Here is a 127,214-nt window from a genome sequence, read left to right on the forward strand (position 1 = left end):
AATTGTATAAATACTGCCATGCCTGGCCAGGGAGACCATTCTACACTCGGCTACTGGACCAGCAACATCTCTCAAGCTCCTCACCACTCAGCTGCCTCGGAAACCTCCTCGCCCTACAGGACCTCTGAGCAAGTTTCTCCTCACCTAGTAGTCACTCCTAAGCTCTGCGCTGTACAACAATATATATACAGAAAGTGCATTGTGAGTTTCTATCCTTCCTCATTCCTGAGTGTGAGATATCTACATGTACGTACGTTTGTGTGCCCATACTAAGAGAATTGACAACTGGCCACATACAGTACGCTACACTGTCCGTGCACTTCGGCACCTTAGCTACCCTGAGAGATTGGAGCGCCTGAACTTGCCTAGCTTATACTACAGACGGGCAAGGGGTGACCTTGAGGTGTATATGCATCTCAAGGGGTCACAGCTCAAGACTGAAGAAACCGCAGGTCCAGAAAACTGTGAGACAGTACTCCAGATGGGGAAGCACTTTTGAAGATCTTTGGAATTATATCAAGGATTTATGCAGTAACAGCTGATTGTTCTATTAATGATTCTGAAACGATTGTCAAGACCAATTTAATAATTTTTGAGGTTCTTGGACATAATTCAGCATATTATTCCTAAAATTACATTTTAACTGGTATACTGTAGTTGAGTGTGCATACCACTCTGTAATACCTGGATTCGAGCCCAATGTCGAGGATAGATAAAGAAAGATGTTCCCAAATGCATAAACGTTTTTAGCACAGCTGTATATATATTTATATATGACTATGACTAGATTAAATAAATTCTAGATTATTATAAATAGTCTAGCATAATATATAGGCCATTAAATCACGTTTTAGCCTTATTAATAGAGGGTAAAGGAACTGCGGACGCTCAGAAGCCAGAATATTAGTAAATAAACAAATTTACCTGGTAACGATGCTGTCACCTTTGCCAGTTGTAAATTATACACAACTAAAGTACCACGTTACCTGTGTATGGGAAACAGCAGATGCAGGTATGTGCTTCTTTTAATTCTAGTAACTAATTTTCTAAAGTTAATAAAGCAGCAAAGGCAAATATACGGCTGGTGACCGCTAGTGGTTAAGAAATTATGAAGGTTTTTTTTTTAAGGTTATTTTGGTAAATTGCATTTTTGGACAATACTCCTAGTAGTTGAGAAATGTGTTTTTCCGATTGTTTAGACAATTTTAAGATTTTTCGTCTATGATGATTCCGGTATATTTAAGTAATTTGCGAGGGATACGTTTTAAAAGAAGTGTCTTAAAATTGTCTAAACAATCGGAAAAACACATTGCTGAACTGGAAATCCATATTATCCGAAACTGCAGTTATACCACAGTTTTGTACACTGATTATGCTTTTCCTTTTATTCATTTTCTTGTGCAAATGCTTAGTTTTTTAGATATAGGCGAGTTAAGATATATGTTAGGTCAGGTCAGGTCAGGTTTTTTTTAGGTTTGGTTAGGTTAGCACATGATTTTGTGGGGTATGTGATGTTTGGTTCTCACTCAGGATGGGATGGAGAAATGAAACTCACAATGTACTCTGTATACGTGTTGTATTGGATGTACAATGCAGCTTGGTGCTGGGAAGGCAGCATGGTTACAACCGTGATGTAGAGAGAGCTGGTTGGTGAGGGTGCTCAGAGTAGGACAGCTTGTGGGTCGCCATGCTCGCCGGCGGGAGCGAGGACCGCCAGGCAGGCGGAGGAGGAGGAGGTGGTGGTGGTGTTGCTGGCTGGTTGGTGTAGGTAGAAAGAGAGCGATCACCACGAGGTCAGGTTTTAAATAGCGGGGGTTGGCGTGGCTTAGTAGTTGACCCCCGCTCCGTGGGCGGCGCTGGTTGACCTAGACCACGAGGCACACACTGTGGAATTCGTGGGGTCGGCTACTCAGCGACAAACAGCGTTTGTAGGGGAGAAATCCACTACAATTTCACCCATTTAAATATTTTTCCCCAATATAATACAGTAGTCCGTAATATAGTCAGTGAAAATTGGGGGTGAAATTTCAGTCATGCACCGGTCTTTCTCTCGCTGTAATTAATGTTTTTCGTAATGTTTAAACAATTCTAAGACCTTTTTCTTCTATGATATTTACGCCGGAAATTAAGGATGACCGAGATATTCATTTTTCAATATTATTAGATTTAGTCAGTCACAAGTGTCGCCATTTGTTGTTTACGTCTCACAGAGAAGGTCTGACCATCCATCATGCAGTGCTCCTTACCCCCTTGTCTTATCCAATGAACAATATGTGGGTGCCGGGAGCGGAAATTTGATTTTTCAGTACCAGAATAACCAGATACGGATTAACAGGTGGAGAGCTGTGCCGACATTGTGATAAGAGATTATTTTACGTCAATTGCAGAGTTTCGTTTCATCAGAAAAATAGTGTTAGGTCAGGTTAGGTTTGGTTAGGTTTTGTTGGTTGGTTGGTATTTTATTTATGTGATTTACTGACAAAAAAAGTAAAACAATTTCGTTAAATAATGGATTGGGGGATCTAAAAAATTATCGATTTCTAGCTGAAATGAATATCAAATTCGTTCGAAACTCCTAAAATTACATTGGAAAAACATATTTTTTAATATCCAAACAAAGATCGGTGCATGAGTGAAACTTGACCACATTGGGTATATTTAAACCCAGTGTCAATGAAAAACAGCGGACGGTCACGGTCTGAATAATTACGGGAGCAAGTTTTATTATGGGTATTTTTGCCTCTAATATATTTACCCCTCAAATAAACTTAAGTTATGAATACTTGTATGCTGAAATTATGACTTTAGGAAATTGTTAATACAGAATTAATGGTAATATTGACAATATATACTTAGATTTTGCCAAGGTTTTCGGCAGCGTACCCCAAGAAAGGCTGGAAATTAAACTGAAAGGGTTCGGGATTCGGGGAAGTGACCTTGCATGGATTGGAGACTTTCTCCACGATCGCAAGCAGTGTGTGGTGATTAATGGTACAAAATCGTCAAGTGTACCCGTGACAAGCGGGGTATCACAGGACAGTGTATTGGGCCCGTTGTTGTTTGTTCGTTTCATAAATGACAGCCAGAAGCTATACACCCCTCCATGCAAATATTTGTGGACGATGCTAAGTTATTTAGCGAAATTAAGAACCAAGCATACTGTGAAGGGCTGCTGAAAGTCTCTGTGAGCTTCAAGAATGGTCGAGGAAATTGCTGCTAAGATTCAATGTCACGAAGTGGAAAAGGATGTACCTGGGGCGTACCAACGGTAAGGAGGCATATCATATGTCCTAACGGGATGAAGAAACTGCATTAATTGTGAGTGAATGCAAAAAGGACCTGGGTGTGTATGTTGACAATGAACTGAAGCTCTCGGGCCATTGTAAGAAAAAGGTGAATGAAGCAACTTAATTACCAGGTCTTACAAGGTGGTCGTTCAGATATCTAATTGGTCAGTCCCTCATAACGATTTTCAAGAGTGAAGTGCTTCCCCGCCTGGAGTACTGTCCCCGTCTGGTCCCCGAAATATGCTAGAGACTGTCATTTGATTGAAAATGCACAAAGGAGGGCAACCAGATTGGTGCCTGCACTTCGGCACCTCAGCTACCCAGAGAGATTAGAGCACCTGCAATGGCCTACCTTGTACTACAGACGGGCAAGGGGTGACCTAATTGAGGTGTATAAATATCTCAAAGGCCACTACTCAGTCGAGTGTCCATACCTGGAGCTGGCAGACGCTCGCCCGACAAGGGGTCACAGCTCAAGGTTGAAGAAGCCGTAAATCCAGAAAACTGTAAAGGCAAACATTTTCAAAGTGAAAGTTCGGAACTCTTGGAACCAGGGCCGGATTCAGAAGTGGGCAAAGTGGGCAGCTGCCCAGGGGCCTCCACATATGACAATATTTTATTTATTTGTTTATTCATTTGGATTATTTTTATTTTCATTCTTTAAAATTTATGTTTATCTATTCCATCACGTAAAACTATGTTCAGCAAGAAGCGTGATAGAAATTAGGCTAGCTACTCCTTGAAATTCACGAATACCTGGTTTTCCTATGAACCGACTTGAAACCACATGAATGACTCCAGTCATGTCTCACTTGTGTGTGTGTTGGGAATTTGTACACTATCAATAAATATACAGTTAATTAAAAATTTCTCAATGTTCTAATTTCCTCAATATAACTGCATATGGCTTCAAAATTCTCCAAAGAAGCGTTCAAATTTCAAAATTTTCCCAGCGCCCCCCGGAACTCTCAGATGTTTAGGCTCGCTTCACTCACCACCCCACCCTCTTGGGTAGTTATAATGAGGGGGGGGTCCTCCACAGGTCTAAATCCGGTACTGCTTGGAACAACCTGCCAGAAAGTGTTGTGACTGCACCGAGTGTGAGCTCTTTGAAGACCAGACTTGACCAACACTGGAGCAGGTTCAGATATATTCAGGAGCCCAGTACTTGCCAACAGTGCGTAACAGAGACGTGACCGACCACCTACAGTAAGCTGCTAACGAGCCGACCTGCTGCTCGCTTACCGGAAGAGGTCCCTCACCGCCATACCGCCAGTCCGTTACCTCGCCTCACAATTGCCGCAGTTGTTCCTTATTTTCATATTTCCTTGCTAATTCCTGTTTGGATGAATAAACGAATGCTTTTACTATCCTACAATATGTTTATGACAGTGTAGTGTTTTTGTATAGGTTATCATTTTAAGATTAAACTGAAACAATGGAATGAAAAAATCTTAACTCTAGATTTCCGGATAAAAGTGTCTAGAAAAATTACTTAAGTTTTCTTGTTCTTAATTTAATGTGTGCTTACAAAGTCCCTTTATACACAACACAACCAAAACATGAATTTACTCCATCATTTACACAAAACTATGTTCGCTATTATTTTGCCTAAACGCTGTACTGTAGATACATCTTCTAGATTTTTACTTGCAAGTAAACTTGGTGAAGAATACGTTAGGTGTAGAAAATGATGGAGTACATACTAGTATATGTACTGCCGAAGCAAGTACTGATATTTGGATGTATAAACTTCTTCATGGGACATTGCAAACACAAACATCAAGGGCCCATGTAAACTGGTGCAGACTTATGTCGGATTCTGCCCGCGGTCAGTGACACTACTGTTTGACGGTAAGACCTCAGTGAGTCTTTTGCTGGCCGGTTGTAGATTACTTGTGTGTGTGTGTGTGGTTTTTTGTTGTTGTTTCTGTGTATATATGCACCATATGACGCCATCTGCTTCACACCTCAGTTGCTGGTCAGTTGGTGTAGTGTGCGGTAGGACCCCATGGAACTCATTCCAGCTGCCGCTGCTCAGTTGTGTGATAAAACAAGTCGCGTTAAGTGGTCGGGAAGTGTTGATATAGTGTAGACTATAGTGTAGAACTGTAGATGATGATAAGCAATAACCTAAATAACTGTGTTGCCTTTTCAGACATGAAAATATATATATATATATATATATTCGGCAACATTCCCTGGTCCCACACAGTAGGTCGAGTGTTGAGTTCTGCCTGGTGAGGTTGTTGATTATATGTTCAAAGTCCGCGTGTTATATGTACTAAATAATATATATATATATATATATATATATATATATATATATATATATATATATATATATATATATAATTAGTATTGCTTAAACAGATCTTTGGGTATAATTGAAAATACTATCGACAATGTTTTTATAGAACGCTTGTGCTTAAAAGACTGATGAGGGGGGACAAGTAAATACGTCGTAGCCATAGATAATTAAATGCCTGTATTTTGTAGTGTGTGTTGATGCTAGTTGTGAACTACTGAGTCAGAAATAGAGGGAACAAAGAACAACTTGACTTCTCTATCTTTTTACCCAATTTCGTATAGTATATGACTGTTATAGTAATTTGCGCACCTATTTCAGAGCAACAACTATGTGTGTTTGAGAAAAACCACAGATCTGATATTGGAAATTTTGGACAGTAACTTGCAGTATCTTGTCCACATACTTAATAAAGACTTGTGTGACCTGCGAAAACTGACAACTCAAACGTTACTGTCGCTGCTCTCCTTTACATGACAATGAATAAGTAAATAATGAAAATAAATTGTTGGGGAAAAACTTCGTCATATGTAATTTTGAGTTTTTATTTTATTGGAATATAGTCTAAACCGCAGGTGGTGTCAATATGGTGTTTATTTGGTGTTTGGTAACTGTGGTAGCGGTGGCCGTGGGTGACAGTTTTGCCACCGTCAGGACCCTGCGTCCTGTATCTGATCTAACGGAGGAGACGCTGAACAAGGTGCGGCAGGTGCCACTTACCCCTCCTCTAGGCACCTCCACCTACCACCTGACACAGCTGTTGGAGGAGGAAAAAGGCGCAGCAGAGAGACTACGGGCGATGAATGAGGTGTTGGAGAGGACACAACAAGTCGTCGCCAGGTGAGTCAATATTACTATATACTGTACATCAAACCTCGCCCCTCTGTGCAGCCACACTCTCTCGCTCTACTGTAGAATAACCCGTTAGGAGACCCATCTAGTCATTTCCCTTTACGCAGTGGAGGGGGCACCGAGCACTGTTGTTTGCTCGTTCTTGGCGGTGTTTTTGTCGAAGCGAACTTCACCAGATATACCTATTGCTACATAAACTGTCTTTCTTCCTTTCTTAATAAATATGTATATTGATAGGCAAGTTTTATGTAATGAAGTTTTTTAAACAATATTTTTCCCCGTTGAGCGTCTTGATACAACAGAAAGCTATCCAAGAAAAGTAGTTACTACGAATTCATGCCAATTAAAGCCAGGATGATTTACAACATATCACATATTTGTCACTCCTCCTTCATGGGCATATTGCAGGAATATCAATGACCATTTTTATTAAATTGTGTCTGTGATGTATGGTCGTCCCCAGGTATCTGTCTTCGTGGGATGCATTGGTGGCGGCAGGAGCGGGGAAGGAAGGCTTCACCCACCACCCTGTTCACGCTTACGCCCTCACCAAGCACCTCACCCTTGGGTGGCCGCGCCTGGAGGAGGCCATGAACCACCTACACGGCCTCTCACAAGACATCGGTGAGTCGTATGGAAAAAAGTACCCCCAGACTATAGAGTATCAGTCACTTTCCCACCGGACACAATCCTGCCACTATGATAATGAATAAACTTTAACCTCATCAAGTTTCATAAAGTCCTCATGCCCTGTCTGGCTTGGATTTTGTCCGAAAAACTGTGTCTTTATATATCTTAATGGGAATTACCGGTAGCTCATGTATGATAAAAAAAAATAATTAAGTTGTAGCATATTATCATATAACAGAATGTCTAAATTACAGTAGGTTGGGTCAGCCTAGTTTATACATGGATTCTCTACGGCAGTGGTTCTCAACCTTGTTTGCCCCATGCACCCCTTTCACCATATGTCAGAATGCCATTCCCCCCTCCTTTCCAAGATTGTCTGCCTCAAAAAGTGCATTCCAAATAATATGCATATAATCCTGAAAATCCTTATTTTTTCCATATTAGTACATATACTGTACATTTACAATTTTACATGGATTATTTTTATAGTGGAGTTTTACAAATTAAATGCCAATTGAAAATGTTGATGGATTTATAAAACTTGAATAAAAGTAAAATAGTTTTTTTATATTTATAATGAATTACTTAACAGACCAAACTGAAGCATAATGCAATCAACAAAAAGTTCAATAGAATACCAGGATATTGTAAATTTGAAATTAATTTTATTCAGATGAAGATTACAGTCAATGAGAAACCTGTGATTGTTTTTTCTTCGCCAATTCTGGGATACGCGGAGGAGTGCTTGAAAGGGCACAACGCAGGTCATTTTCTACCTCTAATCTACTACGTTGCTTCGTTTTAATTTGCATCAGAGTTGAAAAGCCTGACTCACAAAGATATGTCGACACAAACAGAAGCAATGCACGGATAGCTCTTTCTGCCACTTTTGGGTAGGAATCGCACATCAAGGGCCAAAATTCTGTGATTGATTTCTCATCGAACATATCTCTTGCTCCCGAATCAGTTTTCCCCCCCTGGGGGGAATTCCCCCCTGGTTGAGAACTCCTGCTCTACGGGATCTTCCCTACAGAGTGGATGTTAAGACGGCGGGGTAGCAGCGGTATCACCACTGAGGAGGACCTTGCCTCCGTGATGAGCGGCCTCGCCAGACTACACGATTTTTACACCCTCAACCTTACCGCCCTCACCCACGCCTCCCTATCCTCCCACCTCGACCCAAGTTCCATCTCCGCCGGCCTCCCCGTCACAGGTATACTTCCCTTACACACCTGCTGCCTCCACAACTTGATCTACCCCCCCCCCCCACAATTGTCCTCTACAGCTTCTACACTAGCAGCTTTGGCAGTCAGTATTTTAGTCAGTCAGTCTGTCAGAAATAATCATTGTTTTAACATTTTGAAAGTTGCCCAGAATAATGTATATGCCACTTTATTAATTTGAATTCACTGTACCTGCACTTGTATGAATAGTACAGTACTTGCACCCGTAGTACCATTGTGTTTAAATATAATGTTAATGTACATTTGACATCTTGCAATATTTCCACTTGTATATATACTTTTTTAATTCATAAAATGTGATGAAAAGCAAGTTAAGCAGGTGAGGTAGTGTCACTGACACCTCCTCCCTCGATAGTGTGGGATCTGCACCACATCGGCTCCCACGCCACCGCTGTTAACATCTGGAACTCAGGTGTCGACTTCTTGCTGGCGGCCCTTGACCACTGGCACGACAACAACATCAGTCACCACTACACTGACCTCCACAGCCTTACCAAGAAACTCACCAAGGCCACCAAGATGGTAAGAGTATATACCAGTTTATCCAGTAAAATCGTCATACAACTTTATATTATAGTGTACTGTATATATATTCACTGCTCTTTTTGTATATGGGTTTTAAATATGGCATCACCCAGGCACTCAACTCGTAGTATCCTCCTGGACAGCACGACCAAGTCCTGGAGCGTAAGGGTCACCGCAGCAAGAGCCACAGTACACATGCCCTGCCCCTGGACAAGACCCTGGCCAGGAAGAAGAAGTACCACCGCCAGCAGGAGACGATGTTGGGCCAGGTGGGGTCTAGCCTTCAGGGCCTCGACCAATATGTGCAGCTGTGTCAAGGGAACGACCTTAGGGTAACTCCTCCTCCCCTTCACTGTGTTGTCCTCCTCCTCCTCCTCATTGTGTTGTCCTTCTCCTCACTTTGTTGCTTCTTATTATACATTGAGTAACCAGCCATCACCACATTGACTGTCACCACTGTTATTCACTGTCACCATCAGCACCATTCACGACAGAGCTGTAGGTTGGTTATGTTGCTATCACCATTGCCATCACAAGTCACCATCACCAGTCATAACAGCTGACATTGTAAGTTGCTGTATCACCAGTCACTCTCTTACATACAGTAAGAAACATTATCTGCCCTACAGCCAATGAACGTAACATCGCGTCTGTACTGTCGGTACGTGAGCAACGGGTCGCCATTGTATGTGATCGGGCCGCTGAAGATGGAGGTTCATTATTTGCGGCCTTATGTAGTGACCCTGATGGGCGTGGTGGGCGTACAGGAGGCACAGGAGGTGCAGAAGACTGCGGCAGTCTTCCTGGGAGAGTCAAGCACGGTACAGCACAATGGCAGGTCCCGGGTGGGGCCACAACGCACCAGCTCTACGTGAGTATGTCAACCATTATCCTTCACAACCACGTAAAGCTGTCATGTGGCCATAGAGTTGTGTACAGTATCGGAATCTTGGGCTTTTTAGGAATCGCATTGAGACATAACTTACAAGACGCACAGCCATACAAGAGAAGATTACTGCTTCATTCATCCCATTTCAGTATTGCCCCATGTTTTAGGAAGTCTCACAAGGCGTCGCGCTGTTCCGAAAATACCCAGATTGCGGAATGTCTCATCTCACTCGGCCCCTCCTTTAAGACATAATTATAGGAGAATAACAAATCTTCACATACCCATCCTCACTCAGTCTCTCCACTTCTTTCCCTCAGGGCGTGGCTGTGGGAACATGACAGCCCTCAACTACCCCGCCTCACTCAGCGCATCGAGCACCTGTTAGGGGTCAACGCCCAACAACATTACGGAGCTGAGGCATACCAGGTGGGACCCTGAGACACTCTGTCTGTGTGTGTGTGTGTGCGTGCGTTAAGAGGCAGTGAAAGAGATTTTCCTTTTTATGGAATGTTCAACCCGGATGTCACATTTTTGCTTATATAATGTAGTTCCGGTAGGCAGGGCTCCATTAACACTTACTGGGATTTTAGTAGGTATTAAGATAACATAAAATGAATGAAGGAGGCGGGAATAGATTGAGCATTGCTGTGTTATGAAGGGCAATTTACAAAACTAACTAATGAAATCATATAAATAGAGAATGGCAACCAGAAACAATAATATTCAGTGTATCTATGACAATTAGCTTTCTCTTAACCCAACAAACTCTGGGGAAGCACTAAATGCACATTAGCACAGGGGGTGTAGTATATTTTTTACTAAAACATGGCGATAATAATTCCTGATGATATATGATAATAAGAAAGTATTAGCAGGGTCAATACTGTATATACAATGAAGTATTTGTGTGTGTGTGTGTGTGTAGGTGGTGAACTACGGTGTTGGAGGCCACTATTCGGTGCACCACGACGCCCTCTCCAACACCCCCTACCTCCAGTTCCACCGCTTTGCCACCTTCCTCATATACCTCACTGATGTACCACAAGGTAAGACATTAAAAATAAGTGTAAGAGACAGAAAATTAAATACAATTAACTAATACTTAAAATATTCCTATGAACGATCTCACTCGTTACGTCAATACACACATAAAAGAATCGGTGAAATATTTAATAAAAAAATTTAATAAATGTAAAACAAATATACTGTACTGTACAAAGATCAGGGGGTTATTTCAAAGGGTAGTTAAACAATATTGAACAAAGAAAATATCTATATACTGAGTATCTGTCTATCTATCTATATACAACACCTAGCATAGTAACTTAGTATGTCAACTCCATTTTATTTATTGGTCTCAAGTTTTAGTATTTGTTCAGTATGGCATATAGTTTGTATGGTCGGTCAAGTTACGATATGTGTTGAATTTGGACCAAACTTCTCACTGTGTGTTTCATCGGCTGAATTATGGTGTTTATTATAGTTAACACATGTACAGGAGGGAGGACGGTATTCCCTTGGCTTGGTGTGGGTGTAGCGCCCCAACGAGGTTCTGCTCTGGTGTGGTTTAATGTGGACCATGCAGGTGTCTGGGACCCCCTGCTGGAACATGGCGCTTGTCCAGTACTCCTCGGTGACAAATGGGGTGAGACTTACTACCCTCTCTCTAATTAATCTTATATTTTCTTTATATCAAACACTTTCTCACTTTCAAATAAGACTCTCAACATGAGACAACAGCAGCTCCTGCACATACCACTCTGTCAACACTGAAATCAGGATCCGAATGATTCACACCTGTTGCATGCTCCAAGTACAGTACTCCTGAAAAGCTTTTTAACTTTGCACATGCCTTATTTATGTCTCAAATTTAGCTAAAAATGTGTGTCTATGGGCAATGCTTATATACGCTTAACTTGAGGCAGGTCTAAACATATTCCAACAATTCTGGGCTTTGGTGTGTGTTCATGTTTCTTTAATGTATGGTGTATAAACACCATACAACTATTATGAAAATCGGTGAAAACTAAAATGATTTACCTCACATAACACCTCTCGTCCTGCATCAACATTAATGATAGTGTTTTGCTCTGCTTAACTTTTTAATCGCATATTCCAACCAAACTCTCGATAATCTGAAAGAAGATAATGTTAATTTGTAATAATTGCCTTGAGTGTGACATAGATGTTTTTACAGTCATTAACAAGTGGATATTCTACGGCGGTCAGACGCTGCAAGTCCCCTGCCAACTACAACCTCACGCCCACGTCGCCCGCCCCCTGCTGTGAACCCCAGTAACCAAAACTCTACAGTAACCACAAATCTTCCCAACAACCAAAACTCACCAGGTATTATGTCTGATAAAATCTCAGAACACAACTGACGTTTTGCTAAATAAGGATGACTGTTTTTATTTTCACTAAATGGTAAAACTAAAGAGATTCTTTGTGTCATGATGCAATAACTCTTTTAGTCTTGCCTTTCAGTGAAAAATTCTTGTAAGTTCCTTATCATCAAGCATGGAATTTAAATATACCTTTCAGTAATTCTTCTGCTGTAAAGAAAATGCTAATCAAGAATTTTCCAAATATTGTAGGTGGTTGTATTTACAAGGTTCCATGGGGCAGACGGGGAAGTATCTTGTAGTTAGACTTACACAACATAAATAAAGTGTTAGGACAGACCAGGAATCCAATGCTTTGTGTGTTCATATGAAAGATAATATTCATTGCATTGACTAAACTATTGCTTCCTCAAATTTTCCTTGTAATTCAATCATTAGTAGGAATGTTATAGTATATAGTCTGCTAAAGTATACAGAGTCTGTTGACATGAATAAATTGAATAATTTATTACTGGAAAAGACTATAGTATTAAGATCATTTAGTGATGGGAGTAGGGTGGACAACTCTCTCTTTCTGTATGTATATATTGGCCATATATGAACTCCACCTCAGTCTCTGTTCACTCCTGAAGACGTGAAATGCTCGTAAGTTCCTGTTATTTTTTTTTCTTTGGGATTATCATCATATACTGTACATGGATCACACGCACCTGCAGTGATATATCTGCACACTGTATACTATAACATAAAGAGTAACTGAAGGGAACATCCTAATTTCCTGACTTGTTTTATTACACAAATTATACAGTAATCATTAATCTTATGTCTGATATATAATATTACTACACAAATGGTGCTGACACGTACAGCATTAGTAGAACTTGTAACCCTGTTATACTATATAAAAATATTGTAGAAATCTAGAAGGTAAAGATGTAAACACACTAGTTACACAGTATCTCCATTAGCTGCAACAATGGAATTTTGGGGGCACTGGGAAAATTTTATCTGAATTTTCCAGAACACCCCCTCGGAAAATAGTTCCTAAACCCAAATTTTTCCAGAAATTTTCGAACAAATTTCGCTATCGGAGAGTTCTGGTTAAGAGGGATTCCGGCTAACGGAGATATTACTTTTACAAGTTGGAATGACCTGACACACCTCTTGGCCAGTAAACACTTGTATTTAAAGCACCAGAGCAGGACATTATACAAGTATCCTGCACATCTCACGAATAAAGAACATATTTACTAGTGGGTTAAAGGTTAGCCAGGGTGTTGGTGTTCTCTGTGACAGTATACTTATATATTATTAACAAAATCAAAGAGAAGCTGTAAGTATCGATGAAGTTAATTGTAAAATAATTTCAGATACTCGGTAAATATATGATGTTACGAACCCCGCCACCAATTGTCATGATCTACCTATCCCGCACTACGAACCACGCCATCTATTGTCCTGATCTACCTACCCAGCACCACGAGCAGCGCCATCTAGGGACGAGACACGAGTATGACTCGTCTTAGTTACCACTCCGGGGTTTCCCTTCTCCATATCCTGGTTGTTGCGTCACCTCCTCCAAGTCTTCTTTGTCAGCTCGAGTTCGAGGAGAGTTCAGTACACTCTGGGAAGTGACCACAGGATCACCTATCCTGGAAACCTACGGCACAGTGACTACCTACCGTCTTCTACAATACTCAGCCTTACTCGTCAGCCATCTCAGCTCCGCACTTAAGTATTTGTAATCTTATATTGCCTCCCCCACGTCCACTTGCTTCAAATTATTGTATGTTGTATAAATATGTATATACTGTTAATGTTTAGGTTAAGTATGGTTAAGGGTAAATTATAGAAAGCTGAATATTTTGGTTAAGGAATTTATGGTACTTTATTATACACAACAAAAACTCGCATCTTTTGTCTACCCTTTTATAGTCCGATTGTCTTTGTTTTTTGTTGTTGTTGCCTGTTGGGATCTGGGTAGACTTTTAACTATATTCAAAATCCCCAACTCGTAACAATGATAAGACATCACTTGCTGTACAGATAAGTGATAAAATATAAGGAATATACAGTAGACTTATTAATGCTGTAAAGACACAAGTAATGGCAAGTAAAGGATATGAAAACTTAATTTATAAAAATACAGAGATTTTGCCCATACAGTATATTCAAATAAAGGTGGAAGAAACATATTGTACTCTTCTCAGTAGGCTGTGAATTTATGTGTATGTGTGTGAGAGAATAGGCACTACGAAACTGAGAGGTACTGTACTAGGCCGAGACGTCATGTACTGTATGAGGACAAGGTGCGAGGCTGCAACTTTTCATTGCATTGATTGTCACACTTAGCACCGAAGATCACTCCATTGGGGTTTGTAAATCGAGAGGAGAGAGCATGTGTGCTTGGGCCTCCTTGTCTGGTGTGGTGGTAGTAGCAGTATGGTGGTGGCCTTTCACCAGCCTCCACAGCCACAAATACAGTCGAGCAGCCGTCGCGTTCACTAGCTTCGCCTCCACGTCCTGCGGCGCCATCGGACCTGCCACCACACACTAGTTACTTAAACAATTATTGCAGTCACAAAATATAAGATACTTGTCCATGGCTGGATGTCCTGTAATATGCCTGACACTAATTGTTATAACTTCACCAAACTTCCACTTTGAAAGAACCAAGAGAACACAGTATTGTTTTACAGAATGTATAAAGAAACTAAGCAGTGAGTTACCTGTACAGCAATAAGTTAACTGTACAGCAGTGAGTTACCAGTACAGCACTGAATGAGTAACCTACACAGCAATGAGTGAGTTACCTGTACAGAGGGAGACGAGAGTGCTGATGATGAAGGTGTTGAGGACTCCTGTGATGCCGTTGTAGCAGTAAGAGATGTCATACATGGTGTGGCTGCCAGACCTAACCACACACACACTATTAGTACAGATCAAATGGTTCCCAGTCATGTTACAATTAAACCTTACATAATCTAACCTAACTTTAGCGAACCAAACCTAACCCAATTTAATGTAATGTAACAAACTAACCTGCAAAACTGTTACTAACTAATGAATAACTAACAGTGTAAAAATTTTGAATGACATGATAAGTGAAACAAACATTAATGCATAAAATATTATATTACTCACTCAGGACTGGTAGTAATGGTGGTGGGGGTGGTGGTGGTGGAAAGGGTGACATTTAAGAGGTTCTCTGGACATCCCAGGGTGGAGAGGGGCAGCTTCTTTGGAGTGCTGCTACCCGTAACGAATTTGCCGATCACCATCCACATGTTGAACAGGAAGGCCAGTGTAAAGCCTACCGTTGCCCCCTGCATAATGAGTACTGGTTATTGGTGCGTGTGTGTCACAGGAATCACGTGAAGGCTTTATATAACAATAAACTATATAAACAACATGAACAGAAACCTGGTTGATTATTTTCATCATATGTCAACAATATGTCTTGGTTCAGGCAATATAAATCACAGGTACTGAAAGAAGGAGTTGTAGAACGTTTGAACTTTATAATATGTTCTAATCAATCATGGGAGCTGGACATTGGCAGTTACAGCATCAGTACAGTTTCAGGCAGTTGTACGTCACCTTGGTGTTGACCCAGGGAGCACAGATGCCCACCAGGAAGATGCCGCTGAGGGGGCCCTTAATGGCACTGAGGAGGCTATATGCCACTTGGAAGATGGTGCCCAACTTGCCCACTACCAAACCCATACAGATGGCCACCACACCCGTCATGGAGGCTGTCAACAAAAAACATTACCAGATGTGCCTCACACACTCGACACAAGTGCCACACTCCAAGCTCTCCAAGGTTTGTACTTTAACATGAGCCCAAAAACTGACAGAGAAAGCTGGTAGATACGGTAAAGTCTCAGTACAGTTTCGATGTCATTGTAAATTATTGTAGGCAGGAAATTTAGATACGTTGTAAATTTACCAGTTAAGGGAACAATTAATGTACAAGTCTTTTAGAATTATGACACATTACTGTCACCTACAGCCTCCCCCCTCATCCTCTTCACCTTCATCATATGTTCGAATTAATGTTAATATTCTATGTAGTATTGACATAAATGTCTTCATTGATGGTGAATTATAGCAAAATTCCTCTCACTTCCTGGTAAAAGCAAAGTTAATAAGAGAATTTACGTAACCTCTCAACATAAAATCAAAGGAAATATCCAACTAAATTTCTTGACAATAAATGTAAGGGATGTTGAAATTTAAGTCCAAATAAATGTAAAAGACACAAATTACACAAGACTCTGATGAAGTTGGTGGCACTGCGGTCACTGATGTTCTTGAAGTAATCTCTCTCCTTCAGGAAGTCCACCCAGATGATACACGCTATGGAGTTCCCATGTGATGACAATGAGCTGTAGAGAATATTAACAAAATCTGATTTATTTTTAATGGATAATAGTTAACAGATTTTCAAATGATAATACAAACGTCAATTTTCACTATTTTTCAGTGTTACATTAATTACAGAATGTGTGCGAGTGTACAGGGGCCGGCAGGGTACACACCTGAGGACGCCGCCATACACAGACGCCACAAAGAGACCTGACATACCCACCAGGTGACTCAACTTGTCCGTCACCAGGTAGGGAATGATCTGGTCAGGCTTTTCAATTCTTCCAGAGGTGAGAGGATCACAGTCGCTGTAGACGGCATAGGCGACCAGGCCAGAAAAGTAGAAGACTCCCCACAGCATGAACAGCCCCACGATGAACAAAATGCAGAGTCTTGTCCACATGAAATAGTGTGGAAGTTAGTTAAAGCCAGAAGGTAATACAGCTTTAGCTCATATTGGCAACAGCTTACAGAAAGTGTGAAAGAAGAATATGAATTGGACTTACGACTGTGATTGTTTCAGGTTCTTGACGGAGACGAACCTCTGGAACTGCGGCTGGTTGAGGCCGGCCATGCTGAGCACCACGTACATCCCCAGCACTTGTGTCGACCAGAACGTGTGGCGCACAAAAGGACTAGTGTCCATGCTGCCCAATCCCAGAATTTGTGTTAGTGTGTGACTTCTCGCTGTCTCAGCTACCTCATTTACAGACGCTCACTTGTGACACCCAACTCTACAACCATAAGTACTTAAAGTAAGGCGTTACTCTTACTGTACTACTAATTACTACTGGCACATTATCTATATTAGAGGTAATTTTCATACCAGATTGACTGGGAGAATCGTCAATTTGGCAAAGATAATATTGAGAGAAAAAATTTAAAAGAAAAAATATAAATAAATATAATTAACAGGCATGAGAGATAGAAGATTCCTTGTCCTGTTGCAGATAGAATATGAAGGTGAAACAATAATCAAGAAGACAAGAGTATTGGGTGACAACTTACTTAAAGAACTCAAGTCGTCCGCCTTGGTCAGCGATGGTCCACACAATGCCTGGACCGCCTAGTTGTACACAGCACAAAACGGACACCACCAACACCCCGCCGAACATGATAAGTGTCTGCACCACATCTGTGTACACCACCGCCTTCACCCCGCCCTGTACATCTGTATGCATCAGTGTCATCCACGTACATGTGCTGGGCTCAAGTTAAACTAAGAGAAAATACACTGCCTATATATCAGTTAGACTGACATACGGTAGTTCTGCAAGCTACCACAAATTCAATCACACTATCAATAATATCTTCAAGCTGACTTATTTTAAAGCTCTCCTTAACCCCCAATGAATTAATTTCACCAACTCTAATGTCCTAAGACTGTGATACCTGGGTTGTGATCACCAACATCAATAATACTATACAGGTACTTCAATTCTACTGTACCTTCACTCTATTGAGTCAAGTCCCTACAAGGTTAAATTTAACTTTTACTAAACCTAAATATTTACTGGTCTTGATCTTCACCTGTTGCTACACAGCCGCAGGCTTCCGATACTCCCGCCAAATTCCATCCTGTTTACCTCATTATGATGTGATATGACTGAAGCTGCTCCTTGGTAAATAACAATACAGTACGTAACTATAATATTATATCAATAAATAACAATATAAAAGCACAATAACCCACTTGCAATATACATCTACATTCTTACTGCAATCAATATAGATCTTGCTGGGAAATGAGGATGAGTGAGGGTGGAGTGAACTATAAGTCAAGGTGAGTCGCCTTACAATAGTGATGTAGAAGGAACAGATGAAACCCATGATCAGGCAGGAGGCCCAGATGGGGAGGCTGGTGACGGAGGAGAGGGTGAGGGACGGACCGTAGAGACAAATTCCCACATACACCATGGATGCCAGCAGCTGAATCGCCGTCGCCATCTTCCGTAGCAGCTGTGACTTGAACCTCATCTCTATGTACTGTGTGTGAGAGGAGGACCGTACCATTAGTTAAACAGTATGTCTCATACGTGGCGCACCTACATACAGTACACACAACGCTTATTGTATCTTCAGTACAGTATTGTATCTTTCCCGCACATTACGAGGTAATTGTATTGTCACGAGAACGTCCTTATTACTGTATTTATATTTGTATTTATATCTGTATTATCTATGAGCTCAGCTTCCTCCCTATTCAGACTATGGGATTTTTCCTATGTCATTGCATCATACAGCATGGCCCACTGTGCTTAGGACCACGTACTAGGATAGCCAAGGTATTTCATCACCCACCGGAAGTAAAGAGATGCAGGCCTCATCCCTAGGTCATGGGCGCGGCCACTTGAGTTGCCCGATATTTAATTATTATTTATATGTTCCCATTGTTATACCATGTATTTTTGCTCATATTTAATTGCCTCTTGCACTCTTATAAATAAATATTCTGACTTCTCATTTAAAACCTTATGTAAGCTTGTAAATTAATTAATGTTCATCTGGCATGTGTCGATGGGTGGAGCTTACTAGGCCACCAGCTTGGGTCAGGGCCCATTGGCTGCCTCCTCTGTTCCACACCACCCTCACTGGAGGACACTCTTCTCCTTGTTCCAGCTCTGGTCTGTAGACATGTCTGTCTTGGCCTCTCTTTCTCCTGTCTCTGAGCACACCATGTAGCTAAGGTTGGTCCTTCCTGTCCGAGGGTTGGGAGTCAGTGGTGCTTATGCTAACCTCCCAATTAGGTAGGAAGTGCCTTTATATTATGTCCTGTACCCTTTATTTGCAAATACAGGTATATGTAAATAAGGTAGGTATGCCTTGGTCCTTTTTGCCCAGGATTTTATTCTTCAACCTAGAGAGTGCTTCAGGAGGTCTACCCTTATTAAAGCTAGCCATTGCAGCATATCAGTGTTGTCCAGCTCTGTGTGTTTTGGGGTAAGCTTGGGCGAGACACGGCATTGTGATAGTATCAACAGTATTGTATCTATCTCAGTACAGTACATTACTGTACTGTGTTTCAAATAATAATAAAAATTATAAACTAAGGGGATGAATTCACTGACTGACAAACTGACTTTGAACATGAGTGTCTAATTGAATGTTTGTGGACTGACTGACTGATTGACTAACTAACTGACTGATAGACTTACAGGCTAACTGACTAACTCACTGACTCACCTCAAACATGGAGATGATGTTGAGAGGATAGAGGACTGGCAGCAAGATATTCCGCATCACCAGGGTGCCCACCACACACCCACCAAGGTTCATGACCAACTGTGTCCCATAGAAGTACATCTCTGTGGCATTCCCTGCATCAAGTACACACATTAAGTATCACTTATTACACACATTAAGTATCAGTAAGTACTGTACACACATTAAGTATCACTTAGTACAGTACACACATATCAGGAATACGATTAGATGCCAAGTTATGCATTCTAACACTATGGTGGACTGGGAGAGGTGTTTACAGTCAGGGAAGAGTGCTGTCAGTTCTCCTACCCGAGGATCATGAACCTGTGAATCCAAGACATCACACAAATGTTAAAAGGCCCATAGATGGTGCACTGGGTCGTTTATTGTGTTGATTTCACAAGTTCATGAGTCTCAGCATTCATGGATGGGGCAGAGAACTCAAACAGGACTGAAGGACACAAACAGTTACCAGTGTTCAGTTTAGTTTGGCTTAATATACACACGGATGTATATGTAAAACTATATTGAAACTGTGTAAAAAGTGAGTCGAGGAGGCAATGAATACCATTAACGAGAGATGCAAGGAATAAAGGCAGTGAATGATGATTAAGTTTGACTAAAGGGAAATTGCACAGAGTAGGGGAAGCATGATAAAGCATGATGGGTTGTGTGAATGGTATATAGGAAGGATGGGTGATGATGGATTGGGTTTCATTAGCACACTGCATATTGTTACGAACCCCGCCACCAATTGTCATGATCTACCTACCCAGCACCACGAGCAACGCCATCTAGGGACGAAACACGAGTATGACTCGTCTTAGTTACCACTCCGGGGTTTCCCTTCTCCATATCCTGGTTGTTGCGTCACCTCCTCAAAGTCTTCTTTGTCAGCTCCAATTCGAGGAGACTACACTCTGGGAAGTGACCACAGGATCACCTATCCTGGAAACCTACGGCACAGTGACTACCTACCGTCTTCTACAATACTCAGCCTTACTCGTCAGCCATCTCAGCTCCGCACTTAAGTATTTGTAATCTTATATTGCCTCCCCCACGTCCACTTGCTTCAAATTATTGTTTGTTGTATAAATATGTATATACTGTTAATGTTTAGGTTAAGTATGGTTAAGGGTAACTTATAGATAGCTGAATATTTTGTTAAGGAATTTATGGTACTTTATTATACACAACAAAAACTCGCATCCTTTGTCTACCCTTTTATAGTCCGATTGTCTTTGTTTTTTGTTGTTGTTGCCTGTTGGGATCTGGGTAGACTTTTAACTATATTCTAAATCCCCAACTCGTAACAATATGGAGATAAGAGTAACAATGATTAAATAAAAAGATTGATTACCAAACTGAGGGACTGTTATTGGTAAGGCAAATATCTTATGGAGAGTTTAGTTTGTTTTCTGTTTATCAAGTTATTGTGAAAGTATTAGACATGCATAACTCGTGAATGTAACCTGAACACTTGTAGGAGCTCACACAATTGGTGCTGTCATAACATTCTTTGGTAGTTCGTTCCATGAGCTCAGAACTCCTAGCTCCTGTCCTCTCAGAGTGGCCGTCTTCTAAATCTAGAAATGTATACTTGCGAACAAAATTCCTTAGACACTTGGCAGTATCTGGGATGTTAGTATTTGAATATCATTAGGTGAAGGAGATTGGAACTTTCTGGTATTTTCTCGGATTTTTATTATTTTTTTTAAAGGGGTGGTTTTGTGGTTCCGACATAATAAGTGATGAAAAGCAGCGTTAATATATAGATGACCCAGACTGAAGTGAAATATGGGTCACAGTGTTGGTGGACGATGTACACAACAGTATTAAAAAGTACAGGACCAACTTGAAGACTAATTTGTCTCCAGAATATACAGTACACGTCTCTTAAACCGTGTCAAGTATCAGCAAATTCGAGCCTCTAATGCTTTGTCACACCGAGGATGAAGTTGTGGCTGTTGGGCAGGAGGTTCTCGTCACCACACATAGACACAGGGGGGGTGCTGGTGGTACAGTGGTACCACTCTTGCCTTCACAAGCGAGATGTCACAGGTTCGATTCCCGGGCCGGTGGAAGTTGTTTGGACATACTTCCTAGCCCCCATTAGTCCCTGTTCACCTAGCAGTAAAGTGGGTACCTGGTGTAAGTCGAAAGTTGCGAATTCGTATTCAGGGACAAGTTGTTGGAGCTTCCAATAACTTGATGACATAAACCATTGACTCTTCAGGCTTCTATGCCCTTGACTCTTCAGGCTTCTACGTTCTTAACTCGTGAGAAATGAAGGCAAGCATGAACTTAGCATGCTTCCCTTTTGGGCCCTGTAAACGCTTCTGCGCTTCACCTTACACAAGGATGTAGGGGATTGCCCAATAAATAATAAAAAAAGATAGATACAGGGCCGGATTCAGGAGTGGGCAAAGTGGGCAGCTGTCCAGGGGCCTCCACAATCTGGGGGCCTCCACATATTAAAATATTTTATTTATTTGTTTATTCATTTGGATTATTTTTATTTTCATTCTTTAAAATTCATGTTTATCTATTCCATCACGTAAAACTATGTTCAGCAAGAAGCGTGATAAAAATTAGGCTAGCTACTCCTTGAAATTCATGAATACCTGGTTTTCCTATGAACGGTATATTTTTAATGAATGCTGTTGTTTGTGCTGCTAATAATATATTTAGAATTCCACAAACAAGTATATATTAAAAATGAACTACATGGAATAACGAAATTGAGACTAAAAAAATACAAATAAAATATTTTTTTTCTTTATCACTACCATTACGAATGCCATCAGGGTGCTGTGTTTGTTGACATTCGGTCGGAGGGGGTTGGGTCGTGTAGTATCTGCACATCAGTTGTCATGTGTCTGTCGATTAAAGAGGAGACTTGCGTCGTCCACGATTCGTGAACTTCCCACGAGCAGACATAAACATGTCTTGAAGATGTAAAATGAGAGAGAGAATTGTCATGTGTGCTTGTTGAGTGAAGTCGTCGCCTCTCAGTGATGAATGATCTTGTCAGTTGTCATTTCCTAGAACATGTCTTGCAAATGTTTTACTTTTGGATGCAAAACTTAAATTTTATTAATAGTTGAGTTAATACTTACTCTGAATCTATCTGACCTTGGACTTAAAGAAGCCTATACATGCATTCTTGGACAGAACCATTATTTGAGTAGAGGTTTATCTGATTAACAATGCAAAGAATCATTTCTCTGTAATAACTAATAATATATTCTTTTCTGTGAAGTCTCTTGAAAATTTTTGACATGTGAGGTAGCTATATCAGGGCTGGTCGACTTGAAACCACATGAATGACTCCAGTCATGTCTCACTTTTGTGTGTGTGTGTGTTGGGAATTTGTACACTATCAATAATTATACAGTTAATAAAAAAATTCTCAATGTTCTAATTTCCTCAATATAACTGCATATGGCTTCAAAATTCTCCAAAGAAGTGTTCAAATTTCAAAATTTTCCCGGGGGGCTTACAGCGCCCCCCGGAACTCCCAGATGTTTAGGTTCGCTTCACTCGCCATCCCACCCTCTTGGGTAGTTATAATGAGGGGGGCCTCCACAAAGAGGCTGCCCATGGGCCTCCACAGGTCTAAATCCGGCATTGCATAGATACAGGGAAGGGGGGGCTACCTCATATTTTTTCAGTAAGGCAGGAAACATGTTTGTGCATTTATTTACAATGTTGCCGCTCAACTCTGCGACTTTCGTCACAGCCACCATACCACTTACAAAATACCACTGTAGGACACTATACACCGGTGACCGGATAAAACCCCAACGGACAAAACCCCAGTCTCATATATAAAAAAAAAAAATAAAACACTTTTATGTTTAGGCTAGGTTAGTGTTGACAAATGACAGCCCCGTTGGGGTTTTGTCATGGAACCGTATACACCTACACAAGTCCTGTCTCCTGAAGAAAGGCAGGCGAGGCGACGGGACCTTTGTTGGCAAGTGTACCCACACACACAGTTCGACGTCTACACATTTAGTCTTAATGTACAATCAAAGACAAAAGTCGTGTCGCGGTTTTGTCCAAAGATTAACTATAACTCGTGAAACATTATGAGAGCCTTACCACACGGTAAAGCGCACCAAAAGTTTTCCTTTCGGCATATGTTTTCACCAAATTTCAAGACTTGGGACAAAGCCAAGCCTCCTGCTTCGAAGTCAAAGCCATCCACTCAAAAAATCCTGAAGCCAAAGCCAAGGCTTTCCAAGGTTACACCAAACTTTAACACCATTACTTATATAATATACTGTATTACCTTACATGTTGATGGGAATATATATGATACTCTAAGTTGCAGCAAGGCCTGAGGTGTAGATCCTGAGGGGATGGAGGGTTACATCCCCCTTCATTACTAGTTTTAGATATTTGCTTATCAACTCTGCTAGAGTTGTTTATAGTTGCACCAACAGAGGAGATAATGTACTTAGCTTTGATCGGGTTTTTATGATATATGGGAATTCAATAGATAAAGGGGAGCAGTCTGACGTTCTGTTGGTGTTGTAATGCTGACAGAGCTAAGAAAATTAATGTCGTTTTATAATGTGTTCTCTTTCATCTATCCTAACGTAGGTGTTAATATACTCACCAAACATACCAATGTCATTTTAAACCATTTTATGGTAGAAGCATTTACACGTAATGGAGTATACTGTAGTCGCCTCATCTATCACCGACTCATATTTACCCCGTAGTCTTTAAGTTGGCGGGCAGCTGTTAGTCTCTGCACACGTTGAGGTCTTTAATATGGATTTCATCGTTTCAGTAAATGTAATATTGCTTTCACAGCTTCTATAATCCTACATATCCATTTATTTAACATATGGTTAATCCTGGTTTTCGCTTTGTTGGCTAATACAGATAAACCCGTAACTATTTGCTTTTTAACGATATGCCAATTTAAAGTTTAGCTTCCCTATATAGTTTGGTCTTTAACTATACATGCTTGTGATATTCGTTCTTGAAAAGCGAATCTTTACAATCGAAGTAACTTTCCCTAGCTGCCCACTGTTGAAAAATTAGCTTCCTGGATCGTCTTATGATTTAAAATTTTATTCCTAACTGGTCACATATATTGTCATACAATCATAAGGTTCTCTGATATATCGAGTGGAAAATAATCTTTGATATCTGTACCTCGAAGTGTCTCACCGAGATTTACCATTAGTATTATCCTTATTTACCGCGAAATGGATAGTCATTTGGGATCTGCTTTTCTTATTGATCTTCTAAATGTTTCTATTTCTGTGACATCTGTTAATGATTTCCTTTCCCTTTTGAGGACTTGATTGATAAGGGAATTTTAAAAATACTGCTGAAATTAAGGTAAATAAACAAAGCTTGTGGAAAATTAAACATATAACGAAACAAAATTAAAACATGACAGTGTACTGACCAAGTATTGATATGGCCGATATGGCTCCACCGAGAAGTGAGAGGGCGACAGGGAGGATGGGCATGGTTCTCCCCCCGAGCAAGTACTCCTGAGTGGAGGAAGTGCCGCGTCCTCTCAGGGCGCTGTGCACCCCGATGGCCACGGAGATAACCAACATGGCGCTGAACACTATATAATCCACCACCTTGAACCTCGAAGTGGACCCAAACACCTCCACTGTCGCTGCCCCCTCCGTCGAGTTCATCCTTTGGAATTGAAGTTACTGTATTTGTTAGAGGCGATCTGGCTGAGAGATCGTCCTCACCTCAGATGACTAAACACACACTGGACACTGCTGCAGCTGACAGTTGACAGTGGCCCCACTTTCAGCCTAGTGAGGTTAAGCTTATATCACCAGGTAAGTGTTGTCGTACAGGTTGCCCCTTATCTTACACTTCAACAATCATTTACGGATCAAATTACAAAAAAAGTTGCCGTACTTTTTTGTGAGGAAAGATATCTGAAAATGAAAATTTACAGACAATTCTGGATAAACAAATAATGCACCGCAGGGTATCTACAGCCTATGTTTGGCACCACAGTGTTCGTATTTGGTCAGTGCTGCTTCTCTCAACCAATCAGCTTTGGCGTGAGTGTGTTTGTGAGTAGAACTTGGACCAGAGAAACACAAGAGGTTAATTTTGTTCCCCTCGCCAGGTGAAGTTAATTTTGGTTATATTAAATTTGGTAAAGTTTGGTGAAATTCCATTGGTTAATAATAATTATTACCACAAAGCACCAGCAGGGGAAAAGTGCTTCAAGCAGGATGTCCTCATCAGCCAAACACAAGGACATCTAAACCTTTTATTTAACTCCCTCATGTCCCAGGAAACCTGATGTTGGTTGTTGTATGACGTTTTGTTGTGTATTGATATACTGTACGCTCTGGCTTGTATCACCAGTACAGAAATAGCAGCAGCAGGAATAACAAAAATACTGGTGATAATAATGATAATAATAATAATTCGCTTATGGAACTGTAATGATGTATAGATTCACTTCGCCTTCAATAAACTACTGTGAAATTGCTAATTTGAACATTCAAAATGGAGGCCACGCAACAGTTAAGTGTCACTCACTTATTTTTTTCCAGCAGCGCATATCGTCAACAACGGTGACATCTTATTTTCATATTAGATAAACATCTTAAACATCGCAACTTGTTAGGTACCCTTTTTTTTATTCTTTCTACTTACATATTTCTGGCCATTGTGCCCGCTCTAGTTTCCTCCATCCTTATGTTCTTAATTTCTACAGATGGCGCACAACCAGAGAGGAAATATACAGGTTTATACAATACTTTGAAAATAGATGGACTGTCATTAGTACAAAAACTAGTCAAGATGGCAGTAATGTTAGATTGGTAGATGCCCACTAAGATCTTTAGATTAGTTCGGGAGATGTGAACTAATTTACCTAATGTGTCTCTGAAGCAGTACCGTGAGAACCAAATTTTATTAACCATAACTTATCACACCCTTCTCACGTGCTAAATAACCTCCTATTTTTTTTTACAATAAACCCGGAAAACCATATGATGTTAAGGCGGGCATTAACAATTCTGAAACAACTACAAACACAGACTATTGATATTCATAGTGAAGCCAGGCAGTTAATTGACCAACATTTAAGACTGACTGGCGAAGATACGACTCTATTATGTCTCCACCACAAAAGTACGTTTTTAATTTTTTTTTTAAGAAATTGAAAAAACAAATATGTATTCATTTTATCTTGATATATTCACTTGTATATTTTGTAAGTATACTGAAGGACTTAAATTTTTACTGGTGTTTCTGTTTTGAAATATGGTATTCTGTGTTTAAGTGTGTATAAATCATAAAACATACATGTACTTCCTATCACCAAATCCATCTCGGGTATGGATTCAAATACAGACAGTGTAGGACATAAACAACGGTTAGTATCCCTTACATTTACTTTATAGTTCTTGTGTTCAAGTTAATTGTCGTTAGATCTGGGACACGCGACGCTGGCTGCCTGGCGATACGTGATAATGGAGACCAGTTTTAAATATTCAGCACACGCACACACTTTCTAGCCACACCTACCCAACTCCACACTACATAATGACCAACACACCTGTCCATTTCCACACCTCATGTATAATTTGAATACCTGACCATGCACAGTCACCCAAAAAAGTCCTGTCGCGAACCATGAACCCCGAGTTTCAGACTCTTGAATCCGAAGCATTTATGGACAGAATAATGTATCAGTGTCTACTGCTTCGGGTTCACGAGTCTGAATCGTGGTTCGCACAGGACTCTTTTGGGTGACTACCTGTATACCTACCAAGACGGACACCTCCCTAAATCTTCTGAACAAGGAAGTATAACGTGATGCAGAATGAATAATAAATGAGTAGAGAAATGCTTTTGCATGTAAATAAAATTTTGACTACCTTAATTAGAGTAGTTCAATACTTGAATAAATGTTCTTAGCTGATTAACATTTCAATTTTTGTATATACAGTATTTAAGGGTCAGTTCAGGGTCTGTACACACACACATACTCACAGTTATTTTACCATAGTTAAGCCCATACACAACTTCTCCAGGCTAAATTAGATTTCATTTAGGCCAAGATAAATAGTTTGCGTATCTTTGGATAGATCAGTATTACTTAGGTACGTTGTCTGCCCCCCTTAGAGTTTAGCGTGGTCCATTTGTGAAGTGTTTGTGTTAAGTCTGGTGCGTGTTTTACCACTCTTAGTCCTCGATAGAAACACATTAATCCTAGACTTAGTTTCACTCATATTTTTGTGATAATTGACACGAATTATTTATGATTTTGTCCTAATCGCTGTTAAGTGGGTAGACCTTGTAAAACGCGAGTATATACAATAATTTATTAGTATATAAATGAAGGTTGAACACGCCGGTTCAACACATAAAATATATTATTAATGAGAAAAGTTAATATCGCTGACAGTCAATATATGACACACTCATGAAAGCAGGGCTAAGGATGTGAGGCAAGACCATCGCAAGGTATTAGATTTTTTTTTTTTTTAGATTGTCCACGGGGGTTAGTTTATTGGGCACCCCCTTACATCCTATGGAAGGTGAAGGCAGGTATTACCTGGAGCTGGCGGACGCTCGCCCCACAAGGGGTTACAGCTCAGGGTTGAAGAAGCCGCAGGTCCAGAAAACTGTGAGGGGTAATTTTTTCGGAGTCAGAGTTGTGAACTCATGGAACAATCCGCCAAAGAGTGTTATGACGGCACCGAGTGTGAGCTCTTTCAAGACCAGACTTGACAAGCACTGGAGCCGGTGCATGCCCAGTACTTGCCAACAGTGTGTAACAGACGTGACGGATCGCCCAAGCTGCTAACGAGCCGGTCAGTGGTGTACACAATGCGATGGAAAGTTTTTGGAGTTGTGAACCAAATATAATTCTGTTTAATAAGACAATTGAAGATTAGGCACCCCAGTTTATTTCACTTTAAAATTAACCACCTTAACGCTTACCTAACCTAACCTCAGGAAATGTTAGAATGTTTAATGACCAGGTAAAATAAGCTGGACTGCCTACTCTTCAAGTGATCTGCACAAAAGATCTGATACCGTGCACCTGAAACTTTAAGCTCTTTTTATGGGAATCAATGGGAATGATGATATCTGTCCATGTTCTAAACGTTAAGAATACGAATGCAATTGTTATCTGGGTAAAGGTGGGGCAGACGGTTAGCACAGGGAAGCATTTATATATTCCGTTCATATTTTCCACAGTTGTTCTTTGGATGATACTGAGAAGTAAAATCCTATCCTTCGATCATAAATTACTTGTTAGTGGACAGGCATGGAAGAAGAAGGATATAACGAGCTAAAGACACTGCAAACACTGATCATATGGTAGTAATTTCACGTCTCTACTTCTTTTGTGGGCGAAGAAATTAATTATTTACCGTAATTATGGTGCTGTAGGATCTCTCATGTCAGTTTGGCTTTGTTTACAGTGGTGTGAACATTGATTTTGTTAGTCTTGAATATTTTGCATTTTTACATTATTAGTCATTCTGAAATTTAGTTACATATTGATATTTTGCGCAGTGCAGTGTTGATTTAAATAAAATAATCTTGAATTACACCTAGTGAACTTAAAATTTTATTGGTGAAATTACTGCATCAAGCATGGGCCCCTTGAAAGGTGATTTCTCCTCCATCCCCACTTCCTTCTCCTCCACCCCCACTTCTAATTCCCATCATCATCATCAACCAGGAACCTTCTACATACACACCTCAAAGTAAGTGTACTTTACTTCTTATTTTTTTTTTTTACTTTGCATGTACTTTTCTGTGAGCTGGAACCAATTTCCCAATATCCCATTTTAACAATGGATTCGGTTAACGAACGACTCTGTGGAACGAATTGTGTTCGTTAACCGAGGGACCACTGTATACAACAACCTCATCGTCCTGGGATGGTTGTGTGTGTGTGTGTGTCCTGAATGAACTGTAATAATGGCATTATCTTGATATAAATAATGTACATATGAATGAATCCATGAATCATTAAGTAAATATATGTATTGATGTAAGAACTTGTATTCAAATGTAAAAATCCTTGTACAGGCTGCTCTCATATATACTGTTGGTTATGTCCCTCAAAAGGCTGGTACACTATGAGCAACAGTAGTCTATTATGGTGAGCTACAGTATGTTCCTAGCACAACTAAACTCTCCGTTTTGATGATAATACTGCATTGTATCAGTTCTCCATTCATATATTACAGTAGACCTTCGCCAACCATTGATTCTGGGTATCCACGGTTTTTACTCTATACCATTTCACCAACCGCTGCATTGAATTTCGAGTATCCGCTGATTAGTATGGCATCGTTTTCCTTCTGTGTTCTAATGTATTCCTCCGCAAATGTAAGGATTGAATAAAAATAATACTAATAAATAAAAAAAACTGCATTGCCATGTGGCAATCATTTTGCTAAGGACACTCTCCTCTCCCACGGACATAAGAAATATTTATTCTCTCTATGTTTTTTAAATTATGAAAGAATAAAATTACATACATCTACCCAAAAATATGAGTTGAAAAATAACAATAACACAGCTTGGTCCGGTAGAGGGAGAGCTAGGAGGTTGTAGCTACAGGGACAGTCTAACTTGGTGACCTGCCAATTTCATACACACACGATCACTTCACACATACACACCCATGCTCTTCATTTTTCTTATTTTATAGCAACATATCATCTCCATAGAGATGTATTGTAAAATTTATATTATTATTTAATGTATATTAAGCTATTTTATATGTATTATTCAGTAAAGGAATAGGCAACTTAGTTAGGCTTGTGATGAGTTCTATCCACAGCCATGGAACCTAACCCATTTCCCATAATCCATCCATGAGGTTTTCAGGAACCTAGCCCCCACATATGGTGAAGGACTACTGTACAGTAATTGCAATTTAATTAATACTGTGAAATTTATTGAATGAACATGCTCAAGTAAGAGCCTTAGCCAGATATAAACAAAGTGTGGACAGTAAAAAGAAAACCACTTATGCACAAATCAGGTTCTTGTGGTGCAGTGGTACATGAGGGGTAACCTAAGTTTGTCTAAAATTCATAAAGGAAGCCATGTACAGTACAGTACTTAATTTCCTTCCCATTTCAGAATAAAATTGAACATTCAATGTATTAATCTTTCTGACTTCATATGCTTTAATTCATGTCCCACCATTTAGATAATTTAAGACCTTTCTCCCCCAAGACTTGATCAATGTGTAATGCCTGATGTTGTTTGTGGATACAGTTCACTTCATTTCATAAATCAGAGGAAAATATAAAAAAGACTTGTAATAGCCCCAACTCATTCCATTATCACAGTTACAGTGGCTGGTAAAACTGTTTACAAAATATAAAATGTGGATACTTAAGACTGTGTTTGGTAGGGGATTACTGTACTGCCAAAGGCATTTTTTGCACACAAGATCTTTATATCATGTATATAAACTGTAGGATGTATGGAAAATGGAAGACTATGCGTATACTCACCCAATGTACCATCATCCCTTCTGTGTCATCTGGAAATCCATGTGAGAAAGCTTTAGTGAAAAATTGAACACATGAAAAGCATCAGGTATATGTGTACCAACAAATCAAAACACTTTATACTGCCAGCTGAAAAAGCACAGTTATGGTGAAGCTTGTAATGGAAGTCATTTTATTTCCAATTGAACTTTAGGTCAGTCAATCAAACAAAAATACTAATTGAGTAAGGCATTGTGCATTTTTAATGAAGAAAAGCTATATTGTATCACAGAATATATTCACATTTACATGATTATCTATATGATCATCCATATAAACACTGCAGTTTTGCATAAAAAAGTATTATATAGAATGTCATACTAAATTGGGATTATTGGGAAATAGCATGAATTTAAAATGGTCTGTGTGTAGGTACAGTACAATCAGGCAGACAACACACACTATAAAAGAACTGCATCATCACTAATTTAAACTAACCTAATTAAGGTAGAATTTGGCTATGATAATTAAGAATTCTTTAAGTGAAAGAACAAATTTTACTATATAAACTAATTTCTACAAAGTTATAAGCATAAAAGACAATATTTTTCCTTATTTGGCATCAATGTCATTGTATTTTAAGGCTCAGTCAGATTGTTCCTAACAATATGGTACATTATTTATACAAAGAACAAATTTAACATCAAGTAACTGCTATTGAAATTAAGCTGAGGGTAACAGGAACATACTGAAGAATATAACAATGTACATTATGTACTGTATACTGTATATATATTAGTGATGTATGTCACATCCACACAAAATTTAACATCTACTTTCACACCTGTGGGATGCAGATGTATACTATTTACCATATTCTATTGTTGAAATTTGAAGCAAGACTTTCTCATGATTCTCATCACTCACATGAACAGAATTACAAATGAAACCATGACTGTAGCAGGTATACGACAGTAACTACACACTCAGTTGTGCTGCCCGTGTGACACCTGTTTTCAAGGTTTTTTACTTTCTTATTTATGATGGAAGACTAAATCAGCTACAAGAAGACAAAGCAGAAAACACCTTTTTTTTTTTAAGCATAATTTGCTACTCGTTCAATTCAAATACTGAGACTTCAGCAGCTATTCACTTGATCTTTAATGTAACTGTGGCATTGACTTAAGTTTATTACTTTCCAATGGGTGGAGGTTGGGGACTGCAAGAAGAGTTGGATCCCTGTCCCACATCCTGGTAACACACAGTCGTATGGGGAAAAGTTGTCCAAAAAGATAAGCATGCATGCAAGTGATTATTACAAAATAAAATGAATTAACTTGTGAGAAAATGGGCCAGTTTTAAATGGATACTTAATATTTATAATCAAAAGTCAATTATTTAATTAAATATGAATTTTAATCATTATATTATCACCTTAGACATTTATGCATAAACATCTGCATTCGCACAGATGTCAAAGTTTAACATCTGCAGATGTCTAACATCAGATACATCACTAATACACTACATATACTGTAACTATGAGAATGGACATATACATTTACAAAGACAATGAATGCAGCACTTGAATACTTTACAATAGTACATATGTACATAATGATCTTCAAATACAGTTTGCCAAGATGTGTGGACCACAAAACAACTCCAAGAAATATTGCAACCACAGCTGAACTTAGATAAGGGTGACAGCACCAGAGTGTAGTAAGTGGCTGATAGGTTTGTAGCGCATCAGATGTTGACTGCCTTCTTCTAAGTCTACCTCCTCATCTCTGTAATAGGAACACTTGATCAGAAAAGTTTTATAAATGCTGACCCCAGTCTCTAAGGCGAGTCATTACTGGTCTGAAAATGGTGACTAAAGAATCCACGTGTGTCCTAAGAATATTTAGACATTATTTGTAATCATACAAACAAAACCTCCATCCCAGATTACAGTATTGTGCTCTGTGATGACTTGAATGCCAAATGTTTCTCACTGTATTTCTGCAGAATAAACCTACAGCAGAACATCTTAGTTTAATGGAAGAATGTTGCAAAGCTATGTGTTGTTAACTCACACCTACTTCTTTAATTGGTTTTGCAATCCACTAAAACAAACAAAATATAAGTATAGGACCATTTATATAGTGTCTCAATATCCAGAGCACTCCAAAAACCAGCCATGTTCTGGACGAATTAATTAAAATAAGTGTCAAGTAATTTCCGGGCCGAGTGGGGAAATTTTCATCTGTTCCCCACCTGTGAGCTATGGTATATTACGGCCATTTTCTTCATTTTTTATTCATTTACATGCACACAACATTACATCGAGAAAGTGAACAAAATATATAAGGTGAAGAGGACAAAGGGTCTGCCGCACAGAGTGCCGTTGCTAAAGAAGAGTGTCCCAGCAGGGCTACTTTGCTAAGGCGAGTGTTGAGGCAGCCAGCAGCCCTAAGACTGTACCTCAGAGTGTATACTAACTTGTATCTTATTATTAATTTTTTTTATGGTTTCATTATCGCTGTTTATATGCCCACAGTTCTAAGCCTTAATGTTACAGTGTACAGTTAAAGATACTTTTAGGGTCAATCTAGTAATCAGAACAATCTTCACAGCCAGTTACAGAGGGTTTAAATTTTAGGCTTGGCACTCCAAATTCTGGGGAAAAAAAATAAAATATCCGGTAACCTCCAAGCATACCAGATAAATGGTCCCGTACCTGTAATCTTTGAATACGTTAATCTTGTCGTATGTGTGTTGTGTGTACTGAACAGCATAACAATGAAATTCTAGACAGAAATTACTGAAAAGACAAAGACTGTGAGAGAAGCTTCATAATGAACCCGTCAAACCATGTGGTCCCAAGTGTAACTCCATCATTCATACAACTACAGTACTGTATGTGTACATTCACAATCAGCAAAACTGTAACTGCAAAACTTGCATTTTTTTTTTTTTTTTGAGAAAATTAGTTAAATTATTTCATGGGTCATTAACCAACTTAACGTTTTTGAAAACTAACTAAAACAGGCATTTTTTTAAATTCCAATCTAGAAACAGGTATATATATATATATATATATATATATATATATATATATATATATATATATATATATATATATATATATATATATATATATATATATATATATATATATATATATATATATATATATATATATATAAAAACGGCATCGGTAACTTACAGTACAGTAATTAACTATTGAATATAAATGAAACTTTTTGATGAAAGAAGTTGTGAGTAGCAATGAATGAATAAAATTCACTTGGTACTGTATCAAATATTTTGAACAGTAGAGTACATGTAGAAAATACTGGTCTTACCTACTTCAGATAGCGAACATGAATTACAAAAGTTGTTACCAGATTAGTGGAAAAAGACAGAGAATGAGGGTTTGAACTTGTAGATAAACTTTTAAAGGTGCTACTATAGCATGCAGTCTATGAGATATCTTAAGTCTAACCTAACTTAATGCAACCGCACACTATAGTAGCACCCTTTTAATCTTGCCTTCCTTCTCCAGTCTCGTCTTCAAGTAACACTCCTTGAGTCTCCTGTTTGGCTCTGAGGAAGATGTAGCTGTCCATATTGGGCTTTACACTCATCTTGGCAGCATCAAAAGTTCGAAGGTTCTCTGGTACATGTTGTAACACGAGGGACTGGAAGTGCGATTCAAGACTTGATATATAGCTGAGGACAGAAATGTTTCATCTTAGTATATCTGTGATAAGTGATTATACTACACACACACAGACACTGCTGATAATAATGCAAGGTAAATGATCAACTTGCATCTGTAAACCCCTATTCTTCTTTCATCTTAAGTGAAAATAATATACAAGCCTTCAAGCGCTCCAGTCCCAGCATTCCTCCTGGTGTGTCACATTATCATATACTGTACTGTACACCAGAAACAAATGGTCTTTAAAGATTGACATATTGCGAGGATGTTGATGATGTACTATATTTTCAAGTCCCTGTTCCATCAACTTACTCAACATAAATGCAATATAACCAAGTTAGTTATAATAATGATAAAAATATACATTGGTATAGTACTGCACAATACATAAAATATTCTTAAAAAGGCTGTTTCAAGATTTCTTTAGCTATTCTCAAGATGACATGGAATTCGACTATACCTGTACTGTATTACCTTGCTATATTAACTGTAATAATTTTCTTTATCTAGTATAAAATATAAAGTCAAATATACTATACTGTACACATCTATATTAAACCAGGAAGATCATCTGCCACTTTCAACTAAACTATCAGGCAGTGAGTTAAAAAGTTTACCTACTCTCGGGCATAAGCAACTTCATGTGGTGAGAGGACTGCCAGGCTCTCCTCTGTGGTGTTGGCTTCCTTCTCCAGCAGATAATGAGCAAATCTTTCAATTTTTTCAAGTCTGACACGAAGGTAGCTGCTTATTATATATCTTATTCGATCTATCTGCAGGGAGAAATTTTACGTATCACCCATTTATCAGCATTCTGTAAACATTAAGACACTAATATATATATAAAAATAATAGGTATAGCTAAGGAGGTATTGTAATCTGAAATATTACAGCAAGGAATCAGAAAAGTAGAATATAAATGCTGTACCTATAACACAGTAATTCAAGATGCAGCACAAGCCAAGTCTCACAGGTTCATAATATTGGGTGCTTTTTGCCACCTTAAATTCAAATTTTATCTCAACTTACCTCCATTTTGTGAATAGCTAATCGAAAGTCATGCTTCTTGCATCGTTTTAGGTTTTCAGTCATTTGATTGATCTGGTCAAGCATACAATCCACCAGTTCGCTCTGATGACGTTCCAGGGTAGGTGAAATCCGCTCAGTAATCCATGCCTGAAAACAGTGTACAGTACAGGATAATGTTATACCTTTAAACATTTAAAGATACCCTCCCCCCCCCCCCTTAAAAGAAAGTACCAATGAATGCCAGGATAATTTTAATTAATCAATCCAGTATTCAATCATGTCCTATAAAATAACTGATACATTCTTTTCTTTCTTGTCTAGGTGTATATATCAGGTAAGAGAGCAGTTAGGTTAGGTTAGGTTAGTTTAGTTTAAATCTAAATACGGAGATGACCGAAACTAAAATTTTACCGTATTAAGTCGCAAGGGACAAAAACCTGCTGTCACATTAAGTCCCTGGAGGGTTTGTGTCCAAAGTGTAGTGCAGACTGTCATTATTGTGAATATGGACGTTTGGTATTGATAATGGAGCAAAATCACCATGACAACGGTAAAGTTAGGTCAGGTAGAAATTAAGTCAGGTTTCCTTAGATTTGATTGGGTCAATTCTTTTTATTGTTTATATTCTGTACCCACAATTTCCCTCTCGACTTCAAAGCTCTACCCACTTTAATCGATCAAAATCGTTGGTAGTGGTGGAAGGGTCATATCGCCATAACATTATTTCCGCCAAAAAGGGCGGCCAGTCTTTTAAATCACCATCAATTACTTAAGAAAACCTATGATTCTCGTGTATGTATTCGACCGAATCTTTAACATGAAAGTCACTGGAACTCTATGAAGACTAGTTAAACGTGAGTGATAAGAGCTAACCATTGTTACTATACGTACATAACAGTGCAGCCAACACAATACAGTGTACCGGTAACGTGTTAAGCTTACCTCCTCCAATTTCTGTAAAACCTCTGATGCTGTCATCGCCTCCCCCTCATCGCCAGAGCCTTCAATAATGTCTTCTTCTGAATCTGACATTTTGGAGAAAAAAACTAGATACAAATTTATGACAATGTCCAGCACTCAACAGTGGTCGCTTCCTGCGGTAGAAGGTAAACAACTGATATTTGGCGCCAACTACCACACCACAACTGACGGCTTAGTACCGCCCTAAATAAATAAATAAATGGATGCATTATATATATATATATATATATATATATATATATATATATATATATATATATATATATATATAGAGTCATCACGAATAGTAGACCGTCTCACACTGAATAGAAAAAACAAACACTTTTATTAACCAAGATTTTTAAATAATGCGCAAACATCTGCACTTTCCAGGACGGACTTTGTAATATGAAACCAGGACTAAACAACACAACCACATAACATTTATGCACCCAATAGGCGGGTTTTCAGTGAGTGGTCCTTTTTTGGTTTCATCTCTCTGCCTTGAGATTTTCTTCTGCGAGACTGTCAACAACAGACATATTTTATTTAATACAACTATACACTATTAATCCGTGCAGTGGCAGACCTAGGGATCCTGTAGCGTACTGTATTGTGGCCAGTAGTCAATTATCTTTAGATGTCTCTTATCTATTTGTATGGACACACAACGTACGTACATGTAGATATCTCACACTCAGGAATGAGGTAGAATTTTTTTTTTTTTTTACGGGAATTAGCCCACCCGGGCACAGGTCAAACGACCCACAATGGAGCCTGGGGGGCGAAAAAACAAGAACGGAAAAAAATTTAAAATATAGATAAAAAGGTTATACTGTATTAATCTACACCTCGAAGATGTCGGAAAACCAGCTTTTTAAAGTGAGGCAGATTGTAAGAGCATGGAAACACAGAAGAAGGCAAAGCATTCCACAGTTTGGCTGTGTGAGGAAAGAAGGAGGTACTATAACGGGCTATTCTCGTGTGACCGATATCAACAGAGAAATGGTGGGCACCGCGGGCAAGACGTGTGTTACGAGCCCATGGCCTTACCGGCGGTACACAGGATGCCAAATCTCCTGAACATTGCCCGTTAAAGTACCTGTAAAAGAGAGAGAGTGAAGCAACATTGCGGCGAAGAGAAAGGGGAGAGAGATTGTCGACTAAAGGAGGAGAGTTTATAAGACGAAATGCCTTGGATTCCACCCTATCTAATAGTTGGACAGAAGAGCCACCCCAGATATGAGAGCAGTACTCCAAGTTAGGACGAATGAATCCCTTATATACTTGCAGCAACTGCTCAGGAGTGAAGTAGCTGCGGCATATGTACAGCATTCCCAACTTTCGGGAGGCAGCTTTAGTTATACTAAGGATGTGTGATTTCCAGGACATATTGGAGGAAATGGTGAAGCCTAACATATTTATTTCTGAATTTGGCAGGATGATAGCGTCCTGAAATATAATTGGTGGGAGATCGTGCAATTTACAAAATGCAATTGGTGAATATTGAGTTTTATTACTATTGAACTTAACCAAGTTTCTACCTCCCCATTCAGAGATGCTGCTCAGATCCGCGTTGATAGAAGTAATGATATCAGTTCTAGAAACAGATCTAGTTTGAGAGTTAAGAGGAAGGGGAAAATGTGAAGAAGAGTGAAGAGTAGAATAATCAGCGTAAGAATGGATAGAATTAGTTGTAGTGTGAAGTAAATCATTGATAAAAAGAAGGAAGAGAGTAGGTGAAAGAACAGAACCCTGTGGGACACCACTACTGGTAGAGAAAGAGCGGGAGATCGATCCCTGGACAACAACTGCCATGGATCGGTTCTCAAGGAAGCTAGAGATGAGAAAACAAAGAAACTGGTTCACAAATAGGGTGGTAGGTGAGTGGAACAAGCTAGCAACTTTGTAGTAAGTGCTGGGACGCTGGAAAGTTTTAAAATGAGGCTAGATAGATTAATGGAAGAGTGAGTGGCTGTAACTCTTGAAAGGAGCTGCCATGCACAGGCCAACCGGCCTATTGCAGACTCTTTATTTTCTTATGTTCTTATATGCCTCGGAAAACATATAAAGGCAGGAACTTTATTTTTTCTGTGGGCGTCTGACGACTCGGAAGAAAGAAGTTCGTTTGTCAGTCCTTTGCAGTTTACCGCATTATAAATGTTTATAAACAAATACTGTCGTGTTGTGTTGACATGTAAAGCTAAAATGGTATTGCCCAATGTCCGAAGTTGGTTTTATTGGAAATATATTACCATGATGTTCTTTTTTTCTGAAGTACAGTTCCTTTATGAACCATGCATGAGCAAATATTTTTATTTTTTACAAAGAAAACTGAAGGGTGGACTTTGTTGGCACGTAGGCTTTGTTGGTTAACTTATTTTTTTTCCAAGCTTGGCTTGATATTTCCACACTGTAATTTATTATATAGTATAGATACATGTATTTTATGAAAAGTGTGTAAATATGTCTTTCGTTTCGCCCGAAAAGTAATTGTAAGCAGCAAGGTCTGTAGAAGCTTGGTAAGCAGTAGGCTACAGGAGTGTGAAGTTCTTTCAATAGCCGAGTCATTCATTGAACTTTTGGTCCAATTTTCTGTTTTCCTAGTTACTGTACCTCGGATCAGTACACTTAAACGGCATCTTAACACGTGAATAAAATCTATTGCCACATTTTCGCAATCTTTTGACCCTGACTTGAGTGCTAGAATCCCAGAGATGCCAGACTATCGACTGCAGTGTTAATATCTCACATACATGAACTTCTTGTGTGTGAGCCGGTGTCGCGCGACAAACCTCTGCTATGCATGCGAACCTAGTTCATGAATACTGTATTACTGTAATAAGATTTCTGGCGATACTCCTTCCGCCTTGGTTGAGTACTTGTTTTTACTTTTTTACTTTTATCCTCTTCACCACTGATCGGCTCTCGTTAGCCGCTTGGGCGATCGGTCACGTCTCTGATTGATTTTTTCAATGCTAAACAATTTCCGTGTTCCCAGGGAGAGCCAGAGAATACTATAGCATGGTAAGTTAGGTTAGATTAGGTGGTAATGTGCGACAGAACTTCCTGGCAAAACTCGCGCATGAGCTTGTCGTAAGGTTTGTTGTCGCATGCCACCGGTGGCCAGCACACCATATACCTAAACATGATGATGTCTGGCTTAAGGTGCGGCCACACGCGCGTACATTTTGTCGTCAACATGTGATCAACAAGACGAAATGAGGCACAGGGTTCCGACTCTTGGTAGGGTGCGGGTGCGTGCACTAGATCGTATAAATAAGAAAAAAAAAGATAGGAGTTTCCTCTTGTTGATCACATGTTGGCGACAAAATGTACGCACGTGTGGCCGCACCTTCACTTTGGCGAATTTGTGTTTACATGGTTATGAGTTTCATGCTTATATAATATACAATACCAAGCATCCAAGCATACATCCCACTGGCTTGCATGCATTGAGAGATGGCGAGTAAACTGTGGGCTTTAATCTGTAATATCAAAAGTGCTTTGGTTGCTTTGATTTGGTGTGGTAAGTTTGGGAGTCACAGTACTTTGATATGTTGCGTTAGCTTTTGTCGTTGCAGTATATTGTTGATGAATGTGCAATAGGTAAAGAATGGATAAATATTTCGTTGAAAGTAATAAAGTATACATACACACTGTACTCTTTTTATGGTAATATAAGCTGCTGTTTTATTGAAGTATTATCATAATTATCAGATGACATTTTTTTAATTACTCTACTTCATAATGTTGATGTACACCAAAGGAGGACCCTTTACTCTTTACAATACACGACTACGTTTATGAATACTTATTGCAAATGGCGCCCTATAGGACCCTTGAAAAATCCTGGGTTCGCCATTGATTCCGAGTTGGCATAATTGTAAAGTTCCATAGTTTAAATCTCCATGGCTTCACCTGGAAATAATTATTGAAATATACAGATATTTCGTTGAAATATAGACATTAAGAATGTGTCAGATATAAAAAAAAATGTGGTGTGTTACACGAAGTAGTGACAATTACCGATTAGCGATAACTTCTATGTATTTTTTCCATTAGCTTATTTTCCCTATTGTTTAGGGGTATTAGTGCACATATGAAATAATGGAAGCATAAATAATACAAAGAAAAAACAAGTGATATTTTTATTATAATTGAACTCATTCGAAACAGCGATTAATGGTTAAGAATTTACATAAAAAAAATGTGGAATGTGTTTATCAGAGACACGTCACCCGTCACTAATATGTTTATTTTAACAGCAAATACAGCAGGAAAAAAATAAGATACTGTAACATACAAGGCATTCCTAACACTCGTAAAACATAAATAAACATAGGCTGCCCACATGTATCACGGCGCCACAAGACCCTGAGTTGTTTACATCAGGCTATAGCAGGTTTATATCATATTTACGCATGTTGATTCAATAAATTTTACAGTGTTAATTAAATTTCTGTTAATATATGAATGGAGAACTGATACAATGCAGTATTATCATCAAAAGGGAGAGTTTAGTTGTGCTAGGAACATACTGTAGCTCACCATAATGGACTACTGTTGCTCATAGTGTACCAGCCTTTTGAGGGACATAACCAACAGTATATATGAGAGCAGCCTGTACAAGGATTTTTACATTTGAATACAAGTTCTTACATCAATACATATATTTACTTAATGATTCATGGATTCATTCATATATACATTATTTATATCAAGATAATGCCATTATTACAATTCATTCAGGACACACACACACACACACACACACACACACACACACACACACACAACCATCCCAGGAAGATAAGGTAAGGGATAGAACAGAAGGTAACAGTTATCAATGAGATATACGGGAAAGAGGAAAAAAGTAAATTGAGGAGAAAGACTCGTGAGAGGAAAATTGTTAATCTAATCCTGTATATATTATATTTCAATACCATGAGTCAGAAAGCGGATTATTTTGTTAGTTAATCTGCAACACACAGCATCACATGAGTCACAAAGGGGATTTATTTGTTAGTTAATCTGCAACACACAGCACCATAGAAGGTTTAGAGGTTATTATCACATATATTGGTGTAAAATAATTAATTTTTGTATTTCTTTAAGGTTATTTATTATTATAATTATTAATATTATTATTATTATTATTATTATTATTATTAATATTATTATTATTATTATTATTATTGTTATTATTATTATTATCAGTGTTGTTATTATTTTATTTTTTATTTTTTATTTATTATAAATTTTATTTACTATGAACTAATTATTATTATTACATTTTTGCCCAGGGCCCCGATCTGTGCCAGGGTGGGTTAATCCTTGTAAAAAATATATATTTGTAGAGCGGACTGGTGATGGTGGAAGAGTTTTATGTTGGTTGTTGTGTGGTGGAGTACTGTAGTTTTGTGTTGGTTGTGTGGTGGAGTACTGTAGTTTTATATTGGTTGTTATATAACTCACCTGAGATACAGGAGTCATTACTTGCAGGGAACCAGGTGCCATCCACGCACAGTAACAAAATTCCTATAACGGGGGGGTAGACTTCCAGGCCATTGTCACACTGGTAGTAGAGAGCATAGACTTCACCTGACTCCCTGCTGAGAGTCTCCCTGAAGGTGGCGTCAATCAGCTGCTGGGGAGGGTCGGGTGTGCTGCACGGCTGGGAGTCACTGTACCCAGCTGTGGAGGAACAATACAGCTGTTTGTGTACGACTGCCTGTTTACCACACCCTCCCTATGTTCACTCTGTTATTCAGGTTTGTCTCATTTTTCTTACTGTACTCTTCAACAATTTATGCAGTTGTTAGTATGTTTACTACTATTTATCCCAAACAATTTACTCACATGCAAACAATATAGGAATCTCTCATAGTCAGTAACTTTAGAAAGACAAAAGGTGATCCATATTCTATTACTGTACTATAAGACACCTCTACAACAGTGTAGTAATGGTTCCCTCTCAAAATAACATCTCTATCAGTTTACATATTTATATCTAGACTAGAGAATATAATTCTAACCTTTCTTTAGTCCCTGATCAGTGTATCATCCTTGAGAGCTTACCAGTGCAGTTCCCAGGGTTGTCCCAGGTGGTGTCCCAAGGGAAGACCAATAGCGTGTTCCTCTGGTTGCTCCACACAGAGTCAGGTTGGTCGCAGGTCCACACTCGCACGTTGTCCTCCAGCTGGTAAAGTGTTGCCCCTGGTACTGGTGGTCTTGTGTTACCTGACTGTGTAATCCCACTCAAGGCAACTGTTGTGCCACTTGTTGTACCTCCCATGACACTTGTTGTACCTCCCATGACACTTGTTGTACCTCCCATGTCACTTGTTGTACCTCCCATGTCACTTGTTGTACCTCCCATGTCACTTGTTGTACCTCCCATGTCACTTGTTGTACCTCCCATGACACTTGTTGTACCTCCCATGTCACTTGTTGTACCTCCCATGTCACTTGTTGTACCTCCCATGTCACTTGTTGTACCTCCCATGTCCTTGTTGTACCTCCCATGTACCTTGTACTCCCATGTCACTTGTTGTACCTCCCATGTCACTTGTTGTACCTCCCATGACACGTCACTTGTTGTACCTCCCATGACCCATGTCACTTGTTACACCTTCCATGCCACGTATTGTATATCCAGTCCCTTGGGTTTCTGCTTCAAAGCTTCCGGTGCCTGTTTATAGAGCAAATATTTTACTAGTAGTTATGACAGCTGTTTACACAACGATTGTAAAAAAAAAATGTAAAGGTTTAATTAAATCTCTTCTATTTTGTGTTTAACTTAAAAAAAAAAGTGCACTGAAAGTTAACCATTAATTCCTTACTTCATGTTCAAAATCTTGATAAACACAACCATAGTGGTTTCAATGTACACCTGCTTGCATTTACACCTGGCACAGTGGCTGGAACATTTTGTGAGATGAGGCAACACTGTGTTTGTTTATCTAGTATCCTTTAGTCTGGTTTCTATTGCGAGGTTTCTTATGGCCATTCCGGGAGTTTTAATACGATGTAAACAAACACAGAGATGCCACATCTCACAAAACACGCCAGCCATTGTACCAGTTATAAGTGCAGGCGACTGTACATTCAATAGAGTATACTGTATGGTGTTTTCTACGTAGGATAGGTAAGGACAATTTAGGTCATGTTAGATAGGTGTATTGTTTTGAACTTGTTATGTGTGTTACATGCTGATGGGGTGTGCAGGTGTGTGGACTGCTAATAGGGTGTACAGGTGTGTGGGTTGCTAATAGGGTGTGCAGGTGTGTGGACTGCTAACAGGATGTACAGGTGCGTGGGCTGCTAATAGGGTGTACAGGTGTGTGGGCTGCTAATAGGGTGTACAGGTGTGTGGGCTGCTAATGGGGTGTACTGGTGTGTGGGCTGCTAATAGGGTGTACAGGTGTGTGGGCTGCATAGGATGTACAGGTGTGTGGGTTGCTAATAGGGTGTACAGGTGTGTGGACTGCTAACAGGATGTACAGGTGCGTGGGCTGCTAATAGGTGTACAGGTGTGTGGGCTGCTAATAGGGTGTACAGGTGTGTGGGCTGCTAATGGGGTGTACTGGTGTGTGGGTTGCTAATGGGGTGTGCAGTGTGTGGACTGCTAACAGGGTGTACAGGTGCGTGGGCTGTAGGGTGTACAGGTGTGTGGGCTGCTAATAGGGTGTACAGGTGTGTGGGCTGCTAATGGGGTGTACTGGTGTGTGGGCTGCTAATAGGGTGTACAGTGTGGGCTGCTAATAGGATGTACAGGTGTGTGGGCTGCTAATAGGGTGTACAGGTGTGTGGGACTGCTAACAGGGATGTACAGGTGCTGTGGGCTGCTAATAGGGTGTATAGGTGTGTGGGCTGCTAATAGGGTGTACAGGTGTGTGGGCTGCTAATAGGGTGTACAGGTGTGTGGCTGCTAATAGGGTGTACAGGTGTGTGGGCTGCTATAGGGTGTACAGGTGTGTGGGCTGCTAATAGGGTGTACAGGTGTGTGGGCTGCTAATAGGGTGTACAGGTGTGTGGGCTGCTACTAGGGTGTACAGGTGTGGGCTGCTAATAGGTGTACAGGTGTGTGGGCTGCTAATAGGGGTGTACAGGTGTGTGTGCTAATAGGGTGTATAGGTGTGTGCTATATGGTGTGTGGGCTGCTAATAGGGTGTACAGGTGTGTGGGCTGCTATAGGTGTGTGGGCTGCTAATAGGGTGTACAGGTGTGTGGGCTGCTAATAGGGTGTACAGGTGTGTGGGCTGCTAATAGGGTGTACAGGTGTGTGGGCTGCTAATAGGGTGTACAGGTGTGTGGGCTGCACTACAAACGTGAGAGTTTTATATTAATTGTGATTTGATCAGTTTGTAATACATAACAAGGATTTGTTTCAGTTTTTATCGATTCATCAACTGGGCATTGACAAAATCTTTCAAACGTAAGAGTGTCGTGCAACACACAGAGGACCAGCTCATGTGAGCAACATCCCTCGGGACGAGTCATATCTTGTGTGAACAAGTGACCCTCACGTATACCAACTCAATAAACCAAACCAATGTGTGTTCTGATTCATAATATTCTAGTACAGTACAGTAAGGGTACAGTACAGTACATTACAGTACAGTGCAGTACAGTGCAGTACAGTACAATAAGGGTACAGTACAGTAATGGTACGGTACAGTACAGTACAGTAAGGGTACAGTACAGTACAGTAAGGGTACAGTATAGTACATACAGTACAGTACAGTAAGGGTACAATATAGTACATACAGTACAGTACAGTACAATAAGGGTACAGTATAGTACAGGGTATTTTCAAATTTTGCATTCTACCAAGGTTTGGCTAAGGTTCTTAATTTCTTAGTGACAATGTTCAGCTGTATGCTTCCGAGGGGCTGTTTCCACCTGCAGTGCCACCAAGGGATGAAGACAAGACCACACTATACTGTACAGTATGTATAGGTAATTAGGTATCATACATTACAGTATGTCTTGTATATTTTCAGCCTATAGCTGCTGTATTTTTAAATATACTAATTATTATTATTATTACAATGAATAATAATAATAATAATAATAATATTATTATTATTATTACAATGAATAATAATAATATTATTATTATTATTATTATTATTATTATTGTTACAAACACAAACACATGTACTGACCAAAACACGTGGTTGAGCCACATGGTTGTGTGTCGCTCATCCAGTAGGTCCCTGGAGAACAGGATTTCTCTGTCCAGGACGAAGATACACATTCGTAATACTTGTAGCAGAACATGTGCTGTTTGAACATTATCTGACCATCGCAGCTGTTTGTCCAACTTGAACTCAATTCTGTGAGGGAGGGAGATTATGTTAATTGTTAACCAAGTGTAAGCCGGTTCACAGTGGACTATAAACATGCATATAATCTTCGGTATATAACACATACACAATTAAAGTAGATACAAGTAAACCTTACAATACAATACTGCAACTGTGTAAAACTATTTATTTCTCTATTAGTGACGCTTTTTTCAATAAGTGAGCGAGAAAAAACTCTTAGTACAGCTGAAAACATGTCACCACAAGTATGCACATCCATTGGTGCATCCGGTGGGGCTCGTAACCCCCTCTATAACTACCCAATTGTTCAGTTAACACTTCATACACACTGGATACACACACAAGAAAACAAATGAACATGAACAGTCATACAAGAAGTATAAACACTAACATACAGACAACATGTCTAAGAACATAAGGAGTCTGCAATAGGCCGGTTGGCCTGTGCATGGCAGCTCCTGTCGAGAGTTACTACCACTCTATCATCCATGAATCTATCTAGCCTCCTTTTAAAACTTTCCAGCGTTCCAGCTTTCTACAAAGTTGCTAAGCTTGTTCCACTCGTCCACCACCCTATTTGTGAACCAGTTTCTTCCTATCTCCCTCCTAAACCTAAACTTATCCAACTTAAATCCGTTGCTCCGAGTCCTATCCTGCTCGGATATTATAAGAACTGTATCTATATCGCCTTTATTGATTCCTTTCACCCACTTAAATACTTCTATCATATCTCCCCGCACTCTTCGTCTTTCTAGGGAATGCAAGTTTAGTTTCTTTAATCTATCTTGACATGCAAGATTTCTAAGTCCCGGAATCATTTTCGTCATTCTTCGTTGTATGTATAGACACTCTTCGCATTTGTTTTTTCTTGCGGGGATTAGCCCACCCAGACACAAGTCACCGATCCACTTTAGAGCCTTAGGGGAGGGGCGAAAAAATATTTCACCCGAAAATAAATACTACAGAAATGGAAAACAAATTAAACATATCAAAAGTGAGAAACGATATTTATGATGTGTTGTCAAAGACAGAGAAACAATTGAGACCCTGCAATTGTGTGTAAATGAGGCAGAAAGTCAGATCAGCATTAACCTAACCCATCCCCCAAATAGTGTCAGGGTGGTTAATCCTTAGGTGAAATAAGCTGGGATAGAGATTCTTCAGGTGATCCAAAATATTCAATAACATACACAAGGTAGATCAGTATTAACACTTTCAGCGGAGGTAAATTTAACGTTGCCACGCAAATAACTCGCACTTTCAGGACGCTGTAAGCACAAAATTTATAGTACAGCAATCTAATTTGTGTAGCGGGTAGAGGTTTACCCAGAAGAATTCACCTGCCATCGCGTGAAACTACCGTGCCCCTATTGATTGGAATATAATATGCATACATTTATAAAAGAACAACTTATTTTATTTCGTGCTTGTATGTGTGTGTGTGAGACCGTTTCATCGTCAACACCGCTCAGCTTATACTGTACAGGTACAGTATATTAGCCGTTATGGCGGTTGTTGGTATGTTCTGTCTAATTTTCATGTGAACTTTATTGCCCAATGGTAATACACTATAACTGAAAAATGGTAATGTATGTTTAGCATGTTAAAATGTCTTTACCTTTCCTTGTACTTTATTATTTTTTTATTTGTGGTATATTTTAGTTACGATTCAATACCTTATTACAAGTGGAGCAGTAATGCTGTTTTCACCCTTACCTTAAAAACAAAATTATAATGCTCATATAATAACCGTATATTATAATTATAGGTTCCTTAGCTTTACTGATAGGCTTAGAGAAAATGATAGAAGATATTTACATGTACTACCAATTAAACAATCAGAAAATTTACATAAAGATTAGCCAAGCTTACTCACCCGGAGAAACAACCACCCCAATGCTACTTGGGGATTAGATTAGGATAGCGTGATTAATCTCAAGATGAAATATACCGGGGAGGGGCCAAAACTTCATGTGACTACCATCATATGTTAAAACCATTCAGAGAAGATTGAATCGTGTTTGAATGCTATGATCCCCAATATATCAAGTGCAGGTATGTGACCAAACTTTCTACTAATCTTATTATCGTGGAAGCGCTTGTGTGTACAGATTCTATTTACCGGTGTATACATCCCTTGTGTACTGTAATGACGTGCACAGTCATCATCATCAACGTTTTGAAAGAGTGTAAGGAACAGATTAGTGGACCCCTCGTAAATTTATTTACAAAATCATTAGACACGGGAGTTGTGCCAGACTTGTGGAAACAGGCAAATGTAGTACCCATATTAAAAAAGGGAGACAGCATCAGCGTCAAATTACCGGCCGATTAGTTTGACGTCAGTAGTGGGGAAATTTCTTGAATCAATTATAGCAAATAGCATCCGATCGCATTTAGAGAAAAACAAATTAATCTATTATCTACGACTCTCAACATGGGTTTACAAAGGGAAAATCTTGTCTGACAAATCTGCTGACGTATTTTAGGAAAGTCTTCGAGGTAGTAGATAATGACGAAAATTACGATGTTATTTACTTTGACTTTAGCAAAGAGTTTGACAGAGTACCGCATCAGAGGCTTCTGAGAAAAGTTAAGGCTCATGGTATTGAGGGGAAAGTTTTAAATTGGATAAAATCATGGCTCATCGATAGGACACAGAGGATCAGCGTAGCCGTAGATGGTGTTAAATCTGAATGGGGCTGTGTAACCAGTGGGGTTCCCCAGGGGTCAGTACTGGGCCCACTCTTGTTCATAATCTACATAAACGATCTAGATACTGGGATCAGCAGTGACATAATCAAGTTTGCGGATGACATCAAAATAGGGCGGCAGATTAATCCAGGGCAGGATGCAAATGCACTACAGGAGGATTTAAATAAACTGCAGGAGTGGTCAGAAAAATGGCAAATGAAATTCAACACCAGCAAGTGCAGTGTACTTAATATTGGAAGAACAAATACTGTCAAAGTATACAGCCTTAACAACATCGACCTAGAGAAGTCGACCCGTGAAAGAGACTTAGGGGTACTTGTAAGCCCGGACCTGCGGCCTAGAAAACAGTGCGTTAATGTTCGAAATAAGGCAATCAGAGTATAAGGTTTTATATCTAGAAGTGTAAGTAATAAGAGTGCAGAGGTCTTATTGCAACTATATCTTGTGCTAGTCAGGCCACACCTCGATTATGCGGTTCAGTTCTGGTGCCCTTATAGAATGGATATCAATTCACTGGAGTCGGTGCAGCGAAGAATGACGAAAATGATTCCGGGACTTCCATATCAAGACAGTTTAAAGAAACTAAACTTGCATTCCCTAGAAAGACGAAGAGTGCGGGGAGATATGATAGAAGTATTTAAGTGGGTGAAAGGAATCAATAAAGGGGATATAGATAAAGTTCTTATAATATCCGAACAGGATAGGACTCGGAGCATCGGATTTAAGTTAGATAAGTTTAGGTTTAGGAGGGAGATAGGAAGGAACTGGTTCACAAATAGGGTGGTGGACGAGTAGAACAAGCTAAGCAACTTTGTAATAAGTCCTGGAACGCTGGAAAGTTTCAAAAGGAGGCTAGATAGATTCATGGATGATAGAGAGTGGTAGTAACTCTCGACAGGAGCTGCCATGCACAGGCCAACCGGCCTATTGCAGACTCCTTATTTTCTTATGTTCTTATGTTCTTGTATGACCAGTTTGACTTGATTCAAGTAACACATGGACAGCTGACCTCCCTGGGTCACACGTTAACTCTAACCTCATGTTTATTAGGTTGTACATAAAACACATTCCACACATCTAACTTAACCTAACCTAACCAAACTTAACCTATATAGAAGCAAATCAAAAACTATTCAGATCACGTCAGCTGTTGCTTACCTTTTTAATACTAAGCAACAGATGCATACAAATACTCGAATTATTTTCATCGCTTGGGAATTTCGTGTCTTCAATTTCCTTTGTGGTTATCAAATTCAGGGGAGGGGGGGAGTTGAGGGAGAGAGGGACAGGGTTGTGAGTGAGAGGGAGGCAATAGACAACCTCCCTAGACCAGCATCCGCCAGTAGAGTCTGCGGAATATGAAATAAGGCCCTTAAGACACCCATATATGGGACAGGGTAGGATGTCTAGTGCCTGTACCGATAGACAATAACTAGTTTCCTCCTTCCTTCTCTACCTTACTCACGCCACCAATATCAGTATCTGCCTCCTCCTGACAGATACTATAAAGAAAGCATCGACCAACACACAAACCTATGAATATTTGACTAAGACGCCCCTTCGCATGATTGCATATATCACTGAGATTTTTTCTTATTTGTAGTAGTATAATTCAGGGGTGGTTCAAATACAATTGTATTTGTATTTTGATTGTATTTAAATACGTTTTCAATGTATTTGTATTTGTAATTGTATTTTGGCACCCAGAAGAAAAAGTATTTTGTATTTGTATTTCGACACTTGTTAGTGTTACAGGCAGTAGGCTAGTTTGAGGCTACTGCCTTTTGCCTCTTCCATAAACAAAGGAAAATTTTATATTTTGTATTGCTACTTACAGACAATTTGTGAGGACGAAAACACTTGAATTTGTTTTATTTTTGTAATTTTGTTTATATTTATTACTGCTATTGTTATCTGCAAGCAGTAACGTTGAACATTCTGGTAATTTTTACAGTCCTGAGCGAGCTAAGTTGATCCCAGAAATCTTCCGGGCATTAATGATGATAAAATGTAATTCTGATATGTAGGTATTGGGTTTGTATTTTTGAATGTGGAAATAAAAGTATTTGTATTTGACCGCTAAAAATCAGTATTGATCCAACCCTGTCATTTTATACCACTTAAGGGTTATTTGTTCATGTTAAGGGCTATTTGTGCCTTTTAAGGGTTATTTGTTCATCTTAGGGGTTATTTGTTCATGTTAAGGGCTATTTGTGCCTTTTAAGGGTTATTTGTTCATCTTAGGGGTTATTTGTTCATGTTAAGGGCTATTTGTGCCTTTTAAGGGTTATTTGTTCATCTTAGGGGTTATTTGTTCATGTTAAGGGCTATTTGTGCCTTTTAAGGGTTATTTGTTCATCTTAGGGGTTATTTGCTCATGTTAAGGGCTATTTGTGCCTTTTAAGGGTTATTTGTTCATCTTAGTGGTTATTTGTTCATGTTAAGGGTTATTTGTACCTCTTAAGGGTTATTTGTTCATCATAAGGGTTATTTGTACCTCTTAAGGGTGAATACCCAGATCGCACGGTAATGCAGAGGGAACAACACAAGAAGCTCCTGCAGGACTTGAAGCAGAAGAGGGAGGAGTCGAGGAGGAACGGGGACAGGTGTACATGGGTTATACTCAGGGGGAGGGTAGTGGAAACAAGTGTGCCGACACAGGGCCAGGGGGCAGCAGTGCACCCTCCACCCACTCAATCCCCCACCCGGGAGGTGGCACCAGCTCAGCCTACCGGACAGGAGGAGGCGAGCGCCGTGTAAACACTGACATTTCTAACCACACCCTGCCAAATACAGTGTACTTAGCAAATGCTGCAGCTTCTGAGAATGGGGGGGTGGCGGGTTTATTACTAAGAGCAGAGATGTTACCGAGAACAAATTCTGGCTTGAATGTCATGTACACTAATACTGACACGTTCCTTGATAAGAGAGAGGAGTTTGAAACACTACTAAGAGTACACCAACCAGATATTGTAGGAGTTGTAGAACTGTTGTACAAGAACAGGAGAATCGACCCAGAGGAATGCGAGTTCAGTATTGCTGGATATGACTCATTTACGAACCTTTCTCAAGAGACTTACAAGAGGGATGTGGTTATCTACGCTAGGCAAGACCTTAGAGCCAGCCAGGCGAGGGTACAGGGAGAGGATGTTTTTGAAGAGTCCAAGTGGTGTAAAATTAAATTAAAGGGGGGGGACTTATCGTCGAGTGTCTCTACAGATCCCCAAACTGTGGCCCACTAAATCAAAGGAACTTAAGAGCTTTAATAGACAACGCGGCGATGCTCAACCCTAGCCACCTCTTTATCATGGGGGACTTTAACTATGGCGACATCGACTGGAGAAACGAGTCCACCCCGAATGACTTGAATAACCCTGCTACTCTTTTTGTAGAAACTCTGAGAGATAATTTTCTGTTCCAACATGTTAGAGACCCGACACATTACAGAGGGGAGCAAACACCCAAGCCACTTGACCTCATCATAACAAACGAGGAGGGTATGGTGGCCAAACTGGAACACCTTGCCCCAGTTGGCACCAGTCACCATATGGTGTTGTCATTCAGATTTAACTGTTACCTAGTTCAGTATAAGGCCAGGCCAAGGTGCAAATATTACAAGGGAAATTACAATGGGATGAGGGAAGAGATGAGGAGTATCAACTGGCCTGACTTATTAAGGTACAAGAACGCAGACACTACGCTGAATATCATAACTAGTAAAATGACCCATTTGGTCGATAAATATATACCCAAGACCAAACCCAGTGCTTCTAGGAATACGGGGGGATCCCTACACATGAACCACGTGGCGGTCGACAAAATTAAGAAGAAAACCCAGAAATTCAAGACGTGGGTTGGGTCAAACGATGAGCAAGACAGGAGGATGTATGCAAGAGCCAAAAACCAAGCACAGATAGAGTGTAGGAGGGCTGAAAAGGAGTTCCAGAGGCTGGTTGCAAGCGAGGTCAAGTCAAACCCAAAGGCGTTTTATCGCTATGCAAAGTCGAAATTGAAAACGCGAGTAGGAGTATCAGACCTGAGGCTGGTGGATGGTAGTTACGCAGATTCTGACCAGGATAAAGCTGAGGCATCGAACAGCTTCTTTTCCTCGGTGTTCACAAGAGAGGATGCCACTAACCTTCCTGCGTTTGAGGACAGACGGTTCGACACAGCACTGACCCACACTGTGTTCACAGAAGAGGGTATTAGAAATAAACTGTCCAGGCTAAAGGTCCATAAGAGTCCCGGACCTGACTTGGTGCATCCTAGAGTGCTAAGAGAGTTGTGCAACGAGCTTGCAGAGCCCCTGAAGATCCTGTTTTGTAAATGCCTGGATGAACAAATGGTCCCCAATGAATGGAAAGTGGCTTATGTGAGTCCTATCTTCAAGAAGGGCGATCGTCACTCCACGAACAACTATAGACCGGTGAGCCTGACCAGCATAATATGTAAAGTACTTGAGAGTATTATCAGAGATGCCGCAATGGAACATCTAATACGAAACAACCTTGTAAAAGATTGCCAACACGGTTTTATGCCGTGGCGCTCCTGCTTAACACAATTGCTCAAGGTATTGGATATTTGGACCCATATTCTGGAACGGGGTTGTAATATCGACAATATTTACCTAGATTTTGCCAAGGCTTTCGACAGTGTACCCAACGAAAGGCTGAAAATCACACTGGAAGGGTACGGAATTCGGGGAAATGTCCTAGCGTGGATAGAAGACTTTCTACATGACCGCAAGCAGTGTGTGGTGATTCATGGTACGAAATCGTCATCTGTACCTGCCACAAGTGGGGTACCACAGAGCAGTGTATTGGACCCGCTGTTGTTTGTTTGTTTCATAAATGACATGCCTGACGTTGTACACTCCTCCATACAAATGTTTGCCGATGACGCCAAGTTATTTCGGGAAATTAAGAACCAAGCAGACTGTGAAGAACTGCAGAAGGACCTCTGTGGGCTCCAGGAATGGTTGAATAAATGGCTGCTGAGATTCAAAGTCACGAAGTGTAAGAGGGTGCACCTAGGGCGTACCAACGGTAAGGAGGCATATCATATGTCCCAACGGGATGAAGAAACTGCACTAGTTGAGACTGTGTGTGAGAAGGACCTAGGTGTGTATGTTGATAATGAGCTGAAGTTCTCGGGCCATTGCGAGAAGAAGGTAAATCAGGCAAATAAATTATTGGGTCTTATAAGAAGGTCGTTCAGATATCTAGACGGTCCGTCCTCGTAACCTTCAGGAGTGCAGTGCTTCCCCCTCTGGAGTACTGTCACCCCATCTGGTCCCCGAGATATGCTAGGGACTGTCAGTTAGTTGAAAATGTTCAAAGGAGGGCCACCAGACTGGTGCCTGCACTTCGGCACCTCAGCTACCCTGAGAGATTGGAGCGCCTAAACTTGCCTAGCTTATACTACAGACGGGCAAGGGGGGACCTAGTTGAGGTGTATAAGCATCTCAGAGAGCACTACTCAGTTGAGTGTCCATAATTGGAGCTGGCGGACGCTCACCCCACAAGGGGTCACAGCTCAAGATTGAAGAAGCCGCAAGTCATGAAAACCGTGAGGGCAGACTTTTTCGGAGTGAGGGTTGTAAACTCTTGGAACAATCTACCAGAGAGTGTTGTGACGGCACCGAGTGTGAGCTCTTTCAAGGCAAGACTTAACCAACACTGGAGCTGGTTCAGGTACATTCAGGAGCCGGTGCATGCCCAGTATTTGCCAACGGTGCGTGACAGAGACGTGACCGATCGCCCGGGCGGCTAGAGAGCCGATCTTTTGGTAAAAAAGATAAATGAAAAGGAAAAGTAATCAGAGACGTGACCGATCGCCCAAGCGGCTAACAAGCCGACCAGTGGCGAAGAGGATAAAAGGTAAAAGTAAAAGTAAAAAAATGTCCGGGATTAGCTTAGGATCGAATATCCATCTCTTAATGTTATTTTAATCTTTATAATTTCCATCACTTATCAACTTACTAACCCTTGGAGCGGTCAGTCTGATCTTTTACGACCTACATTGGCCAGCGTTAGTACAGGAAACTTAAGTACCCGGAGAAAACCTGCCATATTTGGTAGTGTCACACTGCATAACACCCTTTTAACATCTGACAATTGGTTTAGGTTAGAGATCAGTGTGAACTAGGGTTAGTTTAGGTGGAGCAATATTAGTTTAGGTTAGTTGAAATAGTTTTGTTAAATTAGACATAGGTTAGAGATGATATAGCAGGTTAGTATAATACTCACGACAACATCCCTCAGTGTTAAGAAACAGTAAGGTGAGGAGGAAGATGAGGCGATCAGCCAGCGAGGGGCCGCCACGAACCATGTTGTCCTCAGGGCCGCTCCTCACTCACTCACCTGCGCGACTCACCCAAGTCGCCCATCCTGCCACACCGCACTGGCCCTCCCTCCCTCTCATACTATACTTACACTAGTTATACACACTCATGGGTATGTATATACACGTATAAATTCCTCTCGCACACACGCTAAACAAAAGGGACATTACAAAGGTACTCAAACTATCCAACCAGGAGCGAACTCGTAACAATGAATTTAAATTAGACAAATTTAGATTTAGGCGCGAAATAGGTAAACATTGGTTTGGAAGTAGAGTAGTGGATGAATGGAACAAGTTACCAAACACGATCATTAACTCGAATACGCTGGATAGTTTCAAACATAGTATATATGACCGCAAGCAGTGTGTGGTGATTAATGGCACGAAATCATCATCCGTACCTGTCACAAGCGGGGTACCACAGGGCAGTGTATTGGACCCGCTGTTGTTTGTTTGTTTCATAAATGACATGCCTGACGTTGTACACTCCTCCATACAAATGTTTGCCGGTGACGCCAAGTTATTTCGGGAAATAAAGAACCAAGCAGACTGTGAAGAGCTGCAGAAGGACCTCTGTGGGCTCCAAGAATGGTCGAAGAAATGGCTGCTGAGATTCAATGTCACGAAGTGTAAGAGGGTGCACCTGGGGCGTACCAACGGTAAGGAGGCGTATCATATGTCCCAACAGGATGAAGAAACTGCACTATTTGTGACTGACTGCGAGAAGGACCTAGGTGTGTATGTTGACAATGAGCTGAAGTTCTCGGGCCATTGCGAAAAGAATGTAAATCAGGCAAATAAATTATTGGGTCTTATAAGTAGGTCGTTAGATATCTAGACGGTCCGTCCCTCGTAACGAGCTTCAAGAGTGAAGTGCTTCCCCATCTGGAGTACTGTCACCCCGTCTGGTCCCCGAGATATGCTAGGGACTGTCAGTTGCTTGAAAATGTTCAAAGGAGGGCCACCAGACTGGTGCCTGCACTTCGGTACCTCAGCTACCCTGAGAGATTGGAGCGCCTGAACTTGCCAAGCTTATACAACAGACGGGCAAGGGGTGACCTAATTGAGGTGTACTGTATAAGCATCTCAAGAGGCACTACTCTGTCGAGTGTCCTTACTTGGAGCTGGTGGACGCTCGCCCCACAAGGGGTCACAGCTCAAGAAAACTGTGAGGGCTGTCAGGGCAAACTTTTTCGGAGTGAGAGTTGTGAACTCTTGGAACGATCTACCAGGAGGTGTTGTGATGGCACCGAGTGTGAGCTCTTTCAAGACCAGACTTAACCAGCACTGGAGCAGGTTCAGGTACATTGAGGAGCCTGTGCATGCCCAGTACTTGCCAACAGTGCGTAACAGAGACTTGATCGATCGCCCAAGCGGCTAACGAGCCACTCAGTGGTGAAGAGAATAAAAGTAAAGTGAAAGTTATCTCACCTGATGATCAAATACCCTAACCTTAAGGGTTAGGCTGGGTTAGCTTAGGTCAGGTCAAGTTAGGTTAGGCTAGGTTAGATCAAGTTAGGTTAGGCTAGGTTAGATCAAGTTAGGTTAGGTAAACGTTAATGTGGTAAAATTTAAGGTGAAATAACCTGGAGTGCTTACTCTTCATGTGTCCTGTTCTGGAGAAATACATTTGGTTCACAACTTTAAAAAACTCCATCGCACTGTGTTACTGCGTGCTCAACCTTTATTATATACTTGCAATATATTCGTGCTTTCGTAAAATCTAGCCACAACTTAATATTATAATAGAAACACAAAAATATGCTTCTTAATAATTCTCACCAGGACACAAGAATAGCTAATGCAAGGATTAATGCGTTTACCGCGAGAACTGGAAATGGTAAAACATGTACCTTGCGTTTTTCTAGTCAGTATATGCATAATTAATATAAAAGCATCGTTGCCATTTATTTTCTTCAAGGTCTAGGTATATTTTCTTCACTGACTTATGTTGATATCTTGAAAATGATAATAACGACCATAATTAGCATAGATAAAATTGAATAAATTTTACCTTATTTACCCAATGGCCACCCACTAGAGGTGGCCATACCGAGGTAAGGAGGCCAGGCTTGTGTAGGATCCCTCGAACATTGTTCTTGATAATTTTTAACGGCTGTTTTGAAGCCGTTTTGTTTCGTTATTGCACAGCTTTTGGTCTACCACCCTCTGTGTTTAGCATGATAACTTAGCATGATAGTGTGCCTTGTCTGAAGGGTTGTTAATCATGAGGCCCTCAGTCTAATTAGATAATTGAGTATGTCATGTCATCCTTCTTTTCTCACAAAGCCTTCTTCTGTGTTTCCATACTCATACAATGTCTCACTCCAAAAATCTGGTTTCCGGCATCTTCGTGGTGTAGCTCAATATAATATTTTTGTTTTCTATTTTAATTGTTTTACTCTTACCTTTTCGCCCCCTAGGGGTGCTGTGGGTCGATGACATGTGCCCGAGTGGGCTATATCCCATAAAAGTTGTAAACAAAATGATCAGCAGGATTAATGTTGTCTAAATATTATGGTAAAATAAAAATTAAAACTAGAATAAATACAATGAAGAAAATGTGGTCGATATGTTATTGTATTGGGCATATTGGATATATCGTAATTATAAGCGTTCATCAATCAATCATGTATAAATTAGTTGTTAAATCACGTGTAATGCATAAAGTACATTAATTGTTCACTGCTGCTGACAGTTTCTGCATCAAAATCACTTCTTTGCTCTTTTTTATTTATAGGTGGGTAGGAATACTTGATCAATTACTGTATTTAAATATACATGAGATGTGAAGGTGGACAGGCGTGGTTAGGAAGTGTGTGTGTGTGTGTGTGTCACTATTTTATTGTATATACTAAAACACAATATTTAAAACTCGTATTTACATCATGTATTGTCAGGTGGCCAGCGTCGCATGCACTAAAATTATGACCATCACTTTTATATCTGGAACAAAAGTAAAAAAGTAAAAGTAAGGAATATTAGCCGTTGTTTATATAACTTTAGCTACTGTCCATGCATTTGAACTAGGGCCGAGATTGATTTAAAACTCATTAAAACACAGAATACCATGGTTTAAATTATCTCACTTAAGGCAAAACAGCAAGACAAGCAATATTTAACTTTATCAGTTTATTTGCTAAAAAATATTAGTTTTCAGAGGCATTTGTGGATATTAAATACCTATCTCTAATTTTGCTGCCATCTATTGAACAGTCTCTGAAATAATAACAGTTCATTTGTGTTCACACTATTGTATAAACCAGTATATTTCCTCTCTGGTTACTAACTCTAAAACAAAACAGTAATGAAAACACCTTTTACCCCAAAACAAGAAATAAAAAAATGGTCGTGTTACCATAATACCTTGTCCTGCAGGTAGGGTGAGAGGGAGAGACTGGTGCCACTAAAGAAAGTCTAGGGCCTCTAGGAGATGTCTAACTCCACTACTGAGGCTAAGACAGGTAAATAGAGACTAAGTTATCTTCTTCAGGTGTTGTCTTGAGGAGTGACTAGTCATATGACACTTGACAACAGGAGTAAGGAAAAATCTGTTGATTAAAATTCATGTGAAGATTAGAATACGTAGCAGTAACCATAAGGAGATTAACGTTGATTTTCAGGGTAAATATCTAGGCTGAATACACGTTCATTATTAAATTTAACTTTATTTTACGTTAAGATATTTATTAGTGTTATTACAGAGAACCATATTGAAGAATTGTGTATTTATTGACGTTTTGTATATTGGTAAGTACACCAGTGATGTATTTATATTATGTAATACAGAAGTGCTTCTTGAAATACTGTACTGTACCTCAATCAAGTTATCAAGGTATGAATTACTGGAGGGTTAAATACTGCAGTAGACAGATATTCAGTAAAATAGTAATTCAAGTTTCTCTTTACTGATAAACTAATAGCCATAGTTGATCGTACATATGTTTTCAGTTTCCTATGATTTTCAAGTGTTAAAACAAGTATGTTCTGTGTGGTTAAGTTAGAGTATAATTTAATGAGAAAATTGCAAAATAGATTCTGATTTCAGGTAAAACTGGGTTCAGATTTGGTAGTGAATAGGAAAAGATTGTTATAATGAATTTTACATAAGGAGATGGAACAAACAAAATAATATTGTGAATACATTACTTTATTTTACAGTGAGTTAGGTTAGGTCAGTTTTATTTTAGCTATGGATAGGTTAGATTTTGAGTAAGGTTAGGGTAGGTTTGGTTTTTATTTTACCTAGTTTTCATTCATTCTGTATACTATCAATTCGTTACTAAAATAAAGTTATAACTTCAGTGGTGATTAATTTAGGTAAATAATTTAGGTATAAAACAATGTAGTAACCTAACATTTACAACACAGGCGCCACTAAACAGACAGATGTTTAGATTTTATTTATAAAACTTTAGTTACTTGCATGTCCTTGTGATTAATTGTTCTTATTTTGGGACTATAAAATATTGACTGTCTACAGGTAACCTAACCAAATATGGAAATCTTGTCATAGCCATTAAACAAATACAGGGTACAGTATTACCCTCATGAATTAGCAAAAAACGCCACTGAACACACTCAGAATCAATTGCTGTTGGATATATCCGTCCCAATAGTAAAGAAATATGGGCACTCGGTCGAGATCTTGAGGCCAGTGACAAAATGTTTTCCAGTGTACTTGGGCAGACAGCTACAGTACAGTCTAAAGGAAAGTTGCTTGAATAGCCCATTGCAGCCAGTGGTTTAAACACTAACATATCCTAGCTTACCTTTCCATTTCATGTTTTCCTTGCAATTAACCTCACATGCACACACAGATAAAAATTGTGCATCTAAGTACATTATTATATTATACTGTATTACAATATCTTTTCTAACTAGCCACTTGCACCAGATGGAATTCGAGAGTGACTTTTCACGTTCCTCAGAGTACACAAGTCAAACCGTACCTCATTCTCCAGGCAGATTGTAGTCGACAGCGATGCATTAAAGGCAAGTTAATTTTGAAGTGTTGGGAAATCTTTTTGTGACTTTTTACAGTTATTTTATTTATATATTTTCCTCCTCTAGATCTGGGTACACTTATGATTAGATCGATCTCATTATTGTTGATACCAGTCCAGACAGTTTCTTAGGGCACATTGTTTTTGTGTATCATTCCATTATTTTTTAACTAGGTGAGCCAACCACTGGTGTGCACTTGTTGGTTATGGTAAACCGGATGTGGTGAAGTATACAATGCTACATGTCTTGACTGCTATTTAATTTTTTTTATTAAGTTCCCCTGTATAGTTTAATAAGTGACAGGAAAAAAGTAAAAGAAAAAAGTCAAAATTTTAGCGAGAAGGAATTTTTTTTTTTTTAAATACTGTAATAAGTTAGGTTAGATTGGGTTTGGTTAGATTCAGTTGGCTAGGTTATGTTGGCAAGATAAGGTTAGGTTGTGTTGTGTTAGGTTAGATATTGAAAGTTATATGTTACACTAGAGGAACATAATTTTTAATAATACAGTATAAGAAATTACAAATGATTTAGTATAAGGTATTTGACTATAACTTTGTTAATTTTTGTAGGTGTGGAAACTGTATGATGCTGGACCCAGGAGTGTCCGGTGTCCTCTCGTGTGTCTACCTCCTGTATGTGGAACAGCTGACTGCTTTTACAAACAAATTTCTCCTTACTGCATCGGCTATAGAGTCATATCGGTGAGAGAACCACCTTGATTTAGTTCATGAAATTTTTGGGGTTATTATCGTTTTGGTCATACAGTGAATTTAAGTTTACCTGTAGGTTAGGTTGAGATTATGCTTTTAGGATAGTTTATGACGTGTTTTGAACGATTTTGACCTTTGGAAAGTGGGTGCATGACCGAAATGATAATTTTACCAAATGTTCTTGCATGTATCTAATGTTCAAGGACTAATGATGCAATATGTCACTTCCTTTTCATATATATCATTGATGTCACATATGCTAAGATATTCAATATAAGAAAACATACTATTGGATGAGTTGTCTTGGCATTTTGTAATGTAACAGATTATTACACATTGGTACATAAATCCTCATGTCTTTGGAGGCAGACATTTCGTCATCGGACAATTTGTCACCTGTCTATCGAATACTGTGTTGTATAAATTAAATTTAGATAAAAATGTCTTTATTTGGAAAATGGCCATAGTTAGATTAAATTAAATTAGGTCAGGTTAGGTTTAAACTTGACAAAGTTATGATTGGGATTTTTTTTTTTGCAACACTAAACTTTTCAGCATGAAAATGCAGGTCACTGTCTTGACACCCATCAGACATTATTTAATAGCTTATTATTTCACCACTTAACAGCTTACAAACCATTCAGGTGATTGGTCTGTTCTTTGTTACTTTATTATGATCTTTATTGTGCACTGTTAGTATTCGTGTACTTTTTATTTCCAGATAGAGTATCCCTCCTACTGGACTGTTGCTGAATGGTGTGAGGGTTTCAGACGACTCCTAGATATTCTTGAGATTGACCGTGCACACTTATTAGGGGTTTGTTGAAATTTTTTGTTAGTTGCATATTGAATTTCTGATAAATATTTATGGCTTGAAGTTTATCGAATTTAATTTACAAAGTTGAACATTATGAATTGATCATCATTGTAGCTAGTTCTTAGAAAAAAATGAGGATTAGATTCCTGAAGATGAAAAATGGGACTACTGTACCTTCTGAAAATTTTGACTTTTAAGCAAATACCTGTACAGTAAATGCATTATACACCATTCACATAACTTAGAAAACATAGTGTACTTATAGGTTGTGTGTGTGGTTAGTGACGGTATTTGTTGAGGTTAGCTTGTGATGATTTATAATGCATTCTTATATGCTGATAGAGTGTGTGGCAGTGATGAAGTAAAGTGATGTGTCAGTTCCTTCCAGGCGGTGAGAAAGTGGCTAATTTATCATTGTACCTCGGATATTACTCTCAAGCTTCATGCACTTGGTCCCTTTATTGTTTATGGGATGCTTTTATAAACACAAATTAAAAAAAAAGTAATAAAATTAAGTTCATGTTAATAATGCAGTCATACTGAGTGTTAGTACAGTAATGAGTAAAACTTCTTGAGAGTAAAGAAGAATGAGTCACCAACACTGAGATCTGTTGAGGAATTACTTTACAAGATATGAGAATAGTTAGCCTCACATTCTTCTTTTCCAGATTTCTATGTGGAACAAAGAGAAAGACATTGAATCCTTAGAAAATACCAAAGGCATTCAGTATACAGTATTACCCTTGAAACTTTTGACTATAATTTAGAATACATGACAATACCTCTTTAATTACAATGTGCAACAAAGATATTTATTATGTATCAAGGGATGATATATATTTCAGGCCTCACTCGGTGGATTTTTGGGTCAGAAGTTTGCCGAGAGCACGTTCAACTGTCCTCGGGTTGCTTCTCTTATCCTCTGTAACTCCTTCAATGACACCAAGATATTTAAATATGCTGAGTCGTCTACAGTGTAAGTGTTGACTACAGTACATGAGAGATGCAGTCACAATAAATCCTGAAACCCTAGATCTACAAGTATTTAGAAATGATATAAAAATTAAAACAAATATATTCGAAGTTCAGAAAGAAATAGGATTATTATTTAAGAGAAGTTAGGTTTTATAAGTAAGGAATATGGTTTCATTATCTGTGTATGGGGTTTTGGGATTCAGAAGTGTGTGTGTGTGTGTGTGTGTGTGTGTCAGAGCTGCCTTCTATATGGGCATGAACATGGTAGCTATTGTGAGTTTGTTATTCTACTTGACTGTATTTTATTCATTATTTATGCATTTACTGATCGTTATGTCTTCTGTAAGCATTTACTTAGACTATTAATATCATTTTAATTCTCCCATTAGTCTTTATCTTTCTTATGATTTTGCTGCACTGAATTTTTTCTCCACAGTTTCAGGTATTTTCATGACTGTTTAGTTGTTTCATACCTTCATCAATTATTATTTGAGAAAATCATAGCATTACACATTTGATCTAAGTCATTTACAAATTCATTGAAAGTTAATGGAAATAAAGTTATACTTACAGTTAAATACTTGTATTGTTGGATCCGTGACATATGCATCCTCAACTTTTATTTAATGGCTGAGCTAGGACTTAAGCCAGTTAAACCTCATGAGAAATATTTTATTGCCTGGTTGTCTCTCCAAGGCATATCATGCAGACATGTAGCCAGACAACTCGGTGTGAATATAAGTGTAGTCACCGATGTTAAGGTTCATACACAATTTATTTTGTGTTACCTTATACTGTAGTTAAACTGACCAAGACATTGGGTATGATTTCAGTGCTCATCCTGGAGTGAGGTAAGGACACAGTGCCCTCTTTGTATAGTATTTTATATTTTATAACTGATATAATATTCAAGAGATGTATTTATATGCTTATTATAATATTCCGTCTATTTTTCTTTGTTCATGAAATCAAATCATTCTCTTTCGTATCTATTTCTTGAATAATTTATTTCATCTACTCGAGCGCAGACTGAAAAGTATGAGGTAAAGTGAATGATGGAAATATTATTGTTTTTGTGCTGTTCATGGAATGTATACAATACATGTGAGAGTAAATTTGGGCAAAATACAAGAATTATTGTATTTTAGCCCGTGAAAATTTTTGTACACTTGTGGCTAACTCCAGGTCTACAACACAATATTATACTCAGAGCTTTATTTCAAGAGTTCCATCATTCCAGGCTCAGAAATATATTGGATTCTATGATCAATCAAACATCATTTGTTAATGCTGTAGCAGTGCCCTTCCTCTGGGTCCCAGAAATAGATGTACAGTACTGTAGTATGGAAGGTTTCTTGTCCCTGCTTAAAGACATTGTTTTAGTTGTTAAGGTATATACAGTACTGTAAATGACCATCACTCAGGAGAGATGAGATATACTGTACTGTACTGCTGTATTGTTGATGCAAAGAGTTAACTAGAATTTGTAAGGCATTTATTATCTTGGAAGAGAGAGATTTTTCATAATTTATGTACAGTACAATATTTTTAGAACATATAACAGCGTATTGTACCTTAATTCATGCTATATACGAGTACAGTATACTGTACAGTATTAAAGAGAGGCACTGTGTTCCCAATTTTTTGTCTAAAGGTTGTGTGGTACATTACTGTGAATCACAAATGTATAATGGTGATATTGTGTGGTTCAGAGCATTTTAAATTTTGTAGACGTTTGAGATAAGGGATTCAGTATCAAATACTTGTATATATATTCATGTACAGTAGTTGTATGAATATGAAAAAAATAAGAGAATGAAAACGTCATTCAGTTTGTTAAATATTTGAAAGAAAATATTTATATGGTTTTCCAAGGTTATGTTCTCAGTGTAATTATTAATATGGAATTAGACATTACACAGTGCTCTTCTTTATGAGGATTATTAAAATTTGTATTGGTTTTTGAAGATTATAATTGTAAGTTATTTATTACCCACAGTTTCTGGATGTTGCCAGCCACACTGTTGAAGAAGATTATTATTGGACGGTTTCCCAGAAAACTGATGGATTCAAATATTGCCAACTCTATAGACTTCATGGTAGAAAGAGTAAGTACAGTACAGTGATTTAGATCTTAAATTTTCGTTGTCTGATGTAAAGTTGAGTGTAGATGTACCTTCTACAATCATTGCCATAGCATCCAACACCTAAAAAAAATAGATAACATAGTGGTTCCCGGGTACAGTTTCCTGCACGATGTGTTTTGTGAAATGTGGCAACTCTGTGTAATGCTTATCTAGCATCCTTAGTCTGGCTACTATTAAGAGGGTCTTTAGGGCCATTCCGGGAGTTTTAAAAAGATGTAAATAAACACAGGGATGCCACATCTCACAAAACACACCAGCTTCTGCAACAGGTATAAGTGCAGGCAACAAAATTATTTTATATTGAAATATTGTACTGTAAATATTTCTGCAGAATCTCCCCAAGCTGTATCTACATTGTTATATACTGTACCTTGTTTTACTTAGTTACAGTAAATAGTGGGAATGGTATTCACTTCCAACATTTATTGTGACTGTTTCCAATATGTACTGTAAGTAGAACAAAGTAAATAGCTATTTTTGTGCACAAGGACTTCTCTAACACCCTGTACAGTACAGTACACGTTATATGGTAATGGGTGTTAATTTGTTGTAAGAGGTAGAAATGTACAGTACTGTACTAGTGACTAAGGGCCAAGCTGAACAGAGATCACCACAGCTTATGCAGTTGCTATAAAGGGTGCGCGTGGTATGATAGTTGATTGAATACTTTTAATTTTGAAATGAAAGAAATGTTGATATGTTTCTTTCAGTTGGAAACCCTACATCAGAGTGAGCTGGCATCAAGACTCACTCTCAACTGTTCACCGGATTATGTACAGCCACATAAAGTGCAGGTGAGGCGGGAGGATTGTCTCGTGTAATATATGTTCTTTTGAAAAATATTAGATTGTAGGTAGCTGATTAATTTCAACTCATTTTCCCTTTGGATGGAATCAAAGGAAATTTATAAATGTAGTTTTATTATTTGTCCTCTTGATAGATTAGCTTAAATATTTTCCATGTTCCTGCTTTATCTGGCAGTAGTCTTCATCTCTATTTTTTATTCCCATGCATCAATGAAGCACCTGTTAGATCTACTGTACCACCACTTATCCTCCATGGAAAAATAAAGATAGTATACAGTACTGTGGTTTAAATGTTGCTCTAGGATCTTTGTTGTTATTATATGGAGATGGAGAGTGATTATTGTTTTATCCCTGTGTTTTTCCAGTGCCAGATTGCTTTAAGATGCACTCTCTCTCTCTTCTCTTTCTCTCTCTCTCTTTTTTCTCTTTCTCTTTGTGGTTTAATCAATGGATAAATCTGTTTAAAGGTCGAAGTGACAGTCCTGGATGTTTTTGATGAATCGGCCTTATCACATACAGTAAAGGAGGAAATGTACAAATGCTACCCAGCGGCTAAATTAGCTCACCTCAAGACAGGTGGCAACTTCCCATTTCTGGCCAAGGCAGAGGATGTTAATATTTACATCCAGGTGAGAATTTATTGTACAGTTGGGATTTGGAAGTTGGCTCTGTTTTGTTATTTTCTCGGTAGGTTATCTTATCAATGTAAGTAATTGAACTCTACCAAATAATAATAATTTCTATATCCAATTGTGTTTCTGTGTTAAGGGGAAAGACTTTGATTTTAATTAATACATTTTCTTTCTTGTAAATGTTTAGGAATTGATTGTCACTTTATTTTCTTGATGAATTTATTTGAAGCTTGGCAGGCTTTTTCCTTGACCCCATATGCCCAGACCTAACTACCTAACCTACCAAACTTACAGAACCTCCCTCCCTACCTTCGTCTTTTTTTTCTATAAGGGGTCAGAAATCAAACAACCCAGAAACATATATTATGAGGTGTTGTTTAATCATACTTAGCTCAGTTAAGGTGAAACTGATATATTACATACATACTGGAAGTGCCCTTTACTGTGATTTTTAAAGAAGTGAGATTTGTGCATTTTTATCAATTTATAATGAGGCACATTACACTAGCTTGTGAATGGTGGTTTCTTTAATTTTGTGTTACATCTGTTCATCAATGAATTACTACAGTACTGTATATTCTTCATGTTTCTCCACCCTTTCCTACTGCACCATTTATACTCTCCTCATTTATGTTTGTCTTAAGGCAGCTGTAAGGTTATTCTAAATATTCTTCTTTTATGTGAGAAATCAACAAGATCATGATTCCTATAACAGTCAACCACTGTTGGAGAAATTTTCAGCATTATTCGAATGATTTTGACGTAGGCACAAAAAAAAATAATGACAGAATAAGTCAGATATGAAGTAAAGGTTTAGTTTTGAAAATGCACAAAATTATTACATGTGCAGAAATTGGTAAAGGCTGTGAAACATTAGGATTCATTAAAGGCCATATAGTGTATGTGTCGGATATTGTTCAGTGCAGATATACTAGAATTTTAGTCTTCAATCCTTGACTTCATCTTGTTTAAAAGTTCGTTTAGCTTCTCTGGTTCTTCTGAGTTGAGCAATTTTCTTGATACATATTGTAAATGTTCCATAAATCCTGCTCTCTCTCCCTCTCAGGTTCACCTTCGAAAATATGAGGGGAGCCACCTGAGTGCCTCAGACTCTGGGACTTGTTGAGCGATAGCATAAGTTTATGTATTATGTTAAGAACAAAGAAAAACATTCCCAACTTACAATAATTGAGGTTGATATTTCCCCCTTTTCAAAATTTTCTGAGAAATAAATTATATATTTTACCCTCTTCAAATTGTTTTTATACTGTATTAAAAATTACCATTGATGTAAGTGTTGCTTGTTGATTTAGTTCACTTTTATGTGTTCAAATATAATGAATTTTTTACATATTTTTACACTGTAAATTATATATTATTATAAGCATTAAGATATTGTTGTGTGTTTCATGGTAATGGGATAATAATATTGTATCACAAATCATGAGACAAATAGGAATATCATTGCTGTTCTCGTGTTATCATTTGTGCACAAAAGGCAGTGCAGTAGGTATCTTGTTAAGGTTTGAAGAAAATATTAATACCTGTACAGAACTTTACCAGTTTGAATACAGGAGACTTTTAACTTCTCAGAATGCTCCACCGAGTCATGGACCGATCTATAATAATGCAACCTTTTAAAAGTTGGTAAATATTTGACATCACAACAAACCCAGTGCTGGTAATAAGTGCTGTACAGTATTGTATTATGTTCTGCTGCTGCCTGCAATTCATGAAGCATTTGTGGAGTAATAAACTAAAACAAACACCTTATGTGTAAGGATATTTGTATTCTCATATCAAAATAAAAATCAACACATTCTTTAAGTCTTCCTTTTGCCATTTATAGTGAATGACATCAGTGACAATATTTGAAGCTTTGAATTAGTCTACTCCCTTTATTTGTTGTTGTCCATTTCCGTGCAACTATGTATGATAAAGTTATATCTTGATTATTTGTTGGTGACTATGCAACTAATGAACAAGTGAATGTGAAAGACCTCATAGACAGCCCAACCATTAAGGTCATCCATGGACTTGTCGCTGTTTTTTCCTGGACACTGAACAATCCTGGACGGCATGTTAACTTACCACTAAACAACATGTACAGTTCCAAATATTTTCGATTGTTAATATTTGTGTTTGGACAGAAAAAATATCCTTTAACAATACAATTTAGAATATCATATCAAATAAAGCTTAAATTAGAATTTAAGTTTACTAAAAAATTTGAACATTAATTGACAGTTTTGGTAAATTCTCTTAGTAAGACTTTAAATCCTAAATTAAACCATTGTCAAGTGATATTACAGTTACATTTGTAGTGTAGGAAGGAGAGACACTGTGTTAGGGAAAATAATACAGAAGACGCACTAAGGATCCTGAAGAGTCGCCTGTATTTGTTATTTTTGTTACTTTTTTCTTAGATGATCAATAATGTCTCTGTAGGGTAGGTGCAGGATGTGGGGGAGCTCTGATGATGTGGGTGTTGAAGATGGTCGAGGTGACTAATGATTCAGGGAAGTGTTTAGAAGATAGGTAGAGGCCCAAGTGAATAGAAAGAGGCAGAATTAAAGCTCCGCTCATAAGGTTAATGGGAGGTGGGCCCTAGGGTTGCTCTTCTCTGGGCTGGGTGGATGTTACCTGGGAAAGCAGTGACAGGTGGAGTTATTTGGACATAACTAGAACAGAACCAACCAAATTAGTTTAGTGCCGTGAGTTCTTTGTGATATATAATTTATCTTGATATAATAGGTTTTCATTGTATTTTCATAAATAGTAATAATAATAATAAACTGTTTATTGAAAAAGTTTGCAGCCATTTATTTCATGTAATATGGAAGGTGCTGCTAGGATGTGACCTAAAGGTTAAACAGTTTTGGTCAATCATTACTAAGGAAATATATTTCGTTTTATCTGACAGAAAATGAAAGGAGAAATTAGACCAGTATCATTGTTACTTCTCATCAAAGATTAAAAGTATTTGAAGCAGGATGATTTGAAGTGGCTAAAGGTTATGGCACGAAAAACACTGAGGCAAGGAGTTTCACAGAACACTAGTCCTGAGTATACCTGAGGTTTGGTTGTGCAGAGTGGAAGTTCAACTAAAGTCATGGCCCCTCAAAGATACTATTAGGGTATGTGGTTGATAGATTTATCGGGAATTCAAGACAGTAGACAAAAATAAATATCCCCATAGTTCGACAGAGCAGTAAGGTATAGCCATGGAAAAAAACCCCACCAAGTCAGCCATGATTGGGAACCAAACGTATTTCCCCAAGATAGTCTTAAAAATAAAAAAATGTCAGCTAAGTAAGATAGCGTATGTGAGCGCTGACACAATTCAGCCACTTTTTTTTTCAGGATTATTCCACCCGGGCACAGGTCACTGAGACCACTTCTTTACTGCACTTCCTCATAGTGAAGTATTTATTTCATTCTCATCTACTGTCATTATAAACAAGTAATAGTTATTGTTGTCGTAAATATAGCAGTAGTATTATTGTATAACAGGAGATTCTGCAGAAATATATATTTCATAAAATATTATTGTCTGTATTGGTACAACCCTTATGTTATTAAATTTCAGAAATATGAAAATAAATAATCATTAGACTAGAAAGCTGGTTTTAAGTATCAAAGGTAATATAAAAAGAAACTAATTTGTCTGTAGTGGTGGATAATGTTGCCAACTTGGGAAGATAATTAGCTAAGTCTAGCGGATTAATCTTTAAAAACGCGATGGCTTAGATCTTTTGCGGATAGCATTACTGGTGCATTATCACTGGATTTAACGGAAGTTCTAGCCAATTTCGTATACATGATGATATTAATAATTAAAACCTATTCTGTTCTCCCTCTGAAATTAGAAAAATGGTAATTTAAAGTAAACAGAATACAGAGTAATCAGCAACCCCAAGGAATATTTAGGATACTTAACATTTGTATATTTACTTAACGTTTGCACATTGTTTAGGATACTTGCGTAATATTGTACTTAGCGGATTCTATAGGTCAATCTAGCCGATTTTCACCAACCACATTTGGCAACACTGGTGGTGGAGTGAACGCCATCTTATGCCGGTCAGCTGAGGGAGAACTGTGGCACAAGACGACCCGGCCTTCATAACACACTGAAGATGACTTTCTGGAGGGTAGCCGGTCTTAAGTAAGTGAATATTAACACTTGAAAACCGTCATGGTGGTTAGCAGATGGTTATGACGTGAAGTAGTTGTTGATTTAAGGAGGACAATACAAATATGAGGGATAAAGATAAGTGGTAGAGAAACTGTGTTCCTCTACAACCTAACGAGTGATTTATCAAGCTTAGGAATATAACATTACAGTAGTTTCTGAGGTTAAGTTCTCACACGGTAGAGGTATTTCAAGAGAAACTATACTCACGAATTTGGGCAATAAGGGACGTGTGCTTATTACCCTGATTTCTAACTGTACTAACTTGTTTATGCCTACAATAGAAACTCGTTGTAAGAAGGTAAATTGTTGTGTGAATTTAACGACAAGAAAGGTAAGATTTATAAATGAAACTTGTAGATATTTCAGGGTTGAACCATTTTGATGACACGAAACCCAGAAGACCTTATGATAATAACCAAGAACTTGTGTAAATGTTAACATTTTTGGAAACAAAATCACTTGTTGCCAATATACGAAATCAAAGTTAAAACTGTGTTCCGATGGTTCTGGCGCAAATCAATAGTTTCTAAGATAAGCCTCCCACCCCCCTCAGAATCTAGAAATTTGCTATAAATATCATGGTAAAAAGTGTTAAAACATCGAAAACCACCGGGAAGAAGTTTTGAGTAACCTAATCTAACTTTTTTCCGCCACGTACAAACATACGTTATAAATTTTTAAATATCTCGCATAAACGTAATTTGCGCCAGAAATGCCATTGAAGAAAAGTGTCTTATAATTGACAAAACTTCTGATTGCAACTATAAAATTCCTGAGATTCGTTTAATGGCAAGTGAAATAATACTTTTCTTTCATGATGTGATTGTGTGAATCAAATGTTGTTAGGAGAAGGTCTCGGGGTTTCTTGAGAACGCTAAAATGGTCTTACAAAATTTTGTATAAATTTATCTTCTACTATGGGTAGTTTTTTACAACAGTGTGTGTTGTTATGAGTGACTTTAGAAAAATATATGGAAGAGAATGTGTTTTTACCTTTTGCGCATCAATCAAATTTTGGAGGAGTTGTGACTTTCTGACAAAGACAAACCTTGGTGGACTTACCACCTCAGTGTGACAGCATTATCAGCTGTTAAGTCATTTCTAAAAAAAAATGTTTTGTGGATATTTTGCCGTAACCGGCTAAGTTCCTACTAACGCTATTTTATCGTGAGTGCGTTCTGATTGGTTAAATTGGCAGGGTCCACTATTACCAAAATGTCAAGACGAAAATAATATTGGTCTACATGAATAAATCGGATTGCCAATTTTCTCGACTTGTATTCAGTGTCCAAAGTAAAAAATTGGAAAACGTATTTTAATCTGATAGGACGCATGCATGGACCGAGGAGCAGTAATACTCAAATGTACTCAAGTGTAGCATAATGAGTCAATGATGGTCCTAAGAATAAATCGAACTGCCAATCACTTCTCCGGTATTTGGTGTCATGAAGTCATTAAAATTGGTAAACTTAATTTATTCTGAGTTAATAGATTGAGTGCATGTACCTAACCTAACCTAACACAACTCAGATTAAATTAAGTTTACCAATTTTTGTGACTTTATGACACCAAATAAAACGAGAAGTGATTCACAGCCCGATTTACTTTGTAGGACCATCATTTGACTTCATTGCGACTACATTTGGGTAATTACTCTTCCCTTGGTACATGCACGCGATCTATTAACTCAGATTAAAGTACGTTTTCCAATTTTTTTTTACTTTTTGACACCAAATACTAGTCGAGAAGTGATTGGCAGTCCGATTTATTCATGTAGGACCATTATTTGACTTCATTGCGGCTACATTTGGGTAATTAGTCGGACCGCTGGCTAAGTACTTATTTGGTTGGTTAGGTCAGGTTCTGTTTGGTTCCAGTAGATGTCGCCTCTTTTATAATGATAGGAACATGTGTGAAAAGTGAAAAAAATTGAAAAACTTCTGGTTAAATTATGTTCAGTTACACAGCAATTGACTCACGGTGAAGTAAATGCCAAGTGCCGCCAGAGTTACGGTCAAATACAGTTGTCGTGTTGTTCACTTGTGTAGTCCTTCAAGGTAAACATTAGTCAACACTTGGTTTGATTAAAGTCAAAATGCCAAGCTGATTATTTAAAAAAAATTCCCCACATTGTTATGCTACAAAGTGATATCAACAGTTTTATTCTTTATAAGGTTTTGTAGGTAGCAACACTGTTAAGCTAGAAATGTAGAACTTATAAGGTAAAGTTATATTTTGCTGCATAAAGATTATTAAATTATTACCTTACAGTTTTTAATTACATTCTTAATTGTGCTACACCTATAGAACCACTTCTCCCTCAGTGCACACAGGCCGGTGTGTACTTTGTTTAAAATTTAGAAATATGCACGTCAACATGCCTTTCATCTCTACCTTCTCAATTTTGCCATCAGTAATTATGGTTTCAGATTTCCTAATTTTTCTTCAGTTTTGTTGGTGCATCCATAGTCATTTTGGAAACTGACTGCAGCCCATGACAATAGTGATAGGTTACTGCTTAGATTGTTATTCTCTGAGAGCCATATCAGGTTAGTTACTATTAGTTTACCTTTTTATTAATACTGTACAGTATCTGTTTTGTTATAGGTATTACCATAGTATTATTTTTGTTAGTACTGTACCTGTATTACTATTACTAAAATCTTGAAACCATTTTGCCTATACAGTACTGTACTCTAAGCAGTATCTTTTCTTTTTCATTACAGCTATGCTCAGTATTCTAACATTGCTGCACGGGCTGTCCGTAAGGCATTGAAAGAGTCGACAAGGGCAGATAAAGTGCTAAAGCGTGATGGTTCACAAATTAAGATCATTAAGTGGAAGGATGGTAAAGCCATCAGTAAGTAATTAAAGTTTTCAGTATTTATAATCATCTAAGGAGATTTTGTGTATACAGTAGCATTTACTTCTTCATTTCCACACTACATTTGCATGACAAAAAAATTCTGCATGAGAATAATGTGTAAATTATTATTTTTGTTCAATACAATATGAACCTATTGAATACCTGTATTAAGATATTTGAATAGAGCTACACACTGTACAGCTTCACCACTGAGGCTACCAGTACATTATTAAGAAATATTGATATATTTTGTACATTACTATTCCCAATACAAACCCACCAAATGTATAGTACACTATTTGGATATTAAATTGCTCATAGTTTGTGCATGAAAATTTAATACAGTACATTAGAGAATCATAGTCAGTAGTGGGAATAGGACTAGCCGGGAACAAAGCTCTGGCTATAGAAACCCATCTCTAGCACAGTATATGGGCTTAGTATACTGTATACTGTCCCAACCTTCGCTAGCAGCACTAATCTGTACTTGAGTGTGAGGAAGTGATGCTCGGCAATGATTTCTTGAATGGGATCTAGCAAACTGTCCATCTGTATACTGTAGTGTACTATACTGTACTAAGATACAGTATTGATGGCTAGTAGGGACTGCTGTATGTACTTCAGTTTTATGGCATTCTCACTGTGTAGTTGTTAGCCACAGACAGAAACTTTCTGTGTGTACACAGTATGATCACGTGTAGGGGTAGTAACAGACCTTGTACTGTATGTAATTTATAAATAAACATTTTTATTTACATTTGTTCAAAATTTTCTCTGGAATGATTTCTGATGTGATTAACTAAATTTTCCACAATTGTCTCTGGTTAAATGTGGGTCTCAAATTGCTTAGGAGTGTGGAAAAATTAATAGTGTAAAGTTTTGATGTTCCTTTTTCTGCTAAAAACTGACGGCCTTCCACTTATACCACAGAAACTTATTGTATGTAGTGTGACAGTCCATAACAATATGTAAAAGATATGAGTTACTATAAGAATACAAAAGCATCCTCAGAAACAAAGAATTGTCTCCTTTTGTGTAAACACGGGATAACCTATATTTGAACGTCTTGCTCTTCAAATTTACTTCAATTAGATTCTTTTAACGAGATGAATGAATGGAGGATGTTGAAGTTTAAGTTGTATTATTGGTTAAAAAACTTCATATTGTTTATTTTCCCTTTGATTTTTTCCCAGTACATTATAATAATACAAATCTTGTTTGAATATGTTATTTTTCAATAAAATCACACGAGTATTCTCTTTTTCCAGAGGAATGATGGGCGCTGAGATATGAAGACCTTGTAAAGAAGTTGTAAAGATTGTAAAATTTAATTAATAAATTATGTTATAAAAATGATCATTGTTTTGTCTTGTGTTATTTTAGCATCCTTGCAACCTGAAACTTTGCCCTGACTAGATGGTGGGGGGGAGAGGCATATACAGTAGTGTTAACCCTATGTTTGTACATCCTGTGAAAGTTGCAATATAATAATGGCATCAATCAGACTGAGTTAAGACTTACTGTAGAAGAGTCTAATCATCATAATTGATTCACATATGGTGTGGGTGTTATGGTTCAACAAATGTCAACATCACCAAAGTTCAAAACATTGTCTGGAGTATAATGGCGTCATCCCACTGTTTTATGAAATTTTGTCCTTTTTAGTTACATGATCAGGTTAGGTTAAGTTCTGTCAAATAGCATAAAATGGGTGATGTCCAAGTGGGATGTAATCAAGTAAAACATGTATGTAGATTTATTTTGTATTATTTACACAACTAGGATGTGCATTATTAGGCCATGTACCGATTTTCATATTCAAGGTCAAGATGAAATGTCAAAATATTAATTCGTAAAGGTTTTAGTCAGGCTGTAACTCCCTTTAAGGAGATGTTGTTTTAGTCCATTATTCAATTTTTTTTTTTTGCTCCTATACTGTTTTTTTTCCATTTTCTACTAGATAATACTAACAATCGCTTTCAGTTCCTGCTTGTTTTCTGATACATTTGTCTATTTCACCATTGTAGGAAGTGTTTTTGGTTGCATAGTGTCATGTCATATATATTTTTCTTTAGTTTATAATAGTTTCTCCAGGTGAGTTATGAGATATTGGTGTTGGCCGTTGTCATTATTCCTGATTCTTTGCTGTAGTGAATTCCTCTCATTTCCTGCTTAAATCATACTAAAGTTGCTTTTATTTGTTTATTTTTTATGGGATAATTTAGTTGCTGCAAGTTTACATTTATTTTTTCCATGTACTGTAGTTGTTTCGTTCATGTCTCGTTGTTTACGAAAATTGGTGTTCTAATATTTCGCTGGTTAAGCAGTTTCCTACGTCTTCTCATTGCTGTTGATGCTCCCATATCTACTCTCAATGCTGTAGCTCCTATGTACTATGTTGATAATTGCAGGATGGTTGTCATCTTACCTATTTTTTTTGTAAAGACTAGAGTACTGTACTGATTGGGTTCACTTTTAATATTTTATTTGGTATGCCAGACAATTTTATTCATCTTGGAAGGAAACCCATACACAAGAGGTTAAAGTTCTGCACTTGTATTATGTCCAAAGAAAGATAGATAGATAAAAAAAAAATGAGCATCAGATTGTGTTAAAATTCCACCAGGAAAGAGAGTTAAACAGTAATGGAAATTCATCAATGGATGGTAGGAGTTCATGGCCCAGTTTTCCTCTGATATGCCCCAGTAACAAGGGGGTGTTTTGTGGTCAGTCCTCTTGGTGGTTTGGAGTCCAAAAGTGTTCCTTCACAGTCGGTTCTTAATGTTTTGTTAAATATTTTGCCTTTGGAAAGAATGAGTTAGGTATGTTAGTTGATTTTATCAATATTTGCTGTTATGCTGAAGGGCTGTGGTTTATTCTGCTTCGTTCCAAACCTAACTACAGTACTTTATCTGGGAAGACTTACGCCCGTATTATTAAACAACATCTTCTCTTAAAGAAGGTCATCGAAACTCGAGAATCTAGTAAATGAGTCCTGAGGGACGCCGCAGTATAGTACTTAATGGGGGTGTGGTTAAAATTAACTAATTCCAATAATATAAATTAATTTTATTGGAATTGGTTAATTTTACCGCCACACCACCCCGTAAAGTACAGTACTGTGGTGTCCCTCAGGACTCATTTAGTTTAAAATGCGGGTTGAAACATGACAACCCTCTTCAGGGGAAGATGTTGTTTAATAATATAGGCGAAAATCAGACTCCCTTCTACAAATTTCCTAAATTCTGTCAGGTTATGAATTTTCTTGGTCTAACTATTATTTAATTTATTCAGGGAGATTCCATAAATGATAAAAGCTTCATATCTCAATCTGAACAATCCTTTTCACCCCTGGGCCATGTCCTGTCTCAGATTTACCAGAAAAATGCTGATGCAGTCCTACAGTGTAATAGTGGCACTTAATTTCCCCCACGATATAAACCTGTAACTTAAGATTGCCAAGAGTACAGTACAAGTCTTATCTTTCTAGGGACATTATAAAGTAATTATGGATAAAGCGAGTACAGTACTACATATGTGTTTGAATACAGTACTGTATATTACAGATCATGTGATCATAACTATGTTTTCAAATATCAGTGACCCATAGAACGGGTGAGCACTGTACTGTACATTATATACTCAGCCAAGGTACAGTACTCTAGTACAGTCACCAGCCAAGGTACTCGTACTGGTCACCAGGCAAGGTACTGTACTTTATTAATTTGTTTTCTTGCTCACTTTTCTGGGCGATACCTGAGGCACTTTTTAATGAGGAAATTTAAATTTGGACACTATTGACCAAATGCTTTACTATTTTTATTTGTTTGTGTCATGGCATAAGAAGTGATGTATGTGGAACACACCATTACTTATTAATAATAGTGGTTTTAGTAGGCAATTGAGTCCTTTCTAAAGACGGATGCTCACACTTATCCGACAGTAGATGGAAGCTCGTGCGCTGCTCAGCAGTTCTCGGGTATGACAAAAACACTGCTGACGAAGGAAAGTGAGACCGCGGGAGTGGGAGTCCGAAAGTTACAATAACGTAAATGTTTAATATTATATTGTCATGCATTAATTTGTTATTGTGTGTATCAGAATTTATTATTTCTTTCGTCTTTGGTGATATGTCTTTCTTACTATCATTGTTAGAACTAATCAACAGTGGCGTGGGGAACTCAAATATTTTACTGCCATGGCTGATGTAACTCATCTTCATGTTACTTTTTTGTCAAATAACTTACCTGTTTTATTCATGAAACAATGCAACCGACGTGAACATCTATGTATATTTTTATGTGTAACAAAGGCAATGCCAATGTGTTTATTTTTGAGTGGCGTAAGGTTGGGGTGGGTGAGTGAAGGCTTCCACAGTGAGTGAAGACCACCCCTCACCGTCACCTGACTCAGCGGCCCCCTCCTCGTTGCGCCCCAGGAAGCAGTATGAGCTTGTCGCTAGTCTGGCACGCACGGAGCCGCACTGTCCGGCTCCAGTGTAGTGATGATTGCTAGCATGTGGTCACGACGAGTGTGTGTGGTGATGGTGGTGACGGCAGCAGTATGGGTCGGCGGGGCTAGCTCCCTGGACACTCCAGCCGGCACGAGCCTCTGTCATGACCCATCGTGTAAGGGCCAGGAGACAGCTGATCCGCTCTCATCACCACCCCTCCAGGTGACGGTAGGACTAAAGATCCTGAAGAAGGATGAGACAGAATTAGGCAAGTCTGCAAAAAGAGGTCGTGAGGTGGCCGTTTTGACTATGAGTGAAGGATTGACTTCGGGCAACAGAACTTTGTCCTGGGGATTGGCTCCTTGCCCACAGCGGATCACACTCTCCACAGTGGCACAAATAAAATCAGTAGTTCTGGGACTGGCAACAGTGAGACGCCCGACTCTTCATCCACTAACATGCCACTGCCAATTGTGACTATCGCCAGTCGTCTGTTGTTTGATGAAACGAAGCAGGACAAGGAGAAGGTGGGCAGCCGGATCTCCTTAACCCGTGACCCCTTACCCAGGACTCTGCAGTTTAACCAGGTACCTGTGGGTGACCCTTACAGCACCGACACCACGCACGCCCAGCCCACAGTCCTGGCCTGGGCGGGGGCCTTCGTCTCTGTCCTCCAGCCTGTTTCCTCTCGGTAAGACTAGTTGTACTTAATATTTGCTTATTAGTTGACACTAATTAACATATGATTATGAATCTTCCTGAATCATTGGAAGTAATATAACAGTGTTGCATTATCACTCACACAAGTTGACACATCCCGCCATGTCCCGAGCACCTTCTTCCTCGCCCTTTTCTACCTTAACATCAAACATCAAATCCATCGCTCCACTCCACTTTCTGGTCGGCTCATTTCTCACACTCATCGAGAAAATTGGGAAGATTTCAGAGATTCGAGGAAGAACGAAGACTTAGATCTAATCAGTGAATGGTGTAAGTGCCGGAAGAATATTATATTGTAATGTCATGATGCATCAGAACTACTTTTAATTGCAGAAGATACGTATACCATGCAAACCTAAACTAAATTACCCTAATTTAACCAGTCCTAACTTGTTCTAGATCAAGAAAACCCAACTTGTTAGGTGTGTGTGCCTGTGATGTAGAATCTCCGTTTGAAGAAAAATTTACGTTCTGAGGCGCGGGACAGGTAACCTCGCCTTCTTGTGTTTATAAACCATAATGGGTACGGTATACAATATATCTCAACCTTTACTATCTTTACTAATCACTAATAATATATTAGTTTAAAGATAAGGTATTATTATCGTTTCGGTCATGCAGCGATTTTAGGTTTAGGTTAGGTTGGGATATTACGTTACGTAAGGTTGAAATAATGTTTTTGCGATGGTTTTCGATGTGTTTTGAACGATTCTGGTCTTCGGGAAATAGGTGCATGACCGAAACGATAATAATACCCAAGATAATGGCAACCGTATTGTGGTGTGAGAGGCGAGTCTGCCGTTATGTACAACTATGCACGTTTCCTGTTACTCTCACTTACGCGATTACTGGCCTTTGATGGCTTCGTTGCCCATACTGACTCTAGGGAGAAGATAACGTCTGTTTGTTTTTAGTGAGATATTACCACTTTTACCCCGCATCATGTGACGCTCTTGTCGGCTATTAATCTTTAAGAGATTTTATCAATTCTTAAACATTATACTGTATTGATTTTGTATTATTATAAATAAATAAAATATTTAAAAGAAATACAGTAAAATCAATACAATATATAATATTTAAGAATGGCTGTCTTAAGCTGGAGTTAACTTGTCCAAATGGGCCTAGTGCATAAACACAGGCGTCTGAAGGTTTCGTTTACAGTGTACAGTACCAGAAAGACCGTGGGAAAAATATCTTCAAGACGTACACTTTATATTTCTTCAATAAATGTTAAAGTAAGATTATTTGTTTATTTACAAAAAAATAAGTAATCAGTTGCTTTCAGTATTAAATTTAGAGAACAATTTTGCCGTATTTTCATAAAGGAAATAAGTTATATGCACTGTGCATAACGTCAGCAAGAGCAACGTTGTGTTTTGAAATTTATCTCATATAATTATGAGCGTTCATATTGTTGACGATCTTCTCGTGGTTATAGCAGAGCAGACAGAACATGTTTTGTTATCACAAGGTCTGATTCATACATATCATGATCTCGTACAGGAGAGAATTTGAGTCAGCTATAGTAGCACCCAATTTACTTCCCACCATACAGTAGTTTATAACATGTTGCCACAAGCCTCGTGAATGTACACGTGCCCCACCCTGAGGCGAGACAATGTTCTTGTGGTACTTCTTCCTCTAAATTACAGTCAGGTGTAATTCCTCGCATTTAGGACCGTTTGTCTAAAAAAATTATGGCACGTTACCGTGGTTCTTTGCTCAGACTTTTGATTTATTTATTTCTCCATTCACATGATAGTATACTAGTTTATTAAAATACAGGAAATGACGCATACTGCGTGTGCGTTTCGGAAAGCACTCCCATAACTTTTGACTAGTCACTAGAAATTTTTTCACCAAACATTTTTAGCAACCTTTACAGATGAAACCTACAGATTCGATTTTACCTTTATAGGTTTTTCTTTCTGCCGTCTCTTACCTTCCTTCACAAATGTCTTTGCTACTTCGTTTCGATATATCTTGTGACAGTCTTCATACACATAAATTTCAGGTCTTGCTGTCTTGTGTAGAGTATTATATTCTTGTGGAAATGTCTTCGTTTTGTTTATATGTGTGAGAAACGTCAAGTTGTTGAAAATACCTTGCGCCAAGTCAGACACCTTATTTCAGCCAGACAGACTTGAATGACTCAGACAAGCCGTTCGTGAGCCAATCTTCTTACGTGGTAGAGCTTTTAACACCTAGACATGCCCGGTCATGCTGCTGCTGCCACCGCTGTTCCAACAAGTAAAATGATAGGGCTTCTTATCCTCCCATATTGAGCCATCCTGTTATACCATAGATCGTCACACACGCATATGCCCATATTGGATCATCTTGTAATGAAGGTGAACATAGCTGAGTTGATGTTCTCACATTTGTACATCTTTTACATAAACTCTGGTTTGTGTTCCTTTATTATACGCCTTTGTAATAAGTTTTAGTAATCATCGAGATTTCTTTAGAATGACTCAACAAACATAAGAGTGGTGTGTTTTCTTGTTGGGGAACAAGGAAAGAACGACTGAATTTACTTAGATCACGACAGGTAGACCTTGGCCTACACGCTTTCGGTACTTCGGCGGTAGAGGTGAAAAGGGTGGTGTACCCTAACATCACACACAGTCCTGATAATTTTTAGTGCACCATCATTATGTGAAGCAGTGGTACTGAATATGAAAGCACCAATAATCATGAAAAGGTACTATGACGTGAATATCAAATCATATATGATAAATAGAACGATTGTTCTATGCAACATCCACAAACTTGAACCAAACTCCAAATTACCGAAGCAGCAGCTAGTAGGCACCTAAGAAGACGTCTGATTTTAGGTTATTTTTTGTTTTTTTTTTGTTAACTGGCCTGTGGAACAATCCTGCACTAGTTAATGGTGTCTTATTAAAATGAGGTAATCAGAAAATGCTGTTGTACACTTTTCATCCAGAATGTACCTAGATGACCGAAACAAATACAGTAACATGTTATTTGCACTATAGCTAAGTACGGAGTACGCGACAGCATTGACAAGGTAACATACATCACTATGCACACACACAAAGTCAGTAAACATATCTGTGGTGACACCTAAGTAGTCACGGGTGGACCAGTGTTACCGGTCCATTCTTATGTTCTTATGTACTGTAGACGGTCACCGAGGAACGAGTTCCGTCTCAGGTGTCCCCAGGCAGTGTGTGTGTGGCGACTGGCGACTCACCCAAGGGTTGAGGAAGCCCTGCTGTGTCTCTCTCCTGCCTCTACTCCTCCTTCCCCACGCCCTCATCCAAGCCACACAGAACTACCAAAACGGAAATACCAGGTTGGGTGCGGACCATTTGTTTGCGTAGTGGTGGGCAGTTAATGGCCCGTCCACCCAGTGGTCCTCAGCCTGGCCATCACCATCCTTGTCTCACCTCCTGCTGCACTTGTTTCACCGCTTCAGCCTTATCATGAAACGTCACAATGTTGAGGTACAATGCAGACTATTGACAGGTGTCCTCATTCATGTATGCTGGAGAATGTAGCTGCGGTGTTGTCACTGAGGAGGTTGATCAGGGCAGTAGAAACTGTTTTCCGTACACATAATATTAGTAACTGGCTGGGTAACCTGTGTCTCCCGGGTTTGTTTTTTGGCAAAGTAAAGTTGACCAGAATGGTAAAGCCACAAAGCCTATATCTGTCCTTGACCAAATGTTTACATAGTCACATGTAATATAATACCTGCACTGTTTTGCACAATTTCACAATGTGTTCGTTGCGCTTTTGTTATGTTGTAAAGTTCCTCCACCTCCACTCTTTTTGCTGGCATCTCTCGTCAGTATATTCTTCACTCCATCTCACTCGGTATCTGTGCTTCCTCTTCCGATCATCTCCCTCATAATCGTTTTTTCACCTTATTCCTCCTTTTTAAACATAAGATCATATGAAATCACTATTCATCTGAACCATCTTAATGGATGGAACAGCATTTGGGCGGTTATTGGCCGTAAACCATTCTTGTGACCAAAATATTTATGACGTAGCGGCCAAGTTGAGACGGATCACCTGAAGAATAATAGGCCTAAATATGAAAGATATCCCTTACTTCATATCAAGATCGCAATTTTTCTGTACCTGTGCCTTATACATCAACCTGTATTTGCAGAGACATGAATAAAAACATGTGAATAAGGGTGTGGACAGTACCTCCAGGTCACACTAGGCTTCTTGAGCTGGCCACAAGAAAAGTAAGTTATGTCCTGTGTCCACTCATCCATGTGCTCCTTGCTCACACACACACACACCCACCTCATCCTGGTAATTCACACCTCTGTTGTAGTGCTTCACGCATCTTGAGGAATACTAAAGCTACGTGTTTTCGACATTAGTGTCTGGTCTCGCCGGGGATAGGGGGAACTGGCCACCAGGGAGTTTCTGCTCCTGCCCCCCCCCGTTTTTTATTGGATTTTTAACTGCGTCATCCAGTTCCACGAATACGATTTTGATTCAGTCCCTCGCGCTCGTTCATTCACCCGTGAGCAGACGCTTAACTGCTCGCACTGACCACACCTTACTTATAATAGGAGTAAAGGCAAGATGTGTGAACTAAACAGAGGTGTGCGTGTGTTTGGACGAATGTGTTTGTATAAAAACATATGAATATGTGTATTTAGGCGAACTCGTGTGAATGTATATGTAATTATGTATGGTAGTCTGTGCCTTGAATATAGTACAGTAGTAGTGGTGATAGTAATAATATTAATGGTATTTCTGTATAAGGTTTATTTCTGTGAATTGACTACACATACCGTTGGATATCAGATTATATTGTCAATCAGTCAGTCAAAGGTGGAGATCAAGATCACGTAGTCTAAATAGTCACTATTTTTATTTTTATTTTAGCGCCAGACACATGACCGCTTTGAGTTGTCTTGTGTTGAAGATTATCTCCCTTAGAGGTATCTCAGGAAACATGTTTGGCCGACTTCCAACAGAGGTCGAGGTCACTGGTTGTTTTATTTGTATCAAATAAACAAAGGGGACATTACAAAGGTACTCAAACTATCCAACCAGGTGCGAACTCGTAACAATGGTTTTAAATAAGACAAATTTAGATTTAGGCGCGAAATAGGTAAACATTGGTTTGAAATAGAGTAGTGGACGAGTGGAACAAGTTACCAAACATCACATTAACTCGAATACGCTGGATAGCTTCAAACATAGGTTGGGTGGATATACGAGCAATAGGGGTTGGGTGTAAATGGGACTGCCCAGTATGGGTCAATAGGCCCGCTGCAGTTTCCTCCATTCTTATGTTCTTATATTTCAAAAACTGGTGACGGTGTCCAGCGGGTACCAACACTTAGCCCTAAAATGGGTAACAGGCCAATATCCAACTGGAGAAACGTTGGTCGTATTTGGTTGTCGACTCAGTTTTGTAACAAATCAAGTTGAGTGTTATTATTATTATTATTATTATTATTATTATTATTATTGAAAATCAAACTAAAATAAATGAGGTGTCGTGTATTTCAGTACAGATAACTAAGAACCGATGCTCCTTGTAGATGATGGTTACTACCAGTATGTGTCGGTGTGTGGACAGTTTTTAATTTATTTTATGTTATATAGTACGTAGCTAAGGACGGTATGCAAAATGTTGTTGGCACTGTGTCAGCAAGCATTGTCGTGTCCACATCATGTTAGGCTTCCCAGTCCTTTTAAAGCACACACATTATGGGCAGATGTGGTGGCTTCCTCGCCAAGGTCACAACAAGCCCCTAAGGGCACATCTTTTTTGCCTTGGCCTTAACGGCCTTGTCTGGTGTGTCGACATGACCACTACTGCCACCAGACCACAGTTCATGAAGGGGAGAAACCACCCATTGTTGTGATAGATTTCGCAGAAGCTATAGAAGACTAATTTGCACTATGTAACGCTTCTTATATCACGTGACAGAAAGGCATGGAGGTTATGTATTAAGAGTATGTATGTGTACCTGTGTGTATATGGGAGTATATTTGTGTACGTGGACATGTGTATTATAAATAAATGTTGCTTATCTCTAGTTACCACGAGTATATAAGTCTGGTTAAAGTTGGACCTCTGTATGTCAAGTTATGTTAATGTGTCGAGGCTGCACGGGTCACGCCTCGCTGACGCGCTGCTCTATATCATTACTTCACAGGTCACACTGTATATACTTGTCGTCTCTTCAATTCTATCTCCCACACGGATTTATGTGTAGCCTAGTAAGGTTTCATGCTTACATTTAACATCCATTGTGTGCGCAATATGTAGATCATATTCTAATGCGTTTTTTTTATTTATTGTTATTGGTATTTATTTTATATGCTTCATGAAACACATTATATGATAGATAAAAATCACTATGCTTGTCAGTTGTCACATTTATACAGTAAATATTATCTCGACGTATTTTAGCTGTATCCTAAGCAGTGTTTTGTTTAAGGTTGAAAAATGTATTGATTTGTCTGTCACCAAAAAACAAAACTTTCTTCCTAAAACATAAAATTGTCGAATTTTGAGGCAAATTAACATAGGCTGACGATGATATTATGCTCGACTTACGGTGACGTCACTCAGGGGACGATGGTGCGGGCTTATTTCTGGTGACGAACTAAAATCCAGAGGAATTTGGCCGAAAAGCCGTGCAACTTTTTTGCATATGAACTCGTTGTGCCAGTTGGAAAAACACGGAGTCTTGCTATGTTTTTACTGGTTGTCGGTCATGCAGATGTTTCATTCCCGAAATTTTCATGTACTGTACAGTAGTTGAGGAATGTGTGTGTTTATAAGTGTGTGTGTACGTGTCCCCTACAGATCTGGTACGGGCGGCCCTGGAGCAACGGATCACAGGCGAGGAGCTTGTTATGGAGGTTAGTAGCTGTTGCCATCTTAATATTTACCCTGAATATGATATAAACCCCAATAGTCGTTCATTATGACTGAGGTCTGATAGTAATGGCTAGAATAAATATGAATTCACAAGCACTTGGATCGGTCTACCAGTCACTTCTTAGCTTGTCTTTTTTTAATGAACTTTATATAGAGCTTCATAGTGTGTATAATTATGTCATGTTGTGTTGACAGTCGCTGCAGGCAGAGCCGGGGTTCATTGCGTGTATGGGTGTGTTCGCCACGCTGGCAGTAGGGGTGCCGCTGCTGGGCCTGCTGGTGTGCTGCTGCCGCCTGTGTGGCCGCTGTGGGGGCAACAAGACCCAGCACCATCACACTACCTGCTTCCACTGTCAGAGGAGGACACTCACCGCCTCCCTCTCTACGATATCCTGCGCCATTATGTGAGTCTCTCTCACTCTCTCTCTCTCTCTCTCATTATCAGCTGTTTGGCTTCTTATAACCTTATAATTAAAAGTTTGTAAACTCCATTTTACAGTCATAATACAAAGACAGCAAAAAGTGGTGTAAGAGTTCATATGTATTTAAATGTTGAGGCATAACACGAGGAAGAAAAGTTTGTGTTGGCTGTTAAATACACTTTTCTGGAGGAGCAATGAAAGGGGTAAATCTTGTTGTGTTAGATAATATGCAAGGTGAATCTCTTTGTTATTTGATGTGTTAGAAGTGTAAACCAAATATCGGAACAAGGAACCTTAGGAGACAGGAGTATAATTTGGTCACCCTCACACAGGCTTGGCATGGTGGTGGTATTGGTGAGTAACGAGAGGCTAGGGGGCGCGGTGGGCGAGGCGCGTCACAGCATCAACAACAACGTGAAGGACCTCGACACCTTCCTCGCCAATACCAAGATGCAACTTCGATACCTCGTCACCGATTCTCTCGAGAAGACTGTCCAGGTCATGTACAATGATCTTGACGGTGAGTGGGGGGTCACGTTAAACAAATCCTGTAGAGAGACATGAGATGTAAATGCTACAATATAAACATATAATGTAAATGCAAACGTATTCACATCCATTTACAATGAAACAATTACTAGTTCAAGTTTACGAATCCCCTTTAAAAAATGCCGACTTACTTACCTAATATAGATATTTTTTTCATTAGAGCTGATTCAGGAAATTCATTTTGTTATTATTTATTTTAATTTTTGTAATGACATTTCACAGACATAGAGTACCTACTGGGTCGACCACTGCAGCGAGAACTGGCGGCTGAGGCACAGATAGAGGTGGCCCTAGACTCTCTCCTCCATATCAGCAGCAGTGAGTAGTGACGGCCACCCTGGTCCTTTACACTTTAGAGTCCGGGTTCTTAAAGTAATCTGTATTTTAATTTTGACTCCTGACTTATGTGTTAATTAAATGCATGAGGACAGTGAAGTTTTAAAGCTATGGTTGACGTTATTTTTGTGCCTTAGTTTTAGTTACTAAGTTGCATTATGTTAGATTTGAGTAGGAAAGATCATCTGTGATTATATGAATGATGTAAAGTAACTGATATATAATGTGTGTGTTTATGAGTTGATGTATATATGTGTACAGTATTAACATTACCACTACCTCGGGAGAACTGTCAGGTAACATGAGCTTTGGAATTAACTCTTGCTATTTTATCATAGGTCTGCGGGACATAGCAGGTCGCATGCGGGCATTGGAAGAGTCCAGATCGCAGGCAGCAGCGCGCGCAGAGGAGGTGAGTGAGTGTTTCTCCCTGGACGTCAGCAGAGGATTTACAACATGCATGATTCTAAATTAGTTAAAAACGATAACATATCTTGGTGTCCGATGAGGAAGGCTATGGCGATCATTTATTTAGCAGTTGTCATGTTGTTCAGCAATAAACAAAATACTGTATACACAATTTAAAGTTAATTAAGATTTGTTTTTACCTTTAAGAGATGTCCACACTATTAACTCCCATCTTGTACTGAACGACAATATCCCGAGGTCATAAGACTTTACTGATACTTGGGTGTGTTGCAGCTGCGGGGACGCCTGTCAGAGCTGTCTGCTGATATACAGAGATTTGTGTCCCGTTGTTCTCTTGAAGACCTCGATCTCTGCAATACTCTCGACCCCAGCGGCCTCGACCTCGGGGCACGCTTTGACAGTGTGAGTTAATCAATCCAACATTGTCTGTCTTAGTGAAGTTATTTAATCTTTGATGTAGTGAGTGTTGTCGTATGCTGAAACACTAACACAAGAGTAAAATTCATTGTGGTTTTGACTGAGCTTCATATCACTTGAACTTAGATAATAAAATACATCTTATTGCTATCAATTTAAAATGTGTATTAGTTTATGCTGTGTTATATTTGTCTAAGAAGTTATTATGGCTTCAGATAGCGGGAAAACCAACAGCAGCCAACGCTCCCTCATTTTTTGTGTTGCAGTTCTCGTTCTCGGAGCAGCTTCGTTTACTGTCAGTCGTGGAGAACCATAACCTGACAGAGACGGCCAGACACGCCAGGTTCGAGTTTGAGAATATTCCAAACTACGTGAAGATGATGACTCGCACCACCAGGGAAGGTACGACCCCCTCCCTACTATCATGATCTCTCCCTATCAAGACCCCTCCCAGCCATGATCCCTCCCTACCATGACCACTCCCAGCCACGACCCCTCCCTACTATCACGACCCCTCTCTACTATCACGACCCCTCCCCACCACGACCCCTCCCAGCCACGACCCCTCCCTACTATCACGACCCCTCCCCACCACGACCCCTCCCAGCCACGACCCCTCCATACTATCACGACCCCTCCCCACCACCCCGATAAAGATATGTTTGGCTTAACTACTATATTGTGAGGAACTAGATGTATTTTTTTATTGTTTGTGTTTTGGTTTAGGTAGTGATTAGTTTGTATTGCCGCCAGGATGACTAAATTAATGGCTGAGGGGGATGCCAGAGGAGTGTATTTATACCATAGTTGATGTAGAAGTACTGTATTTGGTTGAACCTTAAGTTAATAGGACTCCGGGCTCTTTTTACTTTATGTCATTCTGAGTTTTATATGGTTATTCCTTGGAGCAGATTGGAGTATGACCTTTATCTCGTGTGTCAGATGTGAAGCGCGTGATGCGGGCTCTCCGGGGGTCGTTGTACTCCAAGGTGCGCAGTTTTGACGACATGGCCTTCAACCTCGAGATGCGCACCAGAGACCTCACCTGGCAGGTAGACCAGGCCACTGCCACCCTCCAGGACCACGAGAACTACAGGTGGTATTCCGTCCTAGGTATGTCCTCCCTACACTTCTCGTACCTGTACATTTTGAAACTTTAATACATAAGTCATATACTGTACCTCTAATTCTGATTTGTTTTGGTGAATATGTGTACAGTAATGGCTGGCATGAGACTGTAGACTAATATGGGTAAATTAAGAGTACCTCATAGTAAATTAAATAATATATCATCAATTTGTTCAAATCTTTATGTAATGTTATGTATAAAAGATGAAGATATATAGCAACTAAGCAGGTGTCGGTTCTTGCAGCCATCTCCGTGAGTTTGGCGTTCGTGTGGCTGCTGATGACAGTGGGCGTGTACTGCGGGTGTTGTGCCCACACCGCCGACCAGACACCTACGGAGAGGTCGTGTGTCTCCAACTCAGCTGGCCAGACACTTATTTCGTGAGTCTTTCCTGTTGTACGTCTAAGAAGGGATAAATGTTATTTATTTCTGATGTTTTTATGATATTTATTGTGTTCACCAATCTTTCAAAATTATTCACAGACACTGTAAGTAAAACTCTGACTCTTGTGCTGCTCAGTGATTTTATTGATATAATTCTTTTTATAGTGTTTATGTAGATTGTGTCTAGTAGAGTAAATAATCAGTAAATAAACCAACACATCAATTTCCCATGGAGAGGTCATGTTAAACTGGCCCCCTGTTGTGTCTATATGTCCAACTGTCTGATTAACTTTATCTGTTAATTCTTGAAGAGCAGCAATAATCCATGCATGATTCACAATAATGAAAAAAATCTGTGGTATAAACAAGAAGCATTTTATTTATATCGCTATTGTAAATTTTAATCTTGTGTTACTTTACCTTCGATTCGTTTCTCAGTGATTACCGAATTAGCCAATCAGACGCTGATGCTCTGACAGATGATACCTGTTTACATATAACCGTATGGCATCAGGGAAAAAGTTTTGAGCTTTGAATGCTTACAAAAAAAACATTAGGTGAAGGTCAAGTAACTGTAGTAATTACCAAAGATGATAAAAAATAAATAAAAAACAATGAATCATCCAAACTCTCCCACACACACATTTGACATTACCTTGTACTGTATGTTCTTTATAGGTCAGTGTTCTTCATGTTCCTGATGTCCGGGGTGTTGTGGACGGTGGTGGTGGCAGTGTTCGTCTTAGGTGCCCACGCCCACGCCTTCATCTGCCATCCGCTGTACCAGGAGCCCAACTTCGTCACCCTCACAGACCTCCTTGACAAATCCGGCTTGGTCTTCCACAACGGTCCTGTCCTCAGCAACATAATCCACCCGGGCCGCGACGTCCACCTCAGCTTCGGGCAGGTCCTCAGGTGATGACTCTTGTGTTACCTTGGTTAATGCAGAAGGATTTTATTGACACACCTGTTATGTTTTCGCCAGTAGTGAGTCTTTTTCTTAATGTGTCTCCTTTATGTACTTTGATATTCATATATATATTGAAGCTGTTTATGTATACCCTCCAACACCACTGTTATAATAGTTAGTGGAGTAATTAGGAATGTAGCAAATTTCTTAATGATGCAAAGATAAGTGATTATAACAAGGGTTCAAAATATGTACTAACTGTTTTCAGAACTTGTGTGTGCGAAGATGACATTTATAGAGTTTATTGGCGTACAAATCAGTGTCATGCCAATTTTAAACTCGTGAACTTAAACCTTAAAGCTTTTTGGGGCTATATTAACAGACACAAGTTCCAAAAACAATATGCATACCTTGAACTGATGTGTCTTAATAGATGAATAATTCATATATGAGCGTATGTGTGTCTGTCTTTGTTGTACAGCCGGTGTAAGGAGGGCGAGACAGCCTATGAAGTGTTTGAGCTGCGTCACTACTTCGATGTAGAGCGGGAGGTGGACCACCGCACCACCCTCGACCTCCGCCAGACGCTGGGCCAACTCAGGGTCAACCTCTCCCAGGTTGAGTTCCTCTCTCCAGAGGCCGAGACCCACCTCAACAACTTCCTCCTCTCCATCAAGCTCGACCTTGGACCATACAGGAGGGAGGTGAGTGTGTGGACCATCAGACACATACTCACACAGTATTTCCGTGTCAGGGATTTTAATTATTTAGAAGTAATACTGACCAGAACCCAGATTAAAAACTATACCTTAAAACCTTGAAAAGACTTGGTGACAATATTCCACCACCGACAGATGGAGAAGCCGCTGGTGCAGAAGAACATCCCGGCCTTGACAGAGCAGATGCAGAATGTGGCGGGTCAGCTGCGATCTGTGTCTGCCTCCGCCGAGCTCTTCAGGATGGTGGCGCGGACCAGGAACCTCGTGACCAACACCCTCTACCCTCTCGAGAAACGCAAGGTATTGTACCTCCCGCCTCACCAGTCACCACCCTCAGTTTCTCGTTCCTGAACTTGTAACCAGTTCCTGTTCACTCTTGATTGATTTCTCTGTACTGTAGAATCTCAAACCTGTACACCCATACAGTAGGGGTAAGATAAGCATTGCTTTAACTTCGACTTCTTGGACTTGCTACACTGCCCTCTACTCACCTGTACGCTCTGGCTACCTCTGATTAGTCTATTCTTTGTGGGACTCAATCTCAAGCTGACTCATTACTGATGCATATTAATATCTGCCCCCCTCCCCCTACACACACACACACTAAAAATACAGAACACATTATACGATTATTATTGTTATTTTCTTGTTTTCGTTACTTTTAAATATATTCACAATATATGTTTAAATTATTACTAACATAAGATGAGATAATTTATTATAGCTGAGTTATGTGTTACAGGAGGACGTGACCTACCAGGTGGCTACGCTAGACATGGAGGTCATGCCCCTCCAGCGTCAAATCAACCAGAGTGCCGGACACCTTCGTACCATCCAGTACTTCATCCATAACCACGGCTCATCCCTCGCTGCCTCGGTCTGTACCTCATGATAGTCAGTAGCGCTTCTCCCTCTCTGTCTGTTTACATTATTGACTGTTCACAGTTAAATGTCGTTCTCCCTCAGTCTACACAGTGACTGAATGTTGGTGAATGTACTACAGTATTTCGTTTCTTTGTGGCCCTTAATCAGTTTCTCCATCTATTGTTTACATTACACAGTCTTCCTGTTTCCCTTAGAGTTTGTTTATTAACGCTGATAATTTATTTGTCTTACTGGAACAGAAAGCTCGAGCCTACGTGGAGAGGATCCTGAGCTACATGAGGCAGTACACTGACCACGTCCGTAATGGAGCCCTTCACCACGTGGCACCCTGCACACCCTTTTGGAACCTATTCGACTCTGCTCGCGGCATCACCTGCAACGGCATCATAGAACCTGTGGTCAGTGCTATCTGCTGAAGTCTCTCTCTCTCTCTCTCTCTCTCTTTGTATGATTTGGGAATGCATCTTTACTCTCCTTCACTAATCCCTTGGAACATTGCACATGGCTTACTTGAGGTCGGGAACATTGGCACGCGCTGATTTTTCTTGCTTACAGAATGCACTATGGTTGGCGACAAGCTGGTGTCTACTGCTCTTCCTTCCCAGCATATGTATTAGTCTGAGTCTGGCACGCTACTACCTTCGCATGGACTCTGATGATGACATTCTACCGCTGTGAGTTGATGTTTTGCGTATACTCTCTCTCTCTCTTCCTGCCATTTGTTGGTCTGTCAAAGTAAACTGTGTAAATAAGTAAAGTAAGAATATAACAAATATTTCCAGTGTATGTATGATGACTTGCTTTTCTCTCTTGTTGTAGAAGTATATTTTACATGTTTTTGTCTCTCTTGTACAGTTTGTTTTGTATTAAAGTTCTGTATAATTTTATCATAAACAGTGAATCATTATTTTTATATAAAAGTTTCATACAAGTTTCTAAAGTTACTGAGGATAAACAGACACTTGTTAGACCTATGAATACAAAGTTTATATAGAATGATCTATAGAAAATACAGGACAAGAATATCAACACATAGTGAAGTGTTGTGTCATTCTTTTAGGCACTCTGACGGGTCACCACAAGAGTCCAGCACCAACATTCAGTTAGGGTCATCGACAGCCATGTGGGGATCCAAGCACAGTGGAGGGACCAGAGGCCATCAACACTCCTACCTGAGTCCTCCACAGAATGGGTGAGTTGTGTGTGTGCTGTGGCTCTCTGTAGTATGTAAGCAACCCTTGTACTAAACTCACCAGACCTGTAATAATGTCATTACATAGGTGTTGGTCCCACACGATGTAGTTCCCAGTAGCTGTATTAAAAGGCGTGGGCTACAAGATAATACTAGTACAGTATCTCTATATTTTTCTGACAAAGAAAGAAAGCATATTTGCTTTCAGGGCTGAGGCCAGTGAACCACCTGATCGGGATTACGGGGTTGTGAGACGTGCAGCTCAGCCACGCAGAGAGAGAGGAACCCAGCCAGGCAAGGACGCGGAGGAGTTGCTGGCTCAGGCACAAGTGGCTGCTTGGCGTGACGCATGGAAGGCTGGGGCCACCTTCGTCACCCTGGAGCTCGTGGCTTCGCACGTTCATCGCTCAATCGAGTGGGTCCGCCATCACTGGCATGACGACCCACACTCCCTGGCCACCGCGCTCAATGTCTGCAGTGAACTTCGCGACGAAGAACCGAGGTCCACCTCTCCCCAAACCCACCATTACTCTACCTGTGGGGACTGTTGTGAAAATTCACATTCCCTGTGAGATAAGTACTTACTGCTGCTCTCACACCCAGCACACACTATGCCCACGCCACACCTATCCCAGGTTTGTGATACACCTGACCTAAGACACCACTCACCATATCAGACTCTTGACCCAGAACCTGTGTTTCGTCACTGCTTCATCGAGGCTTGCTAGTTAACCTTTAGATGCATGATCTCTAGATTTTCACTGTCTTAATAACTGTAAGGTAATGTGTTCACTGGTGGTCCTCATTATTGTCACAACATTGTCACCAGACACTAAATTTATTTTTCTCTGCAAAGTCAATTTATCATAATTTTGGGTAATAATCTGTGGTGTAGTTTCCTAGAGTTTTATAAAAACATTCTCCTAGTCAATATTTTTTTCATATATTCATTTAAATTCAGATTAATCTGATACGTGGTGTAAATTTTATCCGAACCTTATATACCAGGAGAGTGTATTGAGGCACAGTTATGTAGCATGTTAAGGCAGAGTATGTAGCCTTCTACAGCGTGTCTGTGTGTTCTACAGGCACAGTCACTGGTGAGTCTACGTCCTCGTGTAGCCGTGACCTGCCAGCTGGATCACTGACTCAATCAGCTGCTGTCCTCACACCAAGTGAACTGGTGTGGTGTGAAGCACTCCTCCATGGAGGACGAAATTTGTAACTGTCGGGGTCCCAAAATATACAGTATAGTGAAAAACATTCATTTAGGCATATTTTTTATTTTAACTTTTTGTGATTAAAGAATTAAAGGTCGTGGAACCAGATTCTGAGATCAAATATGACGGGTAATTTGTAGGTGATATTAAGTGGAAATTTTCAAAATATCTGTACTATTGTACAGGTGTGTAAGTTTGAGGCCTAGGAAGGGAGGAGTGTTTCCCACCAGCCGTCGACAGATACGAGAGGAGCCACCAATGTTGTGTACAGGGTTGGTCACATCATCTGCTACCCCACCTGTTGTCTTTTTATGTGTAGGATGTTTTATGCCTTAAGTAATCGTCTATTTATGTTTCATTAAGATAAATTTATTTATTTCTCATGTCTTTTATACCACAATGAAAAAATTTGTGTAAAGCTCAGGAAAAAATAAAACAAAAATTATTTAATGTTTTTTTTTATTTATTTATTTACTTATTATCTGACAGAAGAAATGGGCGGGCCCGGGGTCGGTAGTGGGGGCCAAGGGTGAGTAATGGGGGCCAGGGTGAGTAGTGGGTAGCTAAGGATGGGTACAGTATTGGGATAGTGGAAAGGATGGGGAATAGTAAGGATAGTAGCTATAATTAATCCAAATATTTTGAATTTAATAATTTTGCAAGTTCATATACAGTAATTTTTATTTTGTGGGACACTTAAGGGATACAGAGCGTGTGGTGGTGCAGACGACCCACCTCACCCTACATCTCCTCTTGGCGTGTGGTGGTGCAGACGACCCACCTCACCCTACATCTCCTCTTGGTTATGTCACTCATTAAGGATTCTGCTCTTTGTGTGGATTAAGTTATATGAGATGTATTGTTTGTTTTGAGTGTTTATGGTGTTTTTCAGAGTGTTGTGGTGGATGGCTGGGTGTTAGGTGTGCAGAGCATTAATTCAAGACCTGGGTGATTTTTCATTCAGTTTTTTGTAATTCCTTTGTTTATATGTACATCTTCCTCTTTTTTATCAGTTTTTGTTCCAGGTGCATATTGTGGTTTAATTCACAAGTCTTTGTTTATTAAAATGTACAGTACTAGTTCTTGGTTATGACGTGAGATCTATTTTGGTAGATATTTCACTCAAAACAATTTAGAGTAACCTGGAGAGCCTTTCAGAAAATATCTAAGACTATTTCCCCATTCCAGGTTATGTAGATAAGTGTTAATTATGAAGGTTTATACAGCTGCACCACCATCACCACTTGCAGGGCGATGACAGTGTGGTTGACGAATAAGTAAAGTTAGAAGATGTACAAACTATCACCACCACTCGTTACGTATCCCTGAGTATCCTTGTGATGTGAGAGTCAAAGATGTGAGTGTGAGCCTCGCCCCTCCCTCTCCGCCCCGGGCCGCCCACCCCCTCACAACAACGTCCAGCAGTGAGTGCGGGAGACACCCACTATAACAAAACAGGAATTCGTTATCTCTGGTGAGGGTAGGTGGTGCGGGTCAGCTGCAGGTCGTGTTGGAGCTGCAGGACACATGCTGATCATAGCGCTGGTCTAACTAAGAGTACAGGTGAGAAATATTAATGGTTGTAGAATTCCCAAGTTATTTTCCCCGTGTGTATAAAACAGTTACCCCCAAGAGCAGACTATAAAGTGCATTGTGATTGTCAGTCTGGTGAACGTCCTCGACCCCAGTTATAAATTTTATCAACACTAAGAGATTGATAAAACCAAACCGCTAACATCCTTGGAGGTTATGAAGACGTTTGGTTTATTGACAGTACCGTGATCCCTTAAAATATTACCACGAAACTATATAATTTATGGTTTTCCCCGAGATAATCATTATTTTTTTTTATATTACTGTTTTTCCAAAGATTGTAAGATCCCCTGATTAACATGTCCGTATCAATGATTAAGAAACACATTTAAACGTATTAGTGTTATCGGTATCATTAAAGTTAGGGCGTGTAGGCAACAATCTAGTACTTGTGTGAGGATGTGATGGCTGCCAGTTCCATGTTGGGTGACCTGAGGTGACCCGGCCCGCGCCTGACCCACAGGTTGGTGATAGAGACAGAAAACGGAACATTGAGACGGAGGGGAAACAGCTAGTGAAGTGGCGGCGCTCCTCAGGATGGTCGTCACGCGCCTCACCACACACACACACACACACACATACACCTGCCACCCTCACTGCCCATCACCGCTCTACTGTTATGAGTCACTACTGTTGCAACTGTTGATGAGTGGAGTAATCATGTGGACAGGAGACCAGGTGTATGTGTGGTGCTCATCCTACTTAGAATCGGCCACTAAGAACTTAAGTCCCTCAGTTCCCCTCCAACCCTCCCTGAAGAACACAGCCACAGCTAAACTATTGACATTATTGCCTTTATCTACTGAACTTCAGAGAATACTCTTATTACCAGGACTTTTCTCAAGTCTCTTTGTGGAGTATTTTACAGTACGTCAAGAACATTATTCGCCTCTACAGTACTGCTGCATTGGTTAATGTGGAACAACGACTTCATAATTTGTGTACTAAAGTTAGTTTGCTTTGAGTGTGATAACGACATGCTTAATACACACAAGTCTATCATATGATTAAACTCAATATTCTTCTCTTTGACTATAAAGTAGGTTTTTCACTTCTAACATCTCTAATAATACAGTTTATAATTGCTAATGATGGACTTCAGATTCGCCTCATTTGTCAGTTACTCGTCGAAACTGGTGGACGTTGGAAGGTGGCCAAATAAGGTCCTGAACATTACTGAGAGAAGACACCCGAAAAAAGACCCTGAAATTCGAGGATTCCCTGACCATGTGAAGAACTAACAACACAGGTTAACTACTTATACCTGGGCCATGACGCTCCCTCGCCTGACATCACCGAGGATGAGAACCCATGACGCTGCTGACGACGCCACAACTCACTTCAGCTACTGTACCTTCTTGCCCGAACCAGTCTTGTACTATTTTAGCAGCTCACCATCAGGAGTGGTATTTGCTCGATGCATCATTTATAGTGAGCTAAAGTTAGTATAGAAGGGTTAGTTGGAATGTAACGAGATGGCTATCACCACTTCGTAACATAATGAGTCCTAACAGCCAAGGTTTGTGAGTTATAGGGATTTCAACACGCTGCAGTCATTGGGTTAACATTACAAGTGACGCCAGTGTTTGGGTGAGTCAGCCCTGTAACATAGAGGCACTGTCTCTAAAACATCATTAATGTAAACAGAAGCTTGACAGTAATCCAAGCCATCAGCTATCGGTACAAGATCCTTCTTTATAGGCAGTGAGCGTCTCTTCCTATCATTAACCAAATCCAAACTCCAGCCATCCTAATCGACTGTAATTTACCAAAGTCCAAATGTGGTTACTTTATTATGTTGCTAATCACCACGTTACAGGAAAGTTCGAGTTGGTTGGGTTGTAAATGACATGTAAAAGAACCGAGCTGCTCAAGCCAGGATAATCCCCAGTCAACAGCTGTAGTGTAAACGTGAGGTTCCACTGAAGACCCACCATTGTTATGGGGAGAAGCAGTTTCTTACATCTACACGACACTGAGAGCTGTGTGTTGAGGTGCAGGCGTGTATAGTGCAGCCACATGTATCAGGCTGCCTGCTGGGTCCCGCCGGGTCCCTACCTCACGCTCAACCTTCACAACACACTACAACCTCACTTATCCTATATAGAAAATAATTACATATTCAATTAGCTCATAGGATTTATACAAGAGCGTTTAGCTGTAACATGATATAATATTTACTTAACATACACAATACAATTATTCGCAATAACGACATTTGTGCAAGCCATACTCAGTAGCGGTGGAGCGTCGCAGTTGAAGCTGAGGGGTGAGGTGTGGGCGGGGAGGGGGGGTACATAACGCCATTGGTAAATTATACTCACTGTGCATTAACTGATTATTAACATCTGTGGTTACTACTGTGCCTCGGTAATTCTTGACGTGTACTGACATTGAAAATTTTAACGTTACAAGTAAATCCATCTTGTATTTACTCTATATTACTTTATAAGGGAAGGTTGTACAGTTTTCAATATAAGGATATTCTATAACATTGGTTTTTGAAACAACAGGTGATCATTCCTGGACTCAGTGAGGACAGTAAATGGCCACTTTTGTAATTAGGTAACCATCATGAATCAGAGAGATTTATACTATGTTAGATAATCAACTGTGACGCCCTGAGAGTCACTGACGGTGTTACCAGCCCTCCTCACCTCACCTGAACCCTCCCTCCACCGTGTCCTGATGGCCCTCAGCCTACAAGAGCAATTGTTATTGTTCCCGCTTCAAGAGTCGGCGACGAGTCACTGGCTGGTCAGTAAGTTTTATCATCCTTTATCCCGCTGTTCTGCATAGCATTAGCCTCCTTATTGAACACTGGCAATTGGCTCCAAGTCGCCGAGTACTAAGACATATCATCCCACTATGATAACTATAAATTGCTCTGTTAATATATAAACCTGATTTGTTTTGCATCGCTCTCAGTCACGAAGAGAATTAACCAGAATTTGAGGGTAAAGGAAGAGGTGCGGCACTGAGATACAATATCGATTGTTAGTTAATTCTTAGTACTTATTAACTGGTTGTAATGACAAATGCCAATATGAATATTGTCAATATTATTATGTTTATAAAATTGAAGCTCGTTGTACATGGGCAAGTTCTTCGTTTACAATGCAGAAAAAATAGGAAGAGTCCAAGGTAGGGGTGAGAACTGCCTCTCAGGTCCTTGTGTAAGCAACAACATAAACAAGGCTGTCAGATTAATGCACCCGCGACGCACCTCTGCTTACAAATGCATTCAATAATGTTTCTAACAATTTCACTCATTGTTTACAATTGGGAGTACTTTAGTGCACTTGTTGAAAGTATGAGAACGTCTAAATACTAAACAAAGTAAACATGCAGCATGTACTGTACACCTCTCAGTACTGGTGGATGAACTGTCAAGCTGAGTCATGGGTGAGTGTTTGTACTCACGGTGTTTCATAAGCATGCAACACAATTTTTGGCTTGGCAAGAACACTGTGGTTGTCATATAATAATAATAGTAATCTAAATTATTTAACATTCAATGCAGTGAGTGATGATTCACATCTAAGTGACTCTCTTACATGGACCATCACACGTCTTCACTCGCACTGTTACATTATACAAAGAATAAAACTTAGCACTTTTAACATTAGGCTTTAAAATAAAGGGAGCATATAATGGCATTTGAAAATCCTGGTTGGGTGGCAAGTTGGTGTCACCGAAGGAGTAAGGACACTCCCCAGTTATCTCAGGTAAAAATCACCTGGACTTGAGATAATTAAGTTTACCAAAACAGTAAGTCCCGAAACTTGTAAGTTAGTTAAGATGACCAAGAGGTATATGCTCATAGTTTTGAAGTTGACGCAGAGTGGAGGTGAGAGGTGTGGTGGTAGTGTTGGAGGTGTGGTGGAAGTGTAGGTGGTGTGGTGGTAGTGTTGGAGGTGTAGTGGTAGTGTGAGGAGTGAAGAAGGTGACATAAGAAGCCTGGTTCGTGATCACTACTGTCCACATACTCTATTGTTCTCTGTCCTGAGTTTGGTTCATAGATTACGCTTTCACCCTTTACTTTTTTCTAGGCGAGCAGGTAAAGAACTAAGATCAATGGTATTTTCATTTTAATATAAATTTGAACTCAGAAAATGTGCATTGTAAACCCCGTTGCTTATTATTATTTTTCGTTACTGGGTTATGACTGTTCTTTATATTCAGGTTACCTCATGAGGTTAAGACTGAGGCCATCGTTTGTCAGTCAAAATAACCCACCATTATAGTACACTGAGGAGGCCAGCCAGGACCCACAGCCTCCAGATGCTCTACATCGTTTACTGCTTTACACCAGTTGCAGATGGCAACCCAGACAAACTAGTACGGTGTATAGACAGCAAATATCTTCAGTGCAGTAATGGAAATCAAATGAAGGTTGGAAATTATGCACGGTTGAGGTCACTGAACTATTGCTTCGAGTCGGCCGCCCCCTTACTGCCCACGTTACGCTAATGGACCTGGTCTGGTAAGTAAGCAATTGATTTTAGTTAATGGATTTGGTTCCCGCGACTCAAGTAGCCCAGAAACTTTAGTACGACGGGTATAGTGGATGGTTCGGCCCCATGTGGAGGGCAGCAGCAGTGAACGGCAATCCTCCCTAACTCACCCCGGTAGGTAGCCAGAGATTTGTTTATTTCTTGAAGAACTTAAGGAGCTCAAGATATCTACGTGAAGTTATGTAATTCGTATCTCTTATGTATTATGTTTTGGTAAAGTCATTTCTCGTGTTTGTGGAGTAAGGAGGTGTGTACTGTGTCACCAGGGTAGTGTCCCCCTCAGACGAGTCCCGTCCCGCCTCACACGACGCCGTTACTACTTGGTCATCTGGCGAGCACAAGATCCCCAGCTCGGGTATACAGATAAATTTGTCTCACTAGCCCTTGGACTTTCAATTGCCACTGAAATAAATTGTTTTGGAAGCAATTGTATGATAAAAAGAAACTAAGTAATCGGTTGTTGCAGTAACGAGCTTTACAATGAAACAACAGTAGTAGCGTCCTATGAGTGTTGTGGAGAGAATCAAGAATAATTACCATTACATCCAGATAACTCACTTGGATAACCATAAACATGTGTGCTACGAAACAGCTATTGCATCACTATGATCACTAGTTCTATAAAACGATTATCAATATTCATATCTGTAAGTCAGAAGTAGAATTTTGTTTTTATTATTTGTCGTTGTAGAACTGTTGTTGCCTTATTACTTGTGGGGAGTGGACAATGTTGTCTTGCAGAAATACAATCGTAAATCAGTAATTACATAAGTACACCTTGAAACTGCACTAGTAGATCCTTTATTAACTATTGTATTCACATCTGTCTGCTGCATTACGGTACATTAGGACTAATTATATACTTTTGACAAGTTCCTAATCGAAACATTTACCAATTATATCCACATTTGTTCTGTTTGGGTGGTAGTGAACAAGAATGCTGGTGATCACGTTGCATATTACATGAGGTTAATGCCAACCTTAGCTGGTTTACATTGTAGTAGTAATTCTGAATTATTAAACAAAAATTTTCTCAAGGCCCCGACAGTAACAAATGTGTATCACGTTAATAGTTCATAGATCAGGTCGTCATTCTTGCCTTGATGTTCGTGCCTTTACATTGTTTACATCACTACCTAATTTGGCACCAGGTAACATGGAGAGTGTGACCTTTGTTGTGAATGGCTAATTAGAATTACAGTACTGTAGACAGCTGGGTTTTGGTGTCGAGGACAAGAATTTTGTGTTGTGATCCTGAGTCTTAAGGGAGTGACTTCCCTGTTTATCTAAGAGCAAGAGTAAATATATATCACTTTGTAATCCCGTGTTCACTCTACTCTGCTCGTGACACACGTACACAGCACTGCTTTTGTTTATACTGTACACACTGTCCTGTCGGGGCTGTTTAAATTTATTGACTAATACCGTCCTTATTTTCATAAATAACTAAGTAGTAAGCAGTGTACTTGAGCGATAGTTTATCAAAATTCGGAAATTTGTGAATTCCTTTCCACAAGTTTGGGTTCCCACAGAGAGGAGGTTGTGTGGGGCGGGCAGCAGCCGGGGTGCAGGAGTCATCGGCTTACACATCAAGTTTTGTACAGTCTTGGCCTCCATTAGTAGAAAAGTCAGATGAATAACTCTAGTCCGAGAGAAACTGAGTTATTCAGATGAAGCACTTTTGTATAACAGAAACTGACATGTGGCAACAGATCTGGCATTACTAGCAGCTGTTTCTTGTGGTACTGTACTATAGTGACGGAGAGCGGCCTCTTGAACGGAAGCTTGGAGAGTAGAACAAGCAGCGACGAGTGTGTGTGCAGCAGCAGTAGCAGCAGCGTGTCGTGCAGCAGTGAGCCGCTTGTGTGTACACCGCTGCACACCGGCTGACCGCCTTCACTGAGACTACTTGTGCGTTTCGGGGGATGATATAACAGTGGTTGGGGCGGGAGGAAAGTCGAGGAGTTTATCATATTCTCTGAACATATTTAACTGTTAACATATTGCTTAACTATTCAGTTCAACTTCAATATAATAGTATAAATAATGCACCTAGGGCACTCCGCGGTATCTCACAATATAGTACATTTGGAGTGTTCGATCGCCTCATGGAGTTCGTGAAGGTTATGAGGGCGGGCGTGCGTGTGGGCATGGGCGTCCTCCACCGCCAGCAAGAGCTCCCTGAACGCCGTCACCACGTGCCAGTTGCACTTGGCCGATACCTCCACGTAGGCGGCCTTCCACTGCTTGCGGACGATGGCCGGTACGTCGCGCATCTCCCGCTTGTCTCTCCCATCCGTCGCCCCCACCAGGTCCCGCTTGTTCCCCACCACCACTACTCCCACCTCACGCATGTCCCGGGACTCGTACACCTGTAACCAAAACACACTTAACACCCGCAGTACACAGTAACTCAGATCTGTTGTGGAATAAAGTATATGACACAAAAAGAAGAGCTGCAGGATCATGATATATAAATTAATTTACTAATAAAACTGTTACACTACCACTGTATCGCAACTGTTATTATTATTCCACAAAAAACAGTAAATTACGGTGAATTTTACCATAGACTCACCCAATATTTGGTAATCAATCAGAAAAAAGTTAGAGTTAATATAAGAACAAGTACCAGCGGTGTGTATTGCCCGTCCATCATCACAGCCGATTAGAATAAAAAAAATGCACGAGGTAACACCAGTATATAATATATCTTAACATTCAATAACACTGTATCATAATATTATTTGTAGTTTCGTCTGTTTTTACGGGTTTGTGGAAAATAATATACCCGGTAGACATTTGTGATTTACATTAGAGATAGCTTCATGTTTACGTGAGTGTTGAAACAGATGACTAAGTTGGTGGCTGTGGATTGACTGACCTGGTCCCTCAGAGCCTTGATGTGTGTGAAGGACTCGTAGCAAGTGAGATCGAACACGAAGATGTAAGCCATGGCTGATCTAAGGCCGTAGAAACGGTAGTCCGCCCACTCAGTGAAGGAGTTCTGAGGGAAGGCTGCAGGAGGGAGGATGGTCAGTATACGCTGTCTACACAATACACATCACACCTACACCCTATAAAAACACTGTAAATAACGTATGCAATACCTAACATAAAATAATAACAAAATAATGCTCAAAAACATATTTTCTCATCCTTTTTAATTAATTCTTATATTTAATTGAACTATTAAAGGCAGACACTAATAAAACCTGGCATCATGCTACTATATGGAATAAATCTCATTAACAATATCCTTCATGTGTCATGTTAAAAAGCAGCTTATTCGGAAACAGTTGCTTATATTTCTATATTTCCTTCACACTAATAGATCATCAAATTTTCAGTGTTATGTGTCTTCAGTGCTTTGTGACCCAATATTTACTGATAATAAGAAAGGACAATGTAAGTAGCAGCGACTCGAACAATATGATGACGTTTTTGCAGGCGATGCCACTGTGTAGATTGTGTGCAAAGTGACTTGAGGTTTGTGTCCATTAGGAAAGTTAACTCAAGGGTCTCTTACCTCTGATGGGCGGCGAGGCTGGTCTCTTACCTCTGATGGGCGGCGGGGCTGGCCTCTTACCTCTGATGGGCGGCGGGGCTTGTCTTTTACCTCTGATGGGCGGCGGGGCTGGCCTCTTACCTCTGATGGGCGGCGGGGCTTGTTTTTTACCTCTGATGGGCGGCGGGGCTGGTCTCTTACCTCTGATGGGCGGGAGGTCGGCTATACAGAGCTGGTAGACCCGGTCGTTGACGAGGACTGAGGGCCAGTGGTTGACGCGGGCCCTGGTTGGCTCGTGGCTCACAGGGAACTCGTTGTGTACGAATTGCTGTAGGGAGAACGAGTGACTAGAGACGCAACCTGACGATTACCTGAGCTACTGTCAACTGTATTCTACTGTCAACTGCATTCTACTGTCAACTGTATTCTACTGTCAATTGTATTCATGGGTCCTGCCTCCCCCGCCACCACGGAGGAGAACCACGTAAAACTGATGTCAAATCGTGTCTGTGTCCCTTCAAACTACGACTGGTAATTGACACCCTAAATGACGTCGACATTGCACTGCGACTCTACCACTGCTTCCTGTGTTTTCATACATAGCTCAGATGATAAGTAAATTACCTAACAGAATCGTGGGGTAATGGTTTGTAAGATAAAACAGAATTTATCGAGCGGCTAGTGTTTATTTGTACGGTCTCACATTTTACTGAACAATTCCGTTAAAATTTAGTAAACAGGATGAGATTAATACCCAATTAAGTGAACATATAGAATGAACATGGAGGCTACGAGGATCATTAAACAGATGGGATAGTGCTGTTGTAAATTGTTGAGTAGCCTCATTAACAAGGATAACAAGAGTGCGATGATCATTATTATTGTTTCATAAATACCAGAAATTAATATAAATAATACATATACATTCTAATCCTTGACCTGAACATAATTATTGAAAATTTATTGAAGTAACTATCGGAGAAATAAGTTGGTTTTTGACACAAGTAATACTGAGGTGCCGGTAATAGTCGACACACGCAGAACATGGCCAATAAATCCAGGAGTTTGTGAGTGTGCTTACGATGTTGTTGCTACATAACACCTTCGCTATCGTAGACACCAGTGAATCTACGAGGTCCATTATAGGGAAGTTGGAGTCATCTGTTATACTGGTATTCTCTACACCATATGACTATTTGTAATTTTAAAAGCCTGTGTGGGTAACAGCATAGGAGTCTAGGGAAGATGTGCATGACACCATGGAGCAGATCATCCAGACCAACATCCGGGAAGACATTTTTCATGAGGGGTCAGAGTGCGGCCGTTCCTGGAACTGCCTATTCCTAGTAAAGTTTGTCTTTCTGTTACTGTGATGAATGTTCCTTCACTCAGAACTATTTATCGGCAGTGCTCTACCAGACAGTCTGCCGGGAATAATTTTTCATAGCTGTTAATAAAAGGGAATCATCGAATAAAAGAGAATACAGTACAATGTTTGTACACGTGAGTATTATATTAACTGAAATGTAATTGTCAGTGTTTGTTCATTAAAATATTTAATACTTCAGAAATTATATTTATGGCGTTGATATGAAAGAATACAGAGGGTTATGAGGCAGAGTTAAACAGGGCGTGAGAAATACCTGTACATGGGAACTTACCTTGATGATGGCGGTCTTGCCCACTCCAGCGGCGCCCAGCACCACCACCTTGACGAGCTGGGACGGTGGGGGCGGTGGCACGTGACCGTTGAGGGGTGGCGGGGCTTCCCCAGAGGAGGAGGAGGGGGCACGGCGTCCCCCTTGGCAGCAGCTGCACCCCCCCGCGCCGCCTCCACCCCTCTGGCCCCCGCAACCCTCACATGGGCCTGAGTCCCACCCGCTCACCACAACCACTGAAATACAAATATCTTATATGGATCGTTGAAAAATATTAACAACGCTGAGTATACTGTTATCACCATTAAGACATTGCAATACACGAACGCTTGGCAGTATCAGTCAAGGCATTGAAACAGCGTGGTGATCCTTTTATGTAACTGCCACAACTATATCTAACCTACCCTATTTAACACTTACTCGATGTATGAAACTAAGGCATCAATGAATGAATAGATATAATGACATTCTTAGATGATGGATCATGTGTGAGGTGAAATCGTTGGTATATTTATATTGGTGAAAGACAGCTTGTGACTTACTTCATTCCAAAAATAACTCATACGTTAACCAGGTCATTATTGTTACGTGTTTTATGTTTGCCCCCCACAAGTAAGAGAAAGGAACGCGATCCTCCTACCAAAGTATTATACATCCTTAACCACAATTTTGTTAACTCGTCTTTTGTTTTATATTTAGTGGCCTAACGATCCACTGACTCAAAAACTTAAATTCTAAAAAAAGATTTAAAAAATTTAGAGAGCCCATTCTTTTTATAACGGGTAAAAATTTGTCTTCCAGTAGCAAAAGACAAAAGTTACACTCCTGTTCTCTTTCTCTTTATCCATTCATATCGTGTATGTTGTTATCAGAGACACAAAAGAAATGCCTCGTATTGTTGTTCCAAAAGTCCATTGAAACTTGGATAGACTACCTTTTGTCTCTTTTTATCTACTAGAGTTTTTGATTCCTCACTTTTTTCTGTCGCTGCCTCTACATATACACTTTCGACTCTCAAAATCCATAAACCAACACATCAAAAATATCAGTTTAGCGGCATACCTTCGGATCAACAATATAACAAGCTACACTCATTATAGTTCGGATAAGCAAGATGATGAATGATTTAACTGTGTATTAAGAGGTGAGGATGTGACCTATATTTAAAGAGTTGACAAGTTGGGTGTGGGTGGAAAGGCAGGAGAGGGGAGGTGAAATTAGAGAGTTGGTTAGCGGGATGAAGAAGGCGTGTGTTGAGGGATTGACTGAGTTAGGAGGATTCTCTAACAAATTTGAACGTATATTTTGGAATCTATAGTATCTCGGTGTAATGTTTATGTTATTTTGTTTTAGTGTTTTAGGTGCAAGGACTATCCATTGTGTAGCCAGACCCAGACGTGAAAAATAGCGTAGCCGTAGTTAACCCAGCGCTTACACCCCGGTAACATGCAGCATAAACATATTAATTCAATCTGTAGAATATGTTTTTTAAATCACTCAGAGCATAACGCTGTAAATATGAAGTACTAATAGTTATACAAGATAAAACTAAAGAATTGTGAGTCGGTTAAGTAGTTTGTCAATTTGATCACATATTTTCAGAACTCCTTTATGCACTGAACAAACACTAAAGTTAAAGTCATATTTTTGCAGAATAAATTATTCATCATAAATTCTAATATGAACTATAACTATAATTTACATTATCGAAAGTACAATTAGTTACAATTAACACAGTTGATGGCACGCCAGTAAATTACATTAATCTTTATTTACAATGACTATTAAAACGATTCGTAGTTGATTATTACATTCACACACGTAATATGTCTACAGTGAGGTATGTACACTAAGTTTAAAATTGAGAAAGTGTATTTTTTTCATTGGTTAAACTGTGAAACTGGAGTATAAATGATTGTATTTCAAATTGATGTAGGAACAGAAGGTAAACCACTTTATTAAATATGTTATTGTCGGTAAAACTCCTACAAAGCCAGCAGGATACCGCGACATACACAGAGACATACAAGAGGGAATATTCGTTAAAATTTATTCCGGCTGGGTGTAAACTTACTGCACAAACAAATGGCTTAACTAGCAATCTGGGAACTGATAACTACCTGTTTAGTTCTGTGGTCCAAGGAAACCTCCCGTCATCATATAAAGTATTCCCCCCAAAAAATCTGACTTCCTGCATAAACTTTTTGTTGGCAGGATATTACTGTAGATAATATATACTGTAAATTCTGGGATAACATGAATTATTGTCTTTACTAAATCGAGCACATCACGATTTATATATACCACTCGTAAAAGTTCACTGCTGTAAGTCTCCCACTAAATAATTATGTGGTCTAAATATTAGCTTGGTAAATTACTAAATGTATAATAACTAAGCGAAATAAGTTCATAATGAAACTGTAGCTTAAGCGAAATAAAATAACGATAGAATTTAGTTAGTGACGATGCTCCATGTCAAACAGTAGGTGCAGTATATTCTTTCTAAATAGACTATTATTGGTAATATTTTGTCTTTCCACACTATATATTAAAATAAATATATTTAAATATATATTAATATGAATACCTTTACTGTATATGATCACATCTAGACAAAATGTGAAGCAAAAAATAAATTACAAATGCGGAATATTGGAACCATTTTACATTGTTCGAGTGTCAGAATGGAGTGCCAGTGAGCGAGGTTTTATTTCCTGGGCTTTTTTGTGACTACATTCAACAGAGGACCGTCAAAAGTGAAAATTGGTAATATTTATGTGCACAAGACGCGTAAGGATACATCATAATGAAGAAATAAAGTTGACGACGACCAGAAGGTGAGTGTTACGATGTTCAGTTACCTTTTTGTGGTATTATAATTTGTTGTGCTTGTTGACCTATTATGGCAGGTCAGCGAATTCATCTTGTTATCTTAAATGTAACCTGCGCTAAAGTTTACGTTATGGAAGTCTGTATTAATCCATTTGCTAGGCTATTATCTCTTTATGTATGCTAGCAGTAGTCCCATAGTTATAGATTCCTTGAAATGTAGCATCACGTCGCACTTATCGTCTTCCTATTAGCGCTTCTGTTACTGTTCCGTCCTGCTTCAAATGTTTTTAATCTTCGTTAAGGGTGAGGTTCCGTGAATAGGATTAACAATTCGTCTGTTCTAACCCCCCATGTGTCTTTAATTAAAAAGTTACCGACGTTTCTACTCCATTTAACTACCTAATATTTACAGCTGGTCTGCAAATTTGCATATAAATTTTTTTCGCCGTGAACAGCAGGGTCACAGGTGCCTATTTAACCGTGGATAATTAGTTTTAAATACAATTCGAGGGACATTTTTATAAAAGTTTAGGAAACGTTGGTATTTCTAGGAATTGAGAGGCGAAGCATTTCAGGTACAGGCTTTTTATATAAAGTAATCATTGAAATTATGGTTTACGCTGTCATTATTGTGTAACAAGTAGATAATCTAAAAGGGCCTGTCTGTGTCTTACCGTAAGATTATAGTGACGAGTAAAAATTGGTGTACTACTAAGGATACCTGCGCAGTGTAACGAATATCAATCAGTTGGGAGGTGACCCGGTAAGAATTATATGAGTCATTGTGAAAAATTAAACATCATGACTTGGCAAACTGCATGAAGAGGAGTTACGCTACAGGATATTTTCACAAGAGACTTCGTATAGCTTGACGGCCACGTGAAAGCACCACACAACTACCGTTACCCTCTGACAAAAGCGATGGATGGAGGCATATGTAAAATAAAAAGGTATTTGTAAAATGTTCTCGTATACTGTAACTATCAAGAGATATATTTACTTGAGGTATAACAGTATATCGTCACAAACTTTAGAAAGACACAAATAAGTTCTTTTACATAATTAAGTGGTTAAATGATTAGGCTACGAACCTGAGGAGGAGGGTATCTCGGGTGTGGTGTTGCCGTGGGCGTGAGGTGGGCGTGGATCCAGGCACGGTTCAGCTTTCCCACATCACAAGAAACCGACACCCATCTGTAGGTAGGTGGTGGGACACGGTTGGTATCACACGGTAGTAGTAGTAACTCATGTTTGATTTGATTTTAGTGTAAATAAAGGTTTTCATTTGTAATCGGTCGTTCAGTCTTTTTAGGTATTTATTTAGTTCAGTTTGCTTATTCGATATTGGTAAGTATTAATTTATCATAATATTGAATATATGGATTTTTTTTTCTTGAGTACATGAACAATAGTTAGGTAATTAGTGAATATAAATCGCTCTTATAAGGGACGACAATTCATCTCAATTACAATATTTATCAGTAATTTGTTGAAAAGAGTTGAATTGTAATTTATATAGACTAAAAGTGACAGTGTGACTTAAAGCTCCTCGTAGAAATAATGACTATAACAAGAATACTCCTGTCCTGGGCGAGTCAGAAAAGGTGTTTATTTACGCTTGTCAAGATTACAATAACAGAACGTTTCTCTTTTATGGGGGGACGCGCCTGTCAAAGAAAACGACCGTCAAGGAAGGAAGACTCGCTTATAAAGATGCCGTCCATGTGTGACTTTGGTGTCTGTGGTCGTACTGTTTAAAATTTGAAACAAAGTACTAAAGAATATCATTGAAATATCGAAAATTCGTCTTAAATGTTTGGGATTAATATTTTAAAATTAAAAGAAAATCGTTATGGGCATCTACGAAGGGGAAAAAAACGTATTATTTTCTTAATTACAAAGGATGGGGGTGAGTTTTTTATTCCACTAACAATGTTTAACAAGTTTACGTGCATCATTGTACTACCTGGTCACCTGTTTGATTATCGTCTTGTAACCCTTGTAATAATTCCTTTGATTTTTGGATTGTGACACCTAAGTGCTAATTAGAGGAGTGTATGTTTTCAGTGCTGAGGATGGGGTGTGGCGGCTTAGTGGATATAGGACTCGTTTCCTTTCTTGGGGTTGTTGGTTCGAGCTTGGGGCATCATCAACAGTCCACCCACCTGTGATTGGTTATCTAACTTTACAGATAAAGGATTGAAGACTTACAGTAGTGGCTATTGTCTGTATCCGCCGGCCCTCAGGCTTGTGGGGATCACTTCCACTTGAGGTAACCTACCATTATTAAATGAGTGCTTCTTGAAACCTATTTTTGTTTTTATACACCAGTTTCTTGACAAGTAAAGGGACAACTGTGTGTGAATGTTTACACTCCTCCACGCCAAGGTCATTTGCCTTCACACCAGTGTTCCGATAGATGGCTGTCCTGGCTTATGTCAACACATTCGGGACGAGATACCGGGAACACGACCAGGTGTGGCAAGTTAGTGTCAACAACACCGACAAGGACAAACCAATAAAGCATTTATTGCCTTCAGACAGAGTCTCTCTCTCTCTCTCTCCCCCTCCCAGTATGACGGCTATCACAGTAAATCTGTCGTAAATGTTTGTGTGTATACTGTATACTTGTCTTTATTTTTCAAGTTTTTGTTGAATATAGAATTGGCTTTATGTTGTGTTCTGAAAGACCGTAGAACTTATAGATGTTAGTAGACTCTCCATTAAACTCTTCTCTAAGGGATGCCACTTTTAATATTTTATTTGGCCAAAACCAGACGACTTTATTTAACTGAGAGGGGACCCCGTACACAAGGGGTTAACAACTTAACACAGATACGTTACAACGAGAATAATCGATATAAACCATTGTTCAAGATTAATAATGTAAACATATAGATATTTCTTAATATAATTGTTTTTCTAATCTGAATAATTTATTTTGTTGATACACGGAACATTTGTAGTTAATACAATCGGAATTTATCATTAAAGACTAACAAATATGTTTTTGAATAGATGATTAGATTAGCGTTCATTCGGCCGGTAAATTTATTTATTAAGCCATGTTTTATACTAACAAGTATCACTAATTAATACATCGACCCAGCTTGTACTAACTGAGTGTTTGTATTGATGACTGTCCCAAGTTCCCGGTTCTCAAGAGGGTCGTGTGATGAATGTCTCGTAGCTCAAGATGTATGAATGTCTATCTTGCTAATTGGTTGACTTTAGCTCACACACAAGAATAACGCCCACGAGTAATATGAAAGTGCACATGGCATTCTCCCTTGAGTAAGTACGATCGTTTGGCACCAGTTAGAGGCAACATACGGACTCTTAACCTCGCATCTCGTCCTCCACTTGTTGTCTCCCCCACAGTTTGAGACAATATCACACTATAACAAAAGGTGTCCCCTGTCTCACACAAACACTTCTTCCAGTATAGTTTTGTCCTCAGAGTCTCGCTGTAACTCACCAGAATCGTCTTAAGAGCTGAGCAATGGCATCAGGGTTGTTAACATAGGGCGTCTGCCGCTTCAAAAAGGTTTCGGTGATTTCGGGGTGGACTGAGCTGGGTACGAGGAAGTTAGTGTGAGAGGAATGACACTCAGACCCCCCCCTCCCCTCTCCCCTCTCTTGATGGGGGAGGGAGTGGGAGAGACAAAAGCTGCCAGTCGGGTTTCATGTCTCTGCTCGAGTCTGCAGAAAGAGCAGTCGGAACCTAGTCAGGAACGCTAAAACCCAAGGTCCATCTTATCCAATCCTTCGGGTGGTGGGAGAGGGAGGGGAGTAGGTCCTCAAATGTGGGTTACTGGTGAATGTGAAGTATATGAGGTGACTGTGTATTGTATTACACCAAAATGCTTCGTCAGTCTTTGTGAGGGTTATGGCCGGTCAGCTGTCTCTCTCTTGTATGGTTGGATATCATGTAAATACACCAATGAATCGGTCAAATTTAATCGCACGTATGTTGATTTTGTCTTGATATCAATATTGGTTGGTGACGTCGATAACAGGACTTAAGAGGGTTGGTGCAAGTGCTGGTAAGGTCTGTGGTGTCAGCTTGGTGTCTGTGTTTACGTTTTACCACCACCTGTGAAGTACCGTCTAGGTGAAACAAGATGGGTGAGATATGTTGTAATTTCGTTGTCATGTTCTCCTTTTGGCACACAACACGTCCTCCCCACCACCCTCTCCCTCCCTCTAATCCCCATCAGGTAGGTCCTCGTCTCTCTCAGGTGCCGGGTGCAGAGACGAATTAAGACTATCTGTTGTTGCTACTCCGTGAAGAGACTGAACTCTCACCCTTATACTGTAGATAGGTGTTATGAAGAATAGCTTTCCCTTTGTAATTAACGAGTGATTAGAGAGGTAGATTAAGGGATGATAGAACTAGTGAGGCGGATTAATTTCTGACGGCGTCCCTCTCTGGAAGCTTGTTAGTCGAGGTTTAACAGTCCCCTCCCCGCCGTAGATCAGAATTACTGATGCTATTAGACAAGAGGAGCAGTGTGTGTGTGTGTGTGTGTGTGTGTGTGTGTGTGTGTGAGGAGGCTCCACATAAAGCACTCACAACATCAGCCACGCCACGCCACTCTCAGCGCTAATGAAACAAAGATCACGCCTCACTTACAACACACATGCCGTAATTGCATCTCAAAGCTGACGGCCGTGTCATGTTATTCTGCCATTACGTTCATTGCCTGTGAGGTTAAGGTAAAGGTTTACATGATTACAACCTCACCTGAGATTTTTAATTAAATCCTAATAATCTCAGGTGTGCAGGAAGATATGATTTTTTAAGTGCAGGTTTGACTGTATGTTACCTGTGAAGCGACCACAGTGAAAATACAGGTAAATATACAGGTATCCATTATTAACAGTGGTACAGGTAAATTTATATCAGTGTCTGGTTTATCTTCAGGGCCTCTATAATGCAACCTCCCCCCCCCACCCCCCCACACACCGATATATACCGTATAAAACATTTTACTATTAAAAGAAAAAAAAATCCACTTGGGGAAACATTGTTGAGTGGATCTTTTCCGTCCCTGACAATTTTGGAGCGTGGCCGCGGGCTGTGTTGACAAGAGATGCAAGGTTAACACACACACACACACGTCGCGTCAACAAACAAATGGTGTGGTGGGCGGTGGTGGTGATGGTCCAGCCTATAATTGATTGAGGAAGATCACGGGAACATAGACAAGAAACGTGATTGGTTTGTGTGAGATCGATCATACATACACACACATATACAACACATTTTATATACTTATACTACTTTATATACTTGTACACACACACACACACACACACGATATCCGTCATCTCAGCCAAGCCTTTGTTCAACCAGCATTAGCATAATACCATCGTCACTCTCCTACTAGGATATTCGCCACACCACCACCACCACAATCAATATTTTAACACCACAACAATATGTCCGACTCACAATGGTAGCGTACACAGGTAAGGTGAGACACGAAGCCATTACTGTGGGAAAGCTCTAGGACAGTTACGAGGGGGAGAGTTGTATTACTGTAGCCTCGTGTCTCCCCCCCCTCCCTCTCCCTTACCCCCATACCAATCTTGTTGGGTGTGTGGCCTCGTGTACACAGTGCGATGCTTGCCTGACCCACTGCCGACCTGACCTGACTCTCGCTCACACTGTCCAGACCAGGTCACCCTCTTCTTCGATATTTGTGTTTCTCGTTTATCTGTCCGTTTCTCTCTCTTGTATTCTTGTTTTTCTTCTTTATTTATATCGTATTTAATCGTTTTTCCAGGCTATGTGATAATAGTTGTGTGTACATGATGAAGAATTTATGATCCATGTATGAATGATGATTGTATATGCTCTGACTAGACAGTTGTAGGGTCTAATTACCATCATCAGCTTAATCTATTTTTGAACTTTAGTGAACCACGTAATTTTTTTTTTCATTCATCGAAGTATATTTTTCTTATCCTAACCTGACTTTAACGTAACCTAACCTAAACGAGTCAACTGTCAGCCTTGCTCTGTCTGTCTGTCTGTCTGTCTCTTTCTCGTCCTCAGAATGTCATACGAAGCTTCATCTGTCCGGATTTCCTCTCGTTCGAGTTACTCCATTATGAATCGCCACATCATATCCCGCCCCCGAATCCATTTCAAAACTCTCACTCGTGGGGAAAATCTTGATATGTATTTACTGTTGTCTTGACTACATCCTGCTGGTGGTGTGTCGTTTGTGTATCTTACTGTAGTGGGATTTTGGGTGTAAGATTATATATTGTACATGAGACACCACACACAAACACTACAAGACACTACTACTACCACCACCACATACCCATACTATCACCACCACATACACTACTACCTCCACCACATACCCACACTAACACCACACACACCTATACTACCACCACCACATACCATCACCACCACCACCACATACCCACTATACTACCACCACCACATACCCACACCACTACCACCACACATACCCCACCCTACCACCACCACATACCCACACACCTATACCACCACCACCACACCCACACACCCATACTACCACCACCACATACCCACACACCCATACTCACCACCACCACACCACACACCTATACTACCACCACCACATACCCACACACCTATACTACCACCACCACATACCATCACCACCACACACTCATACTACAACACCCACAACCCCATACTATCACCACATACCCACACTACCACCACATACCCACACTACCACCACATACCCACACGCTGTCCATATACGGTAACACGATATCCACACCACTATCATCTCACCATCACTACAACACACACTTATTATCTTTGGTCTCCAGGTATATCCTCACGCTATATTATACACCTCCAGGTATATACTCACACTATATTATACACCTCCAGGTATATACTCACGCTATATTATACACCTCCAGGTATATACTCACGCTATATTATACACCTCCAGGTATATACTCACGCTATATTATACACCTCCAGGTATATACTCACGCTATATTATACACCTCCAGGTATATCCTCACGCTATATTATACACCTCCAGGTATATACTCACGCTATATTATACACCTCCAGGTATATACTCACACTATATTATACACCTCCAGGTATATACTCACGCTATATTATACACCTCCAGGTATATACTCACGCTATATTATACACCTCCAGGTATATACTCACGCTATATTATACACCTCCAGGTATATACTCACGCTATATTATACACCTCCAGGTATATCCTCACGCTATATTATACACCTCCAGGTATATACTCACGCTTGCATTATACACCTCCAGGTATATAATTACTTATATTATACACTCCAGGTATATACTACGCTATATTATACACCTCCAGGTATATACTACGCTATATTATACACCTCCAGGTATACTCACGCTATATTATACACCTGCGGTATACATCACGCCATATGCGCACCTCCAGGTATATACCACGCTATATTATAGCACCTCCAGGTATATCCTCACGCCATATTATACACCTCCAGGTATATACTCACGCTATATTATACACCTCCAGGTATATCCTCACGCTATATTATACACCTCCAGGTATATACTCACGCTATATTATACACCTCCAGGTATATACTCACGCTATATTATACACCTCCAGGTATATCCTCACGCTATATTATACACCTCCAGGTATATCCTCACGCTATATTATACACCTCCAGGTATATCCTCACGCTATATTATACACCTCCAGGTATATCCTCACGCTATATTATACACCTCCAGGTATATATACTCACGCTATATTATACACCTCCAGGTATATAATACTCACGCCATAATATACATCTCCAGGTATACTCACGCTATAATATACACCTCCAGGTATATACTCACGCCATATTATTATACACCTCCAGGTATATACCACGCTATATTATACAATCTCCAGGTATATACCTCACGCTATATTATACACCTCCAGGTATATACTCACGCTATATTATACACCTCCAGGTATATACCACGCTATATTATACACCTGCGTATATAATACTCACGCCATATTATACACCTCCAGGTATATAATACTCACGCTATATTATACACCTCCAGGTATATCCTCACGCTATATTATACACCTCCAGGTATATCCTCACGCTATATTATACACCTCCAGGTATATCCTCACGCTATATTATACACCTCCAGGTATATCCTCACGCTATATTATACACCTCCAGGTATATACTCACGCTATATTATACACCTTAGCTCGTGTTACTTCAGCCTAGGAGTTGTGGTGACAGAATGATCCAGTTCTTCCCGCGGTGTTTACTTGTGTGTGTGTTTATGCCTGTATATTTCCACCACACTGCCACACGTCTACCGTATCACACTCACTAAGCGACTGTTTGTATCTCATTCCAGTAGAGGTGTTTTGAAAATTCAGGGGGAGGATATAACGAAGGGCAGCTAATCAGAGGGCGCATGCGCTACCGTTAGAACGTCGTGTCCGCCAATAGAAATCGGAGTTGGCTTCAGCTGTGGAGTGACGACATAAACGTTGACCAATGAGCGCGGGGTGTACCGACTATGTGACCAGTGACGCAGTTCATTGTAGGCGGCGGGGGAGTGATGACGTGTGAGTGACTGTGTGTGTGTGTGTGTGTGTCTGTGTGTGTGTGTGTGTATTATCCCCTTACCAGCAAAACACTCGGTATCGTACAGAAACAAACAGTTATGCTCCACAAAGGGGGGGTGGGGGGGGCGTTGTTTATGTTTTTAGCCAAATTTAACCAAACAAGCCAAAGAGATTCATCATCCCCAGCAGGTGGTGTTGACCGTGTGAAGCTCTAGAGGACACAGACCTTGTGGGTGGACTGAGGTGTACGGTGGCTGGGCTGGGGTGTACGGTGGCTGGGCTGGGGTGTACGGTGTCTGGGCTGGGGTGTACGGTGGCTATATGATAAGATGATATACGATCTATATCATTTATTATATAGCTTCTGTTCTGTAGTGGTTTATATATTAAGAGGACATGTCGTGTTTACTTGTTGTCGTCGCCGTTTTTTTTTTGCGTCTGGGTACACGAGCCGATTGAATGCTAGTGATGGTTTTGATTTGTTTTACAGCGACTACGTGAATGAGTGGGTGAAGCCAAGCCGAAGGACGTGACACCTACACTGTATTGTATTCACGCTCACGGCTCTATTCCCCCGCGCACACACACCTACACCTTCCTCTCCTTCCTCACACACCCACTCTTTTTTCCCCCTTGCACACACACACACCTACCTCCCCACACCTACCTCCCCACACACCTACCTCCCCACACCCAACCTCCCCCACACCCACACACCTACCTCCCCCACACACCTACCTCCCCCACACACCTACCCTCCCCCACACACCTACCTCCCCCACACACCTACCTCCCCCACACACACCTACTCCCCCACACACCTACCTCCCCCACACACCTACTCCTCCCCACACACCTACCTCCCCACACACCTACCTCCCCCACACACCTACCTCCCCCACACACCTACCTCCCCCACACACCTACCTCCCAACACACCTACCTCCCCCACACACCTACCTCCCCCACACACCAAGTACCTCCCCCCACACACCTACCTCCCCCACACACACCTACCTCCCCCCACACCCCCCACACACCCCACACCTTCCCCACACACCTACCTCCCACACACCTACCTCCCCGCCCCACACCCCCACCTCCCCCGCCCCACACCCCCACGCCCTCCCTACACCCTCATGCCCTCCCCACACCTCCCCTACACCCCCAATGCCTCCCCCACACCCCTACACCCCCCCACCTCCCCACACCCCCTACACCCTCCCCACACCCCCACCCCTCCCCACACCCTACACCTCCCCCACACTCACACCCTCCCCACACCCCTGCCACACCCTCCCCCACACCCCTACACCTCCCCCACACCCTCCCCACACCCCTCCCCCACACCTCTTCCCCTACACCCTCCCCCACACTTTCCCCCACACCTCCCCCACACCCCACGCCCTCCCCCCACACACCTGCATTACGTAAACGACTTAGTGAAGAATGTGTACAGTAAGTGTACCGCTGTATATTGTGTCCCTGGCGTTTCAAAAGGTCCTCAAGTACAGTGTTGGGTGTAGTGGAGAGGCTTTGTTACCTCCCGTTGTTTGTTATTTATAATCATTCTTCCTAGCTGTGATTCTCTCTCTCTCTCTCTCTCTTTTCTTTCTCCTTCACTTTTTTCTTTCATTTTCTCTCTTTTCTTTCTTTCTTCTGTCTCTCTTTATCTCTTTCTTTCTAACCCAACCCAAACCTCAACTTAAACCTAACCTAGCCTAACCTAGCCTAACCTAACCTAACCTAACCTAACCTAACCTAACCTAACCTAACCTAGCCTAACCTAACCTCTCCTCTCCTTTACACGATAAACTAGCCCCTTTCACCCCCCCCCTCCCTTCCCCAAATTAGCATTAATGGGGGAGGTTATACGCCACTTTGCATCTCATTAAACTTAAACGCAGGAATCTTCTCGTCTCAGTTACAGGGCGTAGATCTACAGCTCCTCTTCTGTAGCGTGTGGTGAAGTTTGTTGTATCTCCTTGAGGAAGTTATGAGAGAGAGAGAGAGAGAGAGAGAGAGAGAGAGAGAGAGAGAGAGAGAGAGAGGTATGTGTGAGACAGAGAAACTATGAGTGTATTGTGTCAGTGGGAGAGAGTGAGTGAATAGTGAGAAGTATGTGTGTGTGTGTGTGTGTGTTGTAAAGTCCGACCATCTCTATATAGCAGCATAAAATATTACATTAAAACAACAGTAAAACTAAAACAAACACCAAAAAAAAACAGCGACAATTACTTCACAACAAAAATCCATCACCTGTTGTAAATCAAACGATGGTGGATTCTCATTAACATAAGGATGATAGATTTTAAAGTCACATGTTATCTAAAAAAAAAAAATCGTGTCAAAAATTTGAGAGTTTGTTTACACTCTCACGTCAGTTGAACCAGGCGAGGTGTGGTGGTTAAAAAGGTGAGCTAATTACAACGTTTGGTTTTGTTCCGTGGTTCAGAGTGTATTTGATGTTGAGAAGCTGTTTTGACCGTGGGAGGAGAGGAGAGGGAGGGGGGTTGGAAGGAAGGAGGGAGGGGAGGGAAGGAGGGAAGGAAGGAAGGAAGGAAGGAGGGGAGGGAGGAAGGAAGGAAGGAGGAGGGGAGGAGGAAGGAAGGAGGGGAGGGAGGAAGGATGGATGGAAGGAAGGGAGGGAGGGAGGAAGGGAGGAGGGAGGGAGGGAGGAAGGAAGGAAGGAGGGAGGGAGGGAGGAGGAAGAAGGAGGGGAGGGAGGGAGGGAGGAAGGAAGGAAGGGAGGGAGGGAGGGAGGAGGGAGGGAGGGAGGAGGAAGGAAGAAGGAAGGAGGGAGGAGGAAGGAAGAAAACTAGAGAGGGAGGAAAGGAGGGGCAGCCTAGGAGAAAGAAGGAAGGAAGGGAGGAGAAGAAAAAGGAAGAGACGCAAGGAGGCAGGAAGAGAGAAGGAGAAGGTGGTGAAGGACAGGGAGAAAGTGAAGGAGATAGGGGATGGGAGAGAAAGAGAGAGAGAGGAAGGAAGGAGGGGAAGGAGGAAGGGCATCGTTGGAAGGGTTATAAGAAAATAATGGCTAGTCTAAGGGCCTCATCTCGCCTGGTATCGTGTTTAATTATTAATATTTACGTCTGTGTGTGTGTGTGTGAGGGGGGCTTGAGAAGGACCTCACACGATACACTGCTAAAATTTTCAGACCGTGATGAACGGGTGGGGAAAGAAAATAAATTACGAGCGAAATTAAGAGTTAAGAGAAGAATAAGGTGCATAAAGACAGAGGGAATAAAGAGGGACTAGACAAAGGAGTGGATAACTTGTGGTGAAAGCCTTGGGGGGAATCTAAAACCTTTAATCCCCCTTTGCTGACTATGATTTAACCCCTCAGAACTCAAAGGGGTTAAAATAATCACTATCCAGGGGTAATAACCAAAACGAAATGGGACAATGATACGACCATTTTTAACACTGTCCTCTGCCTGTCAACCGAAGCGAATTGTATAAAAAAAATAAAATAACTAAATAACTCAATAACTAGATAAATTAATAGATAAAAAGTTTACATATATATATGGCGTCTGTTTTGTTTTGGTTGGTGGACTATAAATATATATATATATATAGGATATTCGCGTCCGTGTAATTCATAAAAGAGGGTAGTGACGTATTTTCCAGCGGCCGGGTTAATAGGACAACATGGAGGTAGTGGTCGGGGTTAATAGGACAACATGGGGCCAGTGACTTATTTTACAGCGTTGAGATAAAACAGAAATATCTACCTAGCGATTTATTTTCCATCAACAGAGAGTCTCGGATTCTTGCAGATCGCTTGGCCTGGCATTCATGTGTTGTATAGTCTGTTGAGGCTTTGGTTCGGAGTCAGGCTGTTTTTCTGGTCGCTGGAAGCCCTGAGAGAGAGAGAGAGAGAGAGAGAGAGAGAGAGAGAGAGAGAGAGAGAGAGGGGGAGCCTCTTATATCCCAAGTACGAGAGAGGTTATATTGAGCGGTGTATGTTCATTTAGGGAGTGTGTGTGTGTGTGTGATTCCAATATTGCCGTCAACAGCAAACTTCCCACCGACCCGATATCCGTGACAAGATCAATATTTGACGGACCCCGAAACCATCCTGATATCTCGTTAGGGGGTGAACACCTCAAGTTCCGGAGATGATGATCACTACACACACTAATAACATACAATAATACGCATCTAAATTCAGGATTTTTAAATTAAAATTGTCTATTAAGATCAAACCATATGAAAAGATATACACTATAGCCTCTATACGACCAGACGCCCAAATAGTTATATAGTCATTCAGAGAAGAGCGGAGGTCATCTGAGAAGAGCTTAATCCTGTATTGAGTATTATATTAGTGACCTTTGACCTGTGACCCCTTGACCTGTGACCCCTGACCTTGATGTGATGATGATAGAACGTGGGTATGTTGTTGTTCTTTTAAAGTGTGTGAGAGAGAGAGAGAGAGAGAGAGAGAGAGAGAGAGAGAGAGGTTTTAAAATCATAGCTGGGAGAGGAGTGGGGAGAAGAGAGGAGGAGGAGGATGAACGAGATGATGGTGAAGATTGATGGTGGTGGTGGTGCAGAGTTGAAGATAAACAAAAGAGGGAAACATTGACACAAAGAAACTCCTCCTCTCCCTTCCCTCTCCTCCTCTTCCCTCCTCCCTTCTTCCTCCCCCTCCTCCACACCCCGGCCTCAAGTGGTATTATTGCTGGTGATTCCGGAAGACTGTGTGTGGGTGGGTGGAGGGGGAGGGAAAGTCTGGAATCTTGGGAATCTTGGATCTTAACTATCTTGGGATCTGTTGAGAGTGGATGATGGGTACACGCTGTTGTTGTTTTAGTTTCTTGGTTTAACTTCCTCAGTGTTGTGTTTTATGTGGCGTCTCTTCTGCTCTGTGGTTGTGAGAGGATGGGCTGTTTGTTTGTGGCGTCTTTGTGCTCTTGTTGTGTTTGTTTGTGGCTTCTTTGTGTTCTTGTTGTGTTTGTTTGTGGCGTCTTTGTGCTCTTGTTGTGTTTGTTTCTTTATGTTGATGGAAATGAACTTGGAGATAAAATAAATATGTTTGTTTGTTTGTTTGTTTGTTTGTTTGTTTGTTTGTTTGTTTGTTTACTTGTAATACTGTCACCATCCTGAACTACAAATTTGCATCCAGTAACAAACAGGTTAATGCAAGAAGGTTATAACAAGTGACTAACGTAACCTAACCTAACCTAACCTAACCTTCAAATGAATACACACACACACACACACACACACACACACACACACACACACACACATCCCAGATAACGAAATATGAATAACACAGATTTGATTATTGACATTATATTAAACCCGTAAAAAATAAAAAAAAACCCCGCATTGACAAAACACCACCGGTCGGTCGGTTTGTCGGTCGGTCCAGGAAAGACACACATTGAGCTTACCCACGCAACCTGGAAGTGAACAAGGAGTTAGGGAGAGGAATGAGAGAAAGGAGCGAGGGAGAGGGAGGAGGAGAGGAGCGAGCAAGGGAGAGAGAGGAGGAGGGAGAAAGGAGCAAAGGAGTGAGAGAGGAGGAGAGAAAGGAGTGAAGAGGAGAGAGAGAGAGGAGGAGGAGAGAGGAGAGAGGGAGAGGAGCGAGGGAGAGGGAGGGAGTGAGGGGAGAGGGGAGAGAGAGAGAGAGGGGAGAGGGAGGAGAGAGGAGGAGAGAGAGGGGAGGAGTGAGAGAGGAGCAAGGAGGGAGGTGAGAGAGGAGCGAGGAGAGGAGCGAGGGAGGAGTGAGGGAGAGGAGGAGGAGGAGCGAGGGAGAGGAGCGAGGGAGAGGGAGTAGAGAGAGGGAGTGAGGAAAGGAGGGAGAGAAAGGGGTGAGAGAGGGAGTGAGGGAGAGAGGAGGAGAGATCCATCAGGGTTTAGGGATGATGACGACCTAATGTAGGAATTTGTCGTGTTGGTATAAGGTCAGGGATTTAAGGTCCCTAGCTGATGATTGGACAGTGGGTGGTGGTAGGTGTGGGGTGGGGTGGTAGGTTGGTGGGAAAGTGGATGGTGTGTGGGTGGTGGCAGGGTGTAGGTGGGTGGTGGTGGTGGCAGTCTCTCGCACCATTAAAATACCTCCAAAACAGGTGCCACATTATGATAGCTGTAAATCATTATGGTGGCGCTCCATCACAGCACCGTCAGGAGAGGAGTGGTAAGGCTAGAGGAGGAGGTAGGAGACGTAGGAAAAGGAGGGGGAGGTAAGAAGGGAGGAGAAGAATGAAGAGGAGGGGGAAGGAAGAGAGAAGAAACATGATCGCGGTGTTCCCTCTGGAGGTGTGCCTCGTCCCCAGGTAAGGCTCTTAAAGGTCAGGTTAATATTTTACCGTGGTTTTGTGGGTCTCCTGGGGAGTGGACGTAGAGCAGGCATTGTAAGGGGGAGGAGAGAGGGAGAAGGTGGTGGGTGGTGGGATGGTGTGTGTGGGGGGGGGGTGAGGGGAGAGGTGTGTGAGGGGGGGAGGGGAGGTGTGTGGGGGGTGAGGGAGGTGTGTGTTGGGGGGGGGGGGGGGGGGGGGGGTAATTACACTCATGATGGCAAGGTAATTTTTTTAAAAGGTCTTGAGGAAGAGGCTTTTAACCTTCTCTCGCGGGTCAAAGGTAATTTAAATGACCTAGTTTGGGGAGATGGTCTTTAACTCGTGACGTAGGTGTAGATAATTTAAAGGTCATTAAGGTGGAGAGACGAATGACTTTATCTCTCAGGACTGATGATGATGATGATGATGATGATGATGATGATGATGATATTTTAAATGTCTGTCTGTCTGTATTATGAGCTAAACCACTTGAGTACGACGACTTAAACCCCTTGAGTACGATGAATTAGTATGACCCCTCGAGTACACTGATGCGACTCCAAACACACGGGCATTGTACTGAGAAAATATCATCGTACTCAAGAGGTTCAGAGTAGTAGAGGGCCCAGTAGTGAAGGCCCCTGAGTACGAGGTAATCAAGTGGTGGTGGGCGGTGGGGGTAGGGCTGTGGGGTGGGAGGGGGGGGTGGGGGTGGCCTGGCTGTACATAGTGTAAGCCGACTCAATTTCCTTAGCTGAGCCTCCCTGGATTACGAGGTCACCGCCGCGCTGCCAAGGACCGCGCGACCCCGATTGAGTCTATACTCCTGTCCCTTTCCTTCCTCCTGCCCCTGCTTCTTCCTCCTGCCCCCCCCCTTACACCATTGTCGTCGTCACTATTACCACCATCACCACCACCACTACTACCATATACCTACCACATATTAGCGTTACTACCATCACACACCACTACCACCACTACCACCATTACCACCATTACCACCACACACCATCGCCACCACTACTATCACCCCCACAACACAACAATACCTGCGCCGTGACTCACCTGGTGGTATTGAGGGGAGGAGGAGAGGAGGGTGTTGGCCTGCCCGGGTGAAGAACACGCACACCATCACCTCCGCCGACCCCCCTGTCATCCACCTTCACCATAGCACCTGCAGGAGAGAGAGAGAGAGAGAAAGAGAGAGAGAGAGAGAGAGAGAGAGAGAGAGAGAGAGAACACGGTATTAGTCACTTCAGGTACACAATGGGATCTTTTGGCTCATTATTACCTGTGCATGTTTGTTATGATTTGTAAAGGGAAGGTTTGGTTGGGTTTGGTTGGGTTGGGTTTGGTTGGGTATATGCTCTGTAATCTTGGTTGTCATAGAGGTCTAATTGCTTCTGTTTTGGAGCTATGGGTGGCACAGACAGACAGATAGACGCTAGCACACCCACACACACCCACACCCACACCCACACACACACCCACACCACTTGTTATCAGCTCCAACAAGTGAAATAAACATCACTAGACTGGCAGTACAAATGTTCACACCCAAATATATGTATCAGCTCCACCACCAGATTTATTCCTACTTTTATTATGCCGGGAATAAAATAGCAATTGCTACACTTATTCCTAATTCCTGAAGTGAAAAAATAGACAGATATTAACATTGATGGCGTGAGAATGTTAGAGGAATTTATATATATAGTGAAACCTCTATATAATGGGGTTTTACATCTAACGGATCCTGTTTATAACGGACTTTCTTCTCCACAAAGTCTGTTAAATAGAGGTTTTACCGTTGTGTTTATGGGACCATGTCACATTATCGGTAATGTGATTCGATTTCCCAAACGGCGAGGCATTTGGTACAACTATTTTAGATCAAGACAAGAGTGATTTAGTAGTGTGTGTGTGTGTGTGTGTGTGTGTGTGTGTGTGTGTGTGTGTGTGTGTGTGTGTGTGTGTGTGTGTGTGTGTGTGTGTGTGTGTGTGTGTGTGTGTGTGTGTGTGTGTGTGTGTGTGTGTAACGCCCCGTCACTCCTCTATATGGGATCCAGTTCGTACTTTTCATCTAGTGGGTATTGATATTGTAGCATGTAACCCCATCCTACCCCACCCCACCACTACCCCACTCCAACCCCCACCCCACCCGACCCCTGCCCCCATCCCGCCCCCATCCTGCCCCATCCCACCCCCATCCTGCCCCATCCCACCTCCTGGCCTCCCACCCTGCCTCTACTCCCACCCCCCCCTGGCCTCACCCTGCCCCTACCCCACCCCACCCCACCTCCTGCCCCCACTCCCACCCCACCCCTCTACTGTGTCTCAGATGGTGCCAGTAGGGGCGGTGGGAGAGGGGAGGCTAGGAAGAGCTTATGTAAATTATATTGACTTAGAAATGAGTTGAGCTTTACGAGGGAAGTGGTGCCGTGTTATTAGGGAGGCCTTGTAAGGGGAGGCTGGCGGGGGGGGGTTGAGGGGGCGGAAGACAGGTGAGGGAGGGGAGACAGGTGGGAGGAGAGGGAAGGTAGACAGGTGGGAGCAGGGGGAGGGAGGCAGGTGGGAGCAGGGGGAGGAAGTAGGTAGGTGGGGAAGGAGGTAGACGGGGGTATAATTTCTCTCCCTTTTTCCTATAGATGTTCTCCCCCTTCTCCTCCTCCTCTTCTCCTCCTCCTCTTCTCCTCCTCCTCCTCCATAAAGTATGTTTGGTGACCATCTCGGAGGAACCTCTTGGCTGGGCTAATGCATTTTCTTGTGACGATATGTTGTGCAAACCTCTCATATTCCTTGGCTTGTAATGTATGTATGTATGTGTGTGTGTGTGTGTGTGTGTGTGTGTGTGGTTTAGTTTATTTATTTATCATTTATTTTCCTTAACTTATCTATTATTATCATATTTTTAACTTATTCCCTTATTTTTATTATATATTTTTACTGTTTATTGACATATTATCTTATTTATCTTTCTCACGTGTAACCATTGAGACTAGTGATGTGTTACCTCGTGAGTGAACGTCTGCTGTGCCAGTCTAGACGTGTGTCATTTGGTAAAGGGTATTGCTTTTTAACGGGGAGACATAACACTTACCGCCCACTGAGTAGTTTAGAAAATTTGCATTGGCTAGTGGGCGTTGTGGGTGGGGGTGGGTGGGGTGGGTGGGGTGGAGGAGAGTGGATGGAAGGGAGAGAGAGTGGATTGAAGGGAAAGAGAGGGTTGGTGGAAGAAGGGAGAGAGAGGGAAGAAGAGTGGGAGAGAGAGAAAGGGAGGGAGGGTGAGAAGGAAGAAAGAGAGTGGTGGGAGAATGAGAAGGAGGGAGAGTGAGAGGGAAGGAGAGAAAGAGAGGACAGAGGGAGAACAGAAATAGAGTAAGACTGAAGAAAAAGAGAGAGAGAGAGAAAGAGAGTATTGGTTATCGATAAACACGAGGTCTTAAAGCAGCTATTTAGTGATTTTTTTTTAAGAATTTGTTCACATTTTTATTTATTTATGAGGTTTAGATTACACCCCGGGAGCCATTATGTCCTTGTTGCCCGTAATGGAATAATGTGTGTGTGTGTGTGTGTGTGTGTGTGTGTGTGTGTGTGTGTGTATTGTAAGAATCATTTTTTATACTGGATAAATATTGTAATTGGAATATAAATTGAATCACAATTAACCAATGTAGGTCGACTAATCGCTGGGAAATGGGAATTATATATGTTGGGATGTTGATGTAAAAAGCTGAGGGAAATTACGTAGGGAAATAATGAAATGAAACTATACCATAAGCCTGTGTGTGTGTGTGTGTGTGTGTGTGTGTGTGTGTGTGTGTGTGTGTGTGTGTGTGTGTGTGTGTGTGTAGGAGAAGAAGATTGGAGTTTCCTCTTCTATTTGTGATCCAGGAGGAGGAGGAGGAGGAAGAGGAAGAAGAGGCTCATAAAACAGGATGAATCATCATATTTCTTCGTATTTTTGTCGCTCTATTTCCGCTCAAAATATATGTACTGATGGCGACTATCCTCCTCCTCCTCCTCCTCTTCTCCTCCTCCTCTCTTCATCTTCTTCCTCCTCCTCTTCGTCTTCTTCCTCCT

General features: G+C 40.2%; 8 protein-coding genes across 12 annotated transcripts in view; 3 read left to right on the plus strand and 5 right to left on the minus strand.

Moving 5' to 3' along the window:
* Positions 1-906: 906 nt before the first annotated feature.
* Positions 907-17,100, plus strand: LOC121864188 (prolyl 4-hydroxylase subunit alpha-1-like). 5 transcript variants are annotated; one of them, XM_042363198.1, is made up of 13 exons: positions 907-1,012; positions 6,250-6,435; positions 6,911-7,071; positions 8,111-8,290; positions 8,677-8,843; positions 8,990-9,178; positions 9,476-9,717; positions 10,053-10,161; positions 10,661-10,781; positions 11,219-11,380; positions 11,933-12,084; positions 15,660-15,906; positions 16,587-17,100. In XM_042363198.1, exons 1-11 carry the CDS (start codon positions 993-995, stop codon positions 12,022-12,024), a joined length of 1,629 nt encoding a protein of 542 aa, XP_042219132.1. In that variant the 5' UTR covers positions 907-992; the 3' UTR covers positions 12,025-12,084; positions 15,660-15,906; positions 16,587-17,100. The 5 variants fall into 5 exon arrangements, with proteins under 5 accessions (XP_042219132.1, XP_042219129.1, XP_042219131.1 ...); XM_042363195.1 differs by having other exon boundaries at positions 917-1,012; positions 6,216-6,435; XM_042363197.1 differs by having other exon boundaries at positions 918-1,012; positions 6,216-6,435; positions 11,234-11,380.
* On the minus strand, positions 13,983-25,651 carry LOC121864187 (sodium-coupled monocarboxylate transporter 1-like). Its single transcript, XM_042363193.1, has 11 exons — positions 25,090-25,651; positions 19,635-19,768; positions 18,249-18,437; positions 17,460-17,614; positions 16,958-17,098; positions 16,625-16,843; positions 16,353-16,471; positions 15,681-15,835; positions 15,225-15,406; positions 14,894-14,994; positions 13,983-14,620 (listed from the first exon to the last, which is right to left on the minus strand). The coding sequence occupies exons 1-11, from the start codon at positions 25,331-25,333 to the stop codon at positions 14,442-14,444; spliced, it is 1,818 nt and encodes a 605-aa protein (XP_042219127.1). The 5' UTR covers positions 25,334-25,651; the 3' UTR covers positions 13,983-14,441.
* A 5,732-nt stretch (positions 25,652-31,383) lies between these two features.
* LOC121864189 (DNA replication complex GINS protein SLD5-like) lies at positions 31,384-37,010 on the minus strand. Its single transcript, XM_042363200.1, has 5 exons — positions 36,828-37,010; positions 35,886-36,032; positions 35,478-35,629; positions 34,685-34,864; positions 31,384-32,937 (listed from the first exon to the last, which is right to left on the minus strand). Exons 1-5 carry the CDS (start codon positions 36,915-36,917, stop codon positions 32,841-32,843), a joined length of 666 nt encoding a protein of 221 aa, XP_042219134.1. The 5' UTR covers positions 36,918-37,010; the 3' UTR covers positions 31,384-32,840.
* A 5,147-nt stretch (positions 37,011-42,157) lies between these two features.
* LOC121864190 lies at positions 42,158-43,347 on the minus strand. The gene is made up of 2 exons (XM_042363201.1): positions 42,927-43,347; positions 42,158-42,542 (listed from the first exon to the last, which is right to left on the minus strand). The coding sequence occupies exons 1-2, from the start codon at positions 43,330-43,332 to the stop codon at positions 42,232-42,234; spliced, it is 717 nt and encodes a 238-aa protein (XP_042219135.1). The 5' UTR covers positions 43,333-43,347; the 3' UTR covers positions 42,158-42,231.
* A 91-nt stretch (positions 43,348-43,438) lies between these two features.
* On the minus strand, positions 43,439-55,257 carry LOC121864274. Its single transcript, XM_042363360.1, has 3 exons — positions 55,144-55,257; positions 46,019-46,189; positions 43,439-43,539 (listed from the first exon to the last, which is right to left on the minus strand). The coding sequence occupies exons 1-3, from the start codon at positions 55,223-55,225 to the stop codon at positions 43,439-43,441; spliced, it is 354 nt and encodes a 117-aa protein (XP_042219294.1). The 5' UTR covers positions 55,226-55,257.
* A 3,270-nt stretch (positions 55,258-58,527) lies between these two features.
* Positions 58,528-68,156, plus strand: LOC121864191 (maspardin-like). The gene is given in 10 exon segments (XM_042363202.1): positions 58,528-58,618; positions 60,125-60,194; positions 60,197-60,235; positions 60,817-60,948; positions 61,679-61,774; positions 62,620-62,750; positions 64,749-64,857; positions 65,607-65,690; positions 66,170-66,331; positions 67,401-68,156. Coding segments are annotated over 10 exon segments (954 nt in total). The 5' UTR covers positions 58,528-58,547; the 3' UTR covers positions 67,461-68,156.
* An 18,079-nt stretch (positions 68,157-86,235) lies between these two features.
* Positions 86,236-94,382, plus strand: LOC121864192 (prominin-1-like). Its single transcript, XM_042363204.1, has 15 exons — positions 86,236-86,417; positions 86,669-86,764; positions 87,121-87,194; positions 87,485-87,613; positions 87,895-88,030; positions 88,571-88,741; positions 89,002-89,137; positions 89,820-90,056; positions 90,533-90,755; positions 90,906-91,070; positions 91,513-91,647; positions 91,895-92,053; positions 92,211-92,329; positions 92,716-92,847; positions 93,056-94,382. The coding sequence occupies exons 1-15, from the start codon at positions 86,237-86,239 to the stop codon at positions 93,417-93,419; spliced, it is 2,457 nt and encodes an 818-aa protein (XP_042219138.1). The 5' UTR covers position 86,236; the 3' UTR covers positions 93,420-94,382.
* A 6,580-nt stretch (positions 94,383-100,962) lies between these two features.
* Positions 100,963-127,214, minus strand: part of LOC121864275 (ras-like protein family member 10B) — a 54,559-nt gene continuing 28,307 nt past the window's right edge. Inside the window, exons 2-5 of the mRNA XM_042363361.1 lie at positions 105,347-105,579; positions 103,887-104,013; positions 103,062-103,195; positions 100,963-102,549 (exon numbers count right to left, since the gene is read on the minus strand). Coding sequence (XP_042219295.1) covers positions 102,250-102,549; positions 103,062-103,195; positions 103,887-104,013; positions 105,347-105,579 — 794 coding nt within the window. The 3' untranslated portion in view covers positions 100,963-102,249. The remainder of the gene's footprint in view (positions 102,550-103,061; positions 103,196-103,886; positions 104,014-105,346; positions 105,580-127,214) is intronic.

Source organism: Homarus americanus, unplaced genomic scaffold (genome assembly GCF_018991925.1).
Source record: "Homarus americanus isolate GMGI-L3 unplaced genomic scaffold, GMGI_Hamer_2.0 scaffold26351, whole genome shotgun sequence".
NCBI classification, from domain to species: domain Eukaryota; kingdom Metazoa; phylum Arthropoda; class Malacostraca; order Decapoda; family Nephropidae; genus Homarus; species Homarus americanus.

Bases quoted from the DNA above. Each gene is read 5' to 3' on its own strand.
- LOC121864192 (XM_042363204.1), top strand. From the start codon at position 86,237: ATGGTGGTGGTATTGGTGAGTAACGAGAGGCTAGGGGGCGCGGTGGGC. The intron at 89,138-89,819 runs GTGAGTCTTTCC...TGTTCTTTATAG, and splicing joins GCTGGCCAGACACTTATTTC to GTCAGTGTTCTTCATGTTCC. The intron at 91,071-91,512 runs GTATTGTACCTC...TATGTGTTACAG, and splicing joins ACCCTCTCGAGAAACGCAAG to GAGGACGTGACCTACCAGGT.
- LOC121864190 (XM_042363201.1), bottom strand. From the start codon at position 43,332: ATGGGAGGTACAACAAGTGACATGGGAGGTACAACAAGTGACATGGGA. The intron at 42,543-42,926 runs GTAAGCTCTCAA...GTTCCTCCACAG, and splicing joins CAACCCTGGGAACTGCACTG to CTGGGTACAGTGACTCCCAG.
- LOC121864189 (XM_042363200.1), bottom strand. From the start codon at position 36,917: ATGTCAGATTCAGAAGAAGACATTATTGAAGGCTCTGGCGATGAGGGG. The intron at 35,630-35,885 runs GTAAGTTGAGAT...TTCTCCCTGCAG, and splicing joins TAGCTATTCACAAAATGGAG to ATAGATCGAATAAGATATAT. The intron at 32,938-34,684 runs GCAAGATTAAAA...TTCCTATTACAG, and splicing joins GACGAGACTGGAGAAGGAAG to AGATGAGGAGGTAGACTTAG.
- LOC121864274 (XM_042363360.1), bottom strand. From the start codon at position 55,225: ATGGTTCGTGGCGGCCCCTCGCTGGCTGATCGCCTCATCTTCCTCCTC. The intron at 46,190-55,143 runs GTGAGTATTATA...CCTCCCTCACAG, and splicing joins TAACACTGAGGGATGTTGTC to AATTGAGTTCAAGTTGGACA. The intron at 43,540-46,018 runs GTCAGTACATGT...CTCTATAAACAG, and splicing joins TGGCTCAACCACGTGTTTTG to GCACCGGAAGCTTTGAAGCA.
- LOC121864188 (XM_042363195.1), top strand. From the start codon at position 934: ATGCTGTCACCTTTGCCAGTTGTAAATTATACACAACTAAAGTACCAC. The intron at 8,844-8,989 runs GTAAGAGTATAT...CCTCCTGGACAG, and splicing joins TCACCAAGGCCACCAAGATG to CACGACCAAGTCCTGGAGCG. The intron at 9,179-9,475 runs GTAACTCCTCCT...TCTGCCCTACAG, and splicing joins GTCAAGGGAACGACCTTAGG to CCAATGAACGTAACATCGCG.
- LOC121864187 (XM_042363193.1), bottom strand. From the start codon at position 25,333: ATGAACTCGACGGAGGGGGCAGCGACAGTGGAGGTGTTTGGGTCCACT. The intron at 15,407-15,680 runs GTGACGTACAAC...CTCATTATGCAG, and splicing joins CTCCCTGGGTCAACACCAAG to GGGGCAACGGTAGGCTTTAC. The intron at 14,621-14,893 runs GTAACTCACTCA...GTGTGGTGGCAG, and splicing joins TCTCGTCTCCCTCTGTACAG to GTCCGATGGCGCCGCAGGAC.